This window comes from Sarcophilus harrisii, chromosome 2 (assembly GCF_902635505.1).
Source record: "Sarcophilus harrisii chromosome 2, mSarHar1.11, whole genome shotgun sequence".
NCBI lineage: Eukaryota > Metazoa > Chordata > Mammalia > Dasyuromorphia > Dasyuridae > Sarcophilus > Sarcophilus harrisii.
The window spans coordinates 614,250,882-614,395,060 of NC_045427.1; the positions used below are offsets into that span (position 1 = coordinate 614,250,882).

At 40.6% G+C, this 144,179-nt stretch overlaps 1 protein-coding gene across 5 annotated transcripts; it reads right to left on the reverse strand.

The window, feature by feature from the left end:
• Positions 1-10,620: 10,620 nt before the first annotated feature.
• On the reverse strand, positions 10,621-72,555 carry CHST3 (carbohydrate sulfotransferase 3). Of its 5 annotated transcripts, none has more exons than XM_031956545.1 (4): positions 71,921-72,555; positions 70,356-70,457; positions 16,809-17,084; positions 10,621-14,187 (listed from the first exon to the last, which is right to left on the reverse strand). In XM_031956545.1, the coding sequence occupies exons 3-4, from the start codon at positions 16,946-16,948 to the stop codon at positions 12,948-12,950; spliced, it is 1,380 nt and encodes a 459-aa protein (XP_031812405.1). In that variant the 5' UTR covers positions 16,949-17,084; positions 70,356-70,457; positions 71,921-72,555; the 3' UTR covers positions 10,621-12,947. The 5 variants fall into 5 exon arrangements, with proteins under 5 accessions (XP_031812405.1, XP_031812406.1, XP_031812408.1 ...); XM_031956546.1 differs by lacking the exon at positions 71,921-72,555 and adding an exon at positions 71,276-71,492; XM_031956548.1 differs by lacking the exon at positions 71,921-72,555 and adding an exon at positions 71,056-71,245.
• Between the last annotated feature and the right edge of the window lie 71,624 nt (positions 72,556-144,179).

Here is a 144,179-nt window from a genome sequence, read left to right on the forward strand (position 1 = left end):
TGGTGCCGTGGTGACTACTGGCACCGGACACGTTCCAGCCAAGCATCCCAAGGGCCAAGTTTCTGTATCCGGGTGAAGGCTGACAGATGACACAGAAAAAGTTTAGCAACTCAGAAGTGCATAAAATATATGTGTAGTATTGTATAATATCAACACATTTTATCTTTTAAGGTTTTATAAACACCCCATAAAGACAAAAGAAAAACAATTTACAAAGATTTTCCAGTTTGCTGGAGAAGGGGGGGAGCAACACATCCCCTAAACCCTTCACTGTTGGGAGGGGTAAACTACATGATCTCCAACTGATAATCTTGGGGGAAAGTACACCAGTGGGGGCTCAAAGCATTGACATTAAAGGATCTTCAGGGATACCCCTAGAACTTTGAAGGGAAGATATAGAAAAGCTCTAGGGAACCAACTTGTCAGAGTTAGGATGGGGTTAAGAATGCCTCAGAGTTTGGGGGGCTGTAAGGCTTTTATGTGGGTGAGAAGTCCACATATATGTGGGAAGTGGTACAATAGAAAGAGCTTGGGAATTGAAGCCAACAAGACTGTGCTCAGACTCCAGCTCTGCTGCCTCTTACCTGTGTGATGTTGGGCAAATCACTTAACCTCCAGAAGCTGTTTACTTAATTGTTGAAAAACTATCCATCAGTAAGAGGGTTATCCTAAATGACCTCAACATTTCCTTCCGGCTCTAATTCTCTGTTCCTCCATTACTCTGTGATGCTAAGTGGGAGTTTTCAAAAGTGCTCCAAATTCTGACTCTACTATGGGCTAGACATTTCACTTTGAACCAATATATCACAAATATCCTTTGAAAAATACTGCTTTACTGCCCTAAGAAGTTTATTGTGAGGGTCAAATCAGATAATAAATGTAAAGCTCTTCATCAAGTGAGCCCACGCAATTACAAAATGCAATTGTACCAATAGAAACCATTCTTCTTTTCAGCCACATAGTGTTAGTGCCTCTGCTCAGCTGCCCTGGAGATGGGAACCAGCTTGTTCTTGGTCAAAAGCCCTTTTTTCCCAGCTTTGATTTCCTTTGGGTAAGCCCTATCCTGCTGGGCTTTTATTGCTGCCGGTTCTTTCAGTGAATTGTATAGCGACATTTAGTGAGCTTTTAAAAAAAAAACTGGTTCTAAAAGGATTACACCTCCAGGGGACCTATTTATTATTGGTAACCTTTGTCTGACAGTTTTAGAACCTGTCCTTTAAGAACCACCCAAAGGAAAGGTCTCAAAAAGAAATATTATCTGGGATAGAGCCATCACTTATTCCCCCAAGACACTCCTTTTTCTATGAGTGTTACATAATAATATGAGATATTATATCTTATATAAGATAATAATAATGATAGCTAATACTTATTAGTGCCTACTATGTGCCAAGCACCGTGCTAAGTGCTTTACAATGATCTCATTTGATCCGCACAACGACCCTGGGAGGTAGGTGTTATTATTACCCCCATTTTATAGATGAGATAACTGAGGCAGACAGGTTAAGTGTCTTGCCCAGGGTTAACAGTTAGTATGTGGCTGATGCTACATTGAATTCAAATCTTCCTGATTCCAGACACAAAGCTCCACTCACTGTCCTCCACTGAATAGAAGAGGAGATATATAAGGAAACTTACTAGCTGCTTTCACATATATGAAGCTGGATATATGGGAGAGGGATTAGACTTATTCTGCTTGGTCCCAGGAGGTAGAACTAAAGAGTGATTTTGAAGAGAGGTTCTGTGGACTGCAAAGCTAATGAGGAGAGCTACCCTAAAATGGTCCATGCTGTCTCAGAAAGCTCCCTCTCTCCCAGACTTTTCAAGTGGGAGAGGGGTGGCTGCTTGTTGGGGATGTCATGGAGGGGATTCTGGCAATGGTCCCTTCCAGAAATCCTTCCAACACTGATTGTTGTCATCGTCTCTCTTATCGTTGTCGACCTGGCTGGGGAAAGTGAGGCGCACAGGGTCACAGCTTTAGAGGTAGTAGAGATCTTAGAGATCATCTTGTCTGGCTCCCTTATTCTGTGACTGAGATAACTGGGCGGTCTTGTGGTTAGGAACAAGATGGAAACTTTGGCACTATTAAACGCTTCTCCAAAAGTTCCTCCTTGACTCTAAGAAGGTCATAGTCTTGACTAAAAAGCCACTGAATAGCTCTAGAGATGAATTAAGGTTAAAGTGTCTGCCGTGTGGGCACTTCCCCCTTGACCATTCAGCTGTGCTCTCCTTTCACATCAGGCATGTGATGGCTTTGAATTATGTTGATTATTTTCCTCATATTGAATCATTCTTGGTATATATCTCTCTTGATTATGATTAATGATTTCTTAAATAAATCTCTGTAGTATATATAGAGTCAATGTCCATGAATGATATTGGCTTATGTTTTTCCCCCAGATTTAATATTTCCTTGGTTGAAGTATCAGGACCATAGTTACACCACAGAAGGATTCTGAGAGGGTATTTTCTTTCAGTGGCAATTGGGGCCAAGTGACTTGCCCAGCTTCTCACAGCTAGTAAGTGTCTGAGGCAGGATTTGAACTCACAAAGTTGAGTTATCCTGACTCTAGGCATCCACTGTAGCCTCTAGCTGCAACAAGTAAGGTGCTTTCTTTCTTAGTTTTTGAGAATAATTTGTGAAACTTGGTATTGACTGTTCTTCAAATGTTTGATAGAATTCATTAAGTTCAAGAGTTTTTCCCTTTGGTACTCCCTTTACAGCTAGACCTATTCCTTTTCTAAGGTCAGCTCATTTAAGATCTCTATCTGGTCTTCTGATAGTTTGGGTATTTTTATATTTTTGAACTATTTCTTTTTTTGTTCTCGATTTTATTAGCATAGAACTGTTAGCATGATATGTTCTGATTGTTCTCTCTTTTTTTGGAGAATATCATCTGTTCTTTTTTTATTATAGCTTTTTATTTACAAGATGTATGCACGGGTAATTTTTCAGCATTGACCCTTGCAAAACCTTCTGTTCCAACTTTTCCCTTCCTTCCCCCTACTCCCTCCCCTAGATGGCAGGCAGACCCATACATGTTAAATATGTTAAAGTATGTTAAATGCAATATATGTATACATATCCAAAAATCATCTGTTCTAAAGATCCTATAATGGTTCTGAGAATGAGTTGTTTCTACCTTATCATAACATGAAAAGGAAATGAAGGCTTCCAACTCAATTCTCACAGAATCTGATTCTGACTCTTAGTAACTCTGTGATCATGGACAATTTATTTCATCTCTTTAGACCTCTCTTCCTCATCTGTAAAATGGGCATAATACTATCTGCTGTAATCAGATCACAGTGTTGTTTCAAGGCTCAAAAGAGATAATGAGTATGGTGGGCTTTGTAAGCCTTAAAGGGCAATATAGGGTGGGTAAGGAGGGAGGGAGTTAATACTGGCTCATGAAACCATTACATTGAATTCCCAGTCCCTATATTTATGCACACCTGCATCTTTGATTTCCTTCACAAGCTAATTGTACAATAATTCAGAGTCTGATTCTTTTTGTACAGCAAAATAATGTTTTGGTCATGTATACTTATTGTGTATCTAAGTTATATTTTAATATATTTAACATCTACTGGTCATCCTGCCATTTAGGGGAGGGGGTGTGGGGGGGTAAGAGGTGAAAAATTGGAACAAGAGGTTTGGCAATTGTTAATGCTGTAAAGTTACCCATGTATATATCCTGTAAATTAAAGGCTATTAAATAAAAAAAAAAATACTGGCTCATGAGAGTCGAAGAACTGGTAGTTAAATTTTCACTGGGAGTATTGACACCTCAGAAATTGACAAGTACTATGAATTAAGGCTTGATTTATTTTTTAAACATTAATTTTTAATTTTTCCATTCCAAATTCTCTTCCTCTCCTACCCATTACATGATTTATTGTTTTGTTTATTATCTAGATTCAAGAAAATGGTGGAGACAGTGTTAATACTGCAGATTAAATTTTAAAATGTATCCTGCATATCCCCCCCTCACTAAGCCCATCTTTTGCCAGCACATCACTGTCACCTATAATTACAGAACGAAGAATAGACGTGAACCTTTGAGTCCATTTAGTCCAACCCTTCCATTTTACAGATGAGGAACTGAGACTTTGAAAGAGGAGGTATATATAACTTTCTAAAGATCATGTCATTAGAAGGCAGCAGAGCTAGGACTCAAATCCAGGGCTAGGCTATCTCATTAGAAGCATCCTTCCAGTCAGAGAGCTATCCGTCTTCCCTGGGGTGCTGAAATGCTTTAGTGTGTTCCTGTGGGACTCGGAGATTACAGGTGCACCTGCTCACTCAGAAACTTGCTTGGATTGTGGCAGATCAGCAGGAGAAAATGTCTGGGAATCAGAAGCCAGCTGAAGGCGAGACGAGATGGAGATTCCGGCTTGGTTTGTGGTGCAGAGGGTGGAGAGTTTTTCCATCAAAGCCCCTTCCCTGCCCTATGATTAGGAACAATTTGTCTCTCCAGGATGCCATTTGTGTCAGGAAAAAAACAGCAACAAACCAGCCACTGAAATCAATATTTTTAGGTGGAGACTGAGACATCACCTGGTCTGGGAGCTCTATTTCAGTCCTGATGCCTGACACTGTCATGTCTACCTTAATAGTGTGAAGCATTTCCTCTCAAGATTGATTCCAAGACAGTTAGTTTCTGAGTGAGTCAGACCGAAGGATGGAGAGAGAAGCATTTATTAGCTGTGTGAATGTGGGCAAGACAGAGACCCAATGTGGGTCTCGGTTTCTTCTACTGTAAAATGAGTCTGGGGTTGGACTATATCAAAACTTCTTAAAACTGGGTTGCAACCCCATTTGGGGTTGTGTAACTGAATATAGGGATGGTGATGATTTGTTATCAGTAATGATTGATTCAAATGCCTCTTTTATATACCCATATGCCCGGGTTCATGTAAAATTTCTTGGGTGAAAAAGAATCATGAGTGGAAAAAGTTTAAGAAGCCCCAGCCTTGCTGACCTCTAAGATTTGTTCCATCTTTTTCCTATGACCTTCTGACTTGAGATGGAGGACTGGAGGATTGGCTTCCCATCCCCCTTTCTACATTGCTCTTCTCTTCACTCAGAGCCTTCACCATGTGTCCTGGGAGTTCAGGAGCCTCCCTGGATCATTGTATTCAGACTGTCCTGTCAGGGTCCAAAATGATCCTTTCCTTTTCCTCCCCTTGGGAACTCCATTCATTCAGGAAAGCATTGAATAAATGAATCCACATGAAGCTATGAATGACTAATAACAGCATTTGATGTTATTGGATGGGGAAAATATCTCCACAGAATCAAAATTATTAGAATTTTGAGGTTATTTAGTTGCACCAGATCATTTTAAGGGGACCATAAAAAGCATAGTGAATCCATCAGTGGGGTGTGCAGGAATAAAGGTGTATCAGAAGTCAGGAGGTCCCTATACTTTGCTATATTTACTTGAAGTAAATTGTTTAATTTCATTATCTGTGAAACTAAGATCCCTTTTTGGCTCTACAGTTCTGGAATAGGAACTCAGCTCTCCAAGCTACTGATCCTGAGCACTTTCCACCAGGCTATACTGCCCAAGATCTAGAGCAGGATAAAGTAGAAACTTCTCCTGATATTTCAAGCCAATCACACACAGTCTGCTTCCACATTATGCTTCTCTGCTTTATCATCCATTACTACCTTGCATGCACTTTAAGTTCCAGCCATACTGGCTTAATTGATATTCCTCAGTCACAACTCTCAAATGAAGGAATGGGAGCCAGAAGACCTTGGAGCTTCCTTCCAGTGCTCAGATCCTGTGATTTCCTTCCTCCAAATCTTTGTACAGGCTGAGCCCTCATTTCAGCCCCTCAGAATCTGTCTTGTTTCAAGGTTTGATCAATGTCCTGCCTCTTATAAAAGGTCTTCCCACATTCTTTCCAGTGCTCCTTCCCTCTTGTCTCAAATCCCAGGGTATCCATTTACAGATATACAGTGTTTCATGTATTCCTCCAGCAGAATATAAGCTTATTGAGGGAATGGACTGAATTTAAAAAAAAATATTTCTTCCCTGGCTATCCCAGTGTCTTTCAAGTAGGAGACTTCATAAATGCCTACAGAAAGAACACTGACTTTAGAATCAGAAGGTGTGGGTTCAAATCTCACCTCTGACATTGTGTGGTTTCAGTCAAAAAATTCTCTGGTCTTCAGTTTCTTCATCTATAAAATGAGGGATTTGGCTTAAATGACTTCTAAGATGGACAACGTCTGAATCCATACTTGATTAGAAACCATCCTTCCAGTTGACATAGAAAACATGTCACCCATGATTTCATGTAGAAGCACTAAAGAGCCCATAGACCATTAATTTAAAATTGTAAGTAACTTTAGAGACCCCTTTATCTTAAAAGGGATTTTATTGTATTATATAATTAATTGGTTGCACAGTTTCTTTATTTTATAGACCAGGAAACTGAGGGGCAGTGAGATTTAAGTGACCTGTCCCAAGTAATATGGGTAGTAAGAGTAGAGTCAGAATTTAAACTCGAGTCCTAGGAATTCTCCACAAGCAAATAAATAAAGAAGTCTTCCAAATTTAGTGTCCTTTTCATTGCTGATTTTGCCATTCTACTGAATTTTTCCTTTCACTGGGGCCCGGGTTTGCCCTAGACCTGGACTTGAATTTGTCAACCATTTGGTAAAGTGAATTCCTATGATGATTGAGACTGTCTGGCCATGACGCACACGTCAGATCATGTAAATCTTTAACCTCTCCAGGTCTTGTTCTCCTCAATCATAAGTAAAATGGTGGAACTTAATAATGTTGAAATTCTTCTCCAGCTCTCAATCTTTGACACTACACATAATACAGTGAAAAGGGTGAACAGTACCAATCACCATTGAAAGGAGAGAGGAATCCACATGGAAAGGACCTTGGAAAGAAACTAAGACGCAGAGAAGCCACATGATTGGTTAATTATCCAAGTAGAAGCACATAACTTAGAAGAGCTATGGTAGATCAAACTTTCGCTGTATGTATTGTATCTATAATTATATATGTAGGACCATTTAAATATATAATTATATGTAATAATATATAATCTAATTATAAATCTGAATTGATATGATGATCTCAAAGCTTTATTAATCTATTTTCCTATATCTTTTCACGATAGCAAGCTGGTTCAGTTGTCTTGAAAACATAGAAGACTTAAATATTGACTTGAAATATCTGGGAATCTTAATTCCCTCTTCTAAAATTTAGTGTTCTTATTAGCAGAACAGAAGTTGTTAAACTAAGGTCAGTGAAATTGCTTTTTTTTTTCTGAAGCAATTGAGGTTAAGTGACTTGCCCAGGATCACACAGCCAGGAAGTGTTACGTGTCTGAGGCCAAATTTGAACTCAGGTCCTCTTGACTTCAGGACTGTTCTTTCCTTTGATTTTTTAAAAGTATGTTGATAAGTATATTTCATCATGATTGTTTTTTGGTAATTTTTTATATCTTATACACTTAGTATGTTTTTTCATATGACTAGAAATTATTTTAATTTCATCTAAAAATTGTTCATATCCTTTGACCAAAATGAGGACATTTTACAAGGATTTGAATAAAACTAAGAAAAAACAGCAGTTATCTTCTGAGAACTCTCAGGTCCCTAAAGGGAGCCAGGAGCCAATCACTGACTTTATACCCACTGGATCTGAAATCTGCAGAGGGATTCATGGGATTCACAAGATAGCAAAAGCCTTTCCTGGCACAAAAAGGGTTAAGCATTCTTGTTCTGGAGTCTCTCTGGGGACCACAGATGTGGGGTGTGTTCAAGGACTGATTGCGGGGCCTGCAGATGTATACATGTAGGTTGGTGCTTTGTCATAGCTAGAATCAATTGCTTCAGAGCTTAGGAATTCTCCACAAGCAAATAAATAAACAAACCAGAAACTTTTGTATTTTCTCAGTCTCCACACATTTCCTGCAGCCCCACCAGTTTTTGGCCAGGGGTTTCCTCTCATGGTCTCTGATCGGGCTTCTTTTCCCTCACTAGCCTACCTCCATTCCCTGCTGAATTTTTCTGTCTGTTCAGGAAAGTGAGCTTTGCTTCAGCTCTCTGGCAGAAGTTGGGGTGATGGCACCTCATTTAGCACTCACCCAATGGGGGGGAGATCGGTGGCCAAAGGAAAGAACACCCTGAAAGGAGTCGTCATTGACAAGTGGTGGCCATATATAATTATATGTATTTATATTATATTATATTATATTATATTATATCATATTATATTATATTATATTATAATTCTTGGGAGGAGGGAGATGAAAGGAACGTGACCTCCTAAGACCCTTTCTGTTGCCCTGAGGTTCTCACATCCTTTCCAAAGCAGTCAACATATCTTGAGAGGTATAATATCACAGGACAACTCGGCTGGAAGGGGCCTTAGAGCTCACTCATCAAACTCCCTCCTTCTCTCATGAGGAGAGGAGCTCCATGAAGCTGATGTGGCAAAGTCACCATCGGATCGGACTGGCTTTCCCGACTTTTATCTAAGTCATTTTTCTATTACTCAGCAACTTTTTTTCATTTTCTCCTCTTACCCCTTCCTCTATTCAGGGCTACGGGTTTCCTGTTGTCCTGAAACCTTCTCCTTTAAGGGCCACTATTTCTGTGCAAGATAGCTATTTCTGTGGGGAGCCCAAACTTCCTTAACTCTCAGTTTTCCTCATAGGCTTGTGAAAATAACTCAATTGTGTCAGCACATCTAATAGGGCTGTTGGAGGGCAGGGAAGGGAGAAGGCATGATGTGTGAGGTGTTAGCCGCTGCCCTCTCACACCCACAGGCTGGAATGTTCCGCACTATTTATAAAGGTTGAGCTGAAGATGTGTCCATCAGGTCCCAGGGAACTAAATAAATAGGCCAATTGTTGAATGAGTCTCTTGTGCTGGTGGAAAGCTGAGGACCAGCTGAAGCAAAAGCTGAATGGCTTCATCTGTCTTTGAGTCCTCCCTGTGAGATCAGCCCCGTTCTCCCTGGCAAATCACAAAGGGCTGAAGAGGAATTAGGGACTAGTCGTAAGAAGGGGTGAACTGCCTCACTCTTCTCCTTTGGGCCCCCACCTAGTCTTGTGCTCTTGGCCAGAAGCTCTCATGTGTCCTGCTCTGGAAAAGAGGGGATAGAAAGCACCAAATACACTTCTTCCAAGATTTCAGGTTTGGATCCTGTGGATATAAAGTCAATGACTGGCTCCTGGCCCCCTTTAGGGACCTGAGAGTTCTCAGAACATAACTGCTGTTTTCTCTTAGTTTTATTCAAGGGCTTGTAAGATGTTCTCATTTTGGTCAAAGGATATAAACAGTTTTCTAGATGAAGAAATTAAAATCATTTCTAGTCATATGGAAAAACCCTCCAAAGCACTATTGATCAGAAAAATGCAAATTAAAACAATTCCGAGGTATCGCTATATACCTCTTAAATTGGCTAACATGATGGGAAAAGATAATGATAAATGTTGGAGGGGATGGGGGAAACTGGGACACTGATACATTATTGGTGGAATTGTAAACTGATCCAACTATTCTGGAGAGCAAAATGGAACTATGAACAAAGGCCTATCAAACTGTGCAGACCCTTTAATCCAGCAGAGTTTCTACTGAGCCTGTGTCCCAAAGAGATAATAAAGGAAGGAAAGAGACCCACGTGTGCAAAAATGTTTGTGGCAGCCATTTGTGGTGGCAAGGACCTGGAAACTGAGTGGATGCCTCAGCTGGGGAATGGTTGAATAAGCTGTGGTATATTAATGTTATGGAATATTATGGTTCTATAAGAAACAATCAGCAGGATGATTTCAGAAAGGCTTGGAGAGACTTACATGAACTGATGCTGAGTGAAATGAGCAGAATGGGGAGGGAGATCATCGTATATAAGGCAACAAGAAGATTATACAATTATCAATTCTGATGGACATGGCTCTTTAAAAGATCACTTCAGAAGTGATTCAGACCAATTCCAATTGACTTGTGATGGAGAAAGCCAAACTGCATCCAGAGAGAGTACTGTGGGAACTGAGTGTGGATCACAACATAGTATTTTCACTTTTTGTTGTTATCTGCTAACTTTTTGTTTTCTTTCTCATTTTTTCTTTTTTGTTCTGATTTTTCTTGTGCACCATGATAAATATGGAAATATGTACAGAAGAAGTGCATATGTTTAACATATTGAATTACTTGTTGTCTAGGGAGGGATAGGGAGGAAGGGAGGAAGAAAATTTGGATACTAGGTTTTGCAAGGGTGAAGGTTGAAAGCTATTGTTGTATTTTGAAAATAAAAAAGTTATCTTTTTAAAAAAAAAGTCCTCATTTTCCTCCCTTCTGGGTGGTCAATTTTCCATGTTTCATAAGCAGGTATAATGATTAATATAAAAATTGGAATGAGAATTATTTGAAGTATTGGGAAAACCTGGGAATTCTGACTTCAACTAGTTGAACAGAAGAATGACTATGGATCTTTTCCTAATAAAAGCATATCCTGGATGAGTCATCAGGGATTTATCCTGGACTAACAGCTCTTGCTTTCTTCTTCATTTCTATTTTTAACTCTCTCTCTCTCTCTCTCTCTCTCTCTCTCTCTCTCTCTCTCTCTCAGCACATTTATATATACGACACAGACTCCCTGCAAATAAACTATTTTTATTTTTATCTCTTCACAAAATAAATAAATTAATTCAATTTGCAGTGAACAATATCCCAAAGATAGGAAACCCTCCCCTCCCAAGTTCATTCTTAACAGAGTTCTCCAAAAATCTCTGGTGGGAGGAGGGGATGATGGTGGAGGGAGCAGGGAGCCTGCAGCCCCAGAAAGCAACTCTAGGAGTGGAGGGAAGGGTTCCCCCTCACCCCTCGATGCCTGTTAGCACAGTGCTAGCTGGAACTGATAGCGTCCCACTTTGGGGAACCAGGAGGTAAAGGAGGACTGGGGACAGGGAGGAGGGGGAAAGTAGTCTCCTTATAAGGAAAAAACATTCTGGGCCTGCCAGAGATGTCTTCAGCAACACCACATCCTGAGGTGGGAAGAGGTTCCCAGATGGTGTTACTGGGTTCTATGGATGTCAGTCCACTTTGTTGAAACTGAAGCTCTCTCTACTGGGAAAGGAGGCATGTCAAGTCACTGCCCATCCATGGAATATGAAGTCGAGAAAGGCAACAGCCATGACTCCTCCAAATGGAAGTAGCCCCACCCAGCAAGGATGAACCCCTCCTGGTCTGGACATGGTAACTTGGCTGCCTTTAGGCTCCCCTGAGCGGTGACCAATCTCAAAGTAGAATGTCACCCTCCTCTCACCAAATATGGGTGGCCTGGGATGACCAGATGTGGAACTGTCACTTGTCTATTGCCCAGGAGAACGTAAGCTCCGGGAAGGCAGGCACTAATTATTTGTTTTTTGTCTTTGGATGCCCAGTCCCTGATACAGAGCTTTGGTCACTTGAAGGCACTTGAATAAATGCTGGTGGAATTAATTGTGTATAACAAATGCATTTTTGTGTTGGCTAAATTCTAGGTCAGGGCTCTGAGGGGACAGGGGAGCTTGTCACTGAACACTGTCTTTAGAAGCAAAACATGTGCACGGAGACAGCATTCTGAGGTCAGGGTGCCTCTCTAAGGAGAGGGGGAAGCACCCCCACAACAAGAACAGGGAAACAATGGGGGTAATGAAGACAAGCCTCCTGAAAAGCAGGACTGGTGGAAGGAGGGGAGGAAGGGCTGAGGGAGCTCAAATTGACTCCAGCTGCCTCACTTTTTGGGGGGGACCCCCCTATAGCAATGGCTCCTGATCCCTGGGCTAAGGGGAAGCCTTTGGTTCCTCTAAGTCTCCCTCAGGACCCCAACTGACTTTTCTACCAACAACCTCCAACCAATACTTCTTGTTGGAAGAAAAATAACAAAAGAAGAAACTAAATCATAAATAACTTTAAAGCCCCAAATGGTCCCCTACCAAGTTATACAGTTTTCTCCCCAGAAACCTCAATGGGGGAGAGGGGAGCTTCGAGATACTGGTTTGTCACTTTGATGGCTAATTTGTGGTCTGGTGAAGGAGTAGGAAAAGACTAGTGTCTTCTAGAGAGAAATAGGGACTTCGGGCTGTCCTATTCCCCTCTTTTCCCCTGAATATTCTTTGTACATTCCCCAGGCTTGGTCCAGCTTCAGCCAATCAACTAAAGAGGCCTTTTATCTGTCCCCCTGGCTTTGATGATGCCTTCCAAAGGGAGGCCCCGGCAGCCTTTAAGGAGAGAGGCTCCGTGGGAGTCAAACGGGTCTTTGGGGGTGAGTGTGTGTCATAAATAAATTGTAAGAGGGTTGGCCAAAATCCAGGTTAACGCAGCCGTCAGCCACAAAAATGAGTAAACTTAATAGATAAAAGGAGGTAGTAGTGAGACCCAGGAGCCTGCAGGGGCCTCCCTGGGGCTGGGAGTTTCCCAGGAGGCCTTCAGGCTAGGACTATCTCTCACCTCCAGGTCCCTCTTCTACAACAATTAGGATAAACACAACGAGAGACTCTCTTGGAGTGCTTGGGGCAGAAGTCCCCCGCAGGGACCGGGAGACGCTTGAAAGTTGGGGAGGAAGGCAGAGTGTGCTGTGGGCGGGTGAAAATGAGATCGGAGGCAGTCCAGCTTCCAGCCTCCGGGGAGGATTCCTCCGGGTGGGATGGAGGTTTGCAGGGCAGGAAGCTGCTTTGGAAATCCCGCTGGCAAGAGGAGAAGGAGAAGGGGGTGGGGCGCAGAGGAGGGTAAGGCCCGCTTCTCTAGCAAGAGGGACGCGCCTGGCTCATTTAATTTCTTACTGGACGACCCTTGCCACCACAGCCCATCTCTCGGGCTGTCACGGCTCCGCCTGCGCGGTGGCGGTTCGGTCCGGCAGCTGACGTCGGTAGGTCAGGGGGGTGGGGGCGGGCTTGTGACTGGGGATCCAGGCCCCCTCCTGCCATTACGTCACCCAGAAGGTGCCCCGGTCCTCCAGCAGACTGACCGAGCGATTGGTGAGGGTGGCGGGGTCGGGGGCCAGCTTGTAGCCGAAGAGCCGCATGGCGGGAGCGCAGGCTCCCTGGACCACCTGGGCCAGCTTGAAGGGGATGCTGAAGCGCCACTTGTCAAACTGCTCCGAGGAGTTCTTCTGGGTGGAGTAGATGCCGCTGCTGTCCTGGGAGGCTTGGGTGTTCTTCCGGATCCAGTCCTCCACCTGCGGGGTGAGGGTGATCCCCGCGAAGCGGTACATCTCCCGGGCCTTCTGCAGCGGCAGGCGGGCCACGTCCTCGTAGCGCACCAGCATGTAGCGGCCCCGCAGCCAGGAGGGCTGGCTCAGGCCCAGCTCGGCCGAGAGCCGGATGCTCTCGCAGTTCCCCCGGAGCCGCTGGACCTCGTCCTCCCGCAGGTGGGCCTCCCCTTCCGCCACCCATTTCTTCCAGATCTCGTACTTGCCGGAGAAGGCCACCATGCGGGACGCCTGCACGGCGCGGGGGTCCCGGACCAGCTGGATGATCCGCATGTCCAGGCGGGGGTCTTCCACCAGCGGCCGAAGGAACTCCAGCTGCCGGATGCGCACGGCCTTGAGCGCCATGTGCTCCTTGCGCAGGCAGGCGTCCGCGGCCAGGGTCAGGTTGAGGGGGCCGCAGCGGCGGTTCTTGCAGTGGAACTTCTCGAAGACCTTCTTGACGGTGGGCGTGCACACGGGCTCTTCGCAGAGCGAGCGGCTGGACCCTCTCCGGAACATGAACTGCGTCAGGTGGTCCTCGGGCAGCGGGCTGATGAAGTGCTCCAGGATGTAGAGGTCGCACAGGAACAGCTGCTTCAGCACGTCCCGGTAGACCAGCGCGGAGCCGGCGGCGTTGGCGCCCCCGGGCTCGAAGGTCACGGTCCGCTCGATGTGCCACAGAGGCTCGAAGAGGTAGAAGATGTTGCCCTGCTGGTTAAAGAACTCCCCCACGAAGGACGAGCCCGTCCTGGTGGTGGCCATCAGCAGCACGTGCCGCCGCGGGCCCGGCCGCAGCTCCGCCGGCTCTCCCCCCAGCTGCAGGGTGACGTTCCGGAGCCGCTGCCGGAGCTGGGAGAAGGAAGAGTCCAGTTCGCTCAGGGACAGGAGGGACGCGTTCTCGGCGAGGATCAGCGCCGGGTCGGTGCTGTTGGCGTCCATGAGGGATTGGGGGATTTGCTTCAGCTTGTCCGAGACCCTGGGAGCATAAAGAAAGAGAATTAATCATAATGGAATCCACAGACAACTCTGTTTTGCAAAGCACTTTACTTTTTAAAATAACAGCTTTTTATTTTCAAAATATTCGCAAAGCTAGTTTTCAACATTCGCTCTTGCAAAACCTTGTGTTTCAGATTTTTTCTCCTTCCCTTCCCCCATTTCCTTTAGGCAGCAATAATCCAATCTTATGTTTAACATGTGCAATTCTTCGATACACATTTCCACCTTTATCAAAGCACTTTACAAATATCTGATTCTATCTAAAATGATGTCTAATAGCTTTTTATTTTCAAGATACATGTAGAAATGGTTTTCAAATTCACCCTTGTAAATTTTGTGTCACATATTTTTCCCCTCCCTTTTCCCCATCCCCTCTTCTAGACAAGTAATTCAATATATGTTTAACATGTGCAATTCTTCTATAGCTATTTCCACATTTATCCAAGTACTTAACAAATACCTAATTCCATCTAAAATATTATCACTAAAATGGTCAAGGGAATATGAACAGACAGCTTTCAGATGGCGAAATTAAAGCCATCTATAGTTATATGAAAAAAAATGCTCTATAACACTATTGATTAGAGATGTAAATTAAAACAGCTCTGAGATACCACCTCACACCTCAGATTGGTTAAGATAACAGGAAAAGAAAATGATAAATGTTAGAGGGAGTGTCAGAAAATTGGGACACTAATGCATAATGCATTGTTGGTGGAGTTGTGAACTGATGCAACCATTGGGGAGAGCAATTTAGAACTATGCCCAAAGGGCTATAAAAAAAAGTCTGCATAACTTTTGATCCAGCAGTGCCATTACTGGGTCTGTATCCCAAGAAAATCATAAAGGAGGGAAAAGGACCCACATGTGCAAAAGTGTTTGTAGCAGCTCTTTTTATGTGACAAAGAATTGGAGAAGGAGTAAATGCCCATCATTTGGGGAATGACTGAACAGGTTGTGGTATATGAAGGTAATGGAACATTTTTGTTCTACAAAAAATGATGAACAAGCTGGCTTAGAAAGGCCTGGAAAGATTTACACAAACTGATGCTGAGTGAAACAAGCAGAACCAGGAATACATTGTACACAATAACAAAAATGTGAGATGATCAACTATGAAAGACTTGGTACTTTTCAGCGCTTCAGTGATCCAAAGCAGTCCCAATAGACTTTGGACAGAAAAATGCCATCCATATCCAGAAAAAGAACTAAGGAGACTGAATGTAAATTACCACATTATATTTTCACTTCTTTATTCTGTTTTTTTTTTATCTCTCCCATGATTTTTCCCTTTTGCTTTGATTTTTCTCTCCCAACAATGTGTGTTAAAAATAAATAAAAATTTAAAAAGGAAGAAAAAATAAAATATCAGTAGACACAGCTAGATGACACAGTGGATAGAAGCCCTGGAGTCAGGACCTCAGACATTTAACACTTTTTAGCTGTGTAGCAAGTCACTTGAGCCCAATTGCCTCTCAAAAATAAAATAATATCACGGCTAAAATTAATGTCTGTGTAAGCAGTCAAATGCCAATACACAACCCATTTCCTTCAGGAAACCTTCTGGGAGCAATTCTTTCTACTTTAATCCCTGACTCAGAGAAATAGGATCTAGGAAATAGGATCAAAGTGTCTTGTTGACGAAGGAAAAAAGCGAGAACCAACAAAATCTGGTAATTTGCACAAGTTCATAGTTAAAGCTAAAGTTAGTAGCAGGGCCAGCTGGGTGCTGTAGTGGTCTTGGAGTCAGGAGGACCTACGTTCAAATCTCACCTGAGATACTTATTAACCGTGTGACCCTGGGCAAGATACTTAACCCCAATTGTGTGCCCCTTCCCATGAAATAAAAATTAGTGACAGAGTTAAGACTGGAACTTAGGTATCTTTTTTTAAATTAAATTTATTTTCCCTCTTATCATCAAGCAATTTTTTCTTCTTTCCATTATCCCCTTAACCCAACTGGAAAAAAAAGAAAAAAGAGAACCCTTATGATAAATATGTATAATATTTCGTTTCGGTCCCCAAAAAGTGAAGCAGGTACTAGTCTGCATTGGGAGGAGTTTTTTCATTGGGAATACCTTATACCAATGAAACAACAGGTACAGCTGATAGATAGGGAGGGAGGGAGGGAGGGAGGTAGATTGATGGATGGATGGTTAGATAGACAAATAGATAGTTGGATGGACAGAAGAACAGACAGGTAGGTAGCTAGAGATAATGGATGATTGAATGGATATATAGGTAGACAGACAGACAGGTAGGTAGGTATGTAGGTAGATAGATGAATAGGTAGATGGATGGGTGAATGGATAGACAGGTAGATAGATTGGATGGATGGATGCATGGATGGGCAAATAGATGGATAGACGGACAGACAGACAGGTAGGTAAATAGATAGAGAGACAGATGGATAGGTAGACAAATGAAATGAAAGTCAGTGGGTTTGGGTCATTGTTTGGTCTCATTCTTCTATAAGATCACCAGCTCTATGAGGGTAGGGATAATGTCTTATCCAAAGTTTGCTTCATATACAATGGGCACTTTTCTTCAATGAATGAAGGTATTTGTGAAAATAAGGGGAAAGTTTCCCTCATTTCTTACCTTGATATGATTTTATTTTCTTTCTCAATGAAGACAAAGACAATGACCACAAACAGCAGGAAAAGAGCATATTTGCTCCTCATTCTCAGGCTGTGAAGAAGGTCCCGGGTATCCTGAGGCCAAGAATGTCCTTTTTCCATGGGGATCGATTGGAGGAGAGGGAGGGAGGGGCTCTGGGAGCTCCTTCCCCTCCCCACAACTTGCCCAGCCCCTAGCCTTGTGTGGTTAGCTGGACCGCATCTTGGATCTTGCCATCAGGGAGAGGACACCCATGTCCTGCAAAAAGGGAAAAAATGATGTCAGCCGAGCAGTTCACATTTTGAAACAAGGGAAAGAAGGATATTGGAGCTAGTCAATTCAGGACGCCATCCTTCCAAGGGCTTAATGTAACTACAGCCCCTAAGCATGGAAACCTAAAGCAAAGTGAACCTTAGGCCAGATGAATAATGGATTGGCTAGAATCTGAAACGGAATTAACCCCAAATATAATTGTTATTTAGCCATGAACAGAAGCAACATTATTCTTCATTATGTTTCAAAGAAAACCTTATGATCTAGGCATGTAATCCAAAGAGGCCAAGGAGAGGAAAAAAGATCCTGGGAAAACCGAATTATTCCTTGTGTAACGGCAAAAAACTGGACAAAGGTTGGGATGCCCATTGATTTAAGGAATAGCCCAACCAGTGGTGGTAGATGAATATAATAGGACTACTAGGCCATAAGAAATATTAACTATGGAGACTATCAGGATACACAGAAAGATTTTTATGAACTGATGCAAAGTGAAGTAGGCAAAATTGGGAAAACAATATATACAATGAGTTGTTGTTGTTTAGTCATTCAGTCGGGTCCAATTCTATATGAACCCATGGACACTTGTCCACGTATAGATACTGGAAAGATTTCCCTTTTCCTTTTCCAGTATACCCCCATTTTACAGATGAGGAAATTGAGGCAAATAGGGGTTAAGTAATTTGCCCAAGGTCTCCCTGCTAGTGAGTGTCTGAGACTAGATTTGAATGAGACTCCAGATCCAGTGTTCTATCCATTGTACCACCTCACTGCCCCGTTATATACAAGTGTATATAGTTTAAACAATAATGTAAATGAAAGGAACAATAACAACACAGTATCCAAATTGAGCATTATATAATTATAGCTTTGTCCCAAAGAAGAGACATGAGAACATAACTCCCCTCCCTTCCTTGTAAAGGCGGGGTCTATGGAAGTGGAATCCTAACAAATTAGGACTGATTGGTTATCGCTGTTGTTGCTCGCTGAACTGCTTTTCCCCTCTTTTTAAAAAATTCTTATATATGGAACAGCTAGGTGGGGCAGTGGATAGAGCACCAGCCCTGAAGTCAGGAGGACTTGAGTTCAAATTTGATCTCAGACACTTACGTCTTAGCTGTGTGACCCTGGGCAAGTCACTTAACCCCAATTGCCTCAGACGCAAGAAAAAAAAATTCTTATATGAAAGGTCTATGTAGGTGGGAGGGAGAAGGAATTGTTTGGCAAATGATGGTGACATAAAAACAAGAGTAATCAATAACTTAAACATTTCTAAACCCAGAAAAAGTTGGAATAGCATCGTCTCCCCCCCACTCTCACCCTAACCCTGACATGGGCATTCAGAATGATGGAGTCGCCTTTTCTCCCAGCTGGAAGGGATGGCTCCTCAGGGGGGTTAGAGCTACCTCCTCTGTAAGGCACATGGCCAGTGCTCACTCAGTTTTTGCTGCTTCCAAGGCCATCCATTCCACTTCTGTTTTGAGTAAAACATGCCTCACTCTCAGCAAAGAGCTGTTGAATTAGAGATATGGAGCTAAGGAGGAGGAGTCAATGTGTTGGCTGTTTTGCTCACTTTCACTTCTCTTACAAAGGCGGATTTGAGAGTTGACTGGGAGTCACAATGATTTTTTTTTTAAAGAATCAACAAAACATTTTAAGAAAAGCAAAACAAGGACTAGGTAGGTAGTGCAGTCCATAGAGCCTCTGCTCTGGAGTCAGGAGGACCTGAGTTAAAATCCAGCCTCAGATACTTACTAGCTGGGCAAGTCACTTAACCCTGAGTGCCTGAAAAAAATTTTTAAGTGAGACAGGAAATAAGACACTCAGTAGAGCAATGTTAAGGAACAATAGTTTCTAAAATTTATATTAAGTTTTAAAGTTTGCAAACCACTTATATTATCACATCTGATCTATCACAACAACCTTGTGAGATTGTTACTATTAACTATATTATAGATGAGGAATCTGAAGCTTAAGAAAGGTTAAGCAAATGATCCAGAATGACATAGCTAATAAATCGGTTAAGGCAGAATTTAAACCTAGTGCTTCCGGATCAGAGTCCAGCATCCTACCTATGTCTCCAACTTCAGGAAAAGAGAAATGGAAGCCAGAAGGAGAAAACATGTAGGAAGAGGGGGCAGGCAGCATCTTCCAAAGCTTCTGAAATCAAGAAGATGGAGTTTGAAGAAGAACCTGAAGAGATGGTCGATAATCTTGGAGGTCAAAGGAGATGAAGCTTGAGGAAGAGCATTGAAGAGATGGTCGATAACCTCAGAGACCAAAGAAGATGGAGCTTGAGGAAGAACCTAAAGAGATGGTCAATAATCTTGGAGGTCAAAGGAGATGGAGCTTGAGGAAGAGCATTGAAGCGATGGTTGATAACCTCGGAGATCAAAAAAGACGAAGCTTGAGGAAGAACCTGAAGAGGTGGTAGCTAATTTCTGAAAGTCCGTGAAGTGAGAGTGATCACTGAGGATGTGACCAGGAAGCTACTTCCCAGTCTCTGTCCCCAGCAGAGCCAATAAGCTGTCCCACTCAAATGGCCTGAGAGCACGTTTGCTGTGCTGCACATATGGAGAGCTCTCTTCTCAAGAGTAAGAAGGTGGTTGTTTTTTTCCTTCCTGGTCCTTATGCCAAGAGAGGCCAGATTCCTAGAAACAATAATGACCTCCCCTAACATCTTACATCAGCAACAAATTTCCTGAGGCAAAACTAGTCTTCCCAGAAAGCTCCCTCCCAGGAATCCTTCCTATTGGGAAGCAACCTACTCATTTTCATTTGTGCAAAATACCCCATGTTTCATGGGTTTGGGACCCTTGGGTACCTGGTGTTTCCCCAGAAGGTCCCTGAGGCTTTTCTAGAAAAGGGAATCCATAGCACAGCACCTTCTTTTGCACTTCCTTCAGCTGAGGAGCTCCAGTTCTCGGAATTCCCATCCTGTTCTGGCCTCTGGATAGAGGGAAGGAGAACTATGTGGGGGTGGTTGGAGACATGGGGTAGTGCACCAGATTTCTCCCAGAGTCTTCATTCTAGAGGGATAGTGTCTGTTCCTACCAAACCTCTCTATCCAAATATTCTTGTAGGTTACATAGTCCATGATATTTCTGGTTCCTGGAATCTTGCTTTACAGAAAATCATAGAAACTTGGGGTTTGAAGATGTTAGAAGCCTTCGAAGGTCAAACCCCACCTGCTTAGAGGGCAGTACCCAGTGGACCACTCTGTGAGCCTTTCTTTCACCTTCCAATGGTCCCGGCTTGAACTCTGCCCATTCAGATTTGGCTAGGACCACCCCTTTCCAACCATATGCTTTAAGAACCTTGCCACCTGCCCTGTTGATACAACCAAAGACCACAGGGCATCTAATTCCATCTTCTTCAGGGCATTGTGCTCTCCCTCCCCCCAACTAGAATGTAAGCTCCTTGAGAGCAGAAACTCTGGTTTTTAATTTGTATTTACAGTATTGAGCATAGCGCTTTACAAATAATATTACTTAATTGCAAATAATGTTTTCCTATTGCATTCCATCTAATTCTTCTCTGAATAAGAATCCCTCTACTTCTCTGCAACATAGATGACTTTTGTTCAGCCACCCTTTGTTCAGTTAATCAGTCAATGAGCATTTATTAAGTGCCTACTGTGTACCAGGTATTATGCCAATTACTGAGATTACGAAGAAAAGCAAAAAAAAATCAGTTCCTGTTCTCAAGGAGCTGGAGGAGTTAGATGGAATAGTGGTTAGAGTGCTACATCTGAAACAAGGAAGACTCATCTTCCTGAGTGCAAATCCAGCCTCACATACTTGCTAGCTGTGTGACCCTGGGCAAGTGACTTCACTGCCTCAGTTTCCTCATCTGCAAAATGAGCTGGAGAAGGAAATGGCAAACCATTCTAGTATCTCTGCCAAGAAAACCCCAAATGGAGTCACAAAGAGTCAGACATGACTGAAAAACGACTTAACAACGGTTCTCAAAGAGATAACGTGCAATCAACTGTGTACAAACAAGACATACATGGTATAAATTAGGGACAGCCTGGGAGGGAAGCCACTAAGATTAAGGAGGATTTGGAAATGCTTCCTACAGAAAGTAAGACTTCAGCTGAGACTTGAAGGAAGCCAGGGAATAGAAGATGTAAAGATAAAGAGTGAGATAATTCCTGGTTTAGGGGAACAGCCAGTGAAGGTGGGGACGATTGGGAGATGGAGTGTCTTGTGGGAACAATAACAAAGAAGCCAGTGTCCATATCTAAAAGTAAGTGGGAGGGACAAAGCTCAGAAAGGGGAGGCAGGCTATGAAGGGCTTTGAATGCCAAACAGAGTATTTTATATTTTATGTTTGTTCCTGGAAATGATAGGGAGCCACTGGAATCTTTTGATTAAAAGCATCAGATCTGTGCTTTAGGGAAATCACTTTGATAGTTTAGTGGAAAATGGAGTGGACTGGGGAGAGAGCTGAAGTGGATAGAGCCATCAGCAGATTATTGAACCTCCAAGTAGATAAGGTGATGAGATCTGCAGGTAGATAAGGTGATGGGCAATGTTAGAGAGAAGAAAGCATATCTAAGAGACGTTCTAAGATAAAATCAACAGGATTTGGCACTCATCCCGTCCTCCTGTTGCCAGGAGTGGACGGGGTGAGTGAGGAGTTGAGAATGAAACTGAGGATGTTCTGTTCAGAATGTGCAACAGTCAACGGGAGATGCAAGGCTGGAGGTCAGGAGACAAATTAGGGATAAATAAGTGGAATTGAGAATCATCAGCATAGAGATGAAAACCGAACCCATGGGAACTGGGGAGATTTCTAGGTAAAGAAGTGATGAAAAGGGAGCCCAGGACTAAATCCTATGGGACAACTGCTCTTAGGAGGAATGACCCAGATGAAGATTCAGCAACAGAAACTGGGAAGAAGCAATCAGGTAAAGAAAAGGAAGAGAAACGGGATAGAATAGCATCCCAGAAAAGTGGAGAGTAGAGAATATCAAAGAGAAGTGGGTGATCAGCCATAACAAAGAGTGCGGAGAAGACAAGATGAATGAAGATTGAGAAAAGGCCATTGTCAATTAAACTATCAATTGGTAACTTTGGAGAGAGAAGTTTTGGTTGAACGATGATGTTGGAAATTAAGACAGAGTTTAGAAGACGAGAAAATTGACTTAAGACATTCACCCACTCCCAAGGCTGCCTGCTCCTCTCAGATGTATCACAAATTTTGAGCTGAAAGGGATATCAGGGGTCACCCTCTCCTTTTATAGATGAGGGAACTGACGCTCAGGTGGGGTTCTAACTTGCCCAAGGAAACAAGGACAGCAGAGATAGTTTTAAATTTGGGTTCTCTGACTCCAGACAGTTAACTTTCTATATTCACCTCTTTGTAACTTCTACTTTGCAGTCATCTCATAGTTCTGAGTCTATATTTCCTTGTGTGTAAAATGGAGGAGGTAAGGAAGGAATCCTGGCATAGTGAATGGATGGCACCTTAGAGTATGTTAGGAAGACCAAGATTTAACTGTTGCCTCAACACAGAATGCCTGTGAGACTCTGGACATATCACTTAACTCTCTGTGTACCTGAGCAACTCCTAAGACTTTGACTTGAAGAGTAGGTGTGGATCTTTTAAGGCAGGAGTTTCCTCAGAAGATGGATTCTACGTGAACAAAATTATAGGAGTGTGAGGGGAGAGAGAGAGACAGAGAAAGAAACAGAGAAAGGGGGAGTGGGAGAGAGAGAGGGGAGAAGGAGAAGGAGGAAGAGGAGGAGGAGGAGGAGGAGGAGGAAGAGGAGGAGAAGAAAAAGAAGAAGAAGAAGAAGAAGAAGAAGAAGAAGAAGAAGAAGAAGAAGAAAGAAGAAGAAAAAGAAGAAGAAAGAAGAAGAAGAAGAAGAAGAAGAAGAAGAAGAAGAAAGAAGAAGAAAAAGAAGAAGAAAGAAGAAGAAAAAGAAGAAGAAAGAAGAAGAAGAAGAAGAAGAAGAAGAAGAAGAAGAAGAAGAAGAAGAAGAAGAAGAAAAGGGAGAGAAAGACAAAGAAAGAGATTGGTGGAATCATTTGGACTTTAGGTCTAAGAAAGAACAACAAAGGTGCTTTAAGGAGTCAGGGAATGGAATTCAAACTCTCTCTCAGGAGGTGATCTGAAGAGTGGAACAAGGCAAGAGAATGAATGAATCCTTCTGGGTTTTGAACATTTTACTACTTTCCTGGAATGCACAAGAATCTTTGTCCTTCCAAAGAAATATAATTGGCTTTTTGCCTACAGAGGCAGGAGAGCTCCTGTGGGAATGTAAGCTTTCCAAGTGTTAAAAAAAAACCCAGTTTATTGATGAATGCTAGAAAACTGTAAGCATGGGAGGGCTGCAGTTTTCTAGACTTAGTTCCATGTGGATGTTGGTGCAGCTTCTGGGCTGCAGGTAAGGGCTAAGGGGAGGTGACATGAGCATAGAGATTGAGACACTACAGGCTTTAGGGGACGGTGCCCCAATGTTCAGAAGTTTTTATCTATGTAGAAGATGAGAGGGAACAGAAGGCCACCATCCTTTATTCTAGACTTGTCCTATGATGAACACGCCATGAAATTAAGCCACCAAGTGGCCTTGCCTGTCTCATGATCTTCCAAGTTCAGGTTTAAGTTTCCAATTTCCAAACTACTTAAAAAAAAAAAAGATAGAGCAAACAACTTTACCTTGAATGTCTGGGTGTCCTTGAGAAGAGCACTGGGCTCATTTAGAGGGTTATTAATAGTACAGTTAGCATTGACTGAACATCAATAAGAGCCCTGCCTTGCCAGAAGGAGAAAACATGACTCTAACCTAGAGGGCTCACAGCCCAAATGAGAGAAGTATTAAACTCAGGAGGAAAACAGGCCACATCTGCCTAAACACTCTAATGTACTGCTGCGGAAGCTGTGAATTGTTCCAACTGTTCAGAAAAATAATTTGTAAATGTGTGAGAAAAGTCACTAAACTGTTCTTTGACAAAGAAGTCTCATAGATGCATGGAAATCAAAGGCAAAAAAAAAAGGAAGGCAGAGGAAATAAAGTCAGGAAGATCCAAGTACAATTCCTGCCTCAGAGACTAGCTGTGTGACCCTGGGCAAGTCCCTTAGCCTTGTTCGCCTCAGTTTCCTCATCTGTAACAGAATGATAATGGTTCCTATGATCAAAGTTGTTTTTATGATTTAATAAATGCATACAAAGTGTTTTACAAACCTTAACACCTACAATTCCAAGGAATAAGGTAGGAAGGCAGGGAGAGTGCAAAACTTGGTAATTCTGTAATAATAGTAGATTCAGGCTGGGCTTATTAAAAGAACCTTTTCTATCATGCTTTAAGATTTGCAAGGTACCTTACACGCATTACATCATTTGTACAGTGCCCAGCCCATAGTAGGAGCCTGATAAAATTCTTGTTGACTTGACTCATTCTTTGTAGCAACCCTATGAAGTATTATCCTCATTTTACAGATGAGTAAACTGAGGCTCAGGGAGATTGGCTTGCACAAGGTCACAGAACCACCTTTAAGGTCTCTGCTAGTTCAAACCTTATGAGTAAGTGTTTAATGGAAGATTGGAACCCACTTCTATCTCTACTCTCATCTGATGCTTCTCCCACTGTATCACCCAGGTCAAGCATTCTTGGGGTCCCTCCTAGATGAGGGCATCCTGCTAGGGGGGCTCCCCCCCATACTGAAGTGCCTGAGAACTCCTCTGTCAATCCACCCATCCATAAACCATCCTGAGGAAGCACATAGACAGCTGCATTTTGTTTCTGAGAAAACTGTCCAACTTCCTTTCCTCAAAATCCGCCCCCCCAAAAAAAAACAGCATTTGGAGTCACCTGGCAGGAAGTCTATAGAAACTGGTTCCCATCACAGCATCCACCCAGCACCAGGGACACCAGACAGCAGCCTCTGGGGACCCTTGTTGCTTCTTGGGGAGATATCTCCTCACACCTCTGGAAACACTCTCAATGGTTCACAGGAAGCAGCGTACAGAAGGAGATCCCCTCAGAGTCCAAGGCCATATGCTGTGCAGTTTGGGGAGGCAAGTAAGGAGGATGAAGTCCTACTTTCCTAGTAGGGTAGAATCTTTAGCACTGGCTTTTTTCAGTATAGTGGGAATATGCCCAAAGGCTGGGAAACCAGGAGATCTTCATCCAAGCTCCAGCCCTGCCATTTGCAATAGTGTCACCTCTCTGACCTCAGTTTCCTCATTTGTAAGATGTACTAAATGATCCCCTGAAGTTCCTTATGGTTATAAAACCATGAAACCAAATAACTGATTGAATCAGAGTAGATCTTTCCCAACCACTCCTTGCCAGAAATTACCAAGGGAGGGCTTGGGAGTTTTCTGCCACTTCCCAGAAAGGGAGGAAGAGAAACAGCTGATTGCATTTTCTTGCCTCAGTGATATTTCACAGGAACATGGATGTGGAACATTTCACAGGAAAGAATGTGGACAGTCATGTAGTCCAGCCCCATCATCTTATAGACCCAGAACTAGTGTTGGCTGAATGACCTGGTGCAGCAAAAGAATATAGTGAATTGTTATTTTACTATGAGAAATTATGAATGGGACAATCTCAGAAACACTTGGGACGGCTTCCATAGTAACAGAGAGTGAAGAGAGCAGAAACAGAACAATTCCTGCAGGGACTGTAATGGCAAAGAAAAGCACTGGGAAAGACTTAAGAATGCTGATGAGTGCCATGACTGATTACAACTCCAGAGCTCTGGCAATAAACACATTTGCCACCTTTTGGCTAGACCAGACATGCAGGGTGGCCACAGCCACTGTGGGGATTTCTTTTGCATGATTATACTTATTTGTTACAAACCTAGGGGAGTGGTGGTGTGGGGAAACCTTTTTTTGGGGGGATAATTGAGGGAAATTAAGGGGTGATAATAGTAATATGTATATGATAAGCTCACTAATGAAACATTTAAAAATAAACAGAAGAGAGCAGAAGATTAGAAGGAAACAGACAAGCAGAGCAGTAAAAGCTACCAGGGTAAATTTGAATTATACCCAAAATCTACCAAATAGTACACAGTGGGAAAAACCAACAAATGGTATAACAGAAGTTCATGGTTTCATGTATAATCTCTTTTTTAGTTTGTTTGCATATGTGAATATTCAGGTTTGTTTATGTTTAGTAAGTTCATATTAAAAAAAGAAAGAGTAACTATATAGATATCTCTCTACATATATTTACTTTTATATAGCTTAATATATGTGTATTATGTGTATATATACATATACACATAGAGAGGGGAGAGAAACAGAGAGACAGAGAGACAGAGAGAGAGGGAGAGAGGAAAAGAGAGAGAGAGAAATGGGGGGAGGAGAGAGGGAGGGAAAAGAATACTGGATTTGGACTCATAGGATGAATATGTGTATCATAACCCTACTAAGTAATTGAGTGACTTTTTTTCTCTGAAATTGGATTGGACTACTGATTTCAAATGTTTATGTTCCTTGGAGAAGCATATGATAATTCACTGAGGGTGCAGGAAGGAATTCAAGTGTGAGGGAAGGAGAGAGAGAGGAAAAGAGTAAGAGAAAGGGAAGAAAGGAGGGAAGAAGAGATAGAAAGAGAAGGAGAGAGAGAAAGACAGAAACTTACACACAAAAACAGAGACAGAGAGAGGGAGACAGAGACAGAGAGATATACACAGGGAGACAGACAGAGACAGAGACAGAGATAGACACAGAAAGACAAAAAAAGACACAGTGATGAGAGAGAGCGAGAGAGAGAGAGAGAGAGTGTGTGTGTGTGTGTGTGTGTGTGTGTGTGTGTGTTTTGGACATGGTGAGTTTGAGAGCCAATGAATGCAGCATCCAATGGAAATGTCCAGCAGTGGCTGGTAATCCAGAACCAGAGGTCAGAGGAGCTGGATACATGGATCTGGATGTCATCTATACAAAGATATCATGGACCTCCTAGGAGCCAATGGATCCCCAAGAGAGAGTTTAGAGAAAGAAGAAAACTTATACATTGGGGATACCCACAATTAGAGAGCACAGTATAGATGATGAGAGGAAGTGTGGATAGACAAATAAGAGAAGAAACAATGAGGTAATTGTGTTGCAGGTGCTGAAACAGGTTAGAATTCCAGAGAATGGGATCTATAAATGCCATTAACTATTATTTTTTTTAACCCATCTCATGCTACAGGATGGTCATATATGTTTTGATATTGTCCTTTTTAGCATTTTGACTCAGTAACCATGTACAGTGGAAAGTAATCTGGCTCTGAAATCAGAGGACGTGGGAATCAAATCTTGTCTCTGACACTTGCTACCTTTGCTGATTTAAAAATATGCGATCTTCACACCTTCCCTCCCCATTTTCTCATTTGAAAAAAATGAGTACAAAGTACTAACTACTTTGTGAGTTAACTCCTGGGCAAGTCATTTACCCGCCATAGACCTCAGTTTCCTCATTTGTGAAAACTGTATAACTCTGGACAAGTCACTTAACCCTGTCTGCCTCGGTTTCTTCATCTGTAAAATAAGCTGCAGAGGAATAACAAGCCACTCCAGAATCTTTGCCAAGAAAACCCCAAATGGGGTCATGGAGGTTGAAGGTGTCTGAACAACAACAGCCACAAATGAAGTGGTTGAATTGGATGATTTCTGAAGTCCCTTCCAAATCTAGATCTAGGACCTTGGGACAAGCAATTTCTAAGTGAAGGGTCAAGAACAAAACACATCTAACTCCGTCCTCATTTCTGACTCATGTGACAAGGACGGTCCTTCCTGTCCCTGTGGATGCTTTGATTGGAGGAAGACTTTTTGGACATATTGTTTTGCCTTAGAAGGGAGGCAAAAGCTAGAGTAGATTTCCCTAGAGAAAAAGTGATTGCTCTTCCTGTGACACCCTGGAAAATGGGAACAAGTTGTCCTGGGTTTTATGATATCACATGTGACCCACTGAAAAGTGAGAGGATGGTTCCCAGCAAGAGTTATGACTCAATCCATCTGCTGGGAACGTATGTGTTACCAGCACAGCAAATGGTTATTAGTAAGAAAGCCGGTCCAGCTCACTGTGCTGTGTTATTTAAAAGATTTGAGAGACATCATTCTAAGTAATTAATCATTTTATTAATAATACTTACATGTTATTGATAAGAGAGGTCAGTGGCTCTCTCAAATGCCAAAGGCTCTTCATGGAACCCACTCACTGCTTATATTGCCCTTGGAAGGGTAGATGTTACAGAGGGAGACAACTGGTTCTGATTGGTTAATAATTAATGACAAAATGGATATTATAATGAGGTGTGGGCTCATTCTAATGAGGGTTTCCGGGGTGTGTGACATGGATCCCCCAAGTCTTGGTCAAAGAGACTTATCAATTTCAATATCACCTGTCTGGCAAAAAAAGAGAATCCATATTTCCCCACACCTATTTTTGCAAACACAATGAGCAGGAAATTTGCCTAGACTTAGAATTTTTTTTTAATTGTCTTTGATTAGATCTTAGCCTGGGTAAGTCTTTGCCTGAGATTTCCCAGCGATGGTTGATTTATGGATAAGGAAGTAGAAAAGGGGGGAAAAATCTTGCTCTTAATTCAATATTTGGTCATTAACATAAAAAAGAAAAATTTATTGCTCTCAGTGAGATTTCTTTACCTACATCCCTTTTGGAATCTTGATTTGACTTGAGCTGCAAGCTGCATAAGGGGAGAGATGACTAGACTTAGCATAAGGAAGATCTAGAGTCTAATCCTAGTTCTGCTATATGGTCTGAGACAAACCACATAATCTTTTGGGAGTGCTGTCTATAAATTTAGAGATTTGGATTAGGTCCATCCATCCACCCATCCATCCATCTATCCATATGGTAATGGTGCTTACTGAGGATCAACTACATGCAAAAACCTATTCTTATATCAGGCAGGGATTGATATAAAGAATAAAACTTGATCTCTGCCCTCTGGGAGCTTATAAATAAGACTTACATCTGCAAATCCAGATAGGATGTGAAAGTACAGTGGGGTCTCAGAAGAGAAAGCAGAATATTTTGTGGGGAGAGAACAATCAGGGAAGGTTCCATTAGAGAAAGGTTATTGATAAAATGAAGACTCCAGAAGAATCCAGTCAGAATGATAAAGGATCTTAATATCATCCCATAGGGAGAGCAAGTCAAGAAGTCAACAAGCGTTTATAAAGCCCCTACCATATGTCAGGCTGAAGGAACTTGGGCTATTTAACCTAGAGAAGAGAAAATTTGGGAGGTGGGAAAATGAGGGTTTTCTACAAGTATTTGAAGAATTGTCCTGTGGGAAAGAGATTAGACTTTTTGGTTCCAGAGAACAGAATTAGGAGCAGCGGGTGGAAGATATAAGAGATTTAGGTTATGGTGACGTGTCAGGAAAAACTTCCTGATAATTAGAGCTACCCCAGAGGGATGGTGATTCCACTTTATTGGGAGTTTTAAAGGAAAAAAATGCATGACTATTAGTTGTGGATGTTGCTCAGGCATGAGTCAGGCTGGGATAGGCTGAGGTCCCTTCTAATAACGAAGAAAGTGGTATAAAAATGGTAAGAAGGGGATCAAGGAGCTTAGAGAGAAATGGCAGGAATTTTTATAACATCAGATTTTGGGGGAGAGAAGGACAAGAGAGACAGGAGTCAAAGGTGACTGATTTTGAAGTACATTTGACAGGATAAAATTGGGAATGGAGATGTTGTTGACAAAAACAGAGGAAGGAACAGGGCAAGATGATGGTTTGGGACATGTTGAGTGGGAAGTAATGGTGATGTAATTCTTTTCTTCCTTCAGAATTCAGCACAAGCACTGCCTTCTAGATAGAGTTTTTCCTGACCTCCCCTTATGCCTTGCACACCTTCCCCAACTGTTAGTGACTTCCCTCTCCAAATACACACACACACACACACACACACACACATATATGTAATGTCCAAAGTGGCTCCCCTGTTAGAATGTAAGCACTGAGCAGGATTGTTCATTCTTTGCGCTTGTATTCCTATCTCTAATCTTGTATCTGGCACATACTAGATGCTTAATAAATGTTTGTTGATTGAATGATTGATCCAGGTGGGGATGTACAGGCAATAGTCAAAAATGAAGATCTGGAGCTTTGGAGAGAAGTAAGGACTAGAGGTACAGATTGAGATCTTTTCTGAATAAATCTGAATAGTGTTGAGATTGGGAATGGGGACCCCAAAAGTTTGGGGTCCCACACCAGTGCCCTGAGGTGTCTCAAAAGAAATTTCAGGCTTGCACTCATCTTCTTAGCCAAGGGGCAAAGTTTAATTGTAATTGTAGCCATTACAAAGAGGACTGAATTATAAGAGAATTCAGTAGAGAAACAGAAGCAAGGAGACACATTTATCTAGCTTTCTAGCATTAATATGCTATTCTGTGACTCATGGGTAGGAAGGAGTTTGGTTCTCCTTGGCCGGATTTTCAGTCAGACTATTGTCTCAGGAGTTTGAGCTGTAGGAGTTTCCGGAGGCCAGAAGCTATCTGACTAAGGAGTGATCCGAATCAGACAGAATGGGCCTGGGAGTTTTCAAAGCCAGAAGATTTAGGATTACTGATTTATTGTTAGAACAGAAGCCCCCCAAGGTCAGGGGACCCCCAAACCATCGCTATATTTCCCTAGAACCTATATCATATCAATAGGGTGATCACTGAAGGACAGATTCCTGAAGGAACAAAGTGGAGAGGGAAGAGAGAACAGCACTTCCCTGTGAAAGGAGAAAGGGAAAGTAACTCAAGAAAGAGGAAAAAGTCCCCTAGAACCTTTTAAGAAGACAGTGTAGTCCTAAATCCTAAAGACAAAATTCAAGAGGTCTGTGAACTTGCTTAGGAAATAATTTCAACTATATTTTTTCTAACCTCTGAATGCCATTGTGATCTTGGGTATTTTGTGTGTTTAAAGCGTTATTCTGAGGCAGGGACCATAGACTTCAGTAGGGATCCATGACCCCAGAAAGGCTAAGGACCCCCTACCCCAGCTGATCCCCCAAGGTCTCTGCCAGTTTTAAAATTCCTTAAAGAAGGGTTAGTAAGTTGGTCTGGGAGAGGAAGGTTTCTCTTTTGTCTGTCTGAGCTTCCTGCTCAGATCAAACTTTGGCCTCCTTCTCCCAGAGGCTGTTTCTATTTTCGATCTGCTTTCAAAATCCCCAAGATCCTTCTCCTCCTCTGGGGCAAAAATAAACTCCTTCTCAGCATTGCTTTAAAAGGAAAAACAAAAGAGGGAAAACAAGAGAGCTAGCCAACAACCACCTATAAACCAAACTTTCTTGACCCTCTGCTCTGCTGAAGGGCAGACAATGGTAAAACTGAGCTGTGTCTGCTTTTCAAACCAGAAAGGGAAAAAGATTGAGGGAGATTAAAGAGTTCAAAAGGAAAGTAAAGGTTTTAAAAGCCTGGAGGGGGAATAAAGGTTAATAAATACTATGGGCTGTTTGAGACTCAAGGCTAGTGAGTCTGGTGAATGAAACTGGAACAGCATCAGGGAAGAAGGCAGCCCTACAAGGGAAGGGATTCTTTAGTATTTATGGCTTCTGGATACTTGGAATGAGGATAGTAATTCTCAGGTAGTTCCTGAGTCACTTTAAGAATCAAATGACTGCAAAAATGTTTGTAGTGGCTCTTTTTGTGGTGGCAAGGAATCGGAAGGGTTGCCCGTCAATTGGGGGATGGCTGAATAAGTTGTGCAATGGAATACTACTGTTCTATTAGAAATGTTGAGCAGGCTAATTTCAGGAAAAACCTGCAAAGACTTAAATGAACTGATGCTGAGTGAAGTGAGCAGAGTCAGGAGAACATTGTACACATTGTGGGATGATCAACTATGGCAGACCTAGCTCTTCAGCAATAAGGCCATCAAGACAATCCAAATAGATTTCTGATGCAAAATGCCATCCATATCCAGAAAAAGAACTCTGGAGACTAAATGCACATCAAAGAATATTCTTTATACTTTTTTTTTCTCTTGGTTTTTCCCTTTTGTTCTGATTTTTTTTCACAACATGACTAATTGAGAATGTATTTGATATGATTATCATATCAAATGTATACATATTATATGTATTTAGTGGGTAGATTACATTTATATTAATGTATAATTAATTATATTATAATAATGTATAATTAATATATATTAAAAATGTATAATGATTGCTTGCTGTTGGGGTGGGGAGAAGGGAAGAAGGGAGAAAAAATTGGGAACTCAAAGTCTTACAAAAATAAACACTGAAAACTATTTTTACATGTAATTGCAAAAAAAAAATACTATTAGGTGGGGGGAAAAGAATCAAATGACACGTTCACATAAATCTTTGTTATTGCTCCTCCTAGATTGGAAACCTCTTGAAGGCAGAACCTTCATATTATGTATCTGAAGTACTTAGCCAAAGGTTCTGGCTCACAGGAGGGACTTAATCATTGTTTATTCGATTGCTTTTGCAAAGAGCAAGCTTCTCTCACAATTCTGCACTAATAGACTCGTGGATATATATGTCAAAATCCACAGGAGGCATTAGGTGGAAGTGGGTGGGACTTAATTGATACAGAGATGGTTTGGATTAGACAACAATGGAAAGAAGAAAGTTGTTGGGTTAGAGTTTGGTGTCTTGCCCACCCCTTCCAGGTAATTGTTATGCTTTCCTCTGTTTTGATTTCCTTTGTGAACAGGGATTGCAATATCATAGATTTAATAGTGGAAGTGACTTCAGAGACCATCTAGTCCAATCATCTCATTTTACAGACAAGGGAACTTAGTCCCAGAAAAGAATAATGACTTGTTTGGGGTCAATGGCAGAGTGAGGACCCGCCAGCCAAAGTAAGACATCATTAATAATATATTATGAATAAGCCCTACAACGTACAATCCAGTAGAATGTGAGCTCCTTCAGGGAGGACTTTTAATTTTGCCTTTGTATCCCTAATGCCTGACACATAACAAGCAATTAATAAATGTTTATGGAATTGACTTAAACCCTTCCTGTAATGGGCTGAGGTTTGAGTTGATGCACTGAGGTCCCAAGTACGTGAGGCTAAATAGTAATTGGGCTATACTCTATTAATATACATGATTGGATAAAGAATGGTCCCTGCCCACTCTCCGTGCAAGTCCTGATGTGTTGTATAGGAAATGACGATTTTGGTGGAGGAGGCAGAGAGAGACAGGAAGAGAAGCTGGGAGAGATTGGGCCTGGGTTCCATACTCCTAGCTGCTGGTCATGTGGCTGCTGGTCTAGCTAGCTTCTTGACTCAGCTACACACATTGCTATTGCCCATTCTCTTCCACCTCCGATCCTTCTTCACTGAGAATAAAGACTGCCGATTTTCCCCTAACCTGAATTCCTGACTCCTGCTGATTTAAAAATACGCGATCTTCACACCTTCCCTCCCCATTTTCTCATTTGAAAAAAAAACAAAACTCAGAAATTATCAGCCCAAGATCCCAGACCAATCAGGAAAACAGGATTCAAACCCAAGCCCTCGGATGCCAGACACAATCTTCTTTCTACCGGAAGGCACACCAGAGACCATTAGTCCAGTCCATACATGAACAAGAATCCCTTCTGTCTGCATCATGTTCAGTTTTTCATTTCCTCACTCCGGGCCTCAGCCCTGGGGCACAGTTCTGTTTGTACCCATAGATTGTTCCCTAATCTAGCTTCAAATTCCCTCACTCAGTTCTGCAACCTCTTCTACAGAATTGCGTCTCAGATATTATCTCTAGCATATTTAAGATATTTAGTTAGTATCTCTAAATAAGTTTGTAATCTTCCTCCCTGATCTTCTAGTGAGCCCAAACTCCTCAGTGGTCATCAATCAATCAATCAGTCAATCAGTCAATGGCATTCTCAACTCTCTAGGCTTGCCTTGAAGGCCATCTTTGGGTCTTCTCTGTTTTTTACCACCCCATCCAGATTCTCCTCCACACCCAACCACTAATTCCTCCTGGCATCTCTTTAATGTATAGATCCTAATCATCTCCCTGGAGCTTGCAATCTTCAGGGCATTCTTGCATCTAGTTACTTCTATAATATTTTTCTGGCTTTCCTCTTACCTGACTGATGGCTCCTTCTTGGTTGTCTTTGATAAGATCAGCATCCTTTTTCACCCACTAAATGCAGATGACTCACCCCAAGGTTCTATCTTTAGTCCTCTTTTCTTTTCCTTATATAGTTTGTCCTTTGGTGATCTCATCAGCTCCCATTGTTTCAATTAGCCCTTTTACACATAAGACTCCAAAATTTATCAGTCCACCTTCCATTCAATTTCTCGGGCTCTGGTCCCATATTACCAATTAATCGACTTTTGGACTTCTGTAATTGTGATGTCCTGCCAGCACCTCAAATTCGATGTATCCTGAACTGAACTCATTATCTTTCTCCTAAATCCAGTCCCCCTAACAATGTTTTAAATTCTATTGATTACACCATCAACTTCTCTATCATCAGGATTAAGAAAGGAAGGAAAGAAAAGGAAAGAGAGAAAAAGGGAGGAAGGAACAAAGAAAGGATGAGATAGAAAAAGAAATAAAGGGGAAGAGTGAAATAAAGAAGGAAGAGAGGGAGGAATGGAGAAAAGGAGAGAGGAAAGAAGAAAGAAAGAAAAAAAGGGAGAAAAAGGAAGAAGGAAAGGAGAGAGGGGAAGATAGAAAATAAAAGGAAGGAAGGAAGAAAATAGAAAAAAGAAAGGAGAAAACCATGTTTAATAGAACTGCAGAAAGCCCTAACATGGTAACCAGATCAAAAGCACTTTTTTGTTTATGTTGTTTTGTTAAAGTCTTTATTTTTATTCTGTTAAATAGTAAGTATTTTAAATCCTCTTTTGATCCTTACTTGAGTAATGGAAAAATGAGGTAGGGAATATACTTGTTTCCTAATCTTGCAGTGAGAAAAATGTTTTGTCAACCTCAAAGTGCTACAAAAATATAAGTTATTATCATCCTTACTAAATTCACCTAATTTCTAGATTTATTTGCTGCAGATCCAGAGTGAATTATAGATTTATAGGATGAACATTTTAATAAAAATGGAAAAGAATAAAATAAAAATATTCTATTCTATTTGTGTTTTGTTAATGGTTATTAAGTTGATAACAAAAAAAAAATCTTTAAAAGCAAATACATTGGATTCTATAATTGGATGCTGTCCCAGAAGGATTCTTGGCCCTTCACTCTAACACGTGGCCACTCAGCACCTAGCTCTTTAGCCAGGATTTAGTTCCCTGAATGACAAAAACGGGTAAGCATCAATGCCAAAGCCAAGGCTCTATCTAGATGGCCTGACGGATGCAGGCTCACGTATCTGACCCATCACCAGGGGCCAGCTCGCTCATGGAAGGCCTGGGGGCAGGCTCCTCCCTCTCTTTGTACTGCAAAGAAAAAAAGACTGGCTTTTTAACAATTAGTGGCTGAGTATGTCTCAGGCCCCTGATAAAATAAGAGAAACCCTGCCAGGGATTGCATCAGTCAAGAAAACTCATCAATTCAGTTCAAAAGCCAGGAAATCCATTTTAGATTTGTGTTATCAGCTGTTGTTGGTTATAAGTATCCTTTCTGAGAGCCGGGAAAGAAAGATCAGAGATAGAGGGGGAAAGGGCAGAAGAAATGGCAGAGATGGATGAAGCTCAGCAGATTCAAGGTCAAGCCACAAACATTTATTGCTACAGCTCCGGTGTGAAGCCACAGGGGAGAAATAACCTTCAGATGTGGCACTGGCCCGGATGCTCTGCTCGTAGGACACAATAGAGAGAAAAATAACTAGCTTGAGCTCTAGGACCATCGATTTTGAGTTAAAAGAGTGAATGATGATAATGACGAGGAGAACTCTCATTTCTATTGTGTAAAACTCAAATTTGGCTCACTGGAAGCCTGGCAGGCAGGCAATATTACCTTCCTCTACTTTCAGTTTCCATCTAAGATTACTCACACGTATCATTTCAATTGATTGAACAACAATACTGTGCTTGTTGTGAAGTATGAACTATTATTGTCCCTATTTTACAGAATAAGAAACTGAGGCATATTGAGGTTAAATGAGAGAACTGGGGCAGCACTTGAACCCGGGTCCTCCTGAAGCATTTTATCTCCTAAATTAATAGAGAAAGAGAAGTTAAATGAGTCTCTTTGATAACATTGTCTGAAATGAAGTGAATGGGGACCAAGTATGGCCAAGTGTTTTGCAAACTGAGCAGGGTCTGGAGTCAGGAAGTCCAAGTTCGAGTCCTGCCTCAGTTACTCGTTGTGTAAATCATTTACCCTCTGATTTTTCATCTATAAAAAAAGGAATAATAACAGCCTCTAGCTCATTCTGGATTATAGGAGATAACATGGGAAAAGTGCTCTGTAGACTAAAATTTTCACTCTCAGAGTGCTAGGAAATGAGAAAAGTCGTGGTTGAGACCAGAAGTTCATCGAGCCCAGATTCTCTCTCAGTCTCAATCTAGAGATGATTTGGGAGGCGGGGAGGAGGGAAACCAGAACGGTTGTACTGGCTCCCATCTCAGAATCATTCAATCCAGCTGCTCCATCTGCAGCTCGGGAGCTCCTGCCCCAGAGGAAAGGGATTTGTCTACGTGCAGCAAACATATTAATGGCCCTTACGCTGAATAACTAGTCACTGGTCATCAGGAATAATGTTGTATACATTACACCTTGCTGCCTGAAAATCTCAGGAAAGTCCAAAGCAATCCCAAAAAAATTTCAGATAGAAAACGCCATCTGCATCCAGAAAGAACTATGGAGATTAAATGTAAATCAACACAGGCTATGGGCCCTTCTTTTTTTTTTGTTTATTTTTCTCTTCTGTGTTTTTTTTCCCTTTTGATCTGATTTTTCTCTCTCAACGTGATTCATAAAGAAATGCATATTTTAAAAGTTAATATACATGCATAGTTAGAAAAATAAATAAAAATGTTCAAAATAGTATATGGAAAGTGGTTCCTCTTTGGAGATGGGTCCCAAACATCCTCAACCTCTGAGTCTAAGTTTCCCCATCTAGGGCCTGCAACCCCTGACCTGTCCATTCCTCTGAAGAAATAACACACTCATCATAGAGAAGCAGTTTGGAAGGTCTATAAAACCCCAGGTCTTTGCAAGAATCGAGAATACCTTTCCTCAGGGGATGATGGGAAGCTCTTAGATGCTGGCCAGAGTCACCCGATGGGCCGCATGATGAGAAGGTATAAGGCTGGCTCTGGTGGGAAAGGCCGATGGCTGCTACTGAACCTTGGGAACCGGGGCTCAGGGTTTGTGGGGTTTCGGATGAGCAGAGAAAGATGGAGAACCAAGCGGCCCTGCGCTCCCCAGCAAGAGCCCCTGAGTGCCCCAGCAAGAGCCCCCGAGCACCCCAGCAAGAGTCCCTGAGCTCGCCCAGCAAGAGCCCCCGAGCACCCCAGCAAGATCCCCTGAGAGTCCCAGCAAGAGCCCCTGAGCGCCCCAGCAAGAGCCCCTGAGCTTGTGAAAGCTCTGGGTGAGTTCAGTCTGGGGCAAGGGAGGGGGGTCTTACTGTGGCTTCTTTCTCTTTGCAGGGATGCGCTAGTGGCTTTATCTGGACCCACCCAGCTGTGAGGGTTTCACATCCTCTGTTAACCTCAGACCTGGAGCCCCAACAGAGGGGCCTGTCACCCCCAGGGACCTCCAGAGTCAGGGCTGAGCCAGGGGCCAGAAGGAGCCTTGGGAGCTCCGAACCAGACCAGCCCTCCAAAAGTCACAGGGGCCTCAAGTGTCTCAAGGGAAAATCTGAGGGGGCCTGAGAGCCTGGTCTGGGCCAGCCATTTCTCTGCCCACTGCCCTGTACTGCCTCAAGCGCAGCTTTGTCATCCACAGATGAGGAAACTGGGGGCCACGGAAGGGGGTGGGTGACTGGCTCGTGGTCATGTGGCTAGTAACTTGTTTGTATCTGTCTCCTTCCTCCTTCCCCCAGATGTCTCTTCATGTGTCTGTCTCTGTCTACCTCTCCCCCTCACCTCCCTCCCTTCTCCCTGCCCCCCTTTTTTCCTCTCTCTTTCTCTCTGTCTTTCTCTGTTTTTCCCTTCTGTCTTCTCTCTGTGTCTCTCTCTTTCTCTGACTCTCTTTCTGTCTTTCTCTCTCTCTCTCTATCTCTGTCTTTGTCTCTCAGTCTGTCTGTCTCTCTCTATTTCTCTCTGTGTGTCTCTCTCTTTCTCTGTCTCTCTCTCTTTTTCTGTCTCTCTTTCTCTCTCTCTCTCTGTCTCTCTGTCTCTGTCTTTGTCTATCCGTCTGTCTGTCTCTCTCTTTCTCTGTCTCTCTGCCTTTCTCTCTGTCTCTTTCTCTTTCTCTGTCTTTTTCTGTCTCTCTCTCTCTGTCTTTCTCTCTGTCTCTCTCTCTGTGTGTCTGTCTCTCTGTCTCTGTCTTTGTCTATCTGTCTGTCTCTCTCTGTCTCTCTGTCTTTCTCTGTCTCTCTGTCTCTGTCTCTGTCTGTCTGTCTCTGTCTCTCTCTCTGTCTTTCTGTTTCTGTCTCTGTCTTTCTCTCTGTCTCTGTCTGTCTCTCTGTCTCTGTCTCTGTCTTTGTCTATGTCTGTCTGTCTCTCTTTCTCTGTCTCTCTCTCTGTCTTTCTGTTTCTGTCTTTCTCTCTGTCTTTCTGTCTCTTTCTCTGTCTCTCTCTGTCTGTCTCTCTGTCTCTGTCTCTGTCTTTCTGTCTTTGTCTATCTGTCTGTCTCTGTCTCCCCTCTGGCTGTCTCCTCTCCCTTTCTCCTCTCTGTCTCTGCTTCTCTCTTTTTTTGGAGGCAGTCAGGTCCCTTCTCATAATAATAACTAATACTTTTAGAGCACTTAAATAGGTTATCCCTGGGGGTCCTTACAGCAACCTGCCAAGGGTAAATGCTATTATGATCTCCATTTTACATCTTTATAAAGAAACTGAGACTGAGAGAGAGTAGGAGCTTTGCCAGGTAATAAGTATCTGAGGTAGGATTTGAACTCTTGTCCTCCTGCCTCCAATTCAGGTACTCAGTTCCCTATACCCTGACATGTGGTCTTTCTATTGTTCCATCTGGGCTTCTTAACCTGTTTTGGGTCATGTACTTCTTTGGTCCATGTCTGATGAAGGCTCACGGTGCCCTTCTTAGAACTGCATTTTTAAATGCGAAAAATCAAATGTGTAGAAGAACAGAGAAACCAACTATATTGGAATACACTTAGTGAAGCAATCAAACAATTATGAAGTTCACAGATGCCAGATTAAGAATGAGGGAGCAGGGGCAAGGAGAGATCTCTGACAATGGAGACTGCGTGATCCAATGGAGACAGCCCTGGCCCAGGAGCCAGATTTTTAGCTCTGTTTCTCTCTGTCACTTTGCCCAAGCTGTCATATGTGTCTGTGCTTCTATCTCTGTTTGAGAGCCACTGGTCCAGTTCCATGCCTAAAATATTCTGTCCCTTTTACAGAGGAAGAAACTGAGGCTCACACGGGATAGGGAGCTTGCCCAGAGTCACACAGTCAGTAAATAATCATAGTCAAAGGATCCAGGGATGGAAGAGACCTTTGAGATCAACTTCATTTTATAGCTGAAGCAGCCAGGGCTCAGTGAAAGTAGAAGTGCCTTTTTCAAGGTCACACAGTAAGAGAACAATTAGACGAGGACTAGAATCCAGGTCTCCTGCCTCCAAATGCAGGGTTCTGTCATCATACCATGATGCTTTTGTCAGGAAATACTGTGTCTTGTCACTTTCTAGCTTCACAGGCACGACCATTTCTATAAAACAGGTCAGTGTCCATAGAAGGAAGAGGTCAGATAAATCAATAAAGAGTGAAAAAAGCTAAATAAAAATAATAAAGTCTAGCATGTATGTCGTGCCTTCACGCTTACAAATTGTATCTTTGAAATCACTGTGGGAGAGCCTATTATTATCCCCATATAAAAGTTGAGGAAACTGAGGCACATAGAAATTAAGTGATTAGTTCATACAATTAGTAAGTGTTTGAAATCAGATCTTCCTGACTATAGGTCAAGAACTTTATCTTCTGTGACATCAATTGCCTAAAGATGTCCATATGTCCTAACCGCTGAGCCATCTAGCTTGACCTTGTCACAAATATATCCCAGGAAGAATCAGGACTTGACCACAATACTTTAGGTCCTGGAGTGCCCAGAAGCATCCCTTGTTCGGTGTTCACTTAATCGTCACTGTCCCATTGGGAGTCCCATTACAGTCCCATTAGGGCCTCACTTGCCTCCTTCCCAGACTTGGGGTTTAGAGGTTTTATAAGTGAATGCTCACAAATAACTTGAAGACCACCAGGAAAGGGAGTGCCCAGGACAATCTGGGTCCTCTTACCCACGGCTGCTTTGATACAACCATCCTTTTCCCAGCTGGCCGTGCACAGGGGAAGTTTGGGGGGAGTTCAAGATTCCATGTGGCCTTCATTAGCCAGATTCTGTGAGCTTGGTGCAGCCCCAGCAAGAGTCAAGCCATCAGACACCTGTGAAAACTCAAAGAGTAACCCCCCTTCCTGACTCTTAGCAGAAGAATGAGAATGCAAGTGCCCAGAATGCCAGACCAAGGTCCCCACCCTCCAAGACTAAGGACAAGCTGAAATGCATGGACTTGTGGAACACTGAGAGTGACAGCCCCGAGACCAATATTCGGGTAGTCTCTACAGCCTGGTCACTCCATTCTAACTTCCCTCTTCTCCCAAGAGACAGCCTGGAGAAGGGGATGTTTTCCCCAAGGGGTTACATACAATATTCTAACAAGTCCCCTTCAATAAATCCTTCATCTTGTCCCCTAAGTCAGGGACTCAAAACTTTGTCGGACTCAAAACACAGAAGCAGAGAAGGACAAAAGGAGACTCGAGATTATTTAGCCCCATTGGGGAAACTGAGGCTTAGAAAGACAACATAGTTTGCCCAAAGTTGCACAGACAAAAACCAAGCCCCTTGGCTCCCAGACCAGTCTTTCCACTGTGGATCAAATGCAAAATTAAAACATAGTGGAAAGTGAACCGGAATCTGATAAACTGGCTTCAAGTCTTGACTCAAGCTTTTAACAACTGTGTGACTATGTGATAATCATTTAACTTTTTGTGATTCTTGGAATCCTCACCCGTAAAATGGGAATATTTATGTTCAGCTGTGTCCCGTGGACTATACCACCCATGAAGTTTTCTTAGCAGAGATACAGAGACACAGATATAGAAGCAGGCTTAAGTGACTTGTTCAGGGTCATACAGCTAGTAAGTATCTGAAACCTTATTTGAATTCAGGTCTTCCTGACTCATAGAGTTCTATCTACTGAACCACCTAGATGCCTCCCAAAATAAGAATAATAATGCTTATAGGAATCTTCTATTTCAGCCAAAGTGCATCACAAAAGTATCTTGCATATTCCCCCACATTAATGGCTCATATTACACTAATTTCCCCTGCCTTTCCCCTTTACCTTTTCCTTCTTGACTCCATGGAACCCTTCCTGATCGCCACCACCCTCCTAGATCACCGCTCTGCTGTGGCCTTCATCGACACTCAACATTTATGGAGTTTGCTTATCACCTTTTCACATGGATGTTTCTTATCTTTGTTACTAGATACTGAGAGACTCCTAATTTCCTTTTTCTTATATTATCTTTACTGTATCTTTGCATCCCTCTCTACTCAACACAGCCACAGAATCACAGAAGCTGCAAGTTGGAAGGGACCCTAACATCCATCTGCTCCAACCCCCACACAAAAGGCTCCTCCTCCATTAACATGATGACAAGTCTCTGCTAGAACAGCAAGGAGGGCCGACCCAGGTCATTCCCCTCTTGGACAGCTCTAAGAAGTTGCCTGCTGTCAAAACTTAAATTTGCCTTTTTTCAATGTGTGCCCATTGCTCCCGGTTCTTTCCTCTAGAGATTAATCTAACTATTCTTCCACATGACAATCATTTAATAACTTAGACACACAAACAATACCCTTCCTGGGTTTTCTATTTTCCAGGATCAACATGCCTCGTTCCTTCATATTGTGGCGAAGGAGACAATCCTGGCCATATGATTTATTAGCAAAACTGGTTTAATACGCCCCATTTGCTTGGATTCCCTCCCTCGGTTATTGTTAATTAACCATTGAAGTTTTGGGAGACCCAAGCTAGGTCAAGCCAGAACTATGATTCTTGGGAAAAAAACCTTTCAGAAAAAAACCCCCATCCACACACTCCAAAAAGAACCTGGTTAATCTTCCACCAAAGATGGAAGGTCAGACTCTCTACTTGTTCCAAGCTCCGGTGAGGTTTAGGGAGTGAGGTAGTTTAACTCTGCCATTTTCTGTATTTAAGACCGTTCCCTATCTTGGCTACATTTGTTGGGTCATTCTTCATTGATGTCTAAACTCTGGAACACAGAACAGAACACAATACTCCCGAGGAGGGTGTCCAGCAAAGTGTAGGATTCCAAAAAACTAATAAAATCAAATCCCTGATGGGTCCTTTTCCATTATTACTGACTGGAATACCCAGAAAGCTGAAGCCTGCTTTGTATACTTAAATTTTTTCAAAGTAAATGCTTTAGGTCCCTTGAAAACTCAGCTAAAAGGATAAAGATGGTTGATGCAGATTGCCCATGACTTAAACTCTTTGAAACAAGAGATGGTGTGCCATAAGGGAAAGAACGCCAGATCTAGTGGGAGTAGACTTGGGTTTAAGGTTTAACTTGTGATACTAAGATTTGATACTGAAGGCTAATCACTTTTCTTCTCCAGGTCTCAGTTTCCTATAGAATGGGTGCAACAATGCTTAGACATCCTATTTCCCAGAGCAGTTGTAAAGAAAGGAAGGTAGACTCTCCCAGTGGGAGAGAATCTCAGGAACCATCTGAGCCAATTCTCCCCTGATGGATAATCAACAAGTGTCTTTAGGACCTTCTCCATGCCCAGGTACTCTGCTGGCTATAGAGGATTCAAATATAAAACAATAAACTCCTTGATGGCAATTCATGAGTAGTTATCCAGCCTGTGTTTCAAGACCCTTAGTAGATATTGTTGTTATTCAGGCCTTTTCAGTCATGTCTGGCTCTTCGTGACCCCATTTGGGGTTTTGTTGGCAAAGATAGGAGTGGTTTGCCATTTCCTTCCCCATGACAGATAGAAGGATAAATAGTCAGGTGGAGAGCCAGATAAAGTACTTATTAAATGGCCACTGTGTACCCGGCACAGTGTTAAGGGTTGGGATGCAAATATAAACAAGATTCTCTCTGCCCTTAAGGAGGTTACATTCTAATGGGGAATATCACATTAGGGGTGCCAGAATGAGAGCATGTGGAAGAGTAGAACAGAAAGCGCCACAGGCAGGAAAAATGAGAGGTGTCCACTGAGAGGTGAATTATGTCTGGGATCCTTCCTCAAGTGGCTGAAGACAGTTAATTAAGCCTCCACATTTCACTCCCCATTCACCATTTTATCAGCATTCTTCCTAAAATATAGGGCCCAAAATTGAACTATAGGATTTAGTGCTGGAAAGGAATGGAAACACCATTGAACTGAATACAAATATACTACAGAAAGGTGATTATCACAGAACGGTTCTTATAACCCAGTGTGGTGATCATCACAATTCTCTGCTGTCAGAGAGAGTCAATCACTGTCCTAAGGGAGTGACTCTGACACTGAGCCAGGGAGCGATATTTAATGAGTCTGTCCCCCTGTCCTTGGATGGAGTGGCTGCTGGAATCCCTCCCTGTCCTCAGCCCCGTCTCCCCCTTTCCCCATTCTCTAACTCCAGCTGTGCTGTACACACTGAAAATGCTCTACTCTTGTTTATGTGCCTTAGCACCTTGTTAGCAAACCTTTTGGATGAAATGTGTGTCGGGGAGACTGTTAAGAAGCTCTGGGACTGATGGGACTTTGGCACTCCATCTGAACTGGGCAGCTTTCCTGAGCCCTGTTCAGCATTTCTGAAATAACTACCTGGTGTTAAAGATGGAGAAGAGAGAACAGCCAACCTGGGGAGCAATCTGGATGCTCCAGCTGGGAGAGGACCTTGCCACAAAAGCAAGAAGTCCCAATATGTCCAAGCTGGAGAGGAGGGCAAGTCCCCTGACTGATAATCAAGTGTCCCAACCCAATGGCGTCCCAACGATGGAAAAGAAACATTGGCAGGTGATATGACAACACGCTTGTCAGAGGCTCCCTTTACTCTTGAGCTAATTAAGTATATAACAGAAATGGCAACTACTCAGGCCCTGTTACTAAAAAATAAGATCAGACAACGATTAAGTTTCACCTGTCTAATATGAGTAACATTCATACTGAATCCGTGCATTGTATAACCTCGTGTCAGTCATACTAACAATGACATAATCAAACTGCCAAGGTTACCCTGCTTATATGGGTAGCAAGATGGCTTATCTCCACACACCAGCCCAGGTGGAACCATGGCAATCCTCTCCCCCCATCCAAGAGAGCCTTGTCCCCACATCCCATTCACGCCCTTATCATTCCCTGAGAATTGAGAGGAGAAGATCAATTTCGTTTCCAAAGCTGAGTATATTTTTATGCTTCCTTTTTAGGTGTCCATAGTGCCTTATACTTGTGACCAATCCAGCCTGTGCCCTCACCAAATCCATCAGTCTTATTTTCTCTTTAATACCAGCATAGAATTTGGAGAAATAAGAGGAGCAGTTCAGAAAACATGGCTGCCCTTATTAGTTTTTGCTTAGCCATGACCCCAGAGAATGAGATTTGGGGAATATATGTATTATCCTTTGTTGTTGCTTTCAATACCTGGGAAATATCCGTGTTATGTTTTCCTGTGCAGTTCTAGGCCTCCGAACTAGACAGCCACTGATGCTTATTCAATTTGATTTCTCTGATCATAAGATGTTGGGAGAAATTTGTCACCAATATTGTCACTCTCCTTCCTTAAAGGGATCATATCAGGCTTTTGACAAGTTGAATAATGATCCAGGCTGTTTTTTGATCTCCCTTTGACACCATAACCTAGCTTTTTTGCTTCTGTAATTATGTGTCTGCTTGTTTGAGAATGCTGGGCTTCAATAAACCCAAGAAAAGAAAATTTGGAAAATGCTTTATTATATTGTTCGGGGAACTTATTATTATTATACATTTTAAATCTAACTTTATGTGACAAGAGATTGTTTGAATCCATAATGTTGCCACACGTAATTTTCTAGTAATTTGGGGAATGGTTACAAGGAATTTCAAGTTTCCCCAAGTCACAGATCCACCCAAAATATTCATGTTTTAGGTCCCTTCATTTATGTCCCACCAAAACTTGAGTTTCGACCCAAATTTTATCCAATGTCTATACTTACCAACATCCATCTTAATCAATTTTGTTTTCAAGCTGTCCTCTCTGCAAAATGGCATAACTGCATATTTGGGGGTCTGCATAAAAGTGCCCTTGTCTAAACCTATATAATGTAAACCTTCCAGAATCTAGATGAGAGAAAGCCATACTCTTTCTGGCTTGCTGTCCTCTGCCAAATGACCAAATACATTTCTTTCTAAAATTTTTTCACCACAGTTTTTAACATGTATAACATATATTGGATTGCTTGCCATCTAGGGGAGGAGGTGAGGGGAAGGAGAGGAACACAAGACTATGCAAGAGTCAGTGTTGAAAAATTGCCCATGCATGTTTTGAAAATAAAAAGCTTTAATAAAAAAATAATAATAAAACTTTTTCAGGTTTCATTTTTTTCCCTTTGCAAACGTCATGAATCAATGCACAGACACAATTCCCCTCGACATTGTGCCCCCCAACATCATTTCATGATGACATGGTGAGCAGATCATTACCAAGCCCTCACCATCCTGATTTTGTTCTTTGACCAAAAAGCCCAGCCCAGGCTCCCCGATGGCTGCCTCTGCCTGAGTCATTTAGTACGACTACCCCCACTCACTACCCCATCAACCCTCTTCCCCAGGTGACTCATTGGAATTCAGGACTACTACTTACCACCACCCCCCCATATCTACGGCCATTTCTCATTTCCACCTTTCACAATGTTGTTTTTAGCTGTGTGACCTTGGATGGATTTTTCCACCTTTCTCTGGCTGGCTGATGGTTAAGGTCACCCCTTTTCACCATTCTCTGGGAAGATAGGTTCAGTCAGCTCTTGTCCTCCACTTATCAGACAAATCCCAGCTGACATCAATGAAGCTAAACAGGTCGTATGTTGCAGCTGCTGGAGAGGCTGTTTAATCACTGACAGAGCTCAGATCAAGCACGGGAAGGGCAAAGTATGTCATACACCGAGGAAGGGCACCAGAGAGGCAAGCCTTGGGGGGGAGACTGAGAATAAATGCTTGGGAACCTTTGGGGACCTACTCTGAAGGCTCATTTTGTCTACAAAGTGACTCACTTAGAAAGGTCGCCCATGTTGAATTAAACCAAGGATGGCTTCAAAAATATAAGCACTAGACATGATTTTATCTGTTCTGGTGAGTCTAGTTGAACCGATTAAAACAGTTCTAGTGAGCTCCATCAATGTAGATCAGCTCTGTGACTTAGAGCATATCCAAAAGTTGTGACTTGCCCAGGGTCACACAGCCAATATGTCATGGGGGGTCTCTGAAAGCAGCTCTCAAAGCATTTCACCTCCCTACCTCTCCAAGGCAAAAAACTGTGGAAATAACAGTCAGTAGCAATGATCTCCCCTGAGCTGACTCTCAGTGTTCTCATAGAGAAAGGAATCTGGCTGGTTATCTGGGTCTTTAGAGGGGCTCAGTTCCCAAGTTCAAATTCTTCCAGGGGTATAGGTGAAAATGCTTCAAACAAATTTTGATAAACTAAATCTCAGGCTCATACATGGATTTAGAGCTACTAGAAAGTTTCAAGGCTGTTAGTCTACGCCTCTCATTTCCAGATGAGGGAAATAAAGCTGGCAGAGGCTTGCCTTAGGTAACTCGGATTGCATCAGAGGCCAGATTTGAAACCAGCTTTTCCAGACTCCAAAAAAGAGCCATATTAGGAACATGTGGGAAAGACCAACCTTCTTATATTAGCATTCAAAGCTCACTACAATCTAGTGCCCTTCTGCCTTTCTACTACTCCCTTACACAAAGTCTTTCAGCCAAACCGGCCCCGTTATCCTACTGCCTGGTGCAAGGACTCTGGAGTTCACTCCTTTCCCTACCTTTTCAGTTTTTCTTATTTGGCTTCTCTGCTTCTAGCCTACACTCCAGCCAAGCCCATAGCATATCTTTTATGTCCAGCCTGTCCCCTCTCCCTGCTTTGCTATTGAATTCCGTATTATTGTCAAGTCATTTTTCAGTCATGTCTGACTCTTCATGACCTCATTTGAGGTATTCTTGGCAGAGATATTAGAGTGGTTTCCTTTTTCCTTTTCCAGTTCATTTTACAGATGAGGAAACTAAGGCAGACAGAGTTAAGTGACTAGATCAGGGTCACACAGCTAGGAAGTGTCTGAAGCCAGATTTGAATTTATGAAAATGAATCTTCCTGACTCCAAGCTTGGTACTATCTACTGCACTACTTAGTAACCCCACTGAATTCCTACAAAACCAACTCCAAGTTCAATTCCTACCAAGTTCAACTCCAAGGCTATATATTCCCCAAAATGCCTAATTCTCTCCTTAGGTCACATATACTTGCTTATTAATGTGTAATTTTATTGCTATTCCAATTATTTGCCTTTCCCAAAGCCTAGTATTATACTTTATATATAGTAGGTGCTTAAATAAATGCTTGTTGAATTAATTTAATTGCCTCCCTAAAAGGGAGCTGAAAGAGCCCTTGGAAGGCAGTTCAACCCACACTTGGGTACCAGTACCAGTAAAATCTGGTCAATTCCCTGCTTTCTGTAGCCCCAGCACAGTGTTTATTAATACTTGTTGATCTGAATTGAAGACTTCTAGCTTTGGATAACTCATTACTTCCTGAGGCAATCAGTCCAATTCTGAATAGCTCTAACTCTTTTCAGTATCCCCAGTGCCAGGTACACAGCAGGCACTTAATCAATGCTTTCTGATCGACTCATCGATACCTGTGCTTGCAATGCTCCTCTTTATTTTGAAAGTTCCCTTCTCTCCATCTAATTAAATCCTAGCCAAATCTTTTTTCCTCCTGAAGATTTCCATCTCTCACCTCTGAAGCCCTTCCTTCTCATCTCTCCTTCTTCCAAACGTCTAGTTTTACTTTTGTAGGTATTCAACCTTATCTCCTCTGTTAATCTTTAAGGGCTGAGGGCTGGACCAAATACTAATGGGGAATTCCTTCAACTGAAGTAGAAACATCATCAGCAGTTGAGCAGGAGATAGTGGAAAGGAGATCTAGGGGAGAGACAAGGCACCAAAGGGAGAGCTTCCACAAGAATTAATATTTTTTTCCTGTGAGACAATGGGGGTTAAGTGACTTGCTAGGAAGTGTTAAACGTCTAAGGCTGGTCCTCCTGACTCTAGAACCGGTGCTCTGTCATCTAGCTTTCCCCACCAGAATTATTACTGAGGGAATCACTGCCCTGAGCAGGCCTGAGCTCACCTGAGAGGGGGCCATGATGGGGAAGGAAAGAAGTTTCCCATTTTAACTAATTGCTAAGCGCATTTGTTTTGATCTGCTGAAAGAGTGTGCTATCCATCAGATGTTTATTAAGTATTTCCTCTGAGCCAGGCACTGTGCTAAGCTCGGGATACAAAAAGAGGCGAAAGATATTTCTTGAGCACTGAGGGGTTTCCACTCTAAATAAAGGACCTTACAATCTGATCGATGCTTTCCTTGGTCTTTTCCTTAGTGACCTTTGTATATCCCTGCACATAATAGAGTGATTTGTGTATAGCAGGCATTCAACTGATATTTGACAATTGATTGAAGAAACTGAGATGGAAATAAACAAACAAAACCCAGGCAGATCTGAGACCCAGCCGTCCCCTGAGAAGCCACGCTGTGAGCAGAGAGCTAACGCTCCTATCCTGGGCTTTCTGGGAGCCATCAACTTCTGTTCCTCGCTGCTGTCAAAAGCATTAAGAAAAGCCGGTACGAGGTGAAGGAGACAGCAGGAATTTTCTACAGATTTCATGGGGAGCTGGACCCCCATCCTCACAGCAACTCTGCCGCCTTAGGTGTGAGAGGGCTGGGGCCGGGGACGCCATTCCTCCTTTCCTAGAAGTCCATTCAGAGCTCACTGGGACCATAGGGCAGAATTAAGTCATAAATGGTTCATTGTTAATGGGAACAGAGAGTCTCTGTGTACCATCTAATACTCCCCTCCTCCGGTAAGCTGCTCCCAGCTGAGGGCCGGCTCCTAAATGAGCGACTTTTAACCACGAGCCGGGAGCTGGTCTGATGGGGAGGAGGTCAGGAGAGGGGGCAGGGAGTTATGTGCCTACGTGTGGTATGGCAAGTGGGGAATAGCAGGCCCTGATCTCAAAGGACACTGTCAAGAGTCAGTGATTTGGACCGTGCTAGTAAGTAAGCTGGAAAGGAGCTGGCCAGTAAGGACAAGAAGTGAGTCGGATCTCTAAAACCAAGACTGGCTAATGAAACCCACCATGAAGCACTGGAGCGACCACCTCAGCTCAGGACTGGCTAGCTACTCTGTGCCCTGCTTCCCTTCCTCCCCCCCTCACCCACCAAAAGAGCAAAATGGGAACTGCAACGTGGAGCATAAATAGGTGCCATTTCTCCACTATTTTTTTCCTTACTTTAAAAACTCTTTTTCCCCAAGTGACTCTGATTTGAATTTGAGAAACAGTGAATCCCAATGAACTTTTCTTCATATAAAAATAATAATAATAGCTGCCATTTGTATTTATTTTTGCTTTACAAATGTTTTCTCAATTCATTATCTCAGCAGTTCTATGAAGAAGACTGGGTAGGCTGTATTCTCCTAATCTGATGGACACATATGGAAACTGAGGTTCCACGCGTGAGTGTCTTGGCCCAAGGTCACACAGCTACAGATAAGAAGTCATTTTTATTCATATTTATTCAGTCTAATTCTTATAGAAGGGACGGTTCAGTCATTTTCAGTCTTGTCCAAAATCTTTATAACCCCATTTAGGATTTTTGTTTTTTGGCAAAGATCCTTTTCCAGTTTATTTTACAGATGAGGAAACCGAGGCAGATAGGATTAAGTGACGTGCCCAGGGTCATACAGCTAGGAAATGTTTGAGGCTGATTTTGAACTCTGGAAAATGAATCTTTCTGACTTCAGACCCAACCCTTTATGCACTGTGCCATCTACATACCCTATAGCTGAGGAGACAGGCTAATGGATCACCTGAGGTCAGAAATTCTGAGCTGCAGGCAGGGGTGGGCACCAGGCTACCTACAAAAGTTCCCTTACAAATTGAACAAAGGTTCTCTCCTATAAAGAAGGGTATCTGTACATCCTATCTGGGCAATAGAAGGAGGTCAGGTTCCCCAAAAAATAAATGGTAAAGCTGAGGTTCAAAATGAGATCTTCTGGTCTCATCCACAGTCTCTTTGGGAGACACTTCATGGGGGTAATGATGTACCAGCTAAGGAACACTTCCCCCAAGATAAAGAAAATGCATAATATTATAAAAACAAACAATAGTGAAAGATTTGAGAACTCTATGAGCACGATGACCAGCCTTGAGAGTAGATGAGGAGCATGTCCCTGACCTCTTGCAAAAGAAATGACTCAGTTGCAGAATGAGACATATATTTTTAGACATGGCCAATGAAGGAATTTGTTTATTTGACCATGAATATCTTTACATGGTTTTTTTTTCTTTTTCCATGGTGGACACAGGGAAGAAAAATATTTTTGCTTAAAAAAATTTAATTTTAAAAAATATTCTCTATTTAGACTTTACCAGTGGAAACTCTTCCTTAAACCATACTCCCTGCCCAATTAGCCCTAGATCTGCTATTAGCTGTGTTACCTTGGGAGTTCTCCCATCTGGGGTTTTTAAGGACTCCTTCAATTTCTAATGTCAGGTGATTCTCATGTATGAGGGAGGGGCAGCCCAAGACAGTGAATCTTCTCAGCCCTCTCCTTTTTTTAAGAGTGATCTTTCTATCTTTAGGAAATATTCCTTGCAGAACCTATAAGCAGCCCTATTACTTTATATTGGACACACACCTCCAAGAATCATTGACTAAAAGATACCCTCCCCGAGAGCAATGGGTCCCATCCTACCTGCCAGAGACCCATCGGGACCTTGTACTCCTTGTACTTTTTCCAAGGTGGGGTACAGGCTATGGCCCAAGCTATTGGACGCTGTCTTAGTGAGCTGACTTCCTAGGAATTTTCTTCAGGGAAGTCATCTCACCCTAATCACAGACCAGGCCTTAAAAGCTGAAAGATCAACTAGTTTTTGGTCTCTGTGATATTTAACCAGCCCCTGGTGTCTTTGGATTATTGAAAATTCTTAGGGTATATTGGAAAGGCTCATCTGGAAAGGGACTTGAGATGGGTGGAAGGGGGGCTTTCTTACTTTTAAAGGATAATAGTTATCCATTGGTCTTAGGAACCAAAAATTTTGGTGCAACTCCAAATAAAAGTAATTAACTATTTATTAAATACTTTTCTTCTACTAACTATCATTATACTTACTTTTCCTTTAACCTATAACATCCTTCTACCGAATAAAACCATCAACTTCCCACTATTATGTAAAACCACAATTAAACTATCCTTCTTTACTAGTCTTATCCCACTAACACTCTTTATCTACTCTGGACAAGAATCCACAATTACAAACTGACAGTGACTTTCTATAAACACATTTAACTTATCAATAAGCTTTAAATTAGATTATTTCTCCATCATATTCATCCCAATTGCATTATATGTTACATGGTCTATTCTAGAATTCTCAATCTGATATATACACACTGACCCAAACATTCACCGCTTTTTCAAATACTTAATCATCTTCCTATTTACAATAATTATTCTTGTATCCGCAAACAATCTATTTCAACTATTCATTGGATGAGAAGGTGTAGGTATCATATCGTTTATACTCATCGGATGATGGTTTGGACGGACTGACGCAAACACCGCTGCCCTTCAAGCTGTGTTGTACAACTGAATTGGGGATATTGGATTCATGTTAGCCATAGCATGCATAATGCTCAACAACAACTCCTGAGATATCCAACATATTTTCATAACAAACATTGATACACCAGCCCTCCTTGGACTAATCCTTGCTGCAACTGGAAAATCAGCCCAATTTGGCTTACACCCCTGACTACCATCAGCCATAGAAGGACCCACTCCCGTATCAGCATTACTACACTCTAGCACTATAGTCGTTGCAGGTATCTTCCTACTAATCCGATTCAATCCTACCATACAAAGCAACCAAATAGCTTTAACCACTATACTATGCTTAGGAGGAATTACAACTCTATTCACCGCTATTTGTGCTATCACCCAAAATGATATCAAAAAAATCGTAGCTTTTTCTACATCAAGTCAACTAGGCCTAATAATAGTAGCTCTCGGCCTAAACCAGCCATACCTAGCATTCCTACATATCTGCACACATGCTTTCCTTAAAGCAATACTATTCCTATGCTCCGGCTCTATTATCCACAACCTTAATGATGAACAAGATATCCGTAAAATAGGAGGACTACTCATACTTCTCCCAATTACATCCTCTGCAATTATACTAGGCAGCCTAGCCCTTATAGGAACCCCATTTTTAGCAGGATTCTACTCAAAAGATGCAATCATCGAAGCCATAAACACATCACACGTAAATACATGAGCCCTATGCGTCACACTTATTGCTACTATACTCACAGCCTTCTACAGCATACGAGTGATTCACTTTGCTTTACTAAACGAACCACGATTCCTACCTGTTTCTACAATATCTGAAAATAACCCAAACATAATCAACCCTATTACACGACTAGCTTTGGGTAGTATTCTTATAGGCTTCTTCCTCACAACAAGCATTCCTCCTACCACAACTATTCCTATAACAATACCAACCATACTAAAAATTTCAGCTATGCTAGTAACTATCGCAGGCATTCTAATCTCAATTGAACTATACGCCTTAACTAATAAAATACCAATCATACCTGTAATTCACACACACAACTTCTCAAATATATTAGGCTATTTTACACACATCTTCCATCGACTAAAACCTCTGGCAGGTTTACAAACAGGCCAACACATTGCTACCATACTAATTGATCTAGGGTGATATGAAAAAACTGGACCAAAAGGTCAAGCCAACTTACATAGCTCCATATCTTCTACTTTTACTTCTACCCAAAAGGGGTTCATCAAATACTATTTCCTCTCCTTTATAATCTCTATAACACTAATTCTCCTAATTCTATAACTATAAACTTTGGATAACTTCCAAAACCACCAAGATAGTAATAAATAAAATTCAACCTAGTAATACTATAGCCCAACCCCCACAACCGTACAACAAAGACACCCCATTCCAATCCTGACCAACACAATAACTACCCAACGAATCAAACAACTCAATAGCCATAATCACCTCTACCTCTCCTGACACCATTAACCAAACTATCTCTATTAATAGACTCAACAATAATATACTAAAAGCTACTATATTACCTACCCAACTTTCAGGGTACTCTTCAGTAGCTATAGCAGCAGTATAACCAAACACTACTAATATTCCTCCCAAATAAATCAAAAATACAATTAAGGTACTCTCCAGGTAAGAAGGTATACATAAGAAGTGATGAATTATGTAAGAAATCACCTGCTTTTGATCCCCTGTGCCAGGCAGGACAAGGGCTTTATTTTTAGTTTGGAAAGGAAACATGAAGGAAAAAACCCTGAAATTTAGAGCCAGGGATCCCAGCTTCTGATGTGAGCTGGGTAATGGTGAGTGGGGAGCTAGACATGATCCATCCCTAAGATCCTTTCCTACTTCTGAATCTCTCATCCTACGATCCTTCTCTCACTCTGGAGCATGTCACAGAGCTAAGAAAGGAGAGCAGGTTGTAGGCACGGGCCACTGTTCTGCCCACTCTGCACCTGATTCTAGCTGCCCTGCTCTCCTGAGTCCTGAACACTCTTGGAGAGAGACTTTCCTTCTGGGAAACTGGAGAGGGAAAGCTGCCTGTAGGAGTGTCCCTGGGAAGAGAGATAAAGCATTTTAATGTCATCAGATCCGTGACAATTACTACTATCTATCAGGATAGGGGGAGGATCTCAAACAATTCTTTGTCTCTTTCCTCCTCAGTCTTCTCATCTCTAAAATGAGGGAATGAGCCTTGATGGTCCCTTCCAGTTCAAAGTCTACGATTCCACATTCCTCAGAGCCTAAATTTCTATCAGATCTTGTCCTGGGCGACCAGGGAGGCCCTGATCATCCCAAACAATAGATAATAAAAAAATGAATTTTCATTTGGTTTTGCCATAATACTCAGATTCCCAGTTGCTGTGCCTAGATAAAATGTTAATGATTTGCAAATGATGACAGTTGGAAATAGAGGAGAGTTCAGCATTCTGGGTACTATGGTGGTACAGTGAGAGTGCTGGGCCAGAAACCAGGAAGGTTGATCTTTCTGACTTCAAATCTGGCCCAGGACACTTTCTTAGTTGTGTGACTCTGGGCAAGTTGCTTAATTTTGCCTCCGTTTCCTCTCTGTAAAATGAGCTGGAGAGGGAAATGGCAAACTCTCCAATATCTCTGCAAAGAAAACTTCAAAAATGTTCACAAAGCTCAGACATGATACTGAACAATAAGGACAGATTTGTTCATGGGCTAACACTAAGGCACTGAACTTCTCCAATTCCTAATTTTTTTTCCTGAGGCAATTGGGGTTAAGTGACTTGCCCAGGGTCACACAGCTAGGACGTGTTAAGTGTCTGAGGCCAGATTTGAACTCAGGTCCTCCTGACTTCAGGGCTGGTGAGATTCCTATTTCTTGCACCTAATATAGGGACTGATACGAAGCCAGGACTCCAAGTCATTGGATAAAATATAGAGCCTAGAGTGGGAAGGAGTCCTGGGCTGTCCAGTCCAACCTCTGAGGTCCAGGACATTAAATAATCTCGACACAGTCACAAAATGATGGAGACAAGCTTCCGACTCAATCATCACCCTCACTGTTTACATGGGTTTGCAAAGTACTTACATCACCCTTGTGTGTACAAGAGCCATACACCGTGACTCACTCAGATTCATATTTCTATTGCTTTTGCAACCAGTGTTATCTCATTAATAGTTATACCAACTTCAGGAAGGACCTGTGGTCTCTTTAACCCGGAGTAATCCCTCCATTGTTGCTACTCAACAACTCTTCTAATTGTCTTTGTCTTACAGACGAGTAAACTGAGGCTTAGAGAGTTCTGCCTTGCTTACGATCATGGAACAAATGTGACCCAAGCCAGGTCTCCTAAGTCCAGACGTCCAATCCAAACGTCAGGAGAATGTTACACAGGGAGGCTCCAGATCTGTGCAGGCTTGTGGCTGCATAACCCCTGGTAAGGGCAAGGGTGGCAAGCACTGCTGCTTTCCCACAAAGTGGAGCAGAACCTGTGGTTTTCAGTCCTAGCTTCGCTTGGATATATATATATGAAAATCACTTATCCCCACTGAGCCTCAGTGTTCTCACCTGTAAAATGGGGACAGTGATACTTGCATTAGTGTAAACTCCTTGAGAGCAGGGACTGTTGTATGTTTGGGTTTTTTTGCCTTTCTTTGAGCCCACAGTGCTTGGTATAGTGGCTGGCACATAGTAGGGACTTAATAATGCCCTCTAACTTGATTTCATTGTATTATTTCAAGGATCAAATGAGATGATGTTTGTAAAGTTCATTGTTATCAGAAAGCTACTATATCAGAAAAATACTATGTAATATACATTGACACAACTGTTGACACATTGAAACAATTATTGATACAATTGTGTGTCAATATTAATAAGACAAAAACAGTAGCCTAGTGGGTGGGATCCATGATGGGATTGGAGGCAGAAAGACTTGCCTTTCAACAGGTGAAAATTAACCTCAGAGTAAGGTTTCTTTTTTTCCCTGAGACAATTAGGGTTAAGTGGCTTTCCCAGGGTCACACAGCTAGGACCTATTAAATGTCTGAGACCAGATTTGAACTCATATCCTCTTGACTTCAGAGCTGGTGCTCTTCTCTGAGTAAGTTCTTGTAACTTCCATTCTCATACTTTAGTTTACTCCTGTTAGCTTCAACTTTAATCTTGGATTTTCAAACACAGAAGTCTATACAGTGGGTAGGGCAGTAGTGCGAGAGTCAACGGCTAGTCTTAGGCTTGGAGTCAGAGAGTGATGAGTTTAAATCCCATCTCTGACACTTCCTAGCTCTGTGGCATTTCTATGCGCTTATGTGTCTTAGGCAATCCCTGAGGATTCATCTACCAGTTCAAAGAAGGGTTGTTGACTGGCAACAGTAGAAGGATTGCTCCAGGCTAAAGAAACACAGATCCTTCCTAAAGTTGGTATTATTACATATGGTAACATGGGTGGCGATTGCAAGAGAAATAACATGAATCTGAGTGAGTCACAGCATGGGGCAGAAGGAAGCATTTAGATCAACATTTCTCATGGATGCGATCCCTCAGGGTAGCAAAGATAATGGTTAGGAAACAGTTGGCCCTGGTAGAGTTCTTTGAGGCTTGCAAAGTGCTTTAGAGAGGCAGCTAGATAGAATCAGGAAGGAATCTGGAAGACCTGCCTCTGACACTTAACTAACGTCATGACTCTGGGCAAGTAACTTCTGTGAAAGGAAATGGCAAACCAGTCCAATATCTTTACCGAGAAAATTCCACGGATGATATGGTCCATAGGGTCAGGAAGAATTGGACACGACTGAACAACAACAACGAAAGTGCTTTAAAAAGAACACCATCACTGTAGACGGAAGTCCCAGGCTTAAATCCTATTTCTATCTCTTATTATTGTGGGATTGTGGGCTATACACTTACCTCCCTGGTCTTCAGAACCCTCGTCTATAAAACAATGATCTTGGTTTTGATTTTTAAGATGCCTTCAGCCTCTGAATCTGTGATCCTATGATCTTTCTGGTCTTTACAAGAAAGACGTTATTATCCTCATTTCACAAATGCAGAAACTGAGGCACAGAAGCTGAGCCTCAGCCAGAATCACAGACATACTCTTGGTAAAGTGAAGGGGTTCTTTGGACATCTGTCCACACTCTTCCATCCCTCTCATCATTTTTACTTTTAAGTTCCAAGTTGCTGCATTAGAATTAAACAGTTTGGATTCACCTCTCAGCCCTGCAAAGTACTGGCAAAACCCTTAACCACTCGGCTTCAGCTTCCGTGTCTGTAAATGAGAGCCTTGACTGACATGATCTCTGAAGTCCCTTCTTGCCCAAAACCCCATGATCCTCTGCTCTCCTCAGGCTGGCATTACTTTTTCAGCCCTCTCTCACTTCACTCCAACCCACTTGCATAAAATGCATCACCTCCCTGACATCATGGTCATATTCGAGACAAATAACAAACAATTAGCCACTAGCTTGTGCTTCTTTCCTCCCTGGGCCCTGGTTTTCATCCAAGTTACCAAGTCTGGCAACATCTCCCTGGAGTCTATAAGAAGTATATAAGCCCTGGGCTAGCGGCGGGCTGAACTCAGGATCTTAGTCACCACCCTTTCTGTAATTGGTACATCTCTGAGTTAACTTTTCAGCTCAGGACAGGATTTCAAGAGCACGGCTTTGTTTCTTTTCTTACCAGTTTTGACTTAATGGGTCATGAAATATTAATTCTTCTCTTCCCCCAGGGAGACTCATGCTAAGCATGCAATATAATCTTATGTAACCTGCTGCTGCTGCCAGAAAACCCTGGGGCTATTTCTATTTAAGTCATACCTCCACTGTCTGCCTCAGTTTCTATAGCTGTAAAATGGCTATATCAGTGAAATGCATGTAGACAATATACGTCCAGGATTTGTTTTAGAGAGGAGGGGTCTCAAAGCACATCATCCACCAATAGAGTGCTGGACTTGGTTAGGAAGATCTGAGTTCAAGTCAGGTTTCAGAAACTTATGAACTGTGTGATCCCGGATAAGTTACTTAACCTTGTTTGCCTCAGCTTTCTCATCTGTAAAAATGGGCTGGAGAAGGAAATGGACGACCACCCCATTATCATTGCCAAGAAAACCCCAAATGGAGTCATAAAGATTTGGACGTGAGTGAAAATGACTGAATCCTCTTCTCTATAAGTTATATATTCTTGGGTCAAGACTTCTTAACATTTTTTGTGCCATGAATCCCCCTGGTAAAGCCTATGGAACCTTTCCCAGAATCATGTTTTAAATGCATAAAATAAAATGCAAAGAACTACAAAGGAAACCAGTTATATTGAAATACAGTTACCAAAATATTAAAACGAGACATTCACGTACTGGAAGTTAAGAATGTCTGGACCTTTTTAGATTTCACGAGTTCATGAAGTCCAACCCTATGGCTCTTCCTCTGTTTCCCCCCTTTCTTACTACATGACCTGCTCCACCTCCCTTTGTGATCCCAGAGCCCCTCAATGATATCCATTCAAGCATTTCTGGTAGGAAAGGCATCATTAGTAATGGACTGCTGCCTGCAGCCTACAGCTGTGCACCTCTCAAACAATCGCTTTTTTTAATAGAATTGAAATCCCAAGCTGGCAGGCAGCCTGCTATGACTGACTTCCATGGCCAACTCAAATCCCAATATAGGCTCGGATTTCTCCCGCTTTCCCTGCCCCTGAAAGAAATGCTGCAGAACGCCGAAAATGGTCTATGGGCCAATGTACCATTTCGCTCCCATCCCTGCTTCTCTCAGACCCTGGAAGGTTTCCAGAGCCTCTTTGTAAGAAGAGCCCTATCATGGCTATCTAGCCCCCCCCTTCTCCCCTCATACTTCCCTTCCTGAAAGTTCCACGCCTCAGTTCTTTGAGAACATGGGCAGGGAACGCATTAGTACAAAAGACATGCAAGATGGATATCACCTGCCATGGATGACAGCTGCAAAAAAGAAGTATGGGAAACAAAGAATGCCCTGGGAAAGGAGCAAGAACACTTGGAAGTCAAGAAAGAAGAGGTCCCCGGCTAGCTCCCTCCATGGTTTGACAGCCAGAAGAGTGGGGAGCAGAAGACACCTCACTACCCGAGAAGTTCCTGCTGTCACAAAGTCTGTCAGAGAGAATGGAAGGAAGGGGGATTGAATGAGATCACTTTATCCCTGAAGGATACAGTGACAGCTACCTCAGCTTTAACCTTAAAGTACTTGTCTCCATCTGTCATGTTCTCTTCTCTAGAATATAATCATTTTCTGGGAGCAGATTTCTTGGGGCGCTTCTGGAAGCAGCCTTAGTTTCAGTTCTGATCAATAATCACTTCAAGTGCAGCCAGGAGTTAAAAGTTCAGTCCTTTATTATCTCTTCCAAAATAGCCCAGTTAGCTTTCTTTGGTTCTGAGAGCTCTTGTTGCTAGTCCTTTTACCTCTGCCAGCTTCAGCCTCCAGCTCTCTCTGAATCCTGGCTCTGAATCTCCCCAACCGACTCCTGGCTGAGGCTCCAAGAGTTTCTTATATATGATCTCTTAAAGGTGTGAACTCAAAGGTTGACTCCTCCTCCGAGAGAGTCGGATTGTGGGTTCCTGACTTGTGAATCTCTCAACTGAATCCTGATTTATGAATCTCAAATGCTAATGTGTGAACTAATGGGTGAACTCTTAAAGGTGTGAGCTTAAGTACATAAGTATTGTTTCTATCAATTCCAGTGAGTTAGCACCTTGTTTCAAGTTCTGCCCCATAACATCCATCTCTCCCTTTTGTGGCCTTGTTCTATTGCTGCTTTGCTCAAATCCAATTCAAGGCGGGGGAGAGTATCATCAAAAAACTACTGATCTGAGGATCAGATGTTTAGAATTGGAAGATCCTCAAAAAACCACTGATCTGAGGATCAGATATTTAGAATTGGAAGATCCTCAAAAAATCACTGATCTGAGGATCAAATATTTAGAACTGGAAGATCCTCAAAAAACTACTGGTCTGAGGATCAGATAATTAGAATTGGATGATACTTTCAAGGCTATCAAATCCAAAACCTCTATTTTTCTTATTTTAAACAGGAAGCTGAGATCTAGAGGCTAAGTGACTTACTTGCCCACAGCCACACAGGAAGTGTCTGAGGGCAGGATTACAAGTCCAGTTTTCTAGCACTGAGGCTAAAATTCTATCTCTTCTACTTAACTACTCAAATGAGACTAGGAAAATCTCTTAACCTCTCTGGGTCTCAGTTCCTTATTCAAAAGTCAGAAGAGGGATTAGATGGCCTCAAAAATGACTTTCACCTCTAATTTGTGACACAAAAAAGCAGATGCGAGTCTGGAACACATGTGACTCTTGTTTCCAGTCCTATGAATACATGCATTCAGCACAGTGATGTTTCAGGACCATGACTACTATGGAAAGGAGGAACTAGCCAAGAGGATGGATAGCTCAGGGCAATCCACCACCATTTCTATAAATGCAATCTGAAGCTGAGATAACGCTTGCCTGACAGATAGTGGTGGAATATCATCTTTGAAAATGAAGAATGGTAAATTATTTCCTGTAGACTTTCTTTCCATGTACAGAAAAAGAATTCCCTTTAAAATTTCTAAAAAAAAAAACAAAAACAAAAAAAACAACAAAAAACCATGAATAGTCAAGGTATGCTGTCTGAACAACTCAGAGTCAAGTCAAGCTACAAGACCACTAGAGCAAAGGCTGGTACAGTAGGCATCATGGCAACATGGTGGAAATAGCCTGGGTGCCTGTATCACTTACTACCTGTATGACCTTGACTTCTACAAGAGACAAAAGGAAAAATAAAGAGATAGAGATGGGGCTTGGGAAGTAGACGTCTCTATATCCCCATCTGTAAAATGAGAGTATTTGACTAGATTACTTCTAAAATCCCTTCTAACTCTATGAATTGGGTCATCAATATTCTAGATGCCTTAATTTTTAAGTACACGAGAAGCCCTCATACAGTTTGAGAACCCCCCAGTCTGAAAGGGATCCAGAGCTAATATTTCAGGGAAATTTTGCATTGTTATCAGAGATCCCTTAAGGATAAATAAGCTAAGGATTCTTGGACAATATCCGTGTCAGTTAAATCTCCCCACCTATGATTTCTTAATTGATTTGCAGCCATAAATGGCACCAGACAGTGACAAGCAAACAAGATCCAAGGCAAGGGATGGGCCCTGTCAGCTATTGCTTTTGCTTCTCCCCTGAGGAGAAGAGGAGAGAAATATCACCCATAAACTCTTTGGGGGACCTTCCCATCCCTAAATCTGTTGAATCTTCAGTTACTAAAGGGTAAAAGATCTAGCCTAGCTTGGGGTATAGAGTATAGGCTTTGGACTCAGGAAGACTTATGTGTCTATGGGCGAAACCTAAATACTGTGTGAACCATGAAGCTCTCTAAAATGATAAAGTACCCAGCCTTGCCCACCTGCATTTGTGAAAGGAGTTTCCATACACACATTGGTGAAATAAAAAATCTGGATTAACTCTTTCTAAGTAAATGTTCAAAGAAATCAAGTTGTCTATGGCCAATATAAGAGGAGGAATTTGAACCCAGGTTCTCTGGTTCCAGAGCCAACACTATTCCCTCCTTTATAAAGCCTTTTTATCTAAATTAAAAGGAACTTTTCTCCCCTCATCCCTCCCACATGCCCATGCAGCAGGCCTAAGCCACTCCTCTTGCAAATTAAACCCATTTCCTGAGATAGACTGAAGGTCTTGCACAAGATTCAGCTACACAACAAAATGATGCAGGCATTGGGAGCAGGGTCACCCAAAGTGGCACCTGAATTACACTTGGGGGAAAGCTAAGTTTCACAAGCTTCCTTCTTGCAGTGCTCTGATTTGGAAACATTTCCTATCCTCAGTGGTTACCCTGTCCCAGTCACAACCAGTCCTCTGATCTCCAGATCTTCAGCCACAAACAAGAGAGGTTTCCTTGCTATCTTAGACACTTTAGATACTTATCTTCTCAGGAGGCTACTAATCTTTCTGTATTCTCTCATCCACAGAAAAGAATTCTTAGAAATCTTTTCTAGGTCCCTCCTTCTAGTCCTCCTCTTTTAGAGACAGAGAGACAGAGAGAAAGACAGAGACAGACAGAGAGAGAGAGAGAGAGAGAGAGAGAGACAGAGAGAGAGAGAGACAGAGACAGACAGAGAGAGACAGAGACAGAGAAAGGGAGAGATACAGAAACAGAGAGAGAGAGAGAGAGAAGAGAGAGAGAGAAACAGAGAGAGAGAGAGAAGAGAGAGAGAGAGAAACAGAGACACACACAGAGACACAGAGAGAGAGAGGCAAGACAGAGACAGAGACACACACACAGAGACAAAGACAGAGACAGAGAGAGGCACACAGACACACACACACACACAGACACACCCACACACAGAAACAGAGACAGAGAGAGACACACACAGAGACACACACACACACACACATACAGAGAGAGAGAGAGAGAGAGACAGAGAGACAGAAACAGAGACACACACACAGAGACACATAGAGAGAGAGAGGCAAGACAGAGACAGAGACACAGAGACACACACAGAGAGACAGAGACACCCAGAGAGAGATTGGGAGTGGAAAGGAGTAACATCTCTACAAATAGCCAAGGAAGAGGTGGATGTCAATTGCAGTTACTGACATTTGTGGTTACTGATCATTGTGGTGACTGACATTTTTTCTTTCTCGGAAACAAGAAGACAGCTTCTAGTCTCTGATACATAATTTCTAATCTTACAATCCCTTCCACATCTACCATTTACTCCTTTAGGACTGAGCCTGTCTCTTTCTTTCATCACACACACACACACACACACACACACACACACACACACACGCCTTTGCCCTCCCAAGTTGTCCCTTACCCTACAAAGCCAGGGCTGTTATTTTCTGAGTTGTGAAATTCCTGGCAAAATCACCCAAGCAAGGAAAAGTCCTTCGTTTGTCTCTCATGTATTTCCTGAGCTCAAACTGGCTTTGCGCACTGGCCATGTTTGCACATTTCAGAGCCTTGCAGACTACGAGACGGGAAGGAATGGGAACAAGAGGGGGAAGGAAAAACAGATCTATGCAGCTCAGCTATGTGTGAAGCAGGCAAGTGTGGGCAGGTGTGTGTACATGTGTGAACACCAATGTGGAAGGCAAGAATGGACCAATCCACGGCAGCACCAAACAGCAGATTAAGGCACTGGATTTGGAGTTAAGGGAAACTTGGATCCTGGCTCAGACATTAAAGAAGTATGTAATCTTGGGCAAGTCAATTCACAACTCAGTGCTTTAATTTCCTCATTTGTAAATTTGTAAATGAGACTTCTCAAGCTGTTTCCCCTAGCACACACACCTCTGGAAAACTTTGCTATTTATATACCTTGCTTATTTAATTTAATCATTATTATATGCATTATATGCATACATATATATATATATATCATATACAATTAGAAAGACAGCAAGGTGGTGCAATGGATAGAGCTCTGAACCTAGAGTTAGGAAAATTTAAATTCAAATCTGGCTTCAGACATTTACTAGCTGTGTGACCCTATTTGCTCAGTTTCCTCATCCTTAAAATGAGCTGGAGAAGGAATTGGCAAACCACTCTAGTATCTTTACCAAGAAAACCCCAAAAGAGATCATCAAGACTTGAACATAACTGAAAAATAACTAAACAATGGCAAATACATTTAGAACTAACTTGTGATTCATTGGTACAGGAAAACCACCTCTATCCATGCAAGTTGATACTTGCATTGCAATTATAATCTAACAAAACTTTCTGAGAGAACTGAATGGTTGTTCCTTGCCCAGGGTCACACAAAACCAGTGAGACTGATCTAGAGCCCTGGTGACTGAGTCATTCCATTTGCTCTAACAGTGATGTCAAGCTCAAACAGAAAAGGAGGCCACGAACACCATAAATAAGGATCTCGACAGGCCACATGTTGACTTACTTTAAAATGTGACATTATTTATTTCATTGTAGTTCTATTTATTTTGTTTAAAATTTCCCAATTGCATTTCAATCGGCTTCAGGCCATGAGATACCTCTACCCTATCCTCTGCCTCTTTCTGCACTGATTAATTTAAATATATTTTTTTCTTTTTGTTTGAAAATAATCTTTTCCCTGACATTGCCCAAGCTGTGTTTCAATATTATACTTTGGGGACGGGGTGGGGAGGAATATTCCTAAGCCTTTATTTCTTTATATTAAGCCTTTAAATGAAATGGAGGAAGGGGGTAGAAGGGTGTAGACTAAATAGTATCTAAAGCCCCTCCCAGCTTTGAATCTATGATCCTACAAATTCTTTATAGTTATATACATCTAATGTTGTACATCTGAGAGCTTTAAAAATACAACCTTAATTGATCACATGCATTGCTAACAATTTACAAGATTCTAGATCTAGACCTGGGAGGGATGGAAGAGGTCCTCTAAACCACTCCCACTTCACCTCCCATTTTGCAAATGAGGAAACTAAATTTCAGCAAGATAGAGTGATTTGCCCAAAGTCACACAAGTATTAAACATCAGAGACAGGATTTGAATCCCAGACCTCCAGCTCCTTTCAGAGCCAATGTTCCATCTAATCCAGCTTGACCCAAATATATCTGTGCCGAGTGTTCAACTCTCTACTCTCATACTTGTGGACTGAGTAGTCTGGGGGCATGATTGAGTATGTCGGTGAATATCATAGTTGGATTTGCAGGTCTGTGAGTGCCTGTGTGTCTAGCAGGATGTGTGAGTGCCCATCTATATGTGTGTTTAATGGTGAGGTGAGTGTGTGTGTGTGTGTGTGTGCGTGTGTGTGCATTCTCCTGATCCCCATGCTCTTCTCCCCACACCTCTGAGGGTCCAGGATGTACCTGATATTCGCAGCAGCCTGACAGTCCAGTTAGACAAGGCTTCAGCCATCCCCGAGGTTGCCCCTGCAATGTGAGCTGCTTTGGTTACCCCAATCCACTGGGGTATGTTAAGCTGGGTTTAGCAGGACTTAGTGGGGTCCCTTAGACCAGATAATGGGGTCTCTGAGCCAAATTCCTTTCCTTTTCCTAGGGAAGGGCTGAGCTATCATCCCACAGGGAGTTTTTAGAAGGTCCAGGATTTTGAGCCAGTTGCAAAAAGCTGGGATGTGGGAGAGTAGAAGTCTTCGCCACAATTGGTGTCCCAGGTATTACCCTTTTATATCCTTTTGCCAGAGACTCCAGGGAAGAGTTCAGAGGCAATAAATGGGTCATATTCTCTGTTGTTCTGATGGCTCCTGGGCTACCATGCCCTCCATGAAGAGGAGTCCAACAACAGTTCCAGAGAGATGGGAATCATGAAGAAAGAAGCCTGCAGTCCTCTGAATTTGAGATAGGCTCCCTCAGGGAGCCTGAGGACAGCAGAAAGGGCACTCACTGGCTCTGGTGTCAGAGGTCCCTCATTCATAAATGCCTCCGGCTCTCTGTTCTCTGTGATCTTGGGCAAGCCATTTAACTCTCCCATTCATTGGCTTCCTCATATGTAAGATGAAAGAGCTGGGCTACATGGCCTCTGGGGCTTCTTCCAGATTGAGATCTATGTTCCTAGGACTCCCCCCAGCCCGGCCATTAGAAAGACCTAACTGAAGAAGACTCAGATCTAATTTCTCCACCCAGCCAATCTCAAGCATTTATGGGACATTGAAATGTTTGCCTGTGTGGCCAGAGAAGGATCCTTCTTTAGATTCCACAAAACCAGAACTTTAAAAAACAAAAGAAAACTAAACTTTTCCCCAAATCTTTCAAAGCCAAACTCATAAACAAAAACATAAAACAAGCTGTCTGTCTCAGGAAGGGGCAGCTCCTGGTAACTTACCCAGACCACCAACAAGGCTAGTGGTCCTCATTGTCTATTTCCACCCCTTGTCTTCGGCCTTGAGCATACTGGCCCGGGCAGCCTAATTTCCAAGTGAAGAGGCTGAAGTCTGACTCACAAGAACAGAGAAAGAAGGACTTGCCCTTCTTCAGGGTGGCCGATTAAAGATGAGAGGGCCAACCGGAGAGAGAGCTGGAACCCAAATGCCGAACTCCCAAGCTGGGCTCTGAAGTTTTCTCCCCTAGACTGTTTACTTGGGGAGGTCAGGCTGGGACTGGCTTGTTTATTTTCCACATGTTCCCTCCAAATCCTTTTCTGAGAGCCCTCCAGATCCCCAACTTGAGAAATTTCCTGGGAACTGGAAAAGAAGACAACCTTCTGAAGAGACAAGCAACCTTTGTGAAAAGAAGGAAGGTAGGTGGTGTGTTAAAGGCAGGGAAAAAATGGTGGATGGGGAGAAAAAAGGAAAGAAAAGGAAAAGAAAGGAAAAAAGGAAAGGAAAGGAGAGGAGAAGAAAGGAAAGGGAAGGGGAAAGGAAAGGGAAAAGGAAAGGGAAGGGAAGGGGGAAAAGAACAAGAAAGGGAAAATGGAATGGAAAGGAAAGGAAAGGAAGGAAAGGGAAAGGAAAGCAAAAAGAAGAAAAAAGGGAAATGAAGGGAAAAGAATAGGAAAGGGAATAGGGAAGGTAACAGGGAAGGGAACCAGAAAGGGAATAGGGAAGAAAACCGGAAAGGAAAGGGAAAGGAAGGGAAGAGAAGGGAAGGGAAGGAAAGTTTGGTATAATTAGAAAGAATACTGGCTCCAATTAAAGTTCCAGGATTAAATTCCTATCTTCCATCCAAACTACCTGTGTGATTTTGGCCAAATCACTTAATTCTCTAGGCCTCAGTTTCCTTATCTGTAAAATGAGGCAGCCCTTGGATTAGATGAGTTCTCTTCCACCTCTAGATTCATGACCTATCCTTAAAGGAGGAAAGAGATTCTGCTGAAGGGGACTCCCTTTGCCTATAAAAACATCCTTAGAGTCAAAATAAGAAACTCGGCTGGGGTCCAAGGGTCAGAGGGAGGTTCCATTATTAAAATCTCTTCAGGCATCCCAAGGCTACAGAAGTATTGTCCCATCCCCATTGTAAGGCTCCCTCTGGCCCTTCCATTGGGCGCCAGGCTTCTCTGTGGCCCCAGCTGGGGAGGCACTGTAATGCCTGTTCTGGAAGGGAATGAGAGGGATGGGAAAGTCTTGAATATCTTTACAGCTGGGTTCCCACAGTCCGCGTGAAGGGGGATGGGGAAGGGAAACAGGGAGCTGCTTGATACCATGCTCCTCTATAGCAGGCCTTCAAACGTGCCTTTAAGGGACATGATTGTCCCTGGATGTCCAGAGCCTTTCTTTAAACCATCACTATGCTGGTAAATGTGTAACAAGTGGCCCTCCAAGGGGGATTAAAAGTAACTGTGCACCTTTTCAGTTTAATCTACAGGATTCACATGTTCGTCACTTTTGAAAGTCCAGATAATCAACAGAAAAAAAAAAAACAATGAAAAGAATCCCATTGTAATTTGTGGGTTTCTAAGATATGAACGCTCACATTAGAAATTGACAGTCGACTCTTGAGAGCAGACTCAGCCCAACTTGCTTTGGACCTGAGGTCCAGTGGCAAAAATAGTTGCCATTTACACAACATTTTGCTATTTACAAAGCACGTCCTTCAAGCTAACCTTGTCAGGTGCGGCAAATGGTCTCGGTTGCGTGATACCACACTCAGAGACTTGTCCAGAGTCACACAGTTAGCAAATGGTTAATTTGAACTCAAGTATTCTGATTCAGCAAGGCATGGTGGAAAAACACTGGATCTGGCCCAGAGGCCATGTGGGCAAATGGGACTTACAGTTAGTAAGACCTAGTTAGGTCAAATGTCGCCTCTGATGCTTACTAGTTGGATTGAACAAAAATGACCTCCAAGGTCCTTTCTTGCTCAAAAAATCCTATGATTCTAAGGTGATATGGGGAATACAATCTAGAGACAGGAAGATTTGAATTCAAATTTGGCCTCAATCACTGGCCATGTGACTCTAGACTATAAATCTCTATTGCCTCAGTTTCAACTGTAAAATGAAAATAATAATAGCACTCGCCTCCCTGGGTTGTTGTGAGGATCAAATAAGATCATACTTATAAAGTGCCTGGTACATAGTAGGTGCTGAATAAATATTTGTTTCCTTCTTCTCTCTCTCCCTCTCTTGCTTCCTTCTTTCGTTCCTATAGCAGGAAGTACCCAATTCAGGACATTTTCACTGCTATGGCGACATCCTGGGGTACCTCTGAAAAAATGAGAAAGATCTCCAGCCTTGGAATAAATGGAATAATGGGATGATAGTGATGATCTAAAGTATATCCCCAAATTGGGTTCTGGCGGTGGGTGTGGGTTGTGAATTTGTCTCTGCTTCCAACAAGGATGGAAGTTTTGCCTCTTCCTAATTTCATCTCCAAGGCAGGTTTACATGCCTGAAACTACAAGCAAATCCAATAACAGTTCTTTGCCAGGGGAGCCGAGTTCCTTGTATTTTCCTATCCAAGCCTCCCACACATCTGGAGAGTCTCTGGTCCAATGTTGGGGGGGGGGGTGGGAATACTGCTAAGATGGCCTGCCACCCAAGGTCCCTGAGACTGGAATGTTTCTGTTCCTCTAAAATCCCTCCTGAAAAAGCTCCAGGGAATGGAAGTCCAGGCTCAAAGCAAGGTCTGTTTGTTCCCCAGAGCTATGCAGGCTGGTCTCCAGGCACCTCCCTCCCCGCCTACTCCTTTGCCCTGCCCTACACTAGTGAAGCTGGATGTTCTCCTACAGATGTGGCAGCTTCCTGGGGCATTCCTGTCAAACGTCTTCAGTCGGGAGGTCCAGAGGTGGTGACTGGCTGTCTCTGGTATATGACCCTGAGCAAGTTCCAACGTCTTAGTGCCCACAGGCAAAGCTCTAACGTCACTCAGAAATGGATGGCCAGTCTTCCCTGATGAAGGGAATTTCCACACATGGGAATTTTTCAGAACTAATGAAACCAAAAACTAGAGAATACTGGAAGGTTTGTAAAACATTTTCCTCCCAGCAACCCAGTGAGGCAAGATGTGGGACAAAATTTTTCTGCTCAGAAAACACTCACATAATAGCACCTGTACCACTAAGAGAAAGCAATCTAAACCTCTCTTCTGCCTTCCTCTTCAGAATCCAGTGGGCGTATGGGAAGACCTAATGAGATCAATTCCTTTTCTCCTGCTAGATCACAAAATCAGCCCAAGAAGTGGTAAGGATGGATGGGTCCTATTAATACTAAAATTTTCCTACCCCTCTCCTGGACAAAGTACTGTGACTTATACACACACACACACACACACACACACACACACACACAGAGTCTATTCTTCTCCAACCTCAGTGGGAATCGGGTGTGTAACTGATATGGTTTGTTAGGTGGCGGGTCCCTGGAGTTTGCCCCAACAGGACAATATACCTCCATAGTAGTTTCCATGTCTAGTCCAACCTTCTTTTAGATCACCCTGAGACTTGCTTAAGATCACACAACTTTTAAAGCCCTTTAAAATCAGTTCAAATGCCAACCTATCTTTCCAAGCTTGTTACACATTATTCCCCACTTCATGCACTTGGTGTTCCAGATAAATTGGTCTATTTGAGGTTCTCTGTTCAAAACAGTCCATCTCCCACCTCTGTGCCTTTGACTGGGCTGTTCCTGTTACCCCCAATGTTCTCTTTCCTCAGTTTTGCTTCTTGGAATGCCCAGCTTCCCTTCAGGCTCTGCTCAAGTACCACTTACTACAAGGCTTTTCCAGATTTCCCTAGATTCAGTTTCCTACCAAGTGATTCTGTGTTTATCAGGCCCCCCTTTGCCTGACACATAGTGTAAGCAAAAGTAAATGCTTGTCGACAGACTAATTTTGTATTTACTTTTCTGTGTACATTCCCAGCCCACAGTAAGACTTTTTTCTGTTCTTATATATAACAGGTGTTTAATAAATGCCTACTGAACTTGATAGCTAATAGATGACTGAGCCAGAATGTAAGCCTGGGACCCCTGGCTTATCACAGCAACCAAATCACAAGGAATGAGGAGCCTTTTGCCTCTGTAAGCCACTTCCTAAACAGAAGGCTCACCTCCTCAGTGTACACAGGAGAGTGCTTTGGGATCTCAGAACAACATCCTATCTAGAAACCAATTTGTTTCACTACTATAGACACACAATGACAGGGTCTCCCCTGTGTCCAAGACAGGAATGAATGAATTGGAGGATAATTTCAAACACAAAAGGCAAGGTTCATGTCAAGTCTTCCTGTTTGTGCTTCCCCCGTTCTCCCCCAAGATCCTTACATCAATCGATTTCAGGACCTGTACTGGATAACAGGAAACCTTAGCTAAGCTTTCCTCAGCTGACCCTCACTTCCCAGTTCCTGCTCAGAATATACTCACAAGAAAGTCGAGTCTGGAGGCCCTGCTCTGGCCAGGAGGGATGCATCCGTCCACCAAGGCAGCGGAGACTGTTGTTGCCAAGACTCCAGGGGAGTTGGAAATCTGGGAGACCAACAGGGAAAGAGAGGAAGGTCAGGATAGATGTGTACCAGCCAGGGATGGAGATGTTAGGCTTAAAAAATAAAAAAAGAAGGGAGGGAAGGGGCTAGATCTGCATGGAACCCCACCCCCTCCCAAAGGCTGGAAAAGCACCAAGCACCAGTGTTGAGGAATGGACTTCCCCAGGCCTGGAGGGTGTCAAGTGAAGGCTGGATGCCCACTGTGGCCAGTGCTGGAGGAGGAATTTCTGCTCAGGTAGAGGGGTCCAAGATTCCTCCCTGCTCAGAGATTCTGGGACCTGCAATCTCCAGATCTGCTTGAGAGTAGTGACTAGGGGGAGGAGCCGGCAGATAAGGTGGTGAATATGCAGTATCTGGCAAGGCGGTATTTGTTGCTTGGCTGACCCAGCTGTGACTGACCCCGCGGAGGCCGGCTCTGGTCCTCAGGGTGTCATAAAGTCTTTGGCAGAAAAGAGAAAGCCAGCTGGAGGGGCCGGGCAGAAAAGCGGGAGGCCAGAAGTGCCCAAGCAGGCCGGGCCTCTGGCTGGGCCCCTTTGGTCCTGCAGGGCCCCTCTCCAAAGGCAAGGTTCCCCCCAACTTACTCCCCGTCAGGAAGGCACCCTTGAACGAGGGAAGGAAGTGGGCAAGACTGGGAAGGGCTGCCGAGCCTCTCCTCTGCCTGGCCCGGCATCAGCCCTCCGGCTCTGGCTCTGCCTCCGCTCCCCACTCTGCTGACGGACCCCAGCTGCCAGGCTCTGGGAGCTGTGAATCACTCGCTCCGCTCCCCTGGCTCCCCTCCCTCTGCCTGCCTGCCTGCCTCACCTCCGGAAGCGCCGCGCACACCCAGACACATCGCCCAGACACCGACTTTCCAAGACTCAATTGCAACTCCGAGGCCGGGCCGAAATGCCGCTTCCCCCTCCACCCACCAGTTTGGGGGCCCGATTCTGACTCGGCCAACTCCTCCCCTCCTCGGCACCCAGCTTGTTCGCAGCGCCTCCCCACTGGCTGCAGCCCAAGAAGCCGGCTCGATGGGCTGGGGGGGGGGGGGGGGGGGGGCGGGGGGGGGGGGGGGGGGGGGAGGAGCGGGCGAGAGGTGAAACTCTCTGGGTTCCTAGCTCCAGGACGCCAGGCTGTGCTAGGCTGGGCCAGGAGGGGCGTGCAGGAGCCTCGCTCCTCGGGGCTGCCCGGAGGCGTGACATTCAGCTAGTTGGGCGCTTTCGAGCCCACTCCGCTGCCGCGGGCCCGGGGGCTAAGCTGGGGATGGGACGGAGGGGGACAGAGGGGGCTGAGGCTGGGGGCGCACGAATGGCCGCGGCTCCATCTCTCGCCCGGGACTGGCATGGGAGACCCCCGGGGGGAGCTGGGGCCCCTTCCAGCCCAGCATCAGCGGTGGGTCAAAGAGGGAGGGAAAGGGGAAGGAAAGAGGGAAGAAAAGAAAGGAGGAAAGGAAGAAGGCTGCCTTACCCTGCCTGCCCAGCCTCTTCTGGCCGAGGCCGGATGGCTGGCTCTCTAGGGATGGAGTAGGGAGCGGGCAGCATCCGCTGCTAACTTTCTCCTCCAGGCGCCCTCTGGAAGGAAGGTCCCCTGGGGGGGACCCGCGCCCGGAGCCCGGGAGCCCTCTCGCCTTCTCCGTCCTGGGCTCCGCTCGCACCTCCCGGGCCCGGGGATCGGCTGGGGCTAGGAGATCACCGGGCCAGGGGAGGAGGCGCCGGCGGCGGCGGGGGAGCCGAGGAGGGGCCGCCTCGCCCGGGTCCCATGTGCCCGGGGCTCCGAGGGGCTGCCGGAGCCAGTCCGTCCCGCGCAGCAGCGTCTGCTTCTCCCTCCCCGGCTCAGGCCGCTACCGAGCTTTCTCCGGGCGGCGGATTCTTGAACCCCTTCCAAGACGCCTGGGGATCCCTCCTCCTCTTCCTCTCTCCCCACCCCGCTCCCTTTCGCGCCCGGCAACTTGGGAACCGTTCGCAAAGTTGGTGCTCTGGGCTGGGCGCTCTGGAGCCGAGGCGGCCGCGGCACAGAAAGGAAGAGACCCGAGAAGGAGAGTTTTCCAGCCCCGTGCCCCCTCCTCCGCCCTAGGCCTGCCGCCCCCCTTCCCGAGCCCAGCGCCCTAGCTCCCACCCCACCCCACCCCCGCCTCTGGGGAGCGGAGAACGAACAAGGACCCCTGTATGGGCCTTTGTTCCCTGCGCGCCTCCCGGGCCGGCCGGCCCTGCACCCCCCTCCTTGGGCTGCCTCTCCGAAGCCTCTCCCTGTTCCTCCCCGCCCCTCAACTGAACATCCTGCTCCTTCAATGGACACGGGGGAATCCCTCACGGCCAGGGGAAAAAAAAAGGGTTTTTTCCCCCCTCCTACTTCTTTCTCCCCAGCCTCTAGTCCTTGTGAAAATCCTCAGGGCTCTTCGAAAGTTTCAAAGTCTCCCTAATCTGTGTCACGTTCTCCCACTCACCCCAATTCCCTACACGGAGGCCAGAGGAGCTCTGCTCAACCCTTTGGGACTTCTACTCTCAAAGGCAAGATTAGAGTCTAATTCTCCTACTAAAGTCTTTCAGACCTCAGTGCATTTGGGAAGAGACCCTGGGTGGGTGAAGGTGAAGATTACACTAAAGGAGCATAAATTGTGGTGGCCCCCACCAAACTGGAAAGTGCATTTTCCTCCCAGCAGGTGCTTATATAAGAAGGAAGGAAGGAAGGAAGGAAGGAAGGAAGGAAGGAAGGAAGGAAGGAAGGAAGGAAGGAAGGAAGGAAGGAAGGAAGGAAGGAAGGAAGGAAGGAAGGAAGGAAGGAAGGATTCAAATCCAGAGCTCACTTATATGTCTAATAGTTCAGGGCCTGCAGATTCACAAAGGTTGTTCCTCAGATGTAATCCAAGAAGATGTCTGTTCCCCACTCCCCCCACCTCTTCTTTGTCTACCCCCCTTCTCCCTTTCAGCCATGTCAATTCACTTTAATATCTGGAGAAAGGAGACTAAGTCAAATTTCTGGACTGAATTGATTCTGGAACTTGTAGCAAGTTACTTCATATTTCTGAAACTGATTCCTCAATTGTAAAATGAGAAAACTGGTTTAGAGGATCTCTAGTGCCTTTAACTTTCAGTTCTAAATCCATGATTTTCTCACCCACCCACCCAGAGTACCAGGAAGCTCAGACCTTGGACCCTCTGATCTCCAGGTTCCAATGCTTGACTGAGCAGCTCTCTAGGTCAACCCAGGATGAGAAAAAAGGGAGAAGTGGAAGCATTGGATTCTGAGATTCCCAGTGCATTAGCTGAATTGGCAAAGAGCTCCTAAGAATTAGCAGCCTTCTTTGTGTGTTTCACATTAATGCTGTTAGCATCAGTGTTAACATCAATGATTCATTTTACTTATATCCAATTGATGTCAAGGGAATTGTAGATAGACATGACCTAATTCATCCTTCTATTGAGTATTCCAGTGATTATTTTATTTCTGTGCATCTGAAGCTTTATGCTATATAGTATAGGGTATATATATTTTCTATCAGAAATACCAAAAAACAACAATAAATTAGTCAATTCTTTCCCTATTCATTTACATTGTAGATATTAGTTCTATTTAAAAAAAAAAAAAAAAAGTGGGGCAAGTAGGGCAAGTTGGATAAAGCACTAGTCCTGGAATCAGGAGGACCTAAGTTCAAATATGGTCTCAGATACCTGACATTTAACTAATTGAGTGACCCTGGGCCCGTCACTTAACCCTGATTGCCTTGCCAAAAAAAAAAAAAAAAAAGTTCTCCGGATGCATTTGTTCATTTAAAATGCAATATTTCTAGATTCACCATTCTCCCTTCTCTATATCAAAATGAATCTTTCCCTTATAAAACTGACAACAAAATAATTAAGGAAGAACAATGCAATCACAATCGATACAATATCTGACACTTTGCCTCCCAAAGTTTATCCCTTTCTTCTGCTGAGAAGTCAGAAGTCAAGAGTTTCATTATCTGTCGCTTAGATTTAAGGCTGCTTTTTTCAGCTGGTGTTCCTTTTTTTTTCTATTTTTGTAGTCATTATATATATATACATATATACACACACATATAAATTTATATAATGTAGACATAGATCTCTATATATGTATACATATATACATAAAATATATAAAATATATGTGCGTGCTCTTCTTTTGAGTCTGCTCAAAGAATTCTGAAGTCTTCCATATCAGTTCATGCTGATCTTCTCACATTTCTCCATGTCCTTTCAAGCTATCATTTCTTTTTATTTATTTTTGGTCGTACTTCTTGCTCATGTGCAGATTTTCATTCTTTTTTGGGGGGGTTGGATTTAATTTATTTATTTAATATTTTCCCCAGTTACATGTAAAACAATTTTTTTTTTTACATTTGCTTTTAAAATTTTTGAGTTCTAGGTTCTCTTCCTTATCCCCACCCACAATTAAGAAACCACATGTGAAGTTATGCAAAACATTTCCATAAAAGTCATGTGGTGAAAGAAAACTTAGCTCTCCCACCCCTAATGATAAATAAAACTTTTTTAAAAAGAAAGAGAGAGAGAGAGAGACAGAGAGAGAGAGAGAGAGAGAGAGAGAGAGAGAGAGAGAGAGAGAGAGAGAGAAAAAATGCTTGAATCTGTATTCAGACACAATCAGTTCCTTCTCTGGGTAGAGATAGGATTTTTCATTATAAGGTCTTCAGAGTAGTCATGGATCATTATTCTGCTGAAAATAGCAGTCAAGCTATCATTTCTTATTGGACAAAAAAAATTCCATTATATTCATATTCCCCAGTTTGGTCCTTAATTCCCCAATAGTTTTAAACATTCCTTGTTTCACAAGAAAAACCATAAGTTTTATCTTATAGATGGATTGTTTTGTTTTGAGTTGGACACCAAAACATACTGATTGCCACACTAAATTAGCTCACAGGACCATAGATTGGGAGTGTGAAGGAACAAGAATATTATCTAGTTTAACGCCCTCATTTTACAAATGGGGAAACAGAGCCTCAAAGACTCAACAGGCAACAAGTAGCAGAACTGAAACAGAATAAAGGAAGCCTGTTTTCCCTGGTTCCAAGTTGTCCAAGTAACGTAGGGAGAATAATGTTTATAATTTTGCTCTAAAATAGAACAAGGTTGTGACTAATAACTGTAGGCAGGGCAGCCTAATGGAAAGAGAAATGATTTGTAAGGTAGAAAACTTAGGTTTCACCCTTGACAACTCATGTGAATCTGGACTCAGCCCTTGTCCACTCTATGTTATCATTTCAGAAGCAACTAATCATGATGAGGCAATATGGCATAGTGGAAAGAGAATTGACTTTTGGAAAAAATAACCTAAGTTTCAATCATTAGTTTGCTACTTAGTAGGCATCTTTCCTTAAGCAAGTCATTTTAATTCTGAAACTAGTTTTTTTTTTTTTTCAATCTGAAAAGTGGGGGATAATAAGACTTATTCTATGCCCCTCACAGGATTACTCTAGGGAAACCAAATCAAAATATGACTATTCTTCACTTTCCAGCCTCTTTGTTTCAGTTGGCCAGGCAGAAGCCAGAGAGGGTTCTTTCCCTTCAAACCAGCTCGGAATGGCAAGGGCGGCCTGGCAGCTGAGCTTCATTGCAATGTTGCCCAGGAATGACATCAGAAAAGAAGCAAAGGGTATGGGTTCCTATGGTAACCAGAATGCCCTGAGCTGCTTAAAAAAATAATAAAATAAAATAAGCCATCTGATTCTAATTATCATACTGGAGATTTAGATATCTGCATTGTGGTCCAAGCTGGTGATGTGTCTACTGCGTCATTATTTTTTTTCTTAAGGCACTTGTATTGGGAGATTAACTCCTACAATGCTGATGTATAGGTCTACCATTGCTAGTAATAAGTAATAGCCAGAATTATATACTAGAGGGGCAGCTAGGTGGTGCAGTGGTTAGAGCACTGGTCCTGGAGTCAGGAGAACCTGCATTCAAATTTGACCTCAGATACTTACTAGCTGTGTGACCTTGGACAAGTCACTTACCCCAATTGTCTAAAAAACGATTGTATATTAGAGGAGTACTAGTTTTCGTAAATAAATGAATAGCAAATCCTTGAACTACAAACATATGCCTCAAAGATAGTTAGGTGCTAGATGTGAATTCAAGTCCTGGCTCAAATGCTCACTAGCAGCATGACTGAGGCAAATTATTAATCTTTCTGAATTTTGAAGACTAGTGGTCTCTTCCAGTGCTAAATCCTAAGATTTCCTGATCTAAAGCAATCTTCAAAGTTCAACACACATATTTTTCTGGAAAGAAGCATGATCAGTTATCATTATTATTACTATTTCCCAGACGCAGTATGGATACACAAATATTTTAAAACATTTAAAATAAATGTCATCTTGAACAGTTATAATTTCCAAACCATATGAAATAAAAAGCTCTAAAAGCATAAGGACCTAGTAGAGGAAACCAAAACCGTATAGTAAAAGAAAAAGGTATGCTTACCTCTTTTTCCAGTGGAGTTGTCCCAATGATGCTTTCATTGTCTACAAAAGAAGAGCCTGTATCCTGACACTTTTGGAAATCAATCATAGTCCATTTCCAATGGTCTTGTGATGAAAAGAGTACCAGAGTACCCAGAGACAGGACTGTGGGAAATGAGTGTGGATCACAACATAGCATTTTCACTCTTGTTGTTGTTTGCTTGCTTTTTGTTTTCTTTCGCATTTGTTTCCTTTTTGATCTGATTTTTTTTGTGCAGTATGATATTTGTGGAAATATGTACAATTGCATATGTTTAACATATATTGGATTACTTGCCATCTAGGGGAGGGAATAGGGGGAAGGGAGGGAAAAATTGAAAAACAAAGTTTTACAACAGTGAATGTTGAAAATTATCCTAGGTATATGTTTTGAAAATAAAAAGCTTTAATTAAAAAAATACATCATAGTAAATGTTGGAGGGGATGTGGAAAAACTAGGACACTAATGCATTATTGGTGGAGTTGCAAAATGATTCATCCACTCTGGAGAGCAATTTGGAACCATGCCCAAAGAGCTATAAAACTGTGTGTACCCTTTCATACAGGAAGTACCCCTACTGGGTCTGTATCCCAAAGAAATGGACTCACGTGTTCAAAAATGTTTGTAGCAGCTTTTTTTGTAGTGGCAAAGAATTAGAAAATGAATAGAGGCCCAAAATTTGGGGAACAGTCAAATGGTATATGAAAGTAATGAGATATTATTGTTCCATAAAAAATTATGAACAAGCTGATTTTAAAAAAGGCCTGGAGAGATTTCCATGAACTGATGCTGAGCAAAGCAAGCAGAACCAAGGGATACATTGTACACAATAACAGCAAGACTGTGTGATGATCAACTATGACAGATTTGGTTCTTTTCAGTGTTTCAGTGATCCAAGGAAATCACAATAAACTTTGGATGGAAAACACCATCTGGATCCAGAAGGAGAACCATGGAGACTTAATATAAATCAACACATGCTGTGTTCACTTTTTCTCTCTCTCATGGTTTTTCCTTGTTGTTCTGAGTTTTCTCTCCCAATGTGATATATATTGAAATATGTAAAAAAATAAATAAATAAAAAGAATGTACACATTTAATTAAAAAATATGGTTTTTTACATGTAACTGGGGGAAATAAAAATTTTAAAATAAAATAGAAATCCATCATAGGAGTCACCTGCATAATCCTACATGAAGAATAATAGTAGGATATTGACTTGTCCCAGTATGGTTTTTCTTTGAGTTCCACTGAATACAAGTGAGAAAATGAAATAATATATAATGCATGTTGATATATTATTTATGATTAATAAATAGCAACCATCATCTATATCGGGCTTTAAAGTTTGTAGAGTGTTTTTCATGCATGATCTCATTTGAGCCTTATCACAAGCTTGTAAGGTAGGTGTTCAAGTATCATTATCTTCATTTTTACAGATAAGGAAACTTAGACCTAAAGATATTAAGTGAAATATCCAGTATCATATAGCTAGTGTTTAAGACAGAATTAAACCCAAGTTATTCTAATTCTGGCCTGTTGCCCATCATATCATGTGGCTTTTTCATTATACCCATTTTGTATCTGAGGAAACTGAGATGAAGTATTTTGCTTGTAGTCATATAACTGCCAGAGGCAAGGTTTGAACCCAAATTTTCTTAGTTAAGTGTCCACACTAACTCAGAAAATGCTAGCCCCAAGGCTTGGTGCTGGAGCTTTTCTAGAACTGACTGGAGGAAGTAGGTAAGAATTCTTTGTGTGTTCCACCACTCTTTCCACCTCCTTGTGACAAAATAGCATGTGCCCCCAATCGCACAAAAACTCATTTCCCCAAACTCTACTCAGAGTTTAAACATCCTGGTGTGCTAAGTGAGACAGCCTGCTTGGAGGATGTAGTTTTACCTTATTCATTGCTTAGCTCTTAATAATGAGTGCTATACCACAGACAATATTAGCCTAGAACAGAGATGGGTCCTAAAGGATTAAAGGCAGTTTGGTGCAGCAAAAAAAAAAAAAAAAAAAAAAAAAGCAGTCTACATTCAGAAGACCTGTGTTTAAATGCCACTTTTGATGCTTATGGGATTTAAATAAGTCCTTTTTAAATTTTTTAAAATTAATTTATTTTTTATTAAATAACTTTTTATTGACAGAACCCATGCCAGGGTAATTTTTTACAACATTATCCCTTGCACTCACTTCTATTCCGATTTTTCCCCTCCCTCCCTCCACCCTTTCCCCAAGATGGCAAGCAGTCCTATACATGTTAAATAGATTACAGTAGATCTTGGATACAATATATGTGTGCAGAACCAAACAGTTTTCTTGTTGCTCAGGGAGAATTGGATTTAGAAGGTATAAATAACCTGGGAAGAAGAACAAAAATGCAAGCAGTTTACATTCATTTCCCAGTGTTCTTTCTTTGGGTGTAGCTGCTTCTGTCCATCCTTGATCAATTGAAACTAAGTTAGATCTTGTCTTTGTTGAAGAAATCCACTTCCATCAGAATACATCCTCATACAGTATCGTTGTTGAGGTATATAATGATTTCCTGGTTCTGCTCATTTCGCTCAGCATCAGTTCATATAAGTCAATTTTTGTCAAATAATGCATTCTTATCTCAAAAACTGGGGTCTTTGGGTTTGTCAAACACTAGATAATTAAAATTATTGGCTGTTTTGTCCTTTGAACCTAACCTATTCCATTGATCAACTAGTCTATTTCTTAGCCAATACCAGATAGTTTTAGTAACCGCTGCCTTATAATATAATTTTAGATCTGGTACAGCTAGGCCACCTTCATTTGATTTTTTTTTTCATTAATTCCCTTGAAATTCTTGATCTTTTGTTTTTCCATATGAACTTTGTTGTTATTTTTTTTTCTAGGTCATCAAAATAGTTTCTGGGAAGTCTGATTGGTATAGCGCTAAATAAATGGATTAGTTTAGGGAGTATTGTCATCTTTATTATATTTGCTCGCCCAATCCAAGAGCATTTAATATTTTTCCAGTTAGTTAGATCAAGGTCCTTTTTTAATAATAGCTTTTTGTTTTCAAAATATATGCAAAGATAGTTTTCAGCATTTACCCTTGTAAAACCTTATGTTCCAAACTTTTCTCCTTCCCCCACCCCTTCCCCTAGACAGCAGGAAATTCAATATAGGGTAAACAAGTGCAATTCTTCCATACATATTTTCACATTTACCATGCTGCACAAGAAAAATCAGATCAAAAGGGAAAAAAATGAAAAAGAAAACAAAAAGCAAGCAAACAACAACAAAAAAGGTGAAAATACTTTGTTGTGATCCACATTCCATAATTTTTTGTTTGTTTGTTTGCTTCTGGTTGCAGATGGCTCTTTTTAGCACAAGACCATTGGAATGGCCTGAATCTCTTAAAGAAGTCTTTTGATCTCAATTTTCTTATCTGTAAAATGAGAGAGATGGATTATATGACCTTGGAAGTCCTTTTAAAATTCTATATCAAAGACCTAAAATCAACTTTGCCTTCTCTTTAGCTTTCTACTATCCCTAATAAGGGATACTATACTATCCCTAAGGCTAGGATGAAGAGAATTCAGCCAGCTCATTCTGTCTACTGGGCATCCTAGCACAACCCTCGTCTTATCATGTATTTTCTTCTCCCTGTGGGTTTGGCTAGTGTAAGCATTCTGTCTCATAGATAGTAAAATTTAGGTTAACAGCTTGGGTTTATGGGGTGTAAAAGCTAGAAGGGAACTTTGAGGTCATATAAGGCAATGTCCTCGTTTTGAAGAGGAGGAAATAACTAGGTATAATACAGGGATTCATTCTCATGAGTGGATGGGCCAGAAAGGTTTGCCTTTCAGGTCTTTGAACCGGGAGATCAGAAACTTTAATCTCTGTTCCTTATCTTTTCTCTATCTGCTCTGTTCCTCTAGGTCAGGATGGGGAATGACAGGCCCATTGGCCACATAAGATCAATGAAATCATTTGGTCTGTCCCTGTAAAGGCAACCACAGGTGATGAACTGAAAGTTAGGTACGATAAAAACAATCTCTCCCTGCTTGAGTTCTAAAAGTTGATAATTTTGTATGGCCCGCAAATGATGTTATATCTATCCAAAATCCTTGGCAGGAAAAGGGTTCCCCACTGCTGCTCTAACAGAATAATAAGAATCAATCAAACAATTATTTATAAGCATCTTCAAGGTGTCAGGAACTGTCCTAAGTGCTGGAGTTACAAGGGCAGAAATGAAACAGTGCTTGCCCTCAAGCAGGTTATACTCTACAGAAGTATTCACATATTGAAGAGGAGATGCCTCCAAAGGAGGCATGTTAAAATGCTGGTCTTCATCCCCCACTAGGAAAATCTCAAAGAAGAAATGCTCATTCTTTTATGACTGTAGTAGATCAGTGAATCTCTAAAGAGCCTAAAGCAGACCTATAACTAAGGTAGAGCAACTGGAGCTTTGTCCCACAATGCAAAAATCTATAAGATTCTGAGAGCCCTTATACTCCTTCAGCTTTTATAAACAACCATGCTTAATTCAAACTAGTTAGGAAGAATAATTTGTTAAAATGGAATGCTTTTCTCTCCCTTTTTCTGTGTGAGGCCATTATATTACATGAGCGTTCCTCCCTTCCCCTTTAAAAAATGCTAATGAGAATTATGTTTTCATTTTTAGTTTTGGACACATTTCCAGTCCACATTTATTAGGCATCCATGTGCAGACACCAGCATTGGAGTTGTAATGTCAAGAAGAGAAGGAATTTTTAGAAGTAATGACTAAGTCCCAAATCCAAAGATGCAAAGGCTGAGTTTGTGTATCCCTAAGAGATTTCCTAGGACTTATAGTTTTGGTCGAAGGACACAATAGGAATAAGTAGACATTTCTTCCTATTGTATAGAACCTAGTTAACCAAAGAACTTGGGGATGACCAATCAGGAGGTGACTATTTAACTGACTGAAAGTTATTTGACTCAGTGTATTTTTTTTTAAAAGGCCCCAACATAATTTCTTCTTTGTTTTGTTGTTCAATCAGTGTTAAATGACTTGTCTAGGGTTACACAACTATTAAATGTCTGAGGCTGGATTTGAACTCAAGAAGCCCTGACTCCAGGCCTGTGCTCTGTTCACTATGGTGCTCCCTAGTGGCCTCCCTTTAAACCAGAAGGTTTTTCTTCTGCATTGAGCCAAGTGAAGACCAGATAGTCTGCAATGAAGATGTTGTAGAAATGTTATATGCAGAGAGAGAAGACTTGGGAATTTGAACCCAAATTTAAATTTAAATTTGGTTAAATTCTGATACTACCACGTACTTACTATACTTACTACTTATGACTCCAGGAAAGTCATTTCATTTCTCTGGATCTGGGTTGAATTACATGATCTCTAAGTTTTCATTGGTCTCTAAATCTCTGGCACTATGAAAATAAAAGAGAATTGGCTAAAATTTAATGGAACAAAACTCTGAGGAACTTAATTTGCTTATGAAATGAGGCAGGTCTTATGCACAAAAAAAATTCTGTATGTAGAAATGTATAGATGAACCAACTCAATCAATCAATAAGTATTTGTTAAGAGCCTACTATGTGCCGAGCACTGTACTATACAATGACAAAAAATCCTTAAAGGAGCTTATATTCTTTTGGGGAGACATATGTGATATAATATGTTCAGTATAACAAATACCTTTTTATTGATATGATAATGTCATATTATATATTGTATAATATAATGCCATGTATAACAATTGTTACATAATGACTTGAGAACTAGATTGGGGAGACTTCAATTCAAATCTTGACTCAGAAACTTATTAGCTGAATGAACCCATTGGAGTCACCTTTGAAATGAAGTCGCTTAACTTCTCTGGGCTTCTGTTTCTTCATCTATTAAATAAGGCTGGATTTTATATCTTCTAAAGTTTCTATCTTAGATTTGTAAATTCTTTGGTGTTAAATATTTTACTTTCTCCCCAATTACCAAAGGTAATTTTTAAAATAAAAAAAAATTGAATTCCACCATGCATTTCATAATGTTCTCTATCTCCTGTTTGTTTCATAAATTCTCGCCTTCTCCATAGATCTGACAGGTAATTTGCCCTCCTAAATTGCTTAAAATATTACCTAAATCCCATATTCATTTTGACCTTATCTTGGTGTATGATGTGAGATGTTGGTCTATGCTATACTGTTTTCCAATTTTTTCCAACAATTTTTGTCATATCCCAGAAGTTGGGATCTTTGGCTTTATCAAATAGCAGATTACTATGGTAATTGACTATTGTGTCTTGTGTATCTAATCTATTTGACTGATCTACCACTCTATTTCTTAACCTGTACCAAATAGTACTAAATAGTTTTGATGATTTTCACTTTATAATATAGTTTTAAATGTAGTATGGCTCGGCCACTTTCCTCTGTATTTTTTTTCATTAATTCCCTTGATATTCTTGACTTTTTATTCTTCCAGATGAATTTTGTTATTATTTTTTCTAGCTCTATAAAGTAATTTTGATTATATTTTAAGTTAAAAAGGTTTGCACAAACAAAAATCAATGCAACCAAGATGAGAAGGAAAGTAGCAATCTGGAGAACAATTTTTACAGTGTTTCTGATAAAAGTCTCATTTCTCAAATACATAGAAAACTGAGAAAAAAATTATAAGAATACAAATCATTCCCCAATTGACAAATGATCAAAGGATATGAACATGCACTTTTCAGATGAAGAAATTAAAGCTACCTATAGTTACATGAAAAAATGGTCTAAGTCACTCTTGATTAGAGAAATGCAAATTAAAACAATTCTAAGGTACCTTCTAATACCAATCATTTTGGCCAATGTGACAGAAAAAACAAAATGATAAATATTGGAGGGGATGTAAGAAAATTGGGAGCACTAATGCATTGTTGGTGGAATTGTGGACTGATCTAACTTTTCTGGAGAGCAATCTGGAACTTTGCCTGAAGGGTTATAAAACTGCATACTCTTTGATTCAACAATACCATTATTTGGCCTGTATCCCAGAGAAATAAATTTAAAAGGAAAGAGGACCTACATTAAATATATATATATATATTCATAGCAGCTCTTTTTATGATGGCAAAGAATTTGAAATGAAGGGGATGGGATTTTTTTTTCCCAAGGCAGGGCCCAGGGTCACACAGCTAAGTGTGAGGGCATATTTGAACTCACATTTTCCTGACTCCAGGACCAGTGCTCTATCTGCTGTGCCATCTAGCTGACCCACACTGTGTATAATGTTCTCCTGATTCTGCTCACTTTGCTTTGCATCAGTTCATTCAAATTTTCCAGGTTTTTTCTGAGAGCATCCTTTGATATTTCTTATCCAATAATGTTTCTTTACAATCATATATCACAACTTGTTCAACTATTTCCCAATTGATGGGTATTCTCTCACTTTCCAATTCTTTGCCACCAAAAAAGAGGTCCTTTCCCTTTTTGTTGTATATCTCTTTGGAATACAGAGCTAATATTAATATTGTTGGGTTTAAAAATATGCATAATTTTATAGCCCTTTGAGAGTAAAATTCTAATTGCTCTCCAGAAGTTGAATTAGTTCACAACTCTACCAACAGTACATTAGTGTCTCATTTATAATTCTATAAATATCAAGTGTTGGCATTTCCTAAAGCCATGGGTTCATTTGAATCTTTCACTCCAAATTCTTCTTCCCATCTCTCCTTCATAGCTATTCTCCTAATATCTAGAAATGACTGATCTCCCATGGAAAGCAGCAGAAACCAAGTGAAAGATATGAACCCCAAGGGAGGGAGAAGTGTCTGCTGGGGAATTATAATGTCAATGTGGCCAAGGTTACAAATTACAGGGATAGAAAACAGACTAGTGTTTGGGATGGATAAAAATAGCCCTCTGATTAGGGTGTTTACAACTTCATTTAGAGAGCTAGCAGGAAACATGAGGAAGTTACAAATTTGTCCTTAACTGGGAATGGGCAACACCCGTACCACAGGAAGAAGTTCCCATCCCTTCAGCTTCGAGCATCTGCTGCCAAAGATCACAGGCCCTTCTGTGTGCATTCCTATTTGAGCCAGATGAGCTTGAGACCCTCTGTCCCTAACCAAAGACTCTCCCTCCCCATCCAGGTCATTGGCACTGGAAGCTGATAGTTTTGGTCAGGCTAGCAGATAACCACTTGCTTTGGAAGATTTGTATCTCTTTCATAATGCCAGTTTTATTCGTCCTACTATCCTAGAGAATTTCCTGTGCTTGTATTTGTTTGCTTTTTAAAGATCCTTGGGGTTTCCCTTAATAAAAAATGAGTCCTGCATGTGGAGATGTCATGTACAACCAGTCTTTGATATAGTAAATTCTTTTTAATTACTATAATGATGAATACCCACTCTTTAGGGTGACCATACTTGGAATTTTTGTTTCTACCCATCTAATGACAGACTTCCGTGTCCCCAGAGATGCCCAAAGAGTGGTTGGTCTTCACTGGCTCAATGGTACTCTATAGATCTTTACTTGGGATGACCCAAGGATTTATGGTTAGTGCTCTATTGTTTCTTTTATCAATGATCAGATAAAGTCATACAATGTGATTATCACAGTTCAGATGACACAAATCGGATGACAGAGTCAAAATTCAAAAGTGACTTAATAGACTAGAATATTACAATTTATCTACTAAAATGAAATTTAATGGGAATGAATAAAGTCATCAGCCTTTGAGAATTGGAAGGTACGCCAGGAGCCATCTAGGCCAAACTATCCTCAAATGTGAATTGCCACAATCACATAGCTGTTGAGTGGACATCTAGTCACTGTTCATAGACCTTCAATGAAGGGGACATTTTTACTATTCCATCCTCATCAACACACATACACACACATACAAACACACACATACATACACACACACACACACACACACACACATACACACTCCCAGCATCCCAATCCAAATCATGATAACCTTAATTTTTGGTAAATTATTCCTTATATTCCTGAATATATTTCTTTGTTTCACCCTTAGTTCCTAGTTTTACCCACTGGAGCCCAGCAGAATGCTCCATGTGACATCCCTTCAAAATACTTGAAGTATCATGTTCTCTCTGGATGCTTTCTTTTTTGTCTTAAATATTCCAGTTTTCTCATCCCATCCTCAAATGTCATGGATTTATGACCATTCACCATATTGGTTGCCTTCCCCTGGATGATCCCCCCTCCCCCCAGCTAATCAGTTCTTATCAGTTTCCTAATCTGTAGAACCTATAACATAACACAATACTTCATCTGTGGTCTGACCAGAGCAGAGTACATCAATTCCATTTCAGGAAACTATCCTTTTCTTAATGCAACACTAGATCTTTTTAGCCTCTTTGGTCTCATCCTGTTCCTCTTTGCTGCTAGCCAATCTGAAACACTCTACTTATTCCCTGGATCTCTCCTCCTAGAGAACAAGGATCTTGTTTCTTTGATTATGATGCCTTCCACACAGAACTTTTATCTTCTCATCCTCTGGCTCATTCCCTGACCTATTACTGTCATCAGATTTACCCTATTCTGAAAAAAAAAAAAAACCAGAAATCCTCTTGCTAGACCCTTAAGCAATCATTTTATTGCTCTTTTCCCTTTCATAGTCAAACTCTGATTAAAAGTATCTAAACTCACTGGATTCCATTTTCTCCCCTCCCACTAATATATCAACACCTTGAAATCTGGCTTTTGGAACTCCCAGATTGAAATTGTTTTGTCCAAGATTGCCAAAACTCTTTTTGCTGTTAAATGCAAAGGCCTTTTTCTTAGTTCTCATCTTTCTTAGCCTCTCTTCATGTTTGACACTGTTGGTTATCTCTGGATAGTTTCTCCTTCCTATATTGCTCTCTCAGCAATATCTGAGATCCTCTCTCAGGATCCTCTTTCTACTTTTTGGACTAGTTCTTGTTTCTTTTTTGAAGGTTCACTATCAATATGTTCTGTACCATCCCCTTTCCATGGGGTGTATCCTAGGTTCCCACTCTATCTTCTGCCTCTTGGTAATCTCATCACATTCCATGGATTCAACCATTATCTCTTTGTAGATGAATGTCAGATCTACATATCCATTTCTCAATTCTCTCCTGAGTTATAATCACATATTTCCAACTGCCTATTCAACAACTATACCTAAATATCCCATAGAGGGTCCCAATAAGAAGCCCCAGGTCTCTCAAATTCATCATATTTAAAATAGAACTCATTGCCTTTCTCCATAAACTCACTCTTCCTTCCTCCATCTTCTCTATTTTTGTTTAGGACACCAGTAGTCTTTCAGGTCATCTGGTTTCACAATTTAGAAATTGTCTTTGACACTTTACTCTCCTCCAGCCGCCTCCAATTAGTTGCCAGGTTTTGCCAATTGCACATCTTCAACATCTCTTGCATCTATCTCCTTCTCTCTACTCCTACTACAACTAACCTAGTCCAGCCCTTATCATTTTTGCCTGTACTATTGCAATAAGTTCCTAAATGGCTTCTCTACATTTAGTTTCTTCCTTCTCCAAACTATCCCTAACAACACTGATAAATTAGTATTCTTAAGGTTCGAATCCCAGCTCTGGCTACTTGTTACTTGTATGAATTTGGGTAAATCAATGAAACTCTCTGGCCCACTGTAACATGAGAGGGGTACTAGATGCTCACAAGATTCTTTCCATCTCTAATTCTAAGTGTCTATAAACATAAGATATTTCTGGGTCTCACAGACATCTCAAAGAAGTACCTGCAGGACTCAAAAACACACATCCCCTTTCTCCTCATTTATGTGCAGCTGTTGGATGTAAAGGCTTATGATAGCGATAACTGATGAACAAGCCACTTATGGATAGGAGATACAGCAAGGCAGAGTAAGTCCTGGCCTGTTCCAAGCTGGTCCCTCACTCACACATTCTTCCCTCCTGGTTTCCTACCCTATTGTCTTAATATAGTGGAAGGAAAGCAAACAAACAAGAATGAGATTGCTCTACTCTGAGGCCAAAGGCCATAATAATACTCTTTGGATTTTATCCCAAAAGACAACTCCAGCTGTCCCAGACTGTTTGTCTTGGAAGCTCTTGTTCCACTGTTTAGCCTAGATTCCTTTTCAGCCCTGGCAACTTGGCAAGATATCAGCACACCATGTTATCAGGGCAATGAATGCTTAGAGAACATCATCTGTGACTATCAGATAAACCAAGGGACTTCCAGGGTCAGTGGGGCAAATATTTAGCCTGATAAATTGAGGTTTTAAAAAATACTTTCTCTATAATTCCAAAGAGTATTTAATATCAAGCTATATACTCTTTCTTTCTCTTAATAGTATTTCATTTTTCCAATAGTTTTTAATATTTGTTTTGTAAGATTTTGTGTTCCAAATTTTTTTCCCTTCCTTACCTCAACTCTCCTTAAGATAGCAAGCAAGCTGATATATTATACATGTAGACATTTTAAACATTTTCTCCTATTTGTCATGTTGTGAAAGAAAAATTGAACAAAAGGGATAAAGCCATGAGAAAGGAAAAGCAAACCAAAAACAAAAGTGAAAATAGTATGATTCAAACCACATTCAGTTTCCATATTCTCCCTCTCGAGATGTGCAGTATTTTCTGTACCAAGTCTATTGGAATTGTCTTGGATTATCACATTGCTGAGAAGAGCCAAGGCCCTCATAGCTGATCATCACATAATCTTGTTATTACTGTGGACAACTCTCCTGGTTCTGCTCATTTCACTCAGCATCAGTTCATGTAAGCCTTTCTAGGCTTTTCTGAAATCAGTCTGCTCATCACTTTTTCTATTTATATAGAACAATAATATGCTATTCATATACCACAACTTATTCAGCCATTCCACTCAATTTCTAATTCCTTGCAATCACAAAAAAGTTGTTATATTCTTAAGTAATCTTTGCATTTGAGTTTTTTGTTGGCTTTTAAAGTTTTAATAACTTTATCTTTAACCTCTATGAGATAGACCTTTGAAAACAAGATCACTTTTTTTTCTGAGGACAAAGTATTTATACGCCACTTTATGCTAAACTCTTTGCAAACACTATTTCATTTTATCCTCACAACAATCCTGGAAGTGTTGTCACTGTTCCCCTTTTACAGATGAGGAAACTGAAGTACAGAGGTTGTGACTTGCCTCTCTCTGAAATGGATTTGAATTTGTTTCTTCCTGACTTCAGGCTCAGTGCTTTACTCACTGTGTTATCCAGCTTCCTTCAAAAAGCTTGTCTCCTAAAAAATCAATCAGGGGTACATCAAGCCCATCTTAATATCATATTCAACATACATTCATAATGCAAAACACTGGGTCTGGATGCTTTAAATATTTAGGAACAAGCTGGGTGAACTAATACATGCCCATATTTGTCCACTTTTTGGGAAGGCTGAGGCTAGTAAGACATGTGAACTGAGGACTTCTGAGCTATAATAAGGCTGATCAGAGAACCACTGTCATGAGTGAAAAGTTCAAGAGATAATTTCTGGGTAATTAGTCATTTTATTAAAAATGGCTTCTGAATAATTAATTTTAAAATGGTCATTTGACTTTTTCTTATAAACTAAAGGAGCCAATATGGAGGTCTCTTGATGCTTATCTATACCTTAGAAGAGTTATTGTTGTTATTTGTCCTTTCTCAAGGAAGACCATGACATCAGGGATGTGATGTCCTAGCTTGCAAGTGTACTGGATTTAGTTAAGAGTGGGTTGTGCAAAATCACCAGCCTCACTTTCTCCTCCAGAGTTATCTGGAGGAGTAACAAGATATATAGATCAGGATGACTGGAGATAGCCCCGGATGCAATGGGAGACAGGCCTCAATTTGACCAAGGCAAAGATTAAGGCTAGATAAGAAATGAAGCAGAAAACCTAGACCAAAAAATTCTATAGAGAGAGAGTTTGAGGGGATTCAAGCTGTGAAATTGGTCTCCAGCAAAATAATACACATCATTATATGTTTTTATATTTGTTTTTCTTGCTCTCATTCAATAATAAGCTATAATTTTAATATTTACCTAATTACAGGTAAATAAGAGTGATTGCTATTAGGGAAAAAAGTTTTTTCTAGGTCATTAAATAGCTAATATTTAATGAACTGGAGTGTGCTCTCTAGCTAATTATCTAATGAAAAGAGATCAAGCACTTTTAAAATGAGAAAATAAATTATCCAAACACATTCCTAAATTGCTACAGAGCTTGGGAAGATACAATTAAATACATTGAAATTTTGAAGTGGCAGAAAACTAATACTGGGGGACCTACAGGCTGAGATGGAGCTGGTACCCATTTATACCTAGCTACACATGACTGGTCCTGTTGCATAGATTCTCCTTTCACAGATGTCTTACAATTTTGTTTTAGATAAAGGAGAAGGGGAGCAGATGGAAGAAGTGGGGTCGAGAAAGACAAGGAGGAAGGCAGGAAGAAGAGGATGAGGAGGAAGAGAAGAAAAAAAAAAGAGGAAGAGATTCTTTTATAGCCTGGGGATAAAATAAGAAAGTGAATAAAATAAAAGTGGTTGAAGATGGAAAAGCTGGCAGGCCTGTGTCAAACATTAGGTACCTACTTCAGCTTTCTTCCATTAAAAAAATGGCAGAAACCCATATCATCTCTGCTTCCAACATAATCTATAGACCCAGCTCTATTACTGGCTACTTACCAAGATAGGTTGTCTTCTATAAGAAAAAAAATTGGCTTTTTAGGAACTTTGTTAAGTCATTTCCAATTCTTCATGATCCCATTTAAATTTTTCTTGGCAAAGATAGTGCAGTGGTTTATCATTTTTTTCCCTTCAGCTCATTTTACAGATAGGGAAACTGAGGCAAAAAGGGCTAAATGATTTGCCCAGGCCACAGAGCTAGTAAATGTCTCAGGTTATTCTTGAACATCGGGCCTGATGCATTCACTACAGCACCACTTAGTTGCCTTCTATACTGATGGTTAATTTTATATTAACTACCCTTGTGCAAGGTTTCTTGTAAATATACTTTCCCCTTCTGTTACAAATGATTTCTTAATAGCCAAACCTTAAGTCCCATCCTCTTTGACCCTTGGAACTTGTGCTTTTGTTGTTTTTCCCTTCCCCTGGACCCTCTCCCCTCCCTTGACGTCCATGTCAGCTTTTCTTCTGGTATTATGACTTCTCTGTGTTCTTTGTTGTGCCCTCATCCTTCTCTTGTCCCTTACTTGGAGTAATTGCTAGGGATCTATCCCAGGTCTCTTTGTCTCTCTGTCTCTGTCTCTGTCTCTCTCTCTCTCTCTTTCTCTCTCTCCCTCCCTCTCCCTCCCTCCTTCCTTCCCTTCCTCTCTCTCTCTCTCTCTCTCTCTCTCTCTCTCTCTCTCTCTCTCTCTCTCTCTCTCTCTCTTTCTCTCTCTGTCCTCTTTCCCTGTTTCTCTCCCTTCTCATTCTCATTCTTGTTCTTCTCTCTGTGTTCAATCTGTCTGTCTCTCTCTCACTTTCTCTTCTCTCTCCCTCCTCCTCCTTGTTCTTATTCTTCTCTCTGTGTGTCCCGTCTCTTTGTCTCTGTCTCTCTCCCTCCTCCTCCTTGCTTTCATTCTTATTCTTCTCTCTGTGTGTCTCTCTCTGTCTCTGTCTCTTTCTCTTTCTCTCTCTCTCTGTCCTCTTTCCCTGTTTCTCCCCCTCCTCCTCCTCATTTTCATTCTTGTTCTTCTCTCTGTGTATCTCTCTGTCTGTCTCTCTCTCACTTTCTCTTCTCTCTACATCCTCCTCCTTGTTCTCATTCTTATTCTTCTCTGTGTGTGTCTCTCTCTCTGTCTCTGTCTCTGTCTCTGTCTCTGTCTCTGTCTCTCTCCCTCTCCCTCTCCCTCTGTGAGAGATCTTACCATCTCCCATGGGTTCAGATAGCATAGCTGGTGCTAACTCCCTCCCTTTCTATGTATCTCTCCTATTCTAGTCTTTCATCTGAACTCCAGTGTCATCAGTGACCTGCTGTCCAGTATCTCTCCCAGCCTACTCTGTAGGGATTTTGAACATTGTAAATCAAAATGGAGCTCATTGCCTTCTCTTTAATTCTTCTCCAAATTTCCTTATTTCTCTGGAGGGCACCACTGTACACAGCCAGGTTTATAACCCTTGATTCTCCCTTCTCCCTCACCCTTCACTTCCATATCCAATTAGCTGCCAAGTCTGGCCCACCATATTTGCATCTCTCACATCTGAAACCTTCTCTCCACTAAGAAGGCCACCATGATAGCTCATGCCCTCATCATTTCTTGCCCAGACTCTTGTAACACTTTCTTCATTGATCATTCCTGCCTCTAGGCTCTTGCCTCTCTGATCCATTGTCCGCATAGCTGCCAAATCATGTTCCTAACACACAGTTCTGACCGTATCATTTCTGCTTAATCTTCAGTGGCTTCCCATGGTCTCTGTGATCATACAAATCCCTCAGAGGGGCCCTTCCCAATCTGCCCCCCACCTCCCTCCCCATCTTGTTTCAAACTATTTCCTTAATATTCTATTCCCTTACAGAATTATTAGCCATTTCCTGAAATTGATACTTCATATCCTGTCTCTGTGCACTCATAGAAATCATCCCTCATTCAAGGAATGTACTTCCTCCTTATCTCTATCTCCCTGTCTTCCTTCAGGCTGTCCTTGGACGTTCCCTCCTACAAAAAGTTGTCTTTGATTCTTCCAGTTGTTTGAGTTCTCTCTTTCCTCAAGTTGTCTTGATTGTACATCACCTATGGAAATCCAGTGTGTATCCTCTTCCCTTCCCCCAGCACTGCCTGGGCACTTAAGTTTTTTGATGGTAGGGGCTTTTCTTTTTATATTCTTGTATCCTTAACCACCAGGACTAAGGTTTGCTTTTTTCTCTGTCCAGATCAAAGATTTCATTTGTGTGGGACACAAATTCCTTCTACCAATATAGATCTGGGATTCTGTACTTAAATCTTACAGAATTTCCTGGGGCCACTGAGCAGTTAACTGACTTGACTAGAGTCAGAATACTTCAGAGGTAGCACTTGCACTCAGGTCTTCTTGACTCTGACTTTGGTCCCTTCATGCTACCATTCTTCTTATGCATAGTAGGTGCTTAATGTTTGAAATTGTTAATGTCTCTGATTGTTAGAGAGATAGCTAGGTGACACAATGGATAGAATACTGTGCTTAGGGTCAAAAAGATCTGAATTCAAATCCAGAAACCAGCTATATAACCCAGTACATACTCAGTTTCTTCATCTGTAAAATGAGCATGGGGAAGACAATGGCAAACCATTTCAATATATTTGCCAAGAAAACCCTAAATGGAATCACAAAAAGTTGGATAGGACTGAATAATAACAATCGTTAGCATTTTCATATATTATCTCAATTGATTCTCACAACATCTCTATCATTTAGGTGTTATTATTATCCTATTTTGCACAGCTAATAAGCTTCAAAAGCTTGTTTCAAATTTGTCTTCTTGAATCCAGATTCAACATGATATCAATTGTGCCATCTAATGGACAGCAGCTTATATTTCTTTAGCAGGTAGAGATAACTGAGTTCTGTTTTAACTCATCCTATGAGTTAAATAATAAATAAACAAATAAATACGTAAATATATGAATGAATGAACAAACAAATAAATAAATGAGTGAGTAGAAAACTAAATAGATAAATAAATGGGTGAATAGATGAATAAATAAGTGAATGAATGATGATTATTAATTAATTTAAAATAAAAACAATTAGTTAAATAAACAATAAGCATCCTATATTTTCACGTCATGGGGAACTTCCAGGGAAGGGCTACCAGCACCTATCAACATATTCTCTATAATTTAACTAAGGATGATTTGAGCACTGAGATACTCAGGGTCACATGGCTGGTGTTAGTAGTTATTTATCTTCTGACTCTCTAGTTTATCTATCTATCTCTTATTTATAAGTCGCTATTTTATCAAAGCTGATTCTCTATCCAGATTATCATGGAAACTCTTAGGCATCTATTTAGCCAGACTTATCGGTTTAGAAGTTACCACATGACCTACTTCCCCCTTTGCTTTGGCCAAGCTCTAGGGACCTTGGTCCTGTCCAGCTCCCTCCCCAGAAGGAGCCTGGGGGTCTCTCTGCCCACCCGACTTTGCTGTGGCTGTTTGCCCTTCATGTTTGTAAAGGACCAATGACATCATGAGGGTGATGTCTTGACTTGCATGATTTGCACTGGATTTAAGTGACGCAGAGCTGCACAAAGCCCTCAGCCTCATTTTCTTCCTCCAGAATCACTGAAGTCCAGTGGCAGGACATAAGTCAACACTCCTGGGGATGGCCCAGAACGCAGTAAGTGACCTTGGCTTTTCTCAATTAGTTCTTTCCCAGGTCTCAGTTCATTTGGAACAACACCCATTCAATGATGAAGGGCTGGGTAAGAATTAAACTACAGATGGCTTAGTCCAAGGTCTCTCTGTTTACCCTTCTCCCCCAGCCTTGGTGCTTGCCAGAACTGCAATGCGGAGAGGAGCTCTATGATATATGGATGTGATGAAATACTATAGTGCTGCAAGAACTGAAGAAATAGATGATTTTGTAGTAGCATATTAAGAGTTAGATGACCTACAGCAAAGTGAAGGGAGCCAAATGAGCAGTTCTATACACTAATGAAAATATTATCATAAAGGCAAAATGAAAACTAAATACTCTCATTGGCCATCTCTGAATGACCATCCATGATACCAAAGGATCCATTTCCTTACAAGCGATGGGCTCAGGGATGCAGGAAGAGATACATACTTAGATTCTCATCAGTGGGAGGTATGAATGCTAGGAAGCAACTGTGTTATTTGAATTTGCGTTGTATTCTTTCCTACTAATTAGAGCCTGACGAAATTGTATTTTTTGCAGGGAATTTGTTTTCTTTTATTTTTCCCCAATGGGGCATGGGTGTATAAAGGGGGAAGATGTCTATTAATTTTTTGGAAATGTTTAAATAAAAAAAACACTATACCCATGCCCACAAGTATTCCCAAGTTTACCAACCCACTACATTTTACAAGTTTATCATCCCCTGCAGGTCAAAATTATTACTTTAAAAAAAATGTGCCCGGCATTTATCATTACCCACATTTCCCACATGTGGGAAAAAAATTAATAATAACTTTTGAGACTGTTAGAGAAGGATGAAGAGGCAGTGTAATATGGCAGATGGAGAACCAGACTGGCAGTCAGTTTCTTCCTGGTTCTGGTCAAGTCCCAGCACTGGATACAGACTGGCTGTGTGACTCTGGGCAAGTCACTAAATTTCTTAGTCCTTCTCCTTCCCTCTAGTGTTTCCCCTAGTTCTCTAGGCAACTCTCTAAAATGATAAATTGTAGAACAATTATTTATTGCTTTACTTAGAAGAAGTTTCTACCTGGAAGCTTCTTAGACTGATAAAGTCAAATTAGACCAAATGGCTAAAAAATTGATGAGGATGAGTGAGTCCCCCAGTTTGGGGACAGAATTAGGATATAAAGTACTGTTCTCGTTTTACAGATGGAGAAACTGAGGCGTAATGACAAGAAGGAATCCAAGGTTTGGCTGAAAGTCAAAGAAATAAACAAAATTCTATTCTCTGTTCCCTCTTATTAATCTCAGAGTACTGAGAGTTAAATTTTCTCCATCTGTTGCAAGGCTGTATATTGGAAGAGCCTGCCATGGGCTTTTTTTACCCTTGGTTACCCAGGTGGAAAAACAATACATTTATTTAATTGGTAATAAAATACCAGGTAGAAGTATTTAGGCTTGCAGCTGCCAAGCCCACAGGTCACCTCGCTAGCCCAGTTTGAAATTGGTGTTACATAGCAATGAAAAGAAAAAAAGGAATTTATCCAAGGCCTCATTTGACTTGGAATATGTTGGTGGCAAGAATACGTAAAGTATTGCTGTTTTCTATGGTCAGCCTAAAAAAAAGGAATTTGAAAAATGAGGACTTGAATCTCCTTCCTCTGCCTATGAAGGCTTCCCTGATCCAGCTTCCCTCCTTCCCCTGACCTCTAGCAAAAAGGATTTTCTGAACCCTCAGGTTTTCCTATGGAACTTTATCGGAAATTCTCCTTTCCTCCCTTCTTTGTATTATTCTTATCACCAGTCACATGGTTAGGTGGTGTGTTAGACTGAGTGCTGGGCTTGCAACTAGGAAGAAATGAATTCAAATTTCACGTCAGACACTTACCAGCTGTGTGACCCGACGAGCCACTTAATCTTTCAATCTTTCCATGTGTAAAATGGAGATAATAAACACACCTATCTCCTCTCATTGTTGTGAGAGTCAAATGGAAGAATATGGGTAAACTGCTTTGAAAATCTTAAAGTGCTACAAAAATTCTATTTCTTATTAGTTATATCTCCCCCTCCTCAATCTTGGTAGGGCAAAACAGGAATATTCTTTTAAAAACAAAACAGCAAAGACCCTTTTGTATCACCACATTTACCCAGAACTTGGTATAGATAGACTGCACCTGTGATTTCACTATGAGAACTTTCAAAGAGAAAAGTTCCAATGCTTAATTTGCAATTTATCATCTTAGAAACTTGTCTGCTATCAAGCTGTCAAGAAATAGACTTGATCCCATTTCTTTCTGACTTTTCTATATCATGCTTCCTTCCACACAGGAAATCTTTTTTTAAAATTATTTATTTAATATTTTATTTTCCCCAATTACATGTAAAAACAATTGTCAGCATATGTTTTTAACATTTTGAATTCCCAATTTTCTCTCTTCCCACTCTCCTCATTGAGAAGGCAAGCAATTTGATATAGATTATACACATGCTGCCATGTAAAATATATTTCCATATTATTCATGTTGTAAAAGAAAGAATAAACCAAAAAGAAATCCAAAAAAACTTTTTAAGTTTTTTTTTAACTTAATTTTTTAAGTTTAATTATTTTAAAAAATAATTTGTTTTTTTAAGTGCTTCAATCTGCATTCAGACTCCATCAGTTCTTTCTCTAGGGATGGATGGCATTTTTCATCACAAGTCCTTCCGATTTGTCTTAAATCATTGTAGTGCTGAGAATAACAAAGTCATTTCCAGTTGGTCATCTTACAATATTACTATTACAATGTACAATGTTCTGGTCCTGCTCACTTCCCTCAGCATCAGTTCGTATAAGTCTTTGCAGGCTTTTCTGAGTAGATCCTACTCATCATTTCTTAAGTATTCCATCACAATCTTATACCACAGCTTGTTCAGGCACTCCCTAATTGATGGGCATCCCCTTGATTTCCTAATTCTTTGCCACCAGAAAAGAAATGCTACAGATATTTTTGTACGTGTACGTCCTTTCCACACGGGAAATCTTAATAAATATTTGTTAAATTTAAATTGTCATCGAACATTGTACTGAACATTTATTATGTATGAGTCAGCTTTTTAACAGCAGAAACTGTATGATTGATGTCCTGTATCCTCAGCACTTAGCACATCATCATAATAAATATTAATAAATGTCTTTGATACAATGCTAAGCATGATGGGAGGATATAGAGAAGCACAAGAGTTGACACTTAACCTCATAGGGGTTACATTAGCGGACACTGACTTTTCATGATGGTTAATAGTTCGGTCTGACTGATGCAGAGGAGGAGAGGAATTATAGGGCTCAATAACTAGCAAAGTTGGCTCCTGGGATAAGTTTCAAAATATATGGCTAAGCCAAACAATGCAAAAGTAGGCCCTGTGAATGCTTTGTGAAGCTTTTCCCAGGAGCCCAGATCAAAATATAGTCAAAGGGGAGGGAGAGACCCTTTCCCTCCCCCCACCTACCCAGGGCACAAAGCTGTGCAGGAAGAAAGTCAGGGGAATATCACAAGAAAATTGTCAGGAAAATTTCTGGGGTTAAGTGGGGAAGAAAGATGGCAATGGATTAGGAAGAATATAGTTGTATCAAATACGTATCAAATAGCATATCACATATAAATATTATATATCATATCATTTTGGCCTTACAGTTACCTTGTTTCCTAGGATATATAGTTTTTAGAGACCTAGAATAGTCAGGCAACTTCCAGTTTTAGGTAATTCGTTTTGCTAACTAGGTCCTAATAGGTCCAGTTGTAGCTAGACTAATGAAGGAATATCCTCACCTTTTAAATTTTGGTGCCCTGAGGCAAAGCTTCAGTCACTCCACCCTAGTTACAGTTATGTTTAAAGGCTATATGGATATCAGTGAGTCCTACAGGGCTAATCCTAAGAATCCAGGCTGTCCAGCCTTCTCTTATCTTCAGGCAGAATTTATGTCTTTAACGGGATGCTTTATGAAACGTAGGGGGAAAATGGAATTTAAAAAAATTTTAATCTTTATTTTCTCTTCTCTAAGAACTTGAACGGGGAAGGAGAAGAATGAGAGACAGAGACAGAGCTTAAAAAGGACAAACAGTCTGCGCTGGCATGTGTCAGTATGTGTCAGCAAAGAAGGCTATGAATGGAGTGAGCCCAGAAGAAGCCTCCCAAGTCTGTTGTTCAGTGACTAAGCAGACATTGCTGACAGCCAATCTTGGTTTTCCTCAGTCCTGACTCACAGCCCTGGCTGAATTCCCCGGAGTGCAGAGAACAGACCCCCCACAAGGCAGGAGTTTCAGCTCCTCTCGGGCCATATTGCCCCATAATTCTTGTCGGGTCCCTGGGATTCTCCCCAAGCCTTCTGCAGCAGATGGGCCAAGGGGTCTGTCTGTCTTGGGAAGTAGTGAGTTCCCTGTCCCTGGAGGTGCACCCATCTCACCTATCCAGTCACTTACCTAAGTGGTCCAAATACATGGATGACTTAAGTCTAAAGCAAACTTGTGCTTTAAGGTCTTCCCTTGGAATAGAGCCCCAATTTATCCCATCTACATCTTGTGTGTACAATCCCACTAGATTGTGAGCTCCTTGAGAGCACGGGCTATCTTGCCTTTCTTTGTATACCCAGCACTTACTTTAGTGCCATGAACAGAGTAGGTGCTTAATAATTGCTTGTTGAATGACTGATCCTGGAAAAGTTATCTAACTCATCAATTTATTCATCTGTAAAATGGGGATAATAATAGTTCCTACCTTACAAGATAATTGTAAGACTAAAATGATATGATATATAATATTTATATGTGATATGCTATTTGATATAGATACCTAGATAATTATATTAATGTGCACTATTATTATTATTATTCTCTAGGATTCATAGCACAGGTTAATATGTTAGTCATAAAAATATATTATAAAAATTATAATAAAAATTAAAAAAGCTTCTTTAAGCTTTACTAATACTTTACATTGTTTATCTTATTTGCTTTTCACAACAATCTGTGAGGTAGGTGCTGTTACTAGCCCCATTTTATAGATGATGAAAGTGAAGTAGATAGAAATTAGTTGACTTGCACAGGATCATACAATTAAGTATCTTTGGCAGGATTTGAACTCAGGTCTTCCTGACTTCAGCTCTAGCAGTTCTCCACTCACTGCTATCCTAGTGATTTCGATTCTTAGCATTTAATAAAGAATAGCTGATATTTACAGGTAGGTGAAGTGGGTAGAAGAAGTCAGGAAGAAGCATCTTCCCAAGTTCAAATCTGGCCTCAGATACTAGCTATATGATCCTGCATACGTTACTTTATCTTATTTGCCTCAGCTTCCTCATTAGTAAAATGAGCTGGGGAAGAAAATATCAAATTATTCCGGTATCTTTGCCAGGAAAATCCAAAATAGAGTCACAAAGAGTTGAACACGACTGAACAACAACAACTGATAAGTATTTTTATTTTGTCCAGAATTGTGATTTCTTTGGTGGAAGGACTTCCTGTACCCACCATAAAAAGTTCTCTGTAACTTAGTCCTAGAGAGTTGCTTGGTGCAGTGAGAGGTCCCCTGGGCCACATTGCCAGTCTATGGCCAATGCCCTATTTGAGCCCATGATTTCCTGACTTTTCCAAGTTTATAAGACACTTTACATACAAAATCTCATTTGAACTTCAGCACAAGCTCCCAGGGCAGATATTATAGGTTTTTATCATCCTTATTGGCCTTTTATTAAAAGATGAGAAAATTGAGACATAAGGGGCAGACCTTGTTTTTCCAAGATCCTAGATTTGCGCCCAGGTCCAGCCCTTTTTCCACTATGCCCTCAAAATGCTGACTCACCATAATCAATAAATAAATTTCTGTAGGACAAATAAATAATGTGACTCATCTATATATTACTTTTCATATATGTAGATATCATTAGGACTAATAAACTATTTTATTTTTTGAGACTTGGTCTCCCTATGTTGCCTTGACTGGAAAACCAGGGACCCCTCACAGTCCTGATCAATGGAAGCTTTGATCTGCTTCATTTCCACTGGGCTCTTCAGGTACCTGGTGAGGGCCCAAGAGGTCAGCACAATCCAAAGTCACCCAGCAGTAAATGTCAGGTGCAAGATTTATACACTAGTCTTCCAAGATTTTAAGTTTAGCCTTCTATCTACTATCTAAACTTGCCTTAGCAGAAGTAATAGAAATGGAACAATGAAGACTTGCCATGGTATCAGAAAATGTCCTCACTGGCTGAGGGATTGGGAGGAATTGGTCTCGGATTGGGAGAAGGAACCAATGGGTTCAATCACAGAGCCAGGTTGGGCAAAGTCCATTGAGCAGAGTAGATCTTGCTTTGGTTTTGGACTCCCAGTGAATATAAAATATCCGCTCTGTAAAGCCTGAGGAACTTTAGCTAAGAATTAGGTCAGAAAGCCTTGGTGCCGTTCAGTCTGGGACTGGGCAGATTTTCTTTACATGGACTTCTAATTACCTTAGCCTGATGTATGATTTCTAAATTTGTATGTTTTTTTCTCCTTTTGTAAACAAACTCTAGAAAACAGGCTCTTGTGGTCCGTGATATGGGGAGACAGGATGTAGAGGGAAACAATGCTAAAACTGGGATACCTGATGAGCGGTGGGAGTTGACTGTGGGCAACAGTGGCCGGATGAAATTGGCCTTTAGTTATTCCACCCGTAAGAGCTGAAGGTGCTGACTCCTTCAGGATATTGGGTGAGGGAAGGGCAGAAGAGGGTAACGGGTCCCTATAGAAGGCATTTCCAGGGGGAGGAATTCCCTTCATAAGGAGGTTTGGCTGAAAATCGAAAGATGAACAACTATACAAAGTAATCTGGGGTGGAGATCCCCCAAAACCAGGGGGCAGGGGGATCAAGGATTTTCCAAGGCATGTGAATCAAGAAGGGAGCCAGCTATGGAAGAAAACTCAATCCATAAGATTAAATTATTCTTTGACTTTTGGGGAAAGAAGAAAGAAGGAATTTCTCTTCTCTGGAATCATTAGCCCTGGTATTTTGCAACAGAACCACTCAGTGGCAGAACAGGCCCAGGTAATTCAGCCGAACAACCTGCCTAGTAAAGATGCTGCACCCTGGGGGATCAGCATGAGGACATCACCCCCTCCCACAAAGGGCCTTGGGGTTCTGCTCCATCAGTTCCATTTGTTCCTTGAGCATGTGCTTCTCTATTAGGCTACCACTGATGTTATATACGCTTCTGGGAAAAGTGCTGCCCAGATTTATGTGTGTATCTGTGTATGGGATGTCTCATTATTATTGTTCTTATAACACCATCTTAGTATATGCTTTTACTTGGCATTAATTGTATCTTAGGGGATGACTATTAAATATAAATGCACTGATAGAGGCGCACAAATGATAATTTTTGGAATATGAAATTATAGAATCTGCTCTCAGAGAATGACACAGTCTAGGAAAAAGGTCAAACATCCCTAAGCAATAACATCAGTGACTCAGTAAAGACTGTGACTTTAATATTACTGGAATTCGTGATAATTTGTTCCTATTTGTCAAAAGAAAAATGTGCCTATAATAAAAAAATTAAGTGTTAGAATGTTAGTGTACATTAATATAAATTGAATATATGAAAAGCATATTTTCAGGAATTTTTAGACTGTTTACTAATAAGATTTTCATATACATGGGGGTAGAGTCAAGATAGTGGAGTGAAGTCAGAATATTTCCAGAGTTCTCCCAACATACCCGCTTTACAAAAATGGAAAAAAAAAAACAATTCCAAATCAAATTCTAAAAAGGAAAACCAAGAATTAAGTCACACTCAGTCTTTCCCCCCAAAACTGGGGTAACTTAGGAAGACAGAAAGACTGTAAACACCAGAGTGAGAGCTGGCTAAGATCACAATATGGCAGAAGTGGCTCTGAAATGGGCTATGCTGGTGGTGCTACAGGAAGAATCCCAGTACCCAGGGATAGTACAGGTTACATAGAGATCCCAGGGGGCCCCTATTCTAGCTCCAGGTATGAAATTTAGCTCGTCTGTCACTTTTACTGATCAAAGTTACAGGGCAGAGAGGAGCAGTCATGGTTGTGAAGGAGCAGGGTAAAAATCAGAATATAGATCAGGAAGACAGTGACCAGCTCTCTCTCCAGATAATATCATTTAAAAATCACCAAAATCTCCACAGAAGTGTGAAAATAGCAAAAAGATGGGGCAGACAGGTGGCGTAGTGGATAGAGCTCCAGCCCTGAAGTCAGGAGGACCTGAGTTCAAATGTGACCTCAGATACTTAACACTTTCTAGCTGTGTGACCCTGGGCAAGTCACTTAACCCCAATTGCCTCAGCAAAAAAAAAAAAATAAATAAAAAATAAAAGACAGAAGCCCCAGCCAGCTATCTCACCCCATCCCACTAAAAGTGATCAGAGCCCAACTCTGACATAAAGTCCAAAGTCAAAAAGTAAAGCTGAAAAAAATTATCAAAAATAAGAAAAAGAAAAGAAAAGAATTTTACCATAAAAATCTTCTATGGTGACAAGGAACAAATACAGAAGAAGACAATGACTTAAAAACATCTGCAAGCAAAGTCTCAAAAAAATGCATATTGGACACAAACCCCCAAAAATAACTAAATAAAAAACTGTAAAGCAAAAAAAAAGTATTTTAAAAAATGAAATAAAAATGGTAGAGGAAAAATTGAGGGAAAATAGGAGGATTGTAAGAAATTATGATAAAATAGTTTCTTGATTGGTAGAAGCACAAAAAATGCCAAAAACAAAAAACAAAAAGCAAAAAACCAGTCTTTAAAAATCCTTAAAAATTTAAAAATCAGAATTGGTCAAAGGATAAATGAGATACAAAACCTCAAAGAAAATAATTCCCCCAAAATTGGAATTAATTAAGTGAAAGTTGATGAATCCATGAGATGTAAAGAAACAATAAACAAAGTCAAAAGAATGCAAAAAAAAATGTGAAATAGTTCACATTCACAAAACTTGACTTGGGGAATAGAACAAGGCCACATAATTTAAGAATTATCAAACTACTGAAAGCCGTGATTTAAAAAAAAAAAAAGTCTAGACATTATATTTAAGAACTATACAGGAAAACTGCCCAGATATCTCAGAACCAGAAAGTAAAGTGGAAAAGTAGAAAGATCTACAGGTCACCTTCTGAAAGAAATTTCAATATGAAAATGACCAATATGAAATATTATAGTCAAAACCCAGAGTTTCAAGTCAAGGAGAAAATACTACTAGCAAGCAAAAAGAAATAATTAAAATTTTGTACCATAGAACCTCAGTCAGGATCATACAAGACTTAGCAGCAACCTCTAATAAAGGAGGGATTAGAATATGATATTCTGGAAGGCAAAGGAGATAAGGTTACAATCAAGGTTAACCTAATAAGCCAAACTGAGTATTATACTCAGGGAAAGGGGAAATGGATATTCAAAGAAATTGTGAATTTTTAAAGCATTCCTGATGAAAAGATCAGAGCGACAGAAAATTTGACATTCAAACTCAAGACTTAAGAGAAGTAGTAAGAGAAGAGTAAGAAATCATAAGGGACTTGAGCTGTTTATATTTCAATATGGCAAGATGATGTATATAATTCCTAAGAATTTTATTATCGTTAGTGCTATTTGAAGGGATATACTTAGAGGTATGACTGTGGGTCAATTATGTTGGGATGATCTCAAAAGAAGAATGGAAGAGGGAGAAAGAGGGAGAAAGAATGCACTTGGAGAAAGAAGAATAAGGGAAATTATCTCATATAAAAGAGGAATACAAGGAAGAATTTGTACAATGGAAGAGAAACTGTCAAGGAAGGGATGAAAGGGCCAGTGTTTGAAACTGACTCTCATCTGAATTTGTTCAAGGAGTGAAGACTAAATATGTAAATCCAGATACATATAAAAATTCAATTTACTAAACAGGGAAATAGGAGAGGAAGTGGCTAAGAGAAAGATGGGAATAAAAAGGAAAGTAGATTACGGGAGACAATGGTCAAAAACAAAACAGACTTACAGGAACAGGGTAAAAAAAAAGATCAAGAAGAAGAAAATAGGCTGGAGGGAAATACACAGATAACAATCATAACTATGAATATGAATGGGATAAATTCACTCATAAAGTGAAAGTGGATAGTAGAATAGATTAGAAACTAGAAATCTACACCGTTGTTTGTAAGAGACATACATGAAACACACATACAAGATTAAAATAAGGAGTGGAACAGAATCGATTATATTTCAACATAATATTTTTTCTAATTGTATTTTGTTTTTTCAAGTACATGTAAAGATAATTTTCAACATTCATTTTTGTAAGATTTTGTGCTCCAAATTTTTTCTCCCTTCTACCCTTATCTCCCCCCATCCCCAAGACAGCAAGGGATCTGATATAGGTTATGCAAGTACAACCATTTTAAACATATTTCCATATTTGTCATGTTGTGACAAAAACATCAGAACAAAAAAGAAAAAAAAAACATGAGAAAGAAAAAGCAAACAAACAAAAGATGAAAATACTATGCTTTGATTTACTTTCAGTCTCCCTAGTCCTCTCTCTGAACTTGAATGGCATTTTCCATCCCAAGTACATTAGAATTGTCTTGGATTACTGAATCAGCACTATATATAAATGATATAGGACAAAGCAAAGGCATAAGCTAATTGAAAGAGGTAATCAAGAAAAATACATCTTGCTAAAATTAACCATAGACAATAAATTAATATCAATACTGAAAATTCTTCAAGGAAAATTTAAGTTACAGGAGGAAATAGAAAGTAAAACTATATTAATGGGGGACCTCAATTTAATCCTTTCAGAGCTTAACAAATCTAACTATAACCTCTAGAGAATATTGAATGAGAATAGAATAGAACGTACCTGTTTCATAGTTATGATGGCACATTCACAGAAATTGATCACAAATTAGGGCATTAAAAGCTTCACAAATAAATGCAGAAAACCAGAAATATTTAATGTACCCTTTGGGGGCCATAATTAGAAATATATTTAATAAAGGATTTTTGAAACATACATTAAACATTTATTGAAAACTAAATAATCTAAGTTCAAAGAATGAATGGAACAAATAAGAAATCACATAAACAATCATTTTATTTTAAAAATAACCAAAATTTGTGGGATACAGCCAAATCAGTACTTAAAAGAAAATTTATATTTTTAGATTCTTATATCACTAAAAGAGAGACAGATCAGATCAATGAATTGGGTATACAATTTTTTAAAAACCTAGAAAAACAACCAATTAATAATTTCCAATTTCACACCAAAATAGAAATCCTGAAAATCAAAGGAGAGATGAATAAAATCAAAAGTACAAAACCATTGAACTAAAAACTAAAATTAGGAGCTGATTTTGTGGGCGGGCGAACCCCACAACAATAAAATAAACTATTGCCTAATTTGATTTTAAAAAGAGAATTATACATGCATGCATGCATGCATGCATACATACATAAATACATACTTTGTGTGTGTATATATATATGTGTGTGTTTAGAGTGTCCCTTAAATTCTTAATATGATTTAAATTTTAATAGTTTTTAAGCTTTTGTGGCCAAAACCGCAGCAAAAATTTTAGGACACTTTGCAAATACACATGCATAAATACAAATCTATACTATATTTTAAAAGGAGCTACAATATTGAAATTAAAATTTTAAATTATTTCCTTAATTTTATTCTGCACTGAGCAAATACTGTGGCGTTCTGAAATTTCTTTCCCCATAACATCCCACCTTCCTCCATCTTGGAGATACTCATTGCTAAGAAGTCTTGTTAAAGATATCTGTATCTACCAGATTTAGGAATTATTAAAAATAAATACTTTCTTAAAGACCTTTCATTGGGTCAGCTAGGTGGCACATCAGATAGAGCACCAGCTCTGAAGTCAGGAGGACCTGAGTTCAAATTTGGCTTCAGACACTTAACACTTCCTGGCTGTGTGACCCTGGGCAAGTCACTTAATCACAATTGCCTTACCATCCAAAAAAAAAAATAATTAAAAATAAAAAGAATGAATTGGGTAATAGCTTCCAAAGGGAATGTTATATTTGAATTAATTCATTCATTCTTGGGTGAGTGTTGCCATTATGAATCAGATGAGTTTATTCTCTCTTCTTGTTGCTAATTGTTTCAATCATGTTCAATTCTGTGAGTGCATTTGGGGTTTTCTTGTCAAAGACATTAGAGGGATTTGCCATTTCCTTCTTCAGTTGATTTTACAGATGAGGAAACTGAGGCATCAGGATTAAGTGATTTGCCCAGAATCACTTGGCTAGTAATTATTTGGAGCCTGATTGAACTCAGGCCAACTAGATGCCTATTTAATATTTAATAGCAACTATATTCTTTTGCTGTATAGCATTATAATGTATATAAAAATCTTTTCCTTTAAACTTTATGAGATTGTGAGAAAGGGAGAAATAAAAATGAGTCTCAGAGAACAGAAGTGATTTGCCAACAGAAGAGATCAAACAGTACCTTGGCTCTGGGGAGAGAACCTGAGCCTTTGTGTATGGTCAGTCCTGTTCCCATGATCCCCCGCCGGCCGTTCTCCTGTCCGGACAGGATTAGCTATGGAAGAACTGGGAGGCAGACCAAGTTGTGTTCTGGTACAGAGCAGGAGAGCTGCAGAGTGCACCAGAAAGCCAGTTCCCAGTTCTATCCCTCATGACTGGCTTGATCTTAAAGGAGGAACATAAATTCCTATCTCTGTTTTTCCATCTCTAAAATGAAGAACTAGAATAATCTCTGATGTTACTTCTACCTCCAGATTTTCTGATTCCAAGTGCTCAGCAATACATAGATTAGCTATGTTTCTTGCATTCCCTTTGGGGGCACCCTTTCAGTTTTAGAGAATTGGAGACTCCCCCTCAGAAGAACTTCACATTTGAAAGAAGACAACTAGAATCGATCTAGAAGATATTTTAGAAAGAATCTAGTTCAACTTCCTCTCCTCCCCCTCCCGAAAAGGAAACTGAAACCCCAAAGGGACAGTGACTTTAATCTTCATATCTTTGATGTCCTAATTGGTCCCCCAAGTCTCCATCTATCCTCTGAAAATCTATCAAACTAATCTTCCTCAGGGACAGACCAGACCTGGTCACTCCTTTCCCAGAAACCTTTAAGAGTTCCCTTTCTATCATTTCTAGGATAAAAACATCCTCCTTAGCTAGCTGATCTTTTGAGGGCCTTAGCAATCTTGTCCCTTGCTACCTTTCTAGCTTTGATTCAGTGTCCCCTTTCCCACAGCCTGGCCAAACAGGACTTACCAGCTATTAGCCAGACTAGACTTCCAATTGCCTCTCCCTCCCTCCCTCCCCATCCCATGCATTTTCAGGAACCATTCCTCATGTCAAAAATATACATCCCCTCACTTCTGCCTCTTATGTTCCATCTCTTTCTTCAAAGTTCACCTTGGGAGGTAAATTTGGGGTGAAACCCTTCCTGGTCCCTCTAAACAGTGCTCTTTCCTTTAGCAAATTACTGTGTTTGCTTGTCTGCGTGGGCCTGTTAACAGAAGGTGACTCCAGAGGGACAACAGGGACTGTTGTGATTTCTGAATCTGCTGCCCAGAATGGTAGATCATGGGATCATAGGTCAAGAGTTGCTTAAGGCTCTCATAGAACATCCAGTCCCATGTCTTACTTTTCAACTAAGGAAATTGGACCCAAGGGAGTTGGGATTTGTCCAGAGTCATGTAAATAGCAAATTTCAGAAGCGAGGTTTGAATCTAGACTCAACAAATAGGTCTCTTACCACCATGCTTGGCTCTCTTTCACAGCTTAGAAATTCAATAAATGTTTGTTGAGTTGAATCACCCAGAGTTAGACTATTTTAGTTCCCAAATGGGATCAGAACCCACATTCTCTATTGCATAGATCTGTGCTCGGAACACTTCATCCTGGGTCAGAATTATTTATCCACAGGAATGACTTTCTACTAGTGAAATTTGATGTTTCAGTGTGGGACATATTTGGATGTGTAATGCACTCCCCAACCCGAACCCACCCCAGAAACCTATTCTGCCTACCGACCCTAATATTGCACTAAGAAGCCCGTCTTATTTGACCACTCTAGCTGAAAGGGCACGATTGTTCGTGAAATTCCTATTTTTTCTGCTGTTGTATGAATGGGGAACAAAATTTTGCTACAGCTGGTGAATTGTGGATAAGAACCATCTTCTCAAATATTTGGGCAGTCAAACCTTGTATTCTTCTGCCCCTTTGTGGCTAACTTCAATACTGCAGCACATGGCCATGTTCTGCAGGAACCAGAAGAGGAGGGGAAATGCCATTTTTCCGAAGGGAGCTGTTGTGACAGATCTCACCAGGTCCTAGATACTGCCCCTTCCTTAGAAGGGCACAATGGATAAAGTCCTTGGCCCTTCCACTCATGGCCAGATGAAGGAAATGATTCTGTGTGTTACCATCATTTAGAAGGAATCGGGAAGTATCCTTGTACATGTAGCCAAGAATAGAAGGAATGCAGAAAACTGGAAGAAAAAACTTAGAAAGACAATATCTCAGATAGGATGTGATTGAGTTGGCTCATTGCTGTGGTGTAGGAAATAATGAGTTGTTGATCTAGAAAGATTCAGACTTATGCTTCGGGTTTTTTGCTTTTAATTTTCTCTTTATTTTTAAAAAACAAAATAGAAAAAAGAAATACAGAAAAGAAAAAGAAAACAGAACATTGTCATGTGCCCAGCAGCATATCAGAGAGGATATAAAATATGTAACCATATATTACCAATTCTAGAATATGTAATAGTAGAAGAAATTATATTCATGAGTGTCCCTTTTTTCTTTGTTTCCTTGTGGTTTGTAATTTTGTTCTCTGTTGCACACTTTTTATATTCCATTCTTTTTCCCTCCTTTCATCCTCCCCACTTTCCCTAAACAAGCTATAGTTAAGCCTTTTGCTTTCCCTTCTGCCCATTCCTCCCTCCTTATTTCTTTATAGATTCTGGAGGGTGTTATACCCTACATGGTATATATGTATGTAATATTGCCTATTTAACCCATTCTCAGTTTGAGTAGGTTTTCAGAACTATGAGTGCTTCTCCCTTCACTAATGCCTCTGGGTTTATTTTACCTCTGCACCTCATTTGTATAACATAATTACTATTTTTAACTTTTCCTAAGCAGTTTTGTTTTTTAGAGTCAGATCATATTCAACTTTGTCCCAATATTTCTTTTGAGCTAGTTATCCAATTGCTGATGTCAGTCTTAAATATATGATATACATTTCCAGGTAAAAAACAATTTTTCAAAGTTAAATTCCTTGAAGTTCGTCTTTGATATGGGCTCTTATATATTCAATTTCCTATTGAGTTTAGGTTTAATTGAAAATCCTGAAAATCTGCAAGTTAGTTGAATATCCATTTCTTTTCATTCAATATTATGGATAATTTTGCTGGAAGAAATTTGGCCATAGGCCTAATTCTTTTGACTGCTGATAGATGTGACTCCAGAATCTGCCATCTTTTATTTTGGCTACTGTTAAGTCCTGTACAATTCTAACTGTAGCTCCAACATATTTAAATTGTTTTTTTTTTTTTTTCTTAGAGACTTTTCTCCTGAATCTTGGGATTTTGAAATTTGGTAACAAAATTCCTATAGGTTTTTCACAAAGAATTTCTTTGAGCTGGTGCTCAATGGAATTTTTTCTGTTTCTACTTTCCCCTCATGTTCTATTGCTCCAGGACAATTTTCTTGGATTATTTCTTGCATTATTGTGTCAGGGTTCTTTGTTTCTTTCTTTCTTTTTTTGGTCACAGCTTTCAGGTAGTCCAAATATTCTTATATTTTCTCTTCTTACTCTGTTATCCAGATCTGATGTTTTTCTTACATTTTACATTCTGTTCTATTTTTTCTTCTTAATATTTTGTTTTGTTATTTCTTGATCAATACCTCAACTGATTTTCCCTTACTCAATTCTAATTTTCAAAGAGTTATTTTCATCTTTAAAATTCTATATCTCTTTTTCTAGTTTTATTTAGTTTTCTAGCTTTTTTTCATAATCTTCTTGTTTTTCTTGGATGGTTTTTAATTTCTTTAGTTTTTTAGTTTTTTCTTAATCTTTCTCATTTGATTTTTAAATTCTTTTTTGAGTTTTTCTATAAATTCTGTCTGGGCAAGGAGCCATTTAACGTTACTCTTTGACTAGAAGAAGCTTTTTTTTTTTAAATTTCAGCATCCTCTTCTGAAGATGAACCCAGTATTCCATCTTCCATAGTGACTTTCTATGATTGGGTTCATTCTTCTTTGCTGGTTCATTTAAAAAAAAATAAAAGTATGAGTCTAAGCACCTCTAATTGTGGGGTGCAGGGGGATGGTGCCTCTAGCTTCACTTCAGCTCTCCCTTCTGATCTGGAACTCCAAACCAAGAGCTCTCCCTCCTGCAAGTGCCCACAGCCAGAATTTGGAAAAGCTGCCCTCATGCTTCTGTACTCCCAGTGTGCTGGCTCCTTTCCTCCCAAGGCCATGTCTCAGCAGCACAGTTGCTCCTGGTGTTCCCTCAGTTTGCTCAGACCCATACCCCGACACTGAACAAAATCCAGGAGGTGAAAGTTTTTTTTGTTCCTGCTGAGGCTCCAGCCAAGCCCATCTCTCCCCAGGAGTCCCCACCTGGTGTTTGTTTGGAGCTAGCCTGTGGGTATTTGCACTTCATGGTGGCCAATTCCTATTTGGATCTTGGGTTTTGCCAGGAGGACACCTGTTTTGCCCCAGTCTTCTTGATATTCAGCAATTTGTGTTTGCCTAAAGCATAAATTTGTTCTGTTTGTGATGAAATCTGGAGAGCTTGAAATTTACCAATCTCTCTGCTTCTTCCTCCCCAAGATTTGGATTTATAAAGGAAGGTAGCAAAGAAAATCTGGGCAGCTTTGAAAACAATATGGTATTTGTTATATAGGTTTTCTTGAAATGGAAATACATTGTTTTATGTTGAATTCACTCTAATGGTCTTCTGTGTACATGATGATGTGTTTGTTTTTTCTGTTCTCATTTTGTGTTTAAGTTTAAAATAAAAAAAATTTACCCTCCTTCCCTCACCCTCCCATTCTACCCAAAAAGAGATAGGTGTGTCTAGCTGTGGCTGTTAATACCAATGTATCATGTCATTTTGGTCCCCTCCGAGTTTAAAGGAAAAACAACAACAATTAAAATTATACAAATATAAGTAATAATGCTTATTAGAACCACACAAATGTATAGTTGTTATAAAATAGAAATAATTATTATACATTTGCTTCTGTGGATAGTTATAAATAATAATAACTAGCATTTCCATGTGGCTTTATACTAATTATCTCTTTTTATCTTCATAGCAACCATGTGCTATGGTATTATATGTATTATTATTCTCCTTTTATAGATAAGCAGACTGGAAAGCAAAGAGATGAAGCTCTTTTGTCTCTCCCAAGATCTCACAGATGGCCCAGCTGGGACCAAATCCCAGGTCTCCCGTCTCCTAGGCAATTTCTCTCTTTTTTTTTTTTCTTAATAGCCTTTTATTTACAGGATATGTACATGGGTAACTTTACAGCATTAACAATTGCCAAACCTCTTGTTCCAATTTTCACCTCTTACCCCACCTCCCCTAGATGGCAGGATGGCCAGTAGATGTTAAATATATTAAAATATAAATTAGATACACAATAAGTATACCTGACCAAAACGATTATTTTGCTTACAAAAAGAATCAGACTCTGAAATATTGTACAATCAACATTGGAAGGAATCAAAAATGCAGGTGGGCATAAATATAGGGATTGGAATTCAATGTAATGGTTTTAGTCATCTCTAGAGTTCTTTTTCTAGGCATAGCTGGTTCAGTTCATTACTGCTCCATTAGAAATGATTTGGTTGATCTCATTGCTGAGGATGGCCTGGTCCATCAGAACTGGTCATCATATAGTATTGTTGTTGAAGTATATAATGATCTCCTGGTCCTGCTCATTTCACTCAGCATCAGTTCGTGTAAGTCTCTCCAGGGCTTTGTGAAATCCTCCTGCTGGTCATTTCTTACAGAACAGTAATATTCCATAATATTCATATACCACAATTTATTCAGCCATTCTCCAACTGATGGGCATCCATTCAGTTTCCAGTTTCTAGCCACTACAAAAAGAGGCTGCCACAAACATTCGTGTACATACAGGTCCCTTTCCCTTCTTTATGATCTCTTTGGGATATAAGCCCAGTAGTAACACTGCTGGATCAAAGGGTATGCACAGTTTGATAACTTTTGAGCATAGTTCAAACTATCTCTCAAAATGGTTGGATTCGTTCACAACTCCACCAACAATGCATCAATGTCCCAGTTTTCCGCATCCCTCCAACAATCATCATTATTTTTCCTGTCATCTTAGCCAATCTGACAGGTGTATAGTGGTATCTTAGAGTTGTCTTAATTTGCATTTCTGATTAATAATGACTTGGAGCATCTTTTCATATGACTAGAAATAGTTTCAATTTCTTCATCTAGAATTGTCTGTTCATATCCTTTGACCATTTTCAATCGGAGAATGGCTTGATTTTTATAAATTAGAGTTAATTCTCTATATATTTTGGAAATAGAGGCCTTTATCAGAACCTTTGACTGTAAAATATTTTCCCAATTTATTGCTTCCTTCTAATCTTGTCTGCATTAGTTTTGTTTGTACAAAAACTTTTCAGTTTGAGTATAATCAGAATTTTGTATTTTGTGATCAGTAATGATCTCTAGTTCTGCTTTGGTCATAAAGACCTTCCCCTTCCACAGGTCTGAGAGGTAAACTATCCTGTGTTCCTCTAATTTATTAATAATTTCATTCTTTATGTCCTAGGCAATTTCTCATGCTCCAGTGCCATGCTGTTTGTTGCTCAGTCATGTCTGACTCATTATGGCTCCTTTTGGATTTTTGGGGCAGATACTAGAGTGGTTTGCCACTTCTCCAGCTCATTTTACAGATGAGGAAACTGAGGCAAGCAGAGTTAGGTGACTTGTCCTGGATCACATAGCTCTGAAGTATCTGAGACCAGATTTGAATTTGGGAAGACGAGTCTCTCTGACTCCAAGCATGGAATTCTAGTCACTTCACACCAGGACAAGGTAACTCCCACAATGCTCTCCACCTTCTTATTCTTATACAAAGACCAGACCCACCCAGCTTCCTATGAACATAAGCTGGGGTTCTGAACTATGTCTGGGTGGCTTCTAAAAAAAGCATTGATTTATTTATTTCATCAGAAGTATTTATCAGAATATGATGCTCTAGTTCTTGTAGATCCAGTAATGAATCAATTAACAAACAATTATTTCATGCAAGTGCCAGGAACTGTCCCAATTGCTTGGGAAACAAAGGCAAATCAAGGCAGCAAAAAGCATGCACTAAGTACTTACTATGTGCCAGACACTATGCTAAGTGATGGGACTCCAAAGAAAGGCAAAAACCAATCGTTACCCTCGAGGAGCTCAAAATCTAGTGGAAAAGATACATACTTGTGAAGGGAATGATGGTTTTCATATTAATCGCTAATGATATGCACCATGATTATACTAATAATTTAGATTTTTCAGAGCTATTATTTTCCCAGCAGACTCTGACTTGGAAGCCTGTCTCTCAATGTAGCTTGAAATGATCAATCAGTCCTTGACAACGTTCTCCTGTGTATGTTAAATGAAGTGAATCAAAGATTGCAAAACCTGTTCTTGTCATAGAACTCTGGTCCTGTGCCCCACCAAGTAATGGTCCCTGGAATCTGGAGCAATCACTTAGAAACTTGTTCCTAAAGGACTCCAGAAAATCCAAAGAAAAAGCCCCGGAAAATGATTATATTTTAATCACCTTCCTCCTCCCTTCCCACTTGTGATTTATGTGTGTAAGCTTTGCCTTCCAGCAGGATAGAGCTCTCTTCAGGAGTACTTCAAAAGTCTGCAGACCGATTCCCCACTCTGAAAGTCAATAATTAAGCTGCTGCTTGTTTTTTGACACTCCCGTCTCTAGCCTGCTTTATGTAGCTCGGGTTATTCCCAGGTTTGAGACCAGTCCTGCCGGACTACAGTTAAAATTATGTTAACATATTCATATGGGTAGGTACAAAATATATATGAATAAATACAAGGTAATTAACTTTTTGTTGGAGAAGGGATGAAGCACTAGCACTTAGGGGAATAAGGGAAAGCTTAAGTAAGAAGTAGCATTTGAATTGAGCTTGGAAGAAACCTGGGACTCTTAGAACTAAAGGTGAAAAGAGAGTGACTTCAAGCATGGAGATTAGTCTGTACAGCATATGTGATATGGAGTGTTTGGATGTGAGTGACAACAAGAAGACAATTTGATTCAGTTGATACATATAAAGATAAGTAATGCAAAACAAAGCTGGAAAGGCAGGTTTGAGTCAGGATATAAAGGGCTTAAATGCCAGAGAAACTTGTATTTGATCTTCTACTTAATAGGGAGTCACCAGAGTTAATTGAGCAGAGAAATGGCACAACCTACATGTCCTTCAGGAATATCATTTTTAGACAAGTGAGTCCTTGAGCACAAGGACTGTCTTTTGCCTTTGTGTCTGGAACACCTTAATAAATGCATATCAACTGCCTGACTGAGAATGGGTTGGAAAGGAAGGCACTTGAGGCAGGAAAATCAATTAGGAAGATGTTGCAATAGTCCAGGTGAAAGGTGAGAAAGACCAGAATCAGGATGTGGTCCCATGACTAAGGAGAAGGACTTGCAGGGAGATGTATTGCTAAGATTGAGTCCACAAGACTTGGCACTGGAGACAAAGAGAGAAGGGGAGAGAGGAATCCCACGTTGTGAATCTGGATGACTTGAAGGGTGGCAGAAGCAGGGAAGTCTGGAAGATGGGTGAATTTGGGAATAGAGAGAATGAATTTTGCTTTGACTGTGTTGAGTTTGAGATGCCCATGGGACACCCAGTTTGAAATGTCTCATAGGCATGTATAGCTAGGATAGGAAATGTCGAATGGTGGTCTGGAAGACCAGGTTATCCTCAGTGGTGCTCACTCCTTGGAGGAGTATCCTCATTATTCTTCCTGTCTTAAGTCTCTCCCCACTCCAATTCATTTTCCACACTGGTGCCACAATGATTCTCCTAAGGTACAAACCTAACTTTCTACTTCCTTGCTCAGTTAACTCCCTTTACTTTTAGGTTTAAATACAAACTCCTCTGTTTGGTATTTAAAGCCTTTTACAACCTGGAGAGTATTAATTACTCTCCTCACTCACTCTAAAGTCTGCCAAACTGGCCTTCTTATGGTTCTTTATACATGACAGACCTTTGCTGTTTCTGAACCTCCTCACAGGATATCCTGAGTATCTGCAATGCTCTCTGTCCTCAACTCTGCCTTTTACATCCCTTCATTTCCTCCAAGATGCGTTTTATTTTATTATTTTTTAATTAAAGACTTTTATTTTCAAAACAGATGCAGGGAAATTTTTCAACATTTACCCTTGCAAAACCTTGTATTTCAAAATTTTCCCTCCCTTTCCCCCTCCATCCTCCCCTAGACAACAAGTAATCCAATATGTGTTAAACATGTGCAATTCTTCTTACATATTTCCATAAATATCTTGCTGCACAAGAAAAATCAGATCAAAAAGAAAAAAAATGAGAAAGCAAAATGTGAGCAAACAATAACAGAGAGAGTGAGAATGCTGTGTTGTGATCCACATTTAGTTCCCACAATCCTGTCTCTGGGTGTAGATGGATCTCTCCATCACAGAACCATTAGAACTGGTTTGAGTCATTGCAATGTTGAAGAGAGCCGCGTCCATCAGAATTGATCATCAAATAGTCTTCTTATTGCTGTGTACAATGATCTCCTGGTCCTGCTTATTTCACTCAGCATCAGTTCGTGTAAGTCTCTCCAAGCCTTTCTGAAATCATCCTGCTGGTCATTTCTTACAAAACAATAATATTCCATAATATTCATATATCATAATTTATTCAGCCATTCTCCAATTGATGGGCATCCGCTCAGTTTCCAGTTTCTTGTCACTACAAAATGGGTTGCCACAAACAATCCAAGACTCATTTTAAGCACCATCTTCCATGTGAAGCTGGTATGGATCCATAGAGAAACCAGCTCCTGGCTCCCCAAATTACCTTGCATTTGTTTTGTTTCTTTATTAAAATATATTTATCTAAAACTTAAATACAAAATAAGAAAAAAAAAGATGGAATAAGAAAGACAAAAAAAGAAAACAAATTATCATTTGCCCAACAGAATATTAGGGAGGATTCAAAATATGTAACAATAAATTTACATTTCAAGAAAGCTTATATAATAATAGAAGACATGGTATTCATGACTGTCTAATCTTTCCTTTGCTTCCTTGTAGGTTTTCTTTTGTTCTCTGTTGTGCCCTTTTTACTTTATTCTTTTTCCCCCTTTTCTCTCTCCCATCTTTCCCAAACAGTCTACAGTTAAGCACAAACATATTTATGTATACACACATATGCATACATATATATATATAATATATATATTTACACACATGCACACACAAAGAGAAACATATTTTCATAAGCATACACACACCTACACACATACACACATATACACATAATACATCTAAAACAATATAAATATGGCTGGCATATAATATAGATTTCTCTCTTAATTGAATCTTTAAGTTTGACTTTGTCTAAAATCAAAGATTACTAGTCCTACTTTTTTTTTCTAATAAATTCTACTCCTGATTATTGTTATTGTGTTTTTTTATATCTCTTATTTCCTATCCCTGCTAACTGTTCTATTTTAGTTCTATTCCTTAACTTGCCTTTCCTCACTCACCCCCCTGGATCCCTTCCTTATCTTCCCCCCTACTCTTTCCCTTCCTCTATCCCATTCCCATTAATCTACATACCCTTCCATAGCCTAACTTATTCTATTCCCTTCCCCCTTTTCTTTCTTTCTTTTTTTAATAGCTTTTTATTTAGAAGTTATATGCATGGGTAATTTTATAGCATTGACAATTGCCAAACCTTTTGTTCCAATTTTTTTCCTCCTTCCCCCCATTCCCTTCCCTCTTATTTCTTTATAGATTTTGAGGGTGCTATACTCTTCTTTATATATATATGTTTATATTTATATGTATATATATATATTTATACTTATTATATTTATTTCTATATTATGTATATACATATATATATATATATATATATATATATATATATATATATATTTCTCTCTTTAACCTATTTCCAATATGAGTAGATTTTCAGAACTACCAGCCCACTTCCCCAACTACTTCCTCTATATTGGTTCTTGTTCTTCCACCTCATTTGTATAGCATAATTACTATTTTTACCTCTTCCAGACTGCTTTTTAGTCACATCATACTCAGTTCTACCTCAATTTTTCTTTTGTTCTATCCAATTACTAATGTCAATTTTAGATACATGGTTTACATTTTTGGGTATAAAACAAATAGTTTGTCCTTATTGAGTCTCTTGAAAGTAGTCTTTGATGTTGTCTCTTAAATGTTAAATTTTCTGTTGAGTCCAGGTTTGTTTGAGACAAAATCCTGAAAATCTAAGAAATCATTGCATGTTTATTTTTTATTCAATATTATATGCATTTATTTTGAGCATTCTGATTTGTGCACATATCTCAAAATAAAATATAAGCTTCTTGACGATAAGCCCTGTTTTTCTTTTGTGAAAGTACACATCTATGGCATGATTGACCGATGTATTATCTCAATACTAGATTCAAAACCCTTTGAGAATTAAAAAGCTTCTGTACAAACAAAACTAATGCAAACAAGATTAGAAGGGAAGCAACAAAATGGGAAAACATCTTCACAGTTAAAGGTTATGATAAAGGCCTCATTTCCAAAATATATAGAGAATTGACTCTAATTTATAAGAAACCAAGCCATTCTCCAATTGACAAATGGTCAAAGGATATGAACAGACAATTTTCAGATGATGAAACTGAAACTATTACCACTCATATGAAAGAGTGTTCCAAATCATTATTAATCAGAGAAATGCAAATTAAGACAACTCTGAGGTACCACTACATACCTGTCAGATTGGCTAAGATGACAGGAAAAAATAATGATGAATGTTGGAGGGGATGCGGGAAAACTGGGACATTGATGCATTGCTGGTAGAGTTGTGAATGAATCCAACCATTCTGGAGAGCAATCTGGAATTATGCCCAAAAAGTTATCAAACTGTGCATACCCTTTGATCCAGCAGTGTTTCTACTGGGCTTAACCCAAGGAGATACTAAAGAAGGGAAAGGGACCTGTATGTGCCAAAATGTTTGTGGCAGTCCTGTTTGTAGTGGCTAGAAGCTGGAAAATGAATGGATGCCCATCAATTGGAGAATGGTTGGGTAAATTGTGGTATATGAATGTTATGGAATATTATTGTTCTGTAAGAAATGACCAGCAGGATGAATACAGAGAGGCTTGGAGAGACTTATATGAACTGATGCTGAGCGAAATGAGCAAAACCAGGAGATCATTATATACGTCAACAACGATACTGTATGAAGATGTGTTCTGGTGGAAGTGGATTTCTTTGACAAAGAGACCTAATTCAGTTTCAATTGATCAATGATGGACAGAAACAGCTACACCCAAAGAAAGACCACTGGGAAATGAAGGCAAACTGTTTTCATTTTTGTTTTTCTTCCCAGGTTATTTTTACCTTCTGAATCCAATTCTTCCTGTGCAACAAGAAAACTGTTTGGATCTGCACACATACATTGTATCTAGGATATACTGCGACATATTCAACATATATAGGACTGCTTGCCATCTAGGGGAGGGGGTGGAGGGAGGGAGGGGAAAATCGGAACAGAAGTGAGTGCAAGGGATAATGTTGTAAAAAAAAATACCCTGGCATGGGTTCTGTCAATAAAAAGTTACTATATTAAAAAAATTAAATTAAATTAAAAAAAAAAACAAAAACCCTTTGAGAGCAAGGGCTGTTTCACTTTGTCTTAGTATCCGCAGTGCCTCATACATAGTGTTCACTTTATAAATGAGAATCAATGTCATAACCTGCCACCCAGAAATATAAACAAGGACAGTGGGGATTCCTGAAGAGAACAAGAAGCTACACCCATGGATCCTGTTCATTTTCCTCACCATAACAAAAATTTCTCTCTAAACAGCTGATTTTATACATCACATATACAAAACACATATCTTACATTTATTGAAAGGTTCCCCTCCTTTTTGGATAGACAGCTAAGCCCAACTGGGAGTATCACAGATGCAAGTTTGCATTTTGTTTTGAGTCTATAAATCAGGTCTTTGAGGAAGCGCAAAAAAGGTCTTCTGAGCAATCCAGACACATGTAAATGCATGTGTATATAGATACATGTACAAGTGAATTTACATATATATATGTGTGTGTGTGTATAATAGATATTGAGGCTTATTTCAAAAACCTCAGTGACGTAATTGCCAATTTCCTCATTTTCCAAGAGTTTTAAGGCAGTGATTACTGAGGTATTATCTTTTTCCTCTTCTTCCAAATCTTTTGGCTCTTTGGGCGTTATTGTTAAAGGAAGGATTAAAGAAAGTGTGAATATTTTGACTCTCGTGAGTGACTTCAATGATTTATTTTGTTTTTCAATAATGTTTGACTTTTCATGCTACCATTTGGGGCTTTCTTGGTGAAACTGCTGGAGAGGTCAGCCATTTCCTTCTCCAGCCCATTTTACAGATGAGGAAACCAAGGTACACAAAGTTAATTGACTCATCTGGATCACAGCTAGTGTCTGAGGTCAGATTTGAAATCAAAAGGTGGATCTTCCTGACTCTAGACCTAGTTATCCTCGGCATGTCACCTAACTGCCTACCACGTACACAGACTGAGAAGCCCACTCTCTCGACCTTGACTGAGGTCAGAGATTCACTCCTTCACATTGGGGAGGGGAAGGGAACCAGCATTTATATAGCACCATGCTAAGTTCTTTTTACAAACATTACCTCATTTGATCTTCACAGCCTTGCAGAGTAGGTGCTGTTATTATCCTCATTCTACAGATAAGGAAACTGAGGCACGCAGCGATTAAGTGACTTGGCCAGGATCATACAACTGGTATCTAAGGCTGGATTTGAACTCAGATCTTCCTGACTTTGGTCTAGAGTGCTAGTGGCTGCTCTTGAGTCACAAAGCTATTATCATATATATAACTCTAAGTTTCCATGGGTCAGGTGATACTTGGTTAAGAGAAAAAAAGATGTGCCATTAAACTTGTTCATCAAATTTATTTTTCTCATATTGTGACTATTTCCTCTGCAGCTAGTCTCCAGATTCCAAAGTCTGCTCTCTGGAAAAGTTCCCAGACTGGTTAACGTTTACGCAGGGATTTTGTTCAGTCCTTCACATTTTGGGGTGTTTGGGGCCCCAGACTGGTTAACATTCATGCAGGGATTTTGGTCCGTCCTTCATATTTTGGGATGTTTTGCAGCAACAGGTAAGTAAGTACTAGGGATCACAGTACTTTTTGTCCAGAGCACTGAATTCAGAGAGCCCTGAATCTGAGACTGCTGAAGGAGCATGAAGTCCTTCATTTGTTGAAAGCCCCAGAGCTCAGCATCTTGTTAGTGAGAATAATTATATCAAGTTGGAAGTCTCCAGATAATGGACTGGGAGGCGTGACCTTGCCAGCAACGGCCTTACTCCCGTGCCCCCAAATTTCTATCTCTCTGCCCTAATGCTACAACACCTTTTCCCCACTGAGGCCAGAGTTCATGCCAGTTGTTGGTCCAGAATGTGGTTTGCTGGTCCAGGTGGCAAAGACTCTTAGGGCTGTGCTGGTACCCAAGGGGAAAACCTAATGAGCAAAACGGGAAAAAGCATCAGCCCTGAAGCTACTCAAAGTTTGTTAGTCACCTAAGGAAGGATGAAGTTCTACATACTCCTGGTTAGCATGAACCTGTTTGTTCACTAGGGGGCATCAGGTTCCACGTTTGCCTTTATCAATAGCCGTTATTACTCAGACTCTGCAGGTCCCAGGGATAGGACTTATATTTATGTACTTTGAACTCGTCTCCCAGATAAACCCTACAGGTGTGAATTTTAGGGTCTTTTGGGGGTGGCTTTCTGGAAGCAGATAATAGTTTGAGAGGCAGGACAACATGTCACCAACATTCCTGATTAGGATATTGTCTATTCACTTAGCACTTCCTAGCTGTGTGACCCTGTGCAAGTCGCTTAACCCCGATTGCCTCAGGGGAAAACAAAAATAAAAACAACAACAAAACAAAAAGGACATTGTCTATTTTATTCTAAGTCATTTATTCAAATGACATTTAAATGCCTTCTGATTAACCCTACCCAAATTATTTTCCCAACACTTTTTTTTTTAATCTTGCAAGTAATTTATTAGGTTTCCCAGCAGAGGGGAGAGCCAAAATAGGTAACTGCATCCTCTGCCCCATCTCTCCCTTGCTCCCCCACCTTTAGGAGTTACACATTGTACAGATTTCAATGAGATGATCCCAGTACAAAGCAGGATTTTAAGCCAGAAGCAATTTCTCCCCTCTTTTAGCCAACTATAATGTTTTACAACTCACTTCATTACATTTTTTCATTCTTCTTGGTAATTACAGTTATGTCTTATCTTCTCTACTACACCCTAAACTTCTAGAGGGCAGGGCCAGATCTTATTCTTTTTTCTTTTACTGCTTCTCCTATCTTAGGTACCAAATAAAAAAAAATTATAATTGAATTGAATTTATGAAAGCTTGTTGTCTTCCAGCCCTGGAATGCTGTCCTGCCTCATCTGCACCTCCTGCCTTCCTTTAAGTCCAGGCTATAATGGGCAGCGAGGTAACCCAGTGGAGATTCCTCTTCCTCTGTTCAAATCTGGCCTTAAACATTATCTGAGTGAGCCTAAGCAAATCACTTCACCCCGATTGCCTCCGTTTCCCTAGAAAAACCGAGCCAGAGAAGAAAATGACAAATCATGCTAATCTCTAGAAAATCTCAAATGGAGTCCCAAAGAATCAGACATGACTGAAAAATGATAGAACAATAACAAAATCCCACCTTTTATAGGATGTCTGTCCCATATTCTCTCTTTCTCTCTCTCTTAATTGAAGTTTTTTATTTTCAAAACATATGCATGGATAATTTTTCAACCCTTTTTGATTCTTGCAAAGCCTTGTGTTCCAGATTTTCCCTCCTTCCCCTGCTCCCCTTCCCAATATGGCAAGTAATCCAATATATCTTAAATATGTTGAAATACCCATATTCTCTTAATCTACGGTCCTTCTCCTCGTTACTATTTTCTATTTGTCCTGGATATTATTGTTTGTACATATTTGCTTGCTCGCTCTCTCCCTCCTTAGACTGTAAGCTCCTTGAGGGTAAGGACTGTGGTCTCCTGCCTCTTTTTGGTATCCTCAGTGTTTAGCACACATAGTAGGTGCTTAATAAATGTTGATTGACTGACAGGCACCTGAAAATAGCACCGGTTTGGAAGCCAGAACCAAGTATATTACTTCGCCATTTGTGTTTGTTAATTGCATGTCGGGTTTCACCATGTGCATATATCTATTGATCCCCACAAATTATCAGTCTCTAATCAACAAGATCCCTCCTTTCTCATCTCCTCCCCCCCCCCCCCCCCCCCCCCCCCCCCCCCCCCCCCCCCCCCCCCCGTTTCCCCAGAGCATGGAGGCTGCGGTCTGCTCCAAGCATGAGGAATATAGTCTAGATTGTGAGATAATTAGTCTGCCTGCACATTGCCCCACTCCATTCCACATCCTGCATTGATCCATCTGGACTAACTCAGCAGTTTCTTTTCCTCTTTTGCTTCTGCTTTTCTGGACTCCAGATCTGGAGGAGCAGCTTTTGTAAGATTACAATTTAAAAAAAAAAAAAAGAAAAGACAAATCTTCAGCCTGCCTTACAAGATATTCTCAGGAGCTGCATATGACCTAGTCTTGTGCAACAAGATGTATTAAGCAGAATTAGGGAAATGATCTTCTAAAGCATCAGAGAAAACTTCCTCTAAAGTCCCATAAATGGTTTGAGGGTAGAAACCTTGATTGACTCCATTCCTCAATCGGGTTCCAGTATTGGTGTCCTTCACAGCCTGGTATTAATCTGTCTTCCAGACTTTTAACATTATGAACTTTTTTGTATTCTATAGTCTCACTTGGGGGTTGGTAAAGTGGGTCTGTGACGTATTTTTCAATATTTTGATAACTGTATTTCAATATAATTGATTTTCTTTGATATTCTATGTATTTTATTTTATGCATTTAAAAATCTTATTCTACTTGTCATCCAGGAGAAGAGGGAAAAATTGGAACACAAGCTATTGCAAGGGTTAATGTTGAAGAATTATCCATATATGTTTTGAAAAATAAAAAGCTTTAATAAAGAACAAAAGTCCTGAAAAAATATTAAAATAAATTAAATTTAAAAAATAAATATTGTATTTTGAGAAGGGATTCTCAGGCTTTACCAGGTTGCCAAAATAATCCTTGACACAGAAAAGGTTAAGAATCCTTGATGTACAGCAGCAAGATTTCAGAGAAGCCTGGAGAGACTTGCAGGAACTGACGCTGAGAGAAATGACCAGAACCAGGATATTATTGTACACGACAATGGCAAGATTATATAATGATCAATTCTGATGGACGTAGCTTTCTTCAACAATGAGATGATTTATGCCAGGTCCAATGATCTTGTGATGGAGAGAGCCATCTGCACCCAGAGAGAGACTGTGGGGACTGAGTGTGGACCACAACATAGAATGTTCACTTTTTTTGTTGTTGTTTGCTTGAATTTTTGTCTTCTTTCTCATTTTTATTTCCTTTTTGATCTGATTTTTCTTGTGTTGCAAGATTATTATATAATTATGTATACATATATTAGAACATATATTTTAAACATATTTAACATATATTGGACTACTTGCCGTCTAGGGGAGGGGGCAGGGGGAAGGTTAAGAAAATTTGGAACACAACGTTTTGCAAGGGTCAGTGTTGAAAAATTATCCATGCATATGGTTTGAAAATAAAAAGCTATTAAAGGGCAGCTAGGTGGGGCAGTAGATAGAGCACTAGTCCTGAAGTCAGGAGAACCTGAGTTCAAATCTGATCTCAGACATTTAAAACTTCCTGGCTTTGTGACCCTGGGCAATCGGTGTTACCCAATTACCTCAGCAAAAAATAAAAAAAGTTTTAATTAAAAGAGAGAGAGGGGGGAGGAAGGGAGGAAGGGAGAGAGAGAGAGAGAGAGAGAAGGAGGGAGGAGCTAGCCTTACCATTCATAACACCCAACAGCCCATTCTTACCCCTATACCTCTGTACTAGCTATTGCCTTACTTAAAATGTCTTTCCCATTTACTTTTGCTTCTTAAAGTCACTCAGATATTTCTTTCATGACTTAGCTCAGCTCGAGCATTACTTTCTGCCTGAAGCTTTTCCTGATCCCCATAGTTATTAGTGACCTTTGCCCAATGTTTTTATTTTATATACCTGAATATGCAGAGGATGTTTTCCCAGAATAAGCTTCATGAAGGCAGAAATTGTTTCACAATCTTAGTCCTGAAAGCAAGGTGTGTTGCTAGAGATAGTTAATATTTATACAGTGCTGCTAAATGCTTTATAATTTTTATCTCATTTGGTCCTCACAACAATTCTGGGAATAGCTACCATTATCATCCCTATTTTAAGAAATAAGGAAACTGAAGCAAATGGGTTGAGCGACTTGCTCAGGCTCACATAGTGAGTAAGTGTCTGATGTTAGATTTGAATTTTGGTCTGAGCTAACCACTACTCAGTGGTTACTTAACTATCCAAACAAATGTTCATCAGAAATATCTATCAGTCTGTCTGTCTGTCTGTCTAGCCATCTTATATCTATCTCTATCTGTTGTTACACAGACATAGATATATAGGGCATAATTTTAAATTTTAATCTGTATTATTAAAAGGAGGTTATGTAATGCCAAAGAAACTGAGCAAGACAGAAATTAGAGACCAATTCAATGGTTTATTAAATGGAGAGAAATACTGGGAATTAAATGGAGAGAATACATGGATCCATGTTGGTTCCAGGGCTAGACAAGACTATCATCTCAAAGAGTCTAGCCCCAAGTACAGGCACAGCAAGCTTTTTATGGAATAACAAGAACAATGACATAATGAAGGTACCTAGGTGGGGATAACCTAATGGAGGGAGGTCACTGATATTCTAATGACAGCTAAAATGGATAAACCTTTATCTTGCCAAACATTAAGAAGGAATGTCTATAAAACCTTTATCTCAAACATTAAGAGGGAAAGGTTATAACCTAAGGCAGAATAACTAAATAGGACAATTGGAGGAACTGGGTCACCACAATAAAAGGGAACGTTGGCATAACAGTTAAAGTTATATCTACCTCCCATCATGTACCTCTGGTCTAGGGGTATGAGTCTGGGTTCAGAAGGAAAGCTGCTTCTCTGATGACTTTCAAGGGAAAGGGTAGCCCTTAGTCTATACCTGCTACCTTAGACCCTCATTAAAGGCTGGCTAGTCAAAGGACCATCACAAACAACAAGTAAATCCAATCTCCACCAAATAAAGTAGCAAACAGAATCTGGGAGAGTCCTAGAAATTAGAATGTACCAGGAAATTCTGGAGTATCTCCACTCAAACCAGAGGAAAAAGATCTCATCTTCTCAGAAGTCAACATTGTAGACACTGGAGGTCAGGAACAAGAAGTTCAGGACTCTAGCCCTCCTCTAAAAGTCCTTCTCTCTCCATCATTCCTGGAAGGTCCTTTCTCCCTGTGTCTCTTTGAAGAATTTCAATAACTAATTTAAATAATCCCCTTATGATAGACAGGCAGTGTCATGGGAAGCTTTCTCTCAGCCAATAAGGAATCACCCCTTCCACGCAGGAGCATTGTAGAACCATTCATAGCATGGTTGAAAACTGGGTTTTAGACAGGTAACAAAACGGAAGCCCAGAGTATCTGGAGGCACCAGCTGGTTAGGGGCAAGAACACAGGATCTCTAATTCTGAGTTCAAGGGTACTTCCAGGACAAGGTCACCCTTTTTTGCTCCTTGCTTAAACAGATAGACATTAGCTTTGGAGATAAAATACCAAAAGGATTCTAATAAATGGTTCAGATGGTTGAAGTCATGGGAAGAGAAGGGAGAAGAGGAAAGAGGAGGAGAAAGAAATAAGGAGGAATGAAGGGAGATAAGAGAGCACAGTTGGGAGATAACAAAAGGGAAGATAAAGGAGAGAAGATTGTAAAGAAATAAAGGGCAGAAAGGGAGCAGAATCCTTCAATCACTGACTTCATTGAGGTAAGCCTAAATATGGATAATGAAGAGATTAACCAACAAAGAATGTTTTATTGAGAAGATGACTCTGACCCATAGATAACGCTAGGATGTCACAAGTTTTAATTCTAAGAGGACCTGAGATAAGAGGGGGAAAGGGAAGCTTTGTTGTTGTTTAGTCATTTTTAAATTTAATTATTTAGTGTCTGACTCTGTGACCTCATTTGGGGTTTTCTTGGCAAAAGACTGGAAGAGGTCTGCCATTTCCTTTTCAAGTACATTTCACAACAAACTGAGACAACAGGTCAAGTGACTAGCCCAGGGTCACACAGCCAGAAAGTGTCTGAGGCTGGATTTGAACTCAGGAAGATGAGTCTCTCTGACTCCAGATCTATAATACCTTCCACAAGGGAACTACTCAATCCTTATTTTCTCTTTTGTCTACAGAGGACATTGATTTTTAGAGTGCAAAGAAAAGAACTAAAATGAAATAGGGAGCCAGCAGCCTAAGAGAAGTAATATGAGTTCAATTCACCAGGCCCAGTGGAAAGATTTGGAGATTTTAAATGGAATAAGAAAAAATTAGAGGCAAGATAAATGATGACTGTTTTTGGTATTTGAAGGGCTATCATGTTGAAGGCTGCCATGTCCTTTTTATCTCATTTTTCTTGTGCAGCATGATAATTATAGAAATATGTATAGGGGAATTGCACATGTTTAACCCATATTGGGTTATTTCTCATCTGGGGAAGGGAGTGATGGGAAGTGTAATGCCAAAGTTCCCTTTTAATGTTGTGACCCAGTTCCTCCAATTGTCCTATTTAGTTATTCTGCCTTAGGTTATAACCTTTCCCTCTTAATGTTTGAGATAAAGGTTTTATAGACATTCCTTCTTAATGCTGACAAGATAAAGGTTTATCCATTTTGGATGTCATTAGAATATCAGGAACCTCCCTCCATTACGTTATTCCCAACTAGGTACCTCCACTATGTCATTGTTCTTGTTAGTCTATAAAAAGCTCGCTGCCCCAATTATCGGGGCTAGATGAGACTATCATCTCAAAGAGACTCTTTGAGATGATAGTCTCATCTAGCCCTGGGATCAACATGGATCCATTGGTCCCAGTATTTCTCTCCATTTAATAAACTATTGAATTGGTCTCTAATCTCTGTCTTGCTCAGTTTCTTCAGCATTACAGAAGGAAAGGAAAAAATTTGGAACACAGGATTTTGCAGGGGTGAATGTTGAAAATGATCTATGTATATGTCTTGAAAATAAAAAGTTAATCAAAAAAAAAAAATCAACTCACCTCCTCCATGACCCATATTCTTCTCCATTCTGAGAATCAGCAGAATAGAGGGAAAATAGATATTTAAGAGGAAAATGATCAATTCAATGAAATCTGACAAACATTATTAAATCATCTGCAGGTCCCTTTGGTATCCCCACTTCCTTACTATGTCTTAAGCTTCATTTACAGATTGTATGTGTCTTGGAGGAGAAAGGGGCTTGAAGGGGAGTCATTCCTCTGGGTTACCTGAGGCTGCCCCAGAGAGGACCTTAGCTTCTCTGCCCTACTGTGATCTCCACTGTTTCCGGAATAGAAAAAATTTTGGCCAAGATTTCTCCTGAGGAGCTTTCCAGCTTTAGGTGTTAGATTCTGACTGATTTAAATCCATATTCCCTTTAAGGATATATACATGCAGGAGCCTTTGATGGCCCTGTGCTTCTGTCATAAAATGCTTTTATGATGGAGGGAGTGGAGGGAAAAAAGAGAAACTTCTTCCCTCTCTTTTTAAGGGGCACAAGGAGAAAGTACAGAGTGAAGTCCTTCTACAGAGCTAATTCATGCTTTTTAAAACTCGTGACTTTAAAAATCACTGGGCATGTGACTGACAGAGGTCCCCTTTGTCCCATATGTTGCCTTAACCTGAAGTCAATGACTTGCAATTCCATCAACCCCTAAAAATGTCTCACAGACTAACGCAGTGCCCGGTTAGTTAAGAGATCACTCTAGTGGTTAGGATTCGGCGTTCTCCGGCCCGGTTCGATTCCCAGTCAGGGAACCAAATGTTGAGGTTTAGATTTGGGGTACCTAAATGAAATTAGGGTTTAATTGAGGTCTAGTGGCAGGTTTGGGGTACAGGGAGTCAAACAGAGCTCCCCTGCAACCCCCTTGCATTTGGAGCAAGGATACGGCAGTAAATAAGGTCTAGTAGCGGCGCGGAATTCCCAATAAAAGCATTTATTGGCCCGGAGAGCTAGATTGGTAAAAGAGGTTTATTATTGGGTTTAGAAGTAGGAGATAGGTAAAGGTAGAGATAAGGAGGGCACTGGACAGAGGGTCCTCACATGGCTGGCATGTTTGGAATCTCTGCAAAGAGGGGTTCCCAGTGGGGTCCTTTTATAATAGGAGACTTAGCTCGAGGGGCTTTGGGGTGTAGCCCCAAAGTTGGCTCAGATCCGGGTAGGGCTGGGACAGGTCCCAATCTTCTATTGGAATTCAAAGGGACCAGGATTTGTGAGTCAAAGGGTAATTACATTCACTAGAGGGGTATGGGAATCAAAGATAGGAATCTTTCCCACATCAACTAGCTTCCCTTGGAATCATTCTATGACTCTTGAAAGGAAAGGTGCAGTGGCTAAAGCCCTGCACCTGGACTTAGGAAGATCTGAGTGCAATTCAGCTTCGGACACTTATTAGCTGTGGGATCCTGGCCATAAATCGCATGATCTCTCTTAACCTCAGTTTCCTCATCTATAAAAGGGGAAAAATAGCACTTATTTCTGAATATTCCTGTGAGGGTCAAATGAGATAATATTTCTAATTTGTTGTTCAGTTGTGTCCAACTCCCTGTGAGCCTGTTTAGAATTTTCTTGGCAAAGATAATGGTGTGGTTTGCCATTTCCTTCTCCATATCATTTTACAGATGAGGAAACTGAGGCAGACAGACTTAAGTTACCTTGCCCAGGGTCACACAACAAATAAGTGTCTGAGACCAGATTTGAATTCAGGGACATGAGTCATCCCGATTCTAAGCCCAGTGCTCTAGCCCCTGAGTCATCTGAAGGTGCTTTATGAATGCTAACTGTTCTTTATTCTTAGCATTCCATTTTCTGTGTGACATCAGACTACTAGTTTCTCATCTGATTCTTGTTTATATTCTCTGGGTAACTTAAAAAATTTTTTTTCCCTTTGGTCTGGAGATTCCTTAGATTTCAAGCCCACAGTTATTTCTATGAACGAGAAGAGGTGAGATCTTTCAAGACAGTTGTGAAAATCGAGTAAGGCTTCTTCTACTTCAGAGTCTGAGTAGTCCTGAAGGACTTTGAGCACTGATCCAAGGGTATACTTAAGTCCCCTTCCTGCTATCCTCCCATGACATCATTTTTTCCCCGTTTCAGTCAAATATGGGCAACTATGTGCTTATTGGTCAAGTTCAATTTCTTGGGTAGTTCCCGCATTTAGAATGTAAGATCCTCAGCCAATAAAGATGAGGTCAGTGGTGGGAGGGGGTATTTGCGTTAGGGATTAAAAGTGTTGACCCTGCCCCAGAAGGGCCTCCCTCCCTTCTACTGTCTGCTGGACGGGTGGGATGCCCTTCTTGAGAGAACGTATAATAAACTTTGCTTCGCCTCTAGAGATCTCTCCAGCTTCTTTTATTAAATGGTGACCCCTCCCCATTTCTGAACCACACATTAGCTATTTTCATGAGCAGTAGCTTCCATAGAGTGTCCAGAATGAAGACATGAACCAAGGAATTGTGAGAAATGGGGAAGCCATTTCCCATACAGAGAAGTCAGGAAACTTCAGCCACAATGAATCCAAGACAAGCCCAGAGAGTGGATAAGGATAGGAACTGACCTTGAGACAAGTTACCAGCTCCCAGGCCCTTGGGTATTCATTGTTCTAGATAAAGACAAAAAGGAAATAATTCCTCCAGGAAGGACCTTCCTTCTATTGTGGCTGAAATATAGGGCAAGATATAGATCTCAAGGGAGTGCAGATAAGTTAAAATAAAATCATTATTGTAGCAGCTGTGTGGATCATGGGTTGGAGTAAGGAAAGACAAGTGTGGGAGACCTAATCTGAGGCTATTGTAATAGTGGTGGGGAGGAGCATTTGAGGGGAGGGAGCTGTATGAGTAAGAGATAAGGGAAAATGGATGAGAACTAAGGGGAGGAATTAGAGAGAAAGACTATAAATACAATCAGTAACTTGGGAATTGATTGGATATGGAGTCAAAGTTGACTCCCAAGTGGCAGAAATGGAAAGTTTGGAGGAGTCCTAGGTTTGAGGGAAGATAATGGGTATGGTTTTGGATATTAGAGGTTCTATGCTAAGTGTTAGGTACACAAAGAGGCAAAAGACAGTTTCTGGTTTTGAGGAACTCACAAACTAGTGGGGGAAACTGATAGATTTGGCAATTCTCCATATCATTTAATCCAGGGGAGTAGATGCCATCGAAAAGGGAACAAATGTAAAGATCGGGGGGATGAGGGGAGAAGAAAGTCCAGGAGGGACTTAGAATCCACCAACTCTTACTGGGCAGGAGATAAGGGATAAATGATGGAGGAGATTGAGAGGGGAAGAAGAAGGACCAGGGGATGAGGAAATATTCATGAGGAGGTGAGAGGCAACAGTGGCGAAAGCTAAGTGGACCAGAAGGAAGGGTACTGAATCCAGTGGTCAAGGTCACTGATAACCCTTGAAAGATTCTCTCTCAGCAAAGGGTGACAAGGTGACCTATGGCCTAGAAGCCATTTTGGAGGAACTTGAGAAAAATGACTCGGTGGGGAGGAAGTGGAGTCAGTGTTTTGTGGATGACTCTCTTTTAGAAATAAATCATATGATAAAAGCCAAATAATACTGAAAACTGAAAAAGATGATTGGACTCACTGGTTAGCCCCCAAACTAGGTCTGGCTGGGATCCGAAGGCAAACCCACTAATGCACTATTGGTGGAGCTCTGCTTTGGTCCCACCATTCTGGAAGGCAATTTGGAATAATGCTTTAAAACAAGTGCAGAAAACGTCTGTACCTTTTGTCCTAGAGATTCCACTATCTGGCATGTACCTCAAGGAGATGAAAGACGGGGAAAAAAAGGTCCCCAAATATTCGTAGTAGCACTTTTGTGTGGGTGTGTGATATAAAAGAACTGAATAAAATTGCTATTTATCACTTGGGTAGCATATATCCTTGCTAAGCTGCAAGAATTTGAAAAATTCAGAGAATCTGGGAACTACTTATATGAACTGATACAGAGCAGAGTAAGTGGACAATATACACCATAAAATGAAATTGTGTATAATTATACCAGCTATGCTTGGCTCTCTGGGACGGGGCTTCTTAAACTTTTCCTACTTATGACCCCCTTTTCACCTGAGAAATTTTTACGGAACCCCAGGTACATAAGTATATAAATTAGGTAGACAAATCAAATATTTACTGATAATAAATAATATATTTGTTTTAAAACAATTCTGTTATATGTATACATAGACCTTTTAGTGGAAATGAAAGCAAATTTACAAACTAATGATCCAGCTGTATTTGTTTATTTTTACATAAAAAATTAAATTTTGGCAGTGGATAGAGCACCAGCCCTGAAATCAGGAGGACCTCAGTTCAAATCTGACCTCAGACACTTAACATTCCTTGACTGTGTGACCCTGGGTAAGTCACTTAACCCCAGTTGCCTCAGTTTAAAAAAAAATTAAATTTTGGTAGAATATTTGAAAAATCCCTGTTACTGTTACCAAAAATTTTTGTGACCTCCAATTATGGGACCCCATAGGGTTGAGACTCATAGTTAAAGAGCCTTTGCTCTAGGACAGTTGAGAAAATACACCTTCTTCCTTTCAGAGGAAAGGACTATGGATATGGAATACTACAGACTGTTACTAGGAGTGATGTTCACTTTAATTTCCTCTCTCTTTAGAGAACAATCCCAACCTTTTCTCTAGTGCTTTATGTTAACTCATACCTATTCCAGAACCACTAGGCTATCTAGCTGCTATCTATAATCGTGTTTGTTATCTAAGACTCCAAATCAGGTCTTTCCATTGCTGCTCCCTGCATCCAAGTAAACCAAGGATCTAGCTTTGTATTTTGAACCTTTTAGTAAGAATGCTGCTGTGGAATAGGGAATAGAAGTCAAATATCTGGAGACTGCTGCAGGAAGGGAAGGAATTTCCAATGAGGAATCAGGAAATCTGAGTTCACAGGCCAATTCATGTCATTTCCCTGATATATAAACTCAGTCACTCAAAAAGCACTTAGGTTGTTTTAGATGCATGTTTACATATGGATAAATGCTTGTACCTATATAGATATGGAGAGATATGTGTGTGTGAGTATATGTGAATGAATGTGTGCATGTGGGTGTATCTGTGTGTACATATCATGAATGTATAAGTGTAGGTGGAGATGAATATATATATAAATACACTTGTGTTTAATATTAATAGTACCTTGCTTAGGGGAGGTGATGAGAATGAAAGAGAAAAAAGAATAAAGTACATAGAATAAAGTGCACAGAAGAGAACAAAAGAATAACCTATAGGGAAGCAAAGAAAAGATGGATACTCATGAATACTATTTCTTCAATTATTATATATCCTTTTTTGAAATGGAAATCGACCCTAAATTTTTTTTTTTATTTTCTGCCTTTCTTTTTCTATTCTGTGTTTTTTCTTATTTTGTAATTAGTTCAATAAAAAAGTTTTAAAAAATAAGAATTTTTTTTTTTTTTAGAAAGCACTTAGTCATCTACTATGTTCCAGGCTCTAGGGATAAGCATCATGAGTGAAACAATTCCTTCTAATAATGTAGACAACAAATAAACCTATAGAATAAATATAGAGGGAATAAATGGAAATAAATCCAAAGGAGGATGGGAGGGTGAGAGTGACTGGGGAGATTAAGAAAGACTTCATAAAGAAGGTAGAACTTTAGCTACATCTTGAAGGAAGAGAAAGATTCTGTAAAGCAGAGGGGAGGGAGGGAACAAGCATTTATTAAATGGGCTAAGTGCCGTGGAAGTACCCCTGAGATTAGTCTGTCTGTTTTCTGTGTTTTACCTTACCAGGCAATGCATTGGACACAGAAAGGAGCCAATTAGGACCTGAAGAGAGCCCAGACATAATTACCTCCGAGCTACTTCCGTGCTTTACAAACATTATCTCACCTCATCTTCAGGACAAGCCTAAGAGGAAGTGCATCCCAGGCTTGGGGGGTAAATACAAAGACAGAGACAGGAGATGGCCACTCTCCTGTGAAGAAGATGGGCCTCTGCAGCCATTGAAGAATGTACTGGAGTCAGCTCAAATGGATTTGAATTGTTCATTTTCATAGGAGTATATGTTATTGTTTAGTCATTTACCTGGCGGTGGAGTTTTCTTGGCAAAAATATTAAAGTGATTTGTCATTTCCTTCTCCAGCTCATTTTACAGATAAGGAAACTGAGACAAACATGATTAAGTGATTTGCCCAGAGTCACACAGTTAAATGAGATCAAATTTGAACTTGCCTTCCTAACTCCAAACCTAGTGTTCTATTTATTGAACCATCTATGGCATGTACATCTTGAGAATCGGCAAACTAAAATCAGGATTTGATTGTTTTTTACTGATTGTCCAGATTGAAGAAAATATTAATAATGCAGATTATATTTAAAAGTATCCAGTTCTAGACAATTTTCAGATGAAGAAGTTAAAGCCTTCTATGGTCATATGAAAAAATGCTCTAAATCACTATTGATTAGAGAAATGCAAAGTAAAACAACTCTGAGGTACCACCTCACACTCTCAGATTGATAAAATGACAGGAAAAGATGATTAATGTCAGAGAAGATGTAGGAAAACTGGGACACTGATGCATTGTTGGTGGAGTTGTGAAATGGTCCAACCGTTCTGGAGAGCAAATTGGAATTATGACCATAGGATTATAAAACTATCCATACTCTTTGATCCAGCAGTGCTCCTACTGGGTTTTATCCCAAAGAAATCATAAAAAAGAGAGAGAGAGAGAGAGAGAGAGAACCTACATTTGCAAAAATGTTTGTAATAACTTTTTGTGATAGCAAAGAATTGAAAAATGAGTAGATGCCCATCAATTGGAGAATGACTGAATAACTTATGCTATATGAAAGTAATGGGATATTGTTGTTCTATAAAAAATGATAGGCTGATTTTATAAAGGCCTGGAAAGATTTACATGAACTGATGCTGAGCAAAACAAGCAAAACCAGGAAAACATCATAGATAGCAACAGCAAGTTTGTGTAATGATCAACTGTGACAGACTTGGTTCTTCTCAATGGTTCAGTGATCCAAAGCAATCCCGATAAATTTTGGATGGAAATGCCATCTGCATGCAGAGACAAAACTATGGAGACTGAATGTAAATCAATACATTCTGTGTTCACTTTTTTTTTCTTCTTTTTTTTTCTCTCATGGTTTTTTTCTTGTTCTGATTTTTCTCTCCCAACATGATTCATAATGAAATGTATATTTAAAAAAAATGCATTCATGTACATGTATAACCAAAAAACAACTCTGAAGTACCACCTCACACCTGTCAGATTGACTAAAATGACAGGAAAAGTTAATGATGAATGTTGGAGGGGATGCGGGAAAACTGGGACACTAATACATTGCTGGTGGAGTTGAGAACTGATCCAAACCATTCTAGAGAATAATTTGGAACTATGCCCAAAGGGCTGTAAAACTGTGTATCCCCTTTGATCCATCAGTGTCTCTACTGGGTCTGTATCCCAAAGAGATCTTAAAGGAGGGAAAGAGACCCATATGTATAAAAATGTTTGGAGCTGCCCTTTTTGCTTGTAGCAGTTCTTTTTTGGTAAGGAACTGGAAACTGAGTGGATGTCCATCAAGTGGGGAATGGTTGAATAAGTTGTGTTACGTGAATGTTATGGAATATTATTGTTCTATAAGAAATGATTGACAGGATGATTTCAGAAAAGCCTGGAAAGACTTACGTGAACATATGTTAGGTGAAGTGACTAGAACCAGGCAAACATTGTGCACAGTAACAACAAGATTATGGGATGTCCAACTGGAATGGACTTGGCTCTTCTCAACAATGGAGTGATAAAAATGCTATTCGGATCCAGAGGGAAAACTATGGAGACTGAACGTGGATCAAAGCATAGTATTTTTTTGTTTGTTTATTTGCTTTTTCATTCCTGTGGCTTTTTCCCTTTTGTTCTGATTTTTTTTTCTTACATATGATAAATATGGAAATATGTTTAAAAGGATTGTACATATATCTTATATCAGGTCACTTGCTGTTTTGGAGAGGGGAAGGTCAAAAAAGGAGGGAGAAAAAAATTTTGGAACTCTAAATTTTGCAAAAATGAATATTGAAAAATATCTTTATATGTAATGGGGGGAAAATAAAATACTATGAAGTGAGGGGAAAAAAGAAATGGGCATACAGAGGAAGAGCATTCTAGGAATCGGGAACTCCCAATACAAAGGCATGGAGGTAGGAGATAAAATATCATGTACAAGAAACAGCAACAATGTCATTTTGCTAAACCATAGAGTATAGGAAAGGTAGAAATGTATAATGATGCAGTAATGTATAATGTATATATATACATTACATATATATGTATCTGAGAAATGGCGTGTGAAAGTTCTGAAGCACTATCTAATCTATGCAATTTTTATTATTATTGTATAACTATATCAGCCGTGATTTCTGTTCTTGGGTGGTTGAAAGAGAAATTGACACCTGGACACTGAAAATAAATTGGCAAAAAATTAATTTTTTAAAATCTACTAATAACAAACCATTTAAAATCACAAACATATGACACTAGTTATTTTACTCTGGGCAAGTCACTTAACCCCAATTGCCTTGCAACAAAAACAAAAAATACATAGTTTAAATTTAATTATAGCATTAACTGACATTTAAATTTGAATAGTTTAAAACTGCACTAAGACTTTTGGGACATCCTATTATATAGGACCTTAAAGTTTGCAAAATGTTTTTACAGACATTTTCTCATTTGAACCTTATAAGATCCTTGTTGCTGATACTTTTAGCTATCATTACCTTATTTTTACAGATGAGGAAACTGAGTTTTAAAGATGTTAAGTGACTTGCCCCATATCACATAGTTAATATATATCAGAAGCACCAATCTAGAACTCTGGCCTTCATTTAGCCAGCAAGATGGATAGAACCCTTGGCCTGGACTCAGGAAGACTCATCTTCATGAGTTCAAATCTAACCTCAGACACTTGCAGGACAAGTCACTTATCCCTGTTTGCCTCAGTTTCTCATCTGAAGCTGGAGCAGGAAATGACCAACCACTCCAGGATCTTTACCAAGAAAACCCCAATTAGGATGTGTCAGAGGCACAAATCTAGATCTCCCCAAAAAGAAGAATCAGACATGATTGAGTGGGAAAAGGTCTGACCTAAAGTCACTAACACCCAAATTCAAATTCTGACTTTGCTACTTAGTAGTTGTGGTAGGTGCAAGGTTCCTGTTTCCCACAAAGGGGTTAGTTTTTTTTTTTTTTTTTTTTCTGTTTTCTGAAATGGGAGAGTAATTTCCCCCAAAAGACAACAAAAGCCCATGATCTGATTGGTTCCTCCTTCCCTGACATAGCTTTCTGGCTACCAAGGACATAAAAAGAACTCCTCCCGTGCAGGTGGGGTCCCAAGAATTTGGTGAACCTCTGAAGATTACATGTACGACGACATCCTTCACCATCTCAAGCCCTGCTGACCAGAGAGGTATTTCTGCATGGAGACGAGGAGGGTGTCATTCAGAGAAGTCTTTGTCTCCCATTGTATATCTTTGTACTATACTTCCTTTTATTAACTGCTCAATGACCAAAGCCTCCTTTCATCATCACCAAAATTGCTGAGAAAGTGGTGACATTAGGACCGCTTTTAAGAGTAGCCATTTCAGGGCTGCTGGATATGTACCTAGTGTAGAACACTGGAATCAGGAGGGCTTGAGTTCAAACGTGACCTCAGACACTAACTATATGACCCACTTAACCCCAATTGCCTCAAAAAAAATTATGAATAGCCATGGCTTAAACTTAACTGCTCTCAGACTCAATTATCTCATCTGAAAAATGAAGGGGCTGAACTTACTGGCCCCCAAGATCTCTTACATTTTAAATTTATGATCCTACCACAACATAGTATTTTCACTTCTTTTATTATCGTTTGCTTCATTTTTTTCTTTCTCATTTTTTTCCTTATTGATCTGATTTTTCCTGTGCAGCATGATAAATGTGGAAATGTATTTAGAAGAATTGCACGTGTTTAACCTATGTTGAATTATCTGATGTCTAAGAGAAGGAAAGGGGCAAGGAAGGAGAAAAATTTGGAGCATGAAGTTTGCAAGGGTAAATGTTGAAAATTATCATTGAAGTATTTTGAAAAATAAAAAGCTATTATTTTTAAAAATTATGCTCTTATTAGAATTGTAAACCCTTCTCTTTCTGAGGTGACTTTACAAGCGAACAAGAGAAATTGGGAAAGGAAATGCAACTAATGTCAGTTCTCCATCTTAGTATAAGGGGAACTGGGCTATTGATGTCTTCTTGGTCTTAAATTCCCTTTTCCTCCCACAACCCCAGTTTCTATGGAGATGTGGCTTTGATTTGGATTAAGTTGTTAGAATCAAAAATGGGAACTTTTCTGAAAGACCAATCATTCCCAAGATGAACGACCATATTTCCATCGCCTATCCCAGCCTTTGTGAGCTTATTTTTGTAACTTGGAGAACCGAAACTGATAAATAACTTCTCTTTCAATGTTGGGATATGTGTATATATGTGGGTGTGTCTGTGGGTGTTCCCATGTGAATCTGAGTGCACTCATCTCTTCTCCTGCTGTGTATGCAGGTTAATTAGAAATTAAGTGTTGTTAGTTTTTCCAAAGATGATTCAGGACCTTTACAAAATAAAGATATTGAAAGTCTCTCATTGTATTTAACATCTACTGGACAGTTCCTTCATGGGAAGTCCTGCACAATATTAGGTTATTTGTCTGTCTTTGACCATGAACTTTTGGACTGCTGCTGATAGACAGTTTCTTTGGCTCTCCTCTTTTGTTACATATAGGTACAGCTGTCCCAATATTTTTTAATTGCTTTCAACAAAGCAACTGTAAGAAACCTATTCCATAAGAACACTATAAATGTGCATTTAGTCATCGAGGGGTGAAATCATTCTGTTGAGATTGCCTGACCTTCCAGTGGTGTTTGTTTTTAATATATTGTAATAATGTCATTGCCAAAAAGCTATTTATGTTAAGATTCCATATATTAAAAATGCAAGGAATATTGGATTTGGAATTAAAAAGAAAACTGGGATCTCACACCAATTCTGAAATCAATACTAGTATGACCTCTGACAAAGTACATCATCTTGCTAAATCTCTCCCAGTTCTTCATAGGCATAATGAGATCAATTATACCAGTAATCCAGGATTTGTAGTTTGGCTTTTCCCTAAGGGGTTGTTGGGAAGAGAACAATTCATCAGTCTTTTAAAGGACCATAGAAATGTGAAGTCATCATTTCATGTAGCCAAAATTGATGACACATAGTGCTGTAGTTTCTTATACAGACACGGTACTTTCCTGCCTCCATGACTTTGCTCATACTGCTCACTCTTCCCTAGGATAATGCAAGAATTGGACATGTTATGCCACAGTTCTCTTTAACTGTTCTGACTCCGTTTCCCTGAACTAGTTTCCTTTATCTGAGTTTCCTTAACTATTCTGTCAAATCCCCTAAGCCGTAAAAACCCACTCTGGTCCATTAAGATTGGGAACCTTTTACTCTAAGGTTATAAATTGCTAGCAAGATAAACAAGAAGAGCAGACCTCCTGTCCTCAAGAATTTACAATATCCCTCAAGACCTCACTGACATCTTTATCTCTGGGTATTCAGACATCCTGTCTCTGGGCTTTTAGGATTCAGGATCTCCCCCATCCTGACAGAAGTCTTCCCGCACTTCTTGGTTCTTTGTTTCTAGGGGTATTTAAGGAATTGAGCAGCTCCTATTGATTGCTGGATTCTTTGAGATGACAATCTCCCCAGCCCTGGGACCAACATGGATTCCTTCGTCCCAGTATATCTTTATCTCTGTCTGACTGGATAATTTGAGACGAGAGTCCTGTCCAGTCAATTATACTCTCCAATTAATAAAATATTGAGAACTCTTTAATCTCTCTCCTGCCTCAGTTTCTCTGGCATTACAGACATAGTTCCCCAGGTGGCATTCAGGACATGTCTGGTGGCTGGGCTTAGGGACTCATGGCAGGAAGGAGACTCAGGACTCAGGAGACGAATGCACTTGAAGACTTCTGAGGTTCTCTCCAGCACTAATCTGATGGTTCTTTTCAGCCTCATCTCTCTGTGCCTCCATTTCCTCATCTGAAAAATGGGAATTTTGCACCAGATAGAAGTCCAAAGCTCTTTCCACACCCAACTCCTGGGAATGTAGAGATGGAAGGAGATCATCTGGTCTGGTCTCCTCATTTTGTGGATGAGGACAGTAAGGGACAGAGAGATGAAGGGTTCTTGGAATCAAATGGTAATGAGTAACAGCTAGGAAGCTGGGGTTTGGACTCATATCTTGTAATATCTGTTGGTTCTAGAGGCCACTTGCCTTTTCTTTTTCTATTTTGTTCTTTTCTCTCTTTCCTTCCTTCCTTCCTTTCTCTTTCTTCCTTCCTTCCTTCCTTCCTTTCTTTCTTTCTTTCTTTCTTTCTTTCTTTCTTTCTTTCTTTCTTTCTTTCTTCCTTTCCTCCTTTTTCCTTTCTTTCTCTCTTCCTTTTGTTCTTTCTTTCTTTCTTTTTTCTCTTCCTTCTTTTCTTTCTCCCTCCCTCCCTTCCTTCCTTCCTTTTTCTTTCTTTCCTTCCTTCCTGGAAGAGATCATTCTGCCTTATCAACCTTTGGCTGTCCATCTATAAAAAGAGGGACCTGAGCTAGATTTTCAAAGTGCATTCTAATTCTAAAATCTATGAGTTAATATTTATTTGTATGTTACTTTGTGATCTTTGAGGCTAGTGAAACAGCAGGTGGCAGGAGAAAACATTGGCTCAGAAGTCAGAGAAAACAGGTGCAAATTCTTCTGGTGAGAAATAGTAAGACACAGAGATAAAGACTCAGAGAGAGAGATACTCAGAAAGACAGAAACAGAGAGGAAAGAAGATAGAAAAAAGAGTGAAGGAGAGAAGGAAAAACAGAGAAAGGGTGGAGGGAGAAAGAAAGCAAAACAGACAGAAATAGAGATTTAAAAGAGGCAGAGACAGAGGAGAGAGAGACACAAAGAGAAAAATAGGGGGAAGGAAGAGAGACAGACAGAAAAACACACACAAAGACTGAGGGAGGGAAGAGGGAAAAGAGAGGAGAAGAGAGGGGGGGAAAGAGAGGGAGAGACAGAGAGGAAGAGAGAGAGAGACAGAGAGATATAGAACCAAAAGAGAAAGACATATAGGAGAGAAAACAGGAAAGGAGACAGCAGGATGGAAAGAGACAGATAGACAGATATTAGGTAAGTTACTTCACTTTGAGGGGGTTCCTGAGAGGGTTGGATTTGATACCTCTCAGATCCCTTTATGATTTCAAAACCTAAAGCCCACCCTCTTCATCTTACAGAAGAAGGCACCAAGATCTAAAAAGATAATGGTCACCTGGTAGCAAGTAACAATCAGGATTTGTAGCCATGACTTGGGTGCTCTTTGGGAGTTGGTGAGGATTGCCCCATCTCTAAGGCTATGGATCCTGAACGAGATGGGGTGAAATCTTTCAAGACAGTTGTGAAAATCAGTAAGGCTTCATCTACTTCAGAGTTTGAGTAGGCCTGAAGGACTTTTAAGTATTGAGTCAAGGGCATATCTAAGTCCCCTTCCTGTTATCCTCCCATGACATCAGTGTCTCCCTATTTCAGTCAAATATGGGCAACTATGGACTTATTGGGCAAGTTCAATTTCTTGGGTAGTTCCCACGTTTAGAATGTAAGATCTTCAGCCAATAAGGATGAGGGTCAGTGGTGGGAGGGGGTATTTGCTTTAGGGATTAAAAGTGTTGACCTGCCCCCAGAGGCTTCCTCCCTTTGACTGTCTGCTCGAGGGGTGGGACGCCCTTCTCGTGAGTTATACTTTTGCTTTGCTTCTAGAGATCTCTTCAGCTTTTTTTTTTTTATTAAATGGTGACCCCTCCCCATTTCTGAACCACACAATCCCTTCAAGCTTCTGAAACTTAGTTGTTTCATGTGCAAAATAAGGCAGTTCATTCAGTGTTCACCCAATTCATATTTTAATTAACCCTAATTGAAGGTTCTTTCTTGTCTTTACTTAGCCGCTGACCTCTGAGCTATATATATCTTGTGATCACTGCTTGCCTCAAGTCTGAGACACAATACTGTTCTTGCTGTATCTGGGGTTTTTCCTTACTGAATCACAGAAGAAAGGAAGCTGACTCTAAAGGGATGGATTGGGATCCCGTGATCTTCGTCATGTGCTGGGATTCAGGATCACTCCTGGCCATGTTTGAGAAGTGCTGGAATGTTCAATCCCTGGTCTGCTGAGCCATTCAAGGAATCCTTTGTTTAAAATTTCAGCTAAACCCAGGGTTTGTTTGAAGCCAGCTCCTAATTAGAATAATGTTTCTGCAGCATACAGTGTCACTTAATCAGGGGATCTATTAAACAAAGTTACTGGAACATGGATAGAAAATGCCTTTGGAAGAGAATCCTGGGAGCAAGTTTTTCTCTAAAAAATCAAATTTTTTTTTTTTTTGGGGGGGGGAGTGTTGTTATTCTGAACTTAACACCAAATAAAATCAAATAAAACAAAATGAACATTTATCATGCTATATAAGAAAAAAAAAAGAGAGAAAGAGAAAGAAAACAAAAATGCAAACAAATAACAAAAACGAAAGTGTTATGTTGTGATCCATACTCAGTTCCCCCAGTCCTCCTGTTAGATGCAGATAGCTCTCTCCATCACAAGACCCTTGGAACAGTCGCTGTTGAAAAGATCCACATCCATCAGAACTGATCATCATATAATCTTGCTGTTGCTGTGTACAATGTTGTAGAGCTCAGTTCTGTAGAGCCTGATTTTCCATTTAAGTTCATCTTAGAGTTTTCTAAGCTGTTCTAATCATCTGGGTTCCTTTCTGGTTCTCCTCCCCTGCCTTTTCTCCTTTACTGTTCTGCAATCATCCAGAGAGACCTTGCATTTCATTGTGTAAGTGCTAAAGTGAGGACTGCTATAGAGCCTGTTTCAGGATCTGGTTAACTGGCTGACTAAGAGAAGTAAAGGAGAAAGAAGAACCAAAGACTCCATTAAGGTTTAGAACAGGAAAGTGGGAGATTGACAGCACCCCCAACAGAATGGGTTTAGTTCAGCCATGATGATGTTGGAGTGCCGGTGAGATGTCAGGTGTCTAAAGCTCAGAAGATGAGAATGGAGAACAATGAAAACTGGGGTGTGTGTATTTTAAACATATCTGTCCCCCAACAAATACTTGAGCATGAAAGGAATAAAACACGAACCACAGAGCTGTAGAGTAGGAAGGTGTCTAAAATACCATTTAACTCAGTAACCTCATGTTACAGATGAGAAAACTGCACAGGTGAGTGTAGAGAACTCCCAGGAAGTTAGAAACTTCCGTAACTAGGATGTTCCCCTCTTCCTAAGATTAATCAAGAGTGCATCTAAGCTTGAATTCACGAGAAAACACAAGGTCCTGGTACAATTACTGGGGCATTGTGAACTTTAAGTGAGATTGAGTCCTATAAACTAACAACATGTTTCAGAAAATTAGGTCAGAAAACAAACCAGGGTTGGTTACAGAACAATGTTTTTCATAGTAACATATTGTTTTGAGATATATAAGTGATAAATCCTTATTCCCAACCTCCCCTAGCCCATTTGTTGTGCTAGCTGCAACAGATAAGACTGACTTTTTCAAGGTTGCACAGCAAGTTAGAACCAGGCTGACACAATAAAGACCAGGAACCAGAAAGATACAGGAAGAAGAGATTTGGGAGAGGGGAAAGCTGTGAGATCACAGATACATTTGAGTGTGCTCAGTGCATGGTCCCCAGAATGCAGTTATTGCCTAATAAATTCTCACTGATGGCTGATTGATTGATTGATTTCAATGATCACTAAGAGCATCTCAGTAATTACATTTCTTAGTTCTTTCTGTACCAGGGATATAGTCCTTCTGGGCTTGGTGAGAGCATCCAGCTATTTTCTTGCATCTCCTCATTTATCCTCAATTTCACCTTTTTGTTTAGTATATTTGTTTCATCCTTTCCAGTCTAATGATCATTCTTCTTAGAAGAGAAAACAACCAAAAGAAAGAGAATGATCACTGAACACTTGGAGAAAAGTAATAGGTGTGAATCTTTTCCCAAAGAGAAGGGAATTGTACCCTCTAAGGAATAAGCAGTTATTTGTCATCCAAGGAATGGTGATTTGGCTTTACAATTGCCTGCAGATGAAAGATCATTCTATGATGATCAGAAAAGGAAGAAAAGTAATGGTTGGGGACTCCCTTTTGAGGGGTACTGAGACAACTAATTGGTAACCTGAAGATGTGCTAATGTAGTGGTTGGGGCACTCCCTTTTCTGGGGCACGGAAACAACTAGG

Coding starts and splice junctions, on each gene's coding strand:
- CHST3 (XM_031956545.1), bottom strand. CDS start 16,948: ATGGAAAAAGGACATTCTTGGCCTCAGGATACCCGGGACCTTCTTCAC. Junction 14,188..16,808: donor GAAAATAAAATCATATCAAG/GTAAGAAATGAG, acceptor TTATGCTCCCAG/GGTCTCGGACAAGCTGAAGC.